We start from the raw sequence: 132,440 nt of genomic DNA on the forward strand, positions 1-132,440 counted from the left end.
GCAGATTAGAAGTGGTTTAAACATGCCAGGGAAGGTTGTCCTCTCTGAATCTAGAAATCCACCACTGCAGCGGGGGGTGAGGGGGTCATGCTTGCCTTACCACGTGCTCCAACACCCTCGTTAGCGGCACGCAGGGGCTGGGGCTTGTCCTTCTGCCTTACCTTTGATTCTTTTATGTAAGGAGGTTTTCTCTATTTAAGAGAAAACACAGGCACGTCTGGTGCCATTTCTGCTCAGTGGATAATCTCTTGGGACATGGTTATTTACCTGTCTTGAAACCTCCACCCCCACAGGGCCAAGTTGTTCCCTTCACACATCAACGGGACTCACTTGAGCCTACATAAAGCTGGCTCGGTGCTATTCCTGTCAGCGAGGCTCCGTACTGGGGCTGCACACCTAATGGCATTAGCCTTTCTTAGGTGTCTTCTCCTTGTACCTCAGCAGCAGCCTCTAACACAGCACTTCCCTACTTGGGGAAGCAGCATCAGGTGTCATTGCCCCAGCTTTACCATCCACAAAAGATGTGCCAGGCAGAGATGGTTGGAGCTGGTGTCCTCTGGGTTTGGCAGTGCCCAAGGGAGGTGTTGCAGAGAGCCTGGTGTCTACCCCCATGCTGGTGGCCCCTGGAGGTGGCTGGGTGGTGGCTATGAGTTACACCACCTCCTAAATGTGCTGCCACTGAGACTGACACTATTCGGACTGTGGAAGGGGGGTGAAGGAAACACTGACATCAGAACAGAGCATACCAGATCTCATTACAAGGAGTCTCTAATTGTTTGTGTTCTGTATTGTAACAATGCAGAAGGAAAAGGAGAGTCCTTGGCAGCCTCTTTACCAGACTTTTTCCAGGGCTGATTTGAAAGTGAGAAAAGAAGACTATTTTTTTTCTTTTTGGTGTTTGGGCTGCTCTGAGCCTGTGTTATACCAGCATGGGTACAGGATGGAAGTAGACATACCACTGGGTAGGTTGTGGACATATGTACATAAGGACAAGCTATTCTTATACTTCTCCCTCTTATTTCTTACATCTGCCTTTGTCCCAGCTTTCTGCTCCCTGCATCCCACCTACCCTCCCATGCTGAGGTGCTTGCAAACAAGGCCAGTTTTATACATCCCTGATCTCTGCCCTGGCTAAAAACTGTCCCTCTCCACCATCTGGTCAGCGTTGCAGCTGTCTCGTGCCAACACTTCCCCATCTCCTGCGGGACAGCCGCCTCCCTCCCCTCTCTGCTCCTCTGCTACATGGTTGGCCTCCTCGTTGGCCACCACCACAGCATTGTCAGTGCTCTGGGCCGGCTGGTGGTTGTCGCTGCTGTGCTCCTCGGCTTCCTGCACGTCAGACTCTGCTTCCTCGGTGTCACTCCCACCTCCCGCAGAAGGGTTGTTCTCTGGGAGAGGCTCCTTCTTCCCTCGGTTCAGGCAGCAGTAGCTGGCAACACCCAGGAAGAGAGCGGAGAGCACAACCTCTGAGCCCGCCAGGTAGAAGATCACCTCATAGTTCTTGAGAGCATCGACCAGGCGGCCTGATGGTTGGAGAAGAAATGAGATGGTTAAAGAAGAAATAAGATGGCTGGAGAAGACATGAGATGGTTACATTCAACCTACTCCCTCCTGCATGGACAGCCCAGTGCAGGTGGGCAACACCTGCATTTGGCTGAGGACCCATTTCTCAAGGGAAGAGCAAGAAGCCTGAATATCTAAAAATCACCCTGGGAAAGAGCCGCACAGTACTTCCAGAGAAAGTACAGTAACAATGCATGGTTGGTGTTTTTCCTTGTTTGGACAAGCTTAAGTAATTGTGCAACCCTCATGTTCAGGTCCCGCTCCATGGTGGGCCATCTTCTACTTGCCAAGGTGGGAAAAGCCTCTCACGATTTGGATTGGCCAGTCTCAGAAAAGAAAGTTTAAGAGGCATTGCTATTTCTTAAGCTATTATGCCAGGAAAACATTCTGAAGGGAAAAACAAATTTCTCTTTGGCAGAGAAATCCCTTTGGTTGGCCCACACCTGATAATTTCTGTGCCAGAGATATTCTCAATATATTTTCTGAATCCACTGGCGTTGGCTATGGAGGAAGAGTTCCCAGTCCTTGGTGCTGGGGAGCACGAACAGCTGCATTGCTGCTGTCAGGAGCAGCCATGGAACTGCATTCTTCATCCCGGTCTTGCATGCTCCCAAATGCACACGTGACCCCCAGTCCCTGCTGCGCTACAATGCATGCCCTGAAACCAGCCCCAGGATACCCTGAGGTGCCTCCTGGAGGAGTCACGGGGGGCACGTGGCGAATTCCTCCACAGGTGAATGTGCCCCTGTTCAGCCAAGCCGGATGGCAAGCGAGGAGCCTGCGTGCCCCAGTGCGTGCGTGCGCGTGTGTGTGTGCAGCTTATCCTGTGCCAAACCCCCTCAGCCCCACGGAGCAGGAAGCAGCTCAGGAGGATTACACCAAACAAAGCCACTTTGTTCAATGCCCTTCTCCCAACCAAGCACTGTTCTCCCCAGTCCGAGCCATCAGGATTGTCAGAGCACTTAAGCCTCCTGCACCAGGGTGGTCCTACAGCCCCCGACATGACTTGGTTGCCCCCAACATAGTTCTTCGGTGACCCTGCACTGTCTGTGTGCTGCTGTATCTGCACTGAGGCAGGAGGTCTGGGGATGTTCCTTGTTAGCGTCCCACTGGTGTGCCTTGCACCTTGGGGCAAGGTGCTGTTAAATCCCCCTCTCCTCCGCTCTCTGCATCTCCCTCCAAGACAGTATTTCTTGACCCTCCCTGGACTGGGACTCCCGACTGCCCCACAGATTATAAAGTGAGACAAGAATTATTGTTAGAATTTAAGAGGGTATTCTCTTGGCTGCCAAGTTTTACTTGAGAACTGGTTGGAGTTGCTGAGGGTGGATTTTACTCATAACGGGTGGTTTGTGCTGAGGAAAAGACTATTCACACCAAGGTCTTCAATGATGGGCTTTAGCCCATGTGTTTCAGCTGAAGAAAGGGAGTGCAAGAAACAACAGAGTGGTTCCTGCCTGGGGATTTTCCCCAGTCTTGTCAGGGGACTCTTCCTTGCAAATCAGGAAACTGCACTTTGGAAATAAGCCCTGGGAATGATTTGGCTTTCTCACATGTGATCAGACAGTTAACATTAATCTACACCAACCTCCATTCAAAACCCTGTTTTTTTGGGCTGTTTGTGGGGCATAGACCTTACCAGGGACTGTGACCTAGACTAGACTGGCTGAAAAGCTGTGAGTGTCTTAATCCTCTTAGAAAAACTACCAGCAAGTGCCTCAGGGGACTGTACAAACTGTTTTGACTTGACTGACAGCAAAACACCTGTGCATTGGAATTGGGATCAGAACAAATTGCCATCACTATTCACAGTGCCAGTCAAAAGGCCATGGACAGCAAGGAGAAATTGAGAGACACTTGCTTTGTCCTAATGAAGACTCTCAAAGGTTTGCCTGCAACATGTGTCTGAGCCTATCCTTAATATGATTCTATGCAACATTTCAAGGCAGAGATCAGCTCTCAGCTTCTAGGGCAAATTTAAGTTGAGAAATAGGGTCTTTCTTCAAGTGCTGTGTCCATGCCTGATACCTGCAATACTGCACAACAGCAACAGCCAAATGAATCCCCTGTAGCAAGACACCTACCTGCAGAGGGTGGGCCAATGAGCACGGCAAAAGCCTCGATAAGTAGGACCAGCCCGATGGCGCTGGAGAACTTCTGGGAGCCAACGATGGCCATCAGCACCTCGAACTGCAGTGCCCCCACCATGCCATAGGAGATGCCAAAGAAGACGCAGAAGATGACCAGCCCCGTGTAGTTGCTTGCCCTGGCACTGCAGATGTCAGTCAAGCCATTGAAGAGCATGGAGAAGCTGAACAGATATGCCACGTGAGGGCGGACCCACTTCAGCCCTGCCACCATGCCACAGGCTGGCCGGGCAAAGATGTCTATGAAACCAATGATGGAGAGCAAGAATGCGGCCTCTGTGTCTGGTACACCAGTGTCCTTGGCATAGTTGACCAGCAATATGGGGGGCACAAAGAGACCCAAGACTAGGATGAACTTTGAAATGGTGTAAATGATAAACCCTCGGTTGGAGAAGATACTAAAATCCAGAAGCTTCTTTCCTTTCTTGGGCTTCTTCTTGCCTTTCTTGCCTTTCTTGGTTCCATCAGTGGTGCTGATTCCCTCCTCTGACTTCCCTCCTATGGGCAACATCTCCTTGGCTTCATATTTGTCCTGAGCTTTCCCCATCTTCCTCTTCATGCCCATATCCAGGGGTCTCATGACTGCCCCACAAGTGCAGCAGTTAAGCAGAAGCCCCCCCATGATAAGGAACCCTCCTCGCCAACCAAACTTCTCCAGTAGCACTTGCCCCAGTGGAGAGAGGGAGGAAAGGAAGACAGGACTCCCAGCAGCAGCCAGTCCATTGGCGAGAGGCCGACGCTTGTCAAAGTAGGTGCCCAGCATGATCAGTGAGGGCTGGAAGTTCAATGCCATACCCAGACCTACATGGAAGTGAGAGCCAGGAGGGAGACACAAGTGCAAGAACATGAGGTGTGTTTTGCAACAAGCTGAAAACTCCCCTCAGACTATCCTAGTCCTGAAGCCCCATGATGGGGTGAATGTATTCCTCTATGCCTTCATGTTGGTGGATTACTCCTGCAGAAGATGGGCTAAACCAGCCTGTCCACCTGAAGTGGGTTTGAATCAGTTAATTGTGCTCACTCTTAGGCAGGACCTGAGCCTTACACAGGAATTCTGCCTCTTTCCCCTGCCACTGGGTACTGATGCCATCTACCACAGTCACCATGATCACTGAGCACCACTTGGGTTTCTTTTGTCTCCCAAGCACAGGCTCTGGCTGTTGAGATCCAGCAGATTCATCTCTCACATGTGCAACATTCAGGACTAGATGCTTCCCATAGCATGTGCAAATAGGTGAGGGAGACCTGATACTAGACAGGGCAGTGCTAAAGGGAAATACAACATGGTCTTGGCTCTAACCCAGGTAAGCCTGTGTTGCCCCCCAAATCCTGGCGCTCTCACCTGTCAGCACACCAGCTGTCAGATAAAGTTCAATGATATTAGTGGTAAAAGATGCCAGGATCATCCCAGCAGAAGCTAGCAGCCCGCCAATGAGCATCACAGGCCGGCAGCCAAACTGGTTCACCATGATGCTGCATACTGGTCCTAGGAGGAAGTAGAGGAGACAGAGTAGGTGACCAGAAGGAGACAGGACAACTGGGAAGGGGCAGGCAGCCTAAGCAGGGCACTCAGGGAAGTTGAAGCTGTAATGATGGAGCTCACTACTTGGCTGCTTAGATACACATCTCTTGGGTCTGGCCAATGGAGAGAGGCTGGTGGTGTGGCGACCTGCCTTTGGATCCCTATTCCCTGGCACTTGGTGTAATAGGAACAGCACTTCAGCCATGGGAGCAAACCCTGTATCAGTTATCTGGGATGTAGGTGAGGTGACCCTTGAGGTCTCCTGAGGCAGAGGAAACAGGAATACGAGATGCAGCACACTTCCCGAAGAGAAGTGGTAGGACAATTGTATTCTGCATCATGGTTCATGACCCGGCCAGGGAGCATGAGAAGAGTCCCTGGGGACATGGTCTGGACCCATGGCAGGGTGGGAAAGGTGTGAGATGAGGAGGGGGAAGCGTGTCCAAGCATCACCTGTCCCATAGAGCATGGCCAGCATGATGGAAGAGATCCAGGCTGTGTCACTGTAGCCCACGTGGAAATCTTTCATGAGCTCCTTGAAATAGACACTGACGGCTTTTGGGAAGGCATAGGAGAAGCCAGTGATCACAAAGCAGCCAAGGAGCACGATCCAGCCCCAGCCACCATCCGGGGGCTTCACAGGAGCTGGGAGTTGCCCTTCTTCTGGGTCAGGTCTCCCCATCTTCTAACCTAGGAATAGAAAGGCAGGCTGGGAGGAAGTAGGGTAACAGGGAGAGAGAAGGCGTCCTGTTGCTGCAAGAAGAGACAAGAAAAGCAGTGCAACAAACATTTACTACAAGGTTTTTCTCCATGCTCACCATCTTCAATCTCTAAGAGGCTCATTGGGGGACCACATCTGCTGTTTGTATCCTGTTCCTGCCAGGCAAGGTGAGATTCCTTTGGGGTGTAAGGTCATGCCTTGGCTGTCCAGAGGTGGGAAGCTCCCCCTGAGACTGGGGCAGCCCAGAGCTCCACAACCCCTGGGCAAACACAGCTAAGCAATGTTGCAGCTCCCAGACGAGCCTGGGGTGCTGTATCAGATGCACCAGGATCTTCAGCACCTCCCTTGCTTCATATCCAGCCTTGCCTACAGATGGTGTGAGGCAAAGACCAGCAATGTGAACCATTTTTACTTCCTAAAATCTGCCTTTGAGCCTCTTCCATGCTGTCTGCTCCAGTGGGGAGCCCTCTAGGACCTGCCCTGCCATGCCACAGAAATCTCCAGCAGTGAGGCAAGGAGATCCATTAAGCCCTCCGTGCTTTCCTCTGGGAGGCCCGAGTGCATCGTATTCTCCTTCTCCCTCCCCTCCCCGCCATCAGGGGCCAGATTTCCAAAATAGGTGAAGGGGGAGAGCACAAAAAAACGGTGGTTATTTGCATGCCAGAGAGATTAGGGCTCTGTACATACACGGAGGGGCCAGAACAAAGCTGAAGTGGGGAGAAGGAGGGAATTAGAGGGGATGTCTTGTGAGTCGCTCTCAGGGCTCTTAAGCTGCCCAGGAATTTTGCTCCAGCTGGCTGCTATGGGTATGTTTTTCATTTCTCCCTTAGGTGCCAGGTCTCAGTCCCTTCCAGCACCATTGGCCACAGTTTCTTGGCCAGCCAGGGTTATCTTCACACCTGTAAGCAAAGCCATCACTGGAGCTAGACTACAGATGCTCCCAAGAACATTAGACAGGCACTCTCCATGCCTGAGCTGAGCTTTTTTGGGTCCAGTTTGTCTCCTATCACTGTCTTGCTGGCAGCCCACTCCTAACAAGGGTCTGCTCTCCTGCTCAGCTCTCTTAGTTGAAGGACTGCAGGATGGCAGCAGTGTCCTTATCTCTTGGCACCAGCAGTTGTGGGAGATGCCAGGAGTCACATACGGACTGGAGAGTGCCAAGGGGACAGGGACTGTATTATGGATGTGAGACACATAGCTAGAACCTGGGAATTTTGGATCTGGGTGCATTTCTCAAGGAAGTCCCTGTTCTTCTTGTCCTCCAAGCAAAGGGGGTGAGTTGATTCCCATAGTTGCTGTTGCTGTTGTTTTGAATGTCAAAGAAGTGTAAATCCTTTAGATAAAAGTGTGGAGGGCACAAGCTGGGGCAGACCGCAGAGGACCCTTACTTGGCAAGAGTGGTCCTACCCAACAGTCACCCTCTGGATCACTGGCACCCTGACAGCCAGACTGAATAGCCTCTCTCAGTTTCGGCCATTTTGCCCACTGTTCCTGTGCCAGCTCCAGCTGATTGACAAGCTAGATCCAGTTGTACAAAAGGTGACCTGCTGCCAAGGCACAGTGATTTCTCAATCAGTGCTGGTGCTCCATCACTGTACCATCTGCTGCACATAGCTACTTCAAGTAAGAGCTACCACCAAACATAGCCTGAGACTTTTTATCCAAGCCCCTCTCCCAGCCTTGCTTTTCTTGAGCTCATCCTGCACCACAAATTAAATGAATCAATAAAACCTGTTGCAATCCATCTTTCCCTCAATCCTGCTGCTCCCTGCCAGCATCCTAGCAAGAAAACATTTGTCTAAATGTGACATGTTCTTCAGAAATTTTATAGCGACGCCTGTCAGTGATGAGCCCATGGCATCTGATTTTGAAGAGCACGTTGGACAAATATCTGTGAGTACTTGTTTGAGATTGGCTCTGGAGGGTACCTCTTCAGGAGCCAGTTGCTCAGTGCTACAGAACCGTATAGCAAAGCCTGGAAGCACTTTTACCTGCCTGCAGCCAGATGTTGGCTGAAAACAGTGGGGTGCAGCAGCGGAGCTCACCTGTGGAGATGTCTCCAAGGCCAATATGCCATAGTACACCTCTGCTGAAATTTATCCCAGCTGTGAGCCAGGCAGTTCAGGGCTGCCTTGTTCCTGACACCATGACACACATGCTTGTCTGCCCACAACTGCAGGCAGCGGTCACACCACATACCCTGGACCTGTCTTTGCACACTCTGCAACTCACTATAATTTTGTCCTCAGTTAAGGAGCTTTATTCACAGGTAAAAACACCATGTGTGAGTTCACATGCACCTAAAAGCTCACCAGCATGGGCATCTGCCCTTCCCTGTGCATCACAGGAAGGTGGGCCAGAGCAGGCACTGCCACAGAACTTGCTGCAGGTGGCTGCAAGCAGACTTGCGCTGACACCAGGAGGCACAAGCCCAGGCTGGAAGGGTGAAGACCACAGCAGGTTCAGCTGTGGCTGCCAGTCCCTGGATGCACACAGAGCACAGTGCAGCCAGTGCTGGATAATGCCCAGAAAATCCCCACTGAGCCAGACAAGCTGCACCCACAAGGGTCCACATAAATGCTCTTAGTGCCTCCACGCAGTACAGATGGGGTGGGGAGCCTCTTTATTGAGTGCAAGGGCCACGACTCATGCCACTAGCCTCTCCAACCCACAGACAACCCCCTGGGAAAGCACTTGTTAGAGAATTAAATGAGTGCAGGCCTGGGATGAATTGTCATATCTGCTGCTGGAGCAAGGATGCAAGCATGCCTTCACACCACTGACCTGTACAATGAAGCGATGACCTCCCAAGAACAAGCTGAGGGCTGCGCAGATCCGTCAACAGTGCTTCCTTCTCCCACTGGCTGGCACTTCCTGACTGTGGATGAGGGTGCTGGTTAGATGGTCCTGCTGGATCTTTTCTCCATGGTAGGCACAGGACAATGCCTGCAGAAATCTAGCACCTGTCAAGCAGTGACTTGTGCTCTGCTTCTTCCTTTGGTGCAGCTATGTCCTCACAAGACAGCTAATCCCCCTCTCAGCTTGCTTCCGTCCAGTTTCAGTGATGCACAGCAAAGCTGTCTGTGGCAGATCTGGGGGGACACGCTGTGTGGGGTACCCTCTTGCCTCCTGTGGGTGCAAGTAGTGTCCCACAGCAGTCCCAGTGTGGATGTGGGTCAGGAGCTGCTTATGGTTTCAGGTCGGCAGAGACCCAGCGGGTGCTGAGCGGGCAGAAAGCACTTCTCCACTTTTAAGAGGCTTTTCCAGCCAATGGGGATGAGGTGGCCGCCTGCCACAGCCCGAATCCCCCGGTAATCCCGCTGCCCAGGGACTCCTTGCGTTTTCCCCAGCAGAGCAGGGCAGGCTAGCAGGGATAGATTCAGTTGGAGGGATCAAGACAGGAAGAAGCGGGGTAAGGGTGAGGGTGTTGGGCGCTGGGGATAGCAAGATGCGGGGGAGGGAGGCAGTGGAGGAGGACACCACGTGCCCCTGATTCAGTAAGGGGCAAAATAGGTGAAGCAGCTGCTTTTGAATCTTCCTCAGCTGCCAGCCACAATGGAGAAAAAGTGGCATGGTTTTGCAGGGCACATGCCCAGCAGAGAAGTGAGACAAGGTGGAGCAGCCAAGGAGTCACTGCCAGCTGTGGCTCAAACTACCAGATCCTGCTTACTCCAGGCACTCAATAACCCCCTCTCAAAAACAACCTCCCCAGTGGATGATTCACAGAAGGAGGTCTGGCAGGTGCTGGGGACAAGCCAGTCTCTCTAGCTGCACGTGGGGGAACACTTTTACTTCCAGAGAGGGAGCTGGGGCTCAGTCCACATGGTGTTTTGGGGAGGAAAAGGCCTGGGCTGTAAACCCCTGAAGCCTCTCAGCAGCACGGGGGCTGTGGGGGCTTGGCCACACTCACAGCCAGGGTTTAATGTCTATTAATAAGGCTAATCAGCTAAGCCCTAGCCATCACTCACACTGCCTCTCCCGTGAGGGCTCCCCCAGCACACATAAGGTATTTCCAGATTGGCAAGGCTCTCACAGGCCCTAGGGGAATGTTTTTCCCCTGTACTGAGCAGTCCTGGGGTGCCCAGGGGCACATGTTCCAGAGGTGGGTGAGGAGAAAACAGCCACAGGTCCTCACTGCCCTCCAGCAACAGGACAGACAGGGGTACTCAGGGGCAGCCAACAATGGGGAGGGCAGCCTCCTGGTGCCCTCCACATCCATCCCAGACCCCTGGGCTGGTGGCTGCCCCATCTGGACTCACGGCATCCAACACCACAACTGTGGGAAGCCCTCATGGCCCCAGTGCTGGTGGGGAGCACCTGTCCTCCTCCCCTTGCTTCCTGTAACTGACTTGATGTCCCAGCTACTGAAGTGGACACAGAAGATGCATTCTCCATTTTATTTTTAAAACCCCATATATTTTCCACAGGACAGTACATGAAGGAACAAGGCAGTGGTGCTGGACATTGTCACTGGCCCCTGCCTTGCCCCAGCACTGCCCAGCAAGATACGAGGCTGCACCTGGGGTAAGAAGGGGCAGGTGCTGCTACAAATGGATGCAGTTGTTGAAGGGGTCAAGACCAGACCCTGTCAGCTGTACGACATCACTGGAAGCCTTCTTGTAGCCTTCCCTTTTGGGGTTTGTTCTGGTGGCAAATTAACTGTTTGGTGACAGTTCTTCTCTGCTCACAGCAAGGATAGCAAAGCTTCACCTTCAGCACCCCAACAGCACTGCCCTGGCTGCAGATGATCTTAGCCAGCCCCACCTCCACCTCCTGCACCATCCCCTCTCCCAGGCCACCAGCACCAATAACACCAGACTGCTCCCTCCCACTCAAGTACAGTAACACCACAAGGGGAGGGGAGCAGGGATCAGTCCAGTAAGGGCAGCTTCTGGCTAAAGCACACCTGACACCCAGGTGAGATGGGTCCCATTGTCCCAGAGGTATGAGAGGAGAAAAGAGAGTTCAATCCATGAGTGGTAGCACTAGGTTGCTGCCCAGCTGGTCACTGCATTATCACTCCTCCTCCTTATTATCTGCTGAAATTCTTCACTGCTCACAGCCCTGTTTCACCGGATGATGGGTGCTGAGCGGTCGTTGGTGACTGTGGGGCGCAGCTTGACTGTGGCAAAGGGGTTGGTGCCTCTGGAATGGGAAAGGAAACAGGCAGCTATCAGAAAGTCTGAAAATGCCATGCAGGGATCTCTGTGACTAAGCAAATGCTACTTATTCCTGTTGGAATCCCCTCCATGCCAAGGAGAAGAGCATGGTAAAGCTCATTCCTGATTGTGTTCTCTCCATCCTTAACACACTCTGCTGCACATTCCCATGTGGTTCCCCTTGGGCTCTCCTAAGGGCTTCTCACCCTCCCTCTTCCAAAGGATGAAGAAGGGACACTAGCACATGGCTGTCCCTCATGATAGCAATCTACACTTGTAGAGTGTACACTGACCCTCCAAGCAAGGAGCTGGGGAGCAGAAAAAGGCCACAGCACCACACCAGAAAAACAGAGACTCCAACCCAGCTGCAGGGGGATGAAAACCAGGGGTTTATGGCAAATCTCATCTCCACAGACCTGACTCATCAGGACTCAAAGCCACATCCTTTTATGCCTCAGCCCTTTCCAAGCAGGCAGAGATGCCCAATCATGTAGCTCCACACTCAGGCTGTGTGCTGCTATTGTGACCCTTCCAGGATGGATGGGAAGGAACATGCAGGTCTGGACATGTGTTCAGGTCCTACCTCATTTTATCTGAGTCAGGATAGGACCTTGCCAGTCAGCAGAGGCCAGAATGGACCACCTCTGCCTCCTGTCTTGGAAGGTAGGCTGTGCATTTCTTTTCCCCAGACACTTCCTTTTTCCTCCCACATTTGATAAATGATTAAATAAATTTGATAAAAGATTAAATAATAATAGCATTGTAATAATACTCCCCTCTGTCAGATGATTCAAGAGCAGAGTTCCACATCTTACTCACCGTGGGAAGAGTTCAGGGGGCTGGTCAGATACTCCTGATTTCTGCAGTGAGAAGAAAAGCAGCAGTGAGAAATTTGGAGTGGGGAATGGAGAGAAAAAAGTAGGGCAGGAAACACCGCACACATGGAAGAAGATTTCACAAAACACTTAGATGAGTTAGGAGCACAAGTCCTCTTAACAGGGCTCTGACTCCTTATTCATTCCAGCTTTGCAAAACTCCACAAATTCCCCACTTTAGATAATATCCTGAATTTTGTTGTGAGGGGTTGTTCCTACACTGCAGGTTCCTTACTCCCCTAGGACATCTTCCTTTGTTTTGGGGAAGAAAGGAGATTACTCAGATCCCCAAAATGTCATATCGGTAGAGCACAGCAAACAGTGACAGTCTGAGCTACATTTCACCCTCCAGCACAGCCAGAGATGCCCCCTCATATTGCCCACACATCCTGACAAAAAATCTGTCGTCCATACCCTCACGTGCTTCCTGCATCCATGGGGAACTCCAGGTGTCACTTAGAAGTGGACAAACCTGATGGACAAAGTTGAATCTAGACCCTGTGGCCTTTATTCTTGGCCAGTAGATAGTGAAGGATCAGTGACAACTGATCTGCTAAAGCACTCTGGTGGCAGACAAGAAAGCCACACGTGGCTACCTGGGATCCAATTGGGAAGTCACACCCATTTGTTTGTGGCTCAGCTGGGAGATGTCTTGGGCATACATCTAAAGCAAGTCTTTTCAAATTAGTCCTTCCCTCCTTTCTAGTGAGGTTCCACACTCTTCCATGCTACTCCAAATGCTGCACACAATTCATGACTCAATCCCAAGTCTATCTCTACACCCTAGCCCTGGCACAGGATGAAAATCCAGTGACCCAGAGGGACAGAAAGGCTGCAGAGGCTGTTCCCCTGTGTTGTGCAGCCTGAGGTTACCTGAAACCACAGAGCAGGACATAAAGGGGGAAAGAAAGAGTAATTAAATATTATGGTTTTCAGTTCTTTGAGACATCCAATTGCTTGCAACCTTGCACTGGCCTGGAACCAGTGACCATGGAAAAAGTTTTCCAGCCCTCTGTGAGACTGAGCAAGTAATGCCCCATGAGCAGCACTGTTCTTTCCTGCCCCAGATCCTCACCTTTAACTTGGTTCTCCCCTGTCAATTCCCTACTGCTGGAAGCAGTAAATGGAGGACTTCTTTCTCAGTATGTCATCCATAAGCCACACAACTTGTTCTAAGGTTCTCAAAAATAGCTGTGTCCTCTGCCTTTGCTCCCAGCTTTTCCCCACCCAAGCTGTGACTTTAGGCCAACCCTCATCTGAATTTAAAAGAGGAATCCTATGAAACTCCTCTCCATTCTCTGAAGGGAGAAGAAGGATGGCATCTCTGTTAGCTGGTCACCCACTCCCAGACCAGCCTGGTCACTCCATGGTCCTACTATTAGCAGAAAGAAGTGCTGCCCTGAAGCCACCAGAAATCAGGCTGGGAGGTCATGGAGAAAAGGACTGAACTGAAGGGTCCCTGGTGAGCAAAAAGAGAGAGAAATGAGAAGGGCAGGGGCAAGCAGTCCCCTGGGGAACAAAGCCAGGCACAGAGGATCTGCACACAACTGGAAGACTGGCAGGGGTCATCTGACAAGGTGGCATGGGAACAGACTAGGTGAGAAAGACTGGTGCTAACAAGGCTCAGGAAATCAGCAGGTCCCTTCACCAACATCAGAAAGGTAATTTTATGTCTCTTCTGGCCAAAGCAGAAAAAGTGTGCCTTGGAGGATGAAAATCAGATGTGGCCCACTTCACGCACACCCGCCAGCCACTGCTCCTGCACTCACCTTGGAGACAGAATTGACTGGGGCGACCACCCCACTCTGGTGACTGCTGGCACCCACTGAGAGGGAAGGTGGGTTCGGCACGCTGGGCTGGGCAGCAGCAGGCCAGTAATTGCTGGAGGATGGAGTGCTGGGACGGTCCAGGATGTCATCCATACTGTGGCTGCTTCGCAGTGGGAAGGACCTGAGCAAAAAGAGAAGACAGTGAAGTGGGAGTCAAAGAGCAAGGATCAGGGAGCAGCACAGGTGCTAGCACAACATGAGATGTCTCTGGAGGAAATACATGTGTCTTGGACTGGCTCAGTTGCAAGAACCTTTGAGATGACATTGCACATATTATGGAGCTGCCTAGGGAAGCCTGCAAGACCCCAGGGCACAATGAGGCTCTTGGCTGCTTCTCCAGCATGGGAGCCCTGCAGCTCTCCATGGGCCACAGTCTAAACAATTACCCCACTGGCATTTGTGGTGCACCAGAAGCTCCTGCCTGGTCAATTGCTATCCTTTTACCTGGTGTCTGGCTCCTCCATCTCCCTCGTATTCTCCAAAGGCTTGACATAAGCTTCAGGGAACCAGCCACACCTAGGACACAGGAAGAGAGACAAATGAGCTCCAGGCAACCATGGTGTGTGATTCTTCAGATCCAGTTGCCAAACACTTCCAATCTGCACCCATCCCATGCACCCATCCCACACATCAATCAAGCCACATTTGCCACTACCATATGTGACAGAGTTCCTGCACTTCTTTCACCCATGGGTGGGGAACAGGGGTTATCATGGGACAGACCTTGAGCTTGGAGCAGGACCTGCTTATCTCAGGAGCTGTGCAAAACCTGTGCTCCTGGGAGTAATGTTGGTGCAATCCAGCAAGAGACACTTCAACTAACTGCAGTCACAAGGAAGCTGTGGAAAACTAGTCCAGGGATTTTACAGCAGCTCCACTCCAGAAACAGCCGCCCAAAGAAAGGTGCTGCTTTTGTTCATCTCACATCTGTGAGCATTCCTGCAGACCACATCCTATGTGGAACAAGGCAGGCTTTACACAGAGATGTTAGCTGGCAGTGCCACAGGGAGTAATTCAGTAAGTGCTGGGTGCAGCAATTTCCATGCCCTGCCTGTGCTGGAGGCTGTGGCAGCAGCTGCAGCCTGAGCTAAGAAACAGGCAGGCCTCTCAGGTAACTCCAGCAGTTCATGGCCCTGAGCTGGATCCCATGACAGGAATCACTCAGTCATGCAAGCCAGGAGCCACTGCATCCCTGGCTCTTCTACCCAAAGCCCCTGGAGATTTCTCAGGCAGCCCATCCATGTCAGCCCTTCAACACTGTATCTTCTTGCCACGGAGAGCCCCCATCACTGAAGACATAGTGTTGTCCCTCTGAGACGGTGGGACACAGTGCCCAGGTAACATCAGGTGGCAAGGGGAGGTGATAATTTTGGGCTTAACCCTTCCAGCTCCAGACCCCACAAGCCTGCATCTGGCCAATTTACAGCAGCAGTCACATACGTGGATGAGCCCTCCAGTTTGCCATAGAGCCAGCCATTCTGCGCCTCCAGCATCAGCACCGTGATGACATCCCCGGGTTCAAACTGCAGCAGGGTCCGGTTGGCACCCGTCGTGTGGGGCACAATGGCCTGAACTCTTGTTGTGCCACTCCTCTTTCTGCCCTCGCTGCCACTGCTGGCTTCGCCAAAGGAACCTGAGCGGGACACCCGGCCTGTAGGGAGCAAACCTGTGGGGAAGCATCCCAAGGGCCTGGCTGGAATCTGGCATCCTCCTGCAAGATCCACCCTGCCCCACACTGAAAAGGACCAGTGCTTTCCCAGTCAAGTAATTACTCTAGTGGAGGAGCAGATGGCCTTTCAGGGAGAGAGCAAAGCATAGCATGTGAAAATCAGAACAAGCATCCTGCAGGAGACAATTACATTTGTTAGATTACAAGACAAACACATTGGTTTTGCACTGTGTCCTCTTTGGCCAAATGCCTAGAGCATAGGCACTGCATGCCCTGGCTGATGCCTTCCCTGCCTGACAGTCCTCTTCCTGACCTGTTGGAGCTTCTGATAATTTGGGTAATTTCTCTCTTTCCCTGTCCTTTTTTACTTCTTTTAAAAACTTAAAGCTGAAATTTCTCAGGAAGGAAAAGCAGGTGCATCATGGGTTAAGTGGCTGGGTTTCATATGGGAAGCTAATATTTAATCTGATAGTATGAGAGAAGGTGCTTTATTAAAATGAGAATTCTAGCAAGAATCAGTTCTTGTAGTTCAAGGAGCCTTGAAAGTTGCATATTTGTAGGTTCCCCACCTCAGACAGCCTGGCCTTGCCCTGGATGGACTCTGGCCTGAAGGCTGAGCTCACCTTCTACTTCAGCCTCGCTCTCTACAGCTCCCATAGGCACTGTCCTCTCACCATGCCCAGGAATATATCTGAGGTCTGGTGGTCTGATAGAGTGTTGATCCCTTCCCAAACCCAGCCCTCTTCTCAGGGAGCTCAAACCCGTGTCTCCCCACAGCACTGCTCCCAGATATGGGTCATACTGGCTGCTGATGGTGTCCTCCGCAGTGGCCGCCTGGGAGACTCTGGCTGAGGAGACATTCTCATTTCTGGAGGGTCCGGAGAGAAGATGCTGGATCTACTTCCAGTCACAGAAGAAGCAAAGTCCCCAAGGGGTCTCTGGGGCTGTTGGAAAGAAAGGGGGCTGAACACACATCCATAAAGGCTGTGCTAGGCAGGAGATGCTCCGAGACATACGCAGCCTTTTTAGAAAGCCAAACTCAGCACATTCCTCCATTGCAGCCCACACACAGGCTACTCTTCCTTTTGGCCAGAAAAGGCCACTGGAGCTGGGCAAGGCAGCAAGCACCATGGCTGGCCAAGGACTAACCTTGCCCTGCAGCCTCACCACCAAAGAACCATTGAATATTTTGGGTTGGAAGGAACCTTTAAAGGTCATCTAGTCCAACTGCCTGCAATGAGCAGGGATGTCTTTAACCAGATCAAGTTTCTCACAGCTCAGTTCAACCTGACCTTGGATGCTTCCAGGGATGGGTCATCCACCACCTCTCTGGGGTACCTGTTCCAGTATTTCACCAAACAAGGTGAAGCTCTCTATGGGCTCCTCACCATCTCGAGATGTGTGGGTATGAGCCGTCCTGATGGATACCCCTGGCCATGGGAGGCTGAGAGCAGCCCCTGTGCGTGGCTGTTTGAGGGGTTACGGCTGGCCTCCAGCTGCTCCTTCCACCGTGGTACCTTGGTCTGGATCATGCCCCGAGCCTGGGGAGAGAGAGAGAAAAGGGAGTGATGGACAGGGCAGACCAGCTACAGAAGAAGCTTAGGGCTTACACATACATTAGAGACCAAATTCTCCCACATTTAGGCTTGTGGGAATGGCCAAACAGCTCCCTGTAGGCAGGAACTTTCTGGATGGCACCCTCCAGCAGAGATTCCCTGGTACCAAAAACCCTGCTATAAACACCTACAGCACCTTTCCCTCATCCATCACTCACATACCCAACTAACCCCATGCCAGCACCACCCTTAGTCCCTGGCATGTTCTCCTCTCCTAGTACAGCCAGCTTGAACCTCACAGAAAGAAACAAAATAGTTTCCTGCCCAGATCATGTATCCTTCACCTAGGGGATGGACCAGACCTGGCTCCCTCCTGCCTGCATGCTTCCCCTCCAGCCCTGGTGTCTGCTCCCCCAGCTCTGCTCCCCAGGCTGTACCCTGCTGTAAAACTGGAGGAGAGTGTTGTAGAGCATCTGGTGCTTTTCAGCCAGGAAGCGGTAGCGGCGTTTCTCCTCCAGCTCAGCCTCCCTCTGGCTCTCAGAGACAAACACCTGCATCTCCGAACGCAGTCGAATCACATTCTCCTGTGTCACAGGGAAGAAAGGGAGGAAGTGATCAGTGAAAATCCAGCAGAGTGAACTCAGGGGAAGGGTTGGTCATCATGTCTATCAGCTTCCCAGTCCACTTGCAGTGCTGGAGCAGCTAGAGCAGAGTGCCGAGGATTAAGTCCTTGCTTCCTAAGAGTTCTTCAATGAGGAAAGGGCTTAGCAGGAATGAGTACCACAGGTCAGTGGCACCCTGTAGAATAGGAGTTTCCTACTTTCCAGATACGCCTGCTGCCTTTTGAACATTGGGGCAACCCCTTGTCTAAGGCTGCTGAGAAATCAGCCCTGGCTCCCAAGAAATCATCCAGTTCTTATTACCAACTCCCCTTTCTGCAATCACTGCTTACCTTCATCTCCCGGGCATTTTTGTCACGAGCCCTCTCCATTCTCCACAACTCTGCCATGCACTTATCCAGGTTGGTGGCTCTTCGCTGGTACTCCAGCTCATACTGCTTCTGGCTTTCCTGCCAGGGAGAAAACGGGCTCAGAAAGGAACCAGAGACCCACCCATACTCTGAGGCAGAAAGGTTCCTGCTCTGATGGGTGGTTGGACATCTGAGTCCACCTGCAATCAGGCTTCACCTGCACCTCGTATAAAATGTCTTTCCTTGCCTTTCTTTTCATTTTAAATGGCCCAAGAGTGCTGATGAACCTCTAGTTTTCAGGAGCAAGGACTGGCACCCAGCTTCCCCAGCACTAGGTCCCTCTGTCTTCCTCTGGGACACCTACCCACCAGCATGGCCAGCTGGGCCATGGCAGCACAGGACCCACAGAGTGTGGTTTAGGGAAGCTGGAAACTCTGCTTTTGGAATGCTGAATCTCTCAGTCCCACTGAAGCATTTGGCAAGTTCCACTGCACAGAGACCAGCCACCTGCCCTCTAGCTCTCCATCATCAGATGAACAAGGGGAGTTCCATGATGGGAGAAGGTAAGACCCCCTATCTCCTGCTGAGAAGAATCACAGAAACACCGCAAGTGTTGAAGCAAAAACCCTTGGGTGAAGGAGAGAGGGAAACAAGAGAGCTGAGGAGGAGAAGGGAGTTCATCACTTACACTGATAAACTGCACATCCATTTTGCTGTTCTTCTCCATGTGCTGCAACAGGTCCACATGGAAAGTCTGAGCCTGAAAGAGGCGAAGGAGCCATCACCTTTATCCCTTCAGCATATGGGATGTTGCATGCAGTGTGATAAGGGGTGGCTCATAAAACATGCTGAGCAAGTAACTCACAGCTGGGCTCTGGGCATGCCAGCCCTGTAACCCTCCTCTGCCACGTGCAGCAGGGAGGCAGGCAGCTGTCTGCAGGCATGTGTGAGGGCAGCTGATAGGGTGAATATGGTAAATGCTGATAAGCTGTATTTAAGGAAATCACTTCATTCTCGACCTCTGCCAGCCCTTGGGAAGACCACTCACCACAACTTCCAAATCAGAGCTCAGTAGTCTCTGTGTGTCAGACATCTGCATCAGAATTTCACCTTTGGGGAAAAAAGACAGGAGAAGGTGAAAAAGTCCTGTGGCTATTTTCTCGTGCACCCAAGGAGGCAGACCAGCAGCATGCAGCTCTGGCTGATGATACACAGCTGTGAAAGTCCAAGAGCTATCACAAAGCACTGCTCTCTGCACCCCGGCAGCCTTCCTTCCCTGGCACTGCTAATGTAGGGCTACCACAGCCCACATGGCTGCTGGACCAGTGCTCTGCTACAGCCCCAGGTGTCAGCAGGCAGCCTCGCCTCTGCCATGGGCTCTGACTGCTAGGTTTCTGCTCTGCCACAGCCCCTACAGGCCCCATTTCTGACCCAACTGGCTTCCCTGCTGTGGTGCAGATTTCTGGCTGTCCTATGGGAAGGAAGCTCCAATGCTGTGCATGGTCCCACTTCACCAGTGTTGGCATTATGAAACCAGGAAAGGAAGAGACTGATGACAGGGAGCAGAGGAGCTAGCTGGGAGGTGCAGATGACAAAAAGAGTCTGCAGAAGGGGCACATCTGCTAGAAGCTTTATTGTAAAATGTTTAGCAGTGGAGAAGCCGTTCTCTGACCACATTTTCAGCAGTCACAAGCAGGCTGCAGTTATTTACACTGCTGAGTATGAGTCCCTCAGCCCTAAGCTGCCATTCCAGCGGCTTGCAGGCTCAGGAGGAAAAACCTCATCAGTTGTTGTCAATGCATGCTCCCTGGCTTTTCTCTCACACCTCCAAGAAGGAGAAAAATGCTTCCTCCGTGATGAAAATGTCTTCTCTTGGGGCAGGATGCCCCAACAGGGACTGGTTTCTGTGAGAGGTCCATCACTGGAGGTCCATCACAGGAGCTGAGCTCACTCACTGATCTCAGAGAGATACAGGAAAGAGTGCTGGGACTGTGAGAAATACTCAAGGACACACAGTAAATTTGACTGTCACCACCTGGACAGGGCCTGGTACAGAGAGACATTTAGAGGAGCTGTCTTTCTTGCCCCAGTACCTGAAAATGGACCAACTAAGGGAGAAGGTAAAAAAATCATAACTGTGGCTCACCACAGGAGAGATGATGTGCAGGAGAGCCTTACCGAGCATGTGTGAGGTGGAACTCTGCAGTGCTTGCTCCCCAATCTTCTCAATAGCCTTAAAATACACTTCAGCTGCTTTGGATAATGCTGTGGGGAGAGGAGAGGGGGGGTAAGGGTCTGGCCTGCCTTCCCAGCATCACCAGCTCCAGCAAGCAGCACACAGAACAGCCACCTCCTGGTACTTTGCCTATATAGGCACCCCGTCTCTCCCCATCAGCAGTGGGTTCTGGAGCTGAAGAGTGCAGCTCAGGACACATCAGAGGTGGCAGACCAGCACCCTTGTCCTGGGTGAGGGGGTAGGGGATGCCCAGGCTGGATGCAACACTGTGATCCAGAGCCCTGGCTGTGGGAGCCCACTCACCATGGAAGGCACGCAGGTAGTTGTTCCCCAGGTACACCAGGTTCTCCAGCGCAGGGTTGAACTGCTCCAGGATACTCTGTGGCCAGGCAGGAGCACGTTAAAACCATTCTTCCTCATGCCCAGAGACCTCAGCAGATCAAGGACCCTGTGCTGTTGTTTGGCTGAGAGCCCCCTCTGGAGCACTGGAATGGAGGCAATGTACAGCCAAGCACAGCCAGCTCCCTGCATTGGGACTGGCTGGCAACTCCAGCTGCCCTTAGTCTTCCCAAGCCAGCCAGGAGAGGAGCCATGCCAGAGGCCAAGGTAGCCCACTGCAGAGCCAAGTGGTTGCCTAAATGAAGATGGCTTTCTCCCAAGGGTCCACACCCACTGCAGGCAGGGGAGTAACTGCAAGGGGATCTGAGCAGCCTTTTCCCTCACCCCACAGCCAGCCAGAGGGCCATTGCTTATCATCCAGGCATGAACACAACCCTTCCCTGGCCAGGACATGGTGCACTGCCAGACTCAGCAGCTTAGTAAGAGAAGAGATGGACAACTAGCTTCTCTGCTTTTATTTGCAATTATCAAAGGTGTCCATTGACTACAGAGAAGACCAGAGACTGGAATAAGCAACTCCCCACTTCTGTCAGCCCTTCCCCCCCTTGGTTCAGGACTGATGTATAGGGAAGCATTTATGAGATGAGAGACTCTTTCAAGGGAGTGGCAAAACGGCCAACTGAACATCTTCCTGCCAGCAGCCAAGGTGTATCACCCTTCATGCTCCATGTCCAAACCACCCTGGCTGCCCAGTTCCTTCCCAAATCTGCCCTTAGGACCCACACTGCCCTCTCCTGCTCCCAAGCACAGCCCTGAACCCACAGGAGCTGCTGCAGTACAGCCTGGGAACAGATTCAGCCCTCAGCTGTCCACGCAAAGGAGCCTTTGGCAGCAAACACTCATCTCCCACCCACCTGTCTCCCATACAGTCAGGAGCAGCCTTAGATGCCCATACTCACCTTATAGATGGAGATTGTGGATCTGTAGGACAGATCCATCTCTGGAGTCTTTCAGTCTCCCACAGAGAAGCAAGGAGCAAAGGAGAATACAAAGTGCTATTCTGGCCTGGAAGAACTCTGCTTCTGCACAGCCAGTGGGATGGAAAGAGTCTGTCACCAAGGAAGGACAGCAGGAAGACACAGATGTGGTACAAAGGGAGCAGTGATGGAGTTTAATAATTCACCAGCCGAGAGGCTGGAACTTGATCTCTGGAAGTAACCAGACTCTGAGGGAGAGAGGAATACTGCAACAGCCAGCAAGGACATGTGACTGCCTCTCTGCATTATTGATTGCCAGCTTGGTACTCAGCTCTGCCTGTCCTGACACCTGCAGCACTGGCCACATGCCTGAGTCACTGCCTTATGGCTCGCTGCCTCTGGAACTGCTGCCGCTCCAATGTGGCTTGCTCAGCCTCACTATCAGGCATCTTCAGGTCTCTCTCACGCAGGCACCTCGCAAGTCAGGAGATCCCTATCAGCTTGTGATCACAGGCAGCAAAGAGCAGCAGGCAGGGGGGAACTCAAGGAAAGCTCTACACAAATTTCAGCTCTCCCCTGCCCACTCCCCCACCCCAGGCTTCAGCCCTCTGGCTCTTAGCCTCGCTCCCACTCCCATTGTCAGTAAACTCTCTTAACAGCAGGAATAGGCTGAGCCTCTTGAACAGAGAGCATCTAAACCCCTTCCCAGGTTTCACCTCTGGTGAGCTGGGACCAGCATTGCCATTGTGATTTCTTCTGGGCATGTGCCTCAGAAGAGATGGATCAAGCAAAATCCAGTGTTCTACTTTTTAGGCCTGGACAGTTCTAAGAGGATCCTTATATTGCAGCTGGTCCAAAGCCTCTCTACTGTGGTGGCAACTGCTGTGGGGTAACCAGCCACTCACACCACCCATGTGCTTCCAGGGATGGCTGCAGGGACAGCTCATTCACCTCTTCAGCCCATACAAAGGGTATAAATACCATGTCTCAAGAAGCTCTTTCTTCTGAATTCAGCGTCTGCAGCCTAGAACCTCTCTGGGAACTCATAAGATGGAGAGAAAGACAAGACCACCATGGACTGCATGACATTGGAAACAAATGCAAATTCCTCTTTATTTTAGGACATTAGTTTCTCACAGAAACGGGCGGCAGCAGTCCATTCACTCAAAAGAAAATCACTAAAAATTCAGTTTTTCAGGTTACTCCTCAAAACGCCTCCAAATAGATAAATTATTTATAAATATGCAAAAATTACTGCAGAAACAACGAGTAGTGTTGCAATTGTAATACAATTTCTAGTCATAATAAAAAAGTGAATCCAAATTGTCACAGCGTTGGCTTCTCTGGTGGGAACCAATTTCAGAGAATTTCCATTTCATGTTAAGAATAAAGAGAAATGATCTCCCTACAAAGCCAAGGCTCTTGTTCCTTCCACTGAGCTTGCTGTGAATAAAAACAGGCTTTCACACCTCAGCCCCTGAGCAAAGTTCAACACAGCAAGTCAGTGGCACAATAAAGTCCTGGGTGGGGGAGGCTGCTCCCTCCCCAGGCACAGTGTTGCCAGCCCATTTCAGAGGGGAAAGGAGAAGCTGTTGCAGAAGATGACTGTCTCAGGAAAGGCTTGCCCTTCTCCCAAGGCCAGCTGCAACTTTCTGCGTCGTATCTACTGCAAAAAGTTGCAGCATTCCTGCTCCCCTCCAAACTGCGTGTGTTGAGGGAAAAATAATCCCTTTTCCCCATACTATCCACTCTAAAATACCTTGGGCTCAGTGGGCCAAGCAATCCCTGAAGCTTTATCAGGCCTAGGCCCATTCTGTGATATAGGAAGGTGCACGGTACTTTGTCAGTGGAGTTACTGCACAGACAGGAGACATTCCAGCTGCTACAGCTCAAGACAAGTAGGTGAGGGCTCTGGATTCTGGGTCAGAGAGCAGGGCAGCAAAATCAAGCACAGCAGCAGAGATGGGGTTACAGCACAAAGATAACTGTCAGCATTTCACAGCTATCATACATGTCATACATTCTGTGTCTGGGAATACATGTGTATGTGCACAGTTGTCTATTCAATATTAATTCCTCTAGATTATTACAAGTCTCTCCCCCACCTCAACACCTTGGCTCAAGGGCAAATCTGAGCCATTTCAATGTCTGCTGCTCCTTGCCTTCAGAATGCAGAATGGGAACCTCCAGGTCAGTCATCGGCAGAGATGTCGCACCAGCTGCTCAAACTGCTCCCGTTGCTGGTAGATGTAGAGCTGGGTGTCCCAGAGAGCGTTCACCAGCACAGCGTCGTTCACCTCATCCAGCATCACCTCTGTGTCCAGCTGAGGGCTGAGCCTGCAGACAGTGAGACAGCATCACCAGCTGGGCACAGACACAGAGGTGACCAGGCATGAGTTTGCAAAGCAGGACACTTCCCAAGCAGCTCCCACTGCTGGGGTGCTCGCTAGCCCTTGATCTGTCAGGCTTGAGGGCAGAGATATTCCCTGTCCTTGAAGGCCCTGCCACAGTGAAGCAACTGGAGCATATGAGGGATAAGTCTAGAACAGGCTGAGCAGGGTGGAATAGGGCAGGATGCACATCCCAAAGGACCATGCAGGACAACACCTCCCAACACCCCCTTAACTAGCCCAGACCAAGTGTGCTGAGTGCCTCAGCTCATGTGTGGGCCAGGGCACACTCCATCATGTCTACAGGGCTGGTCTGGGCAGGCATGCCTCTGGAGGGGATGCCATTTGGGATGATGCATGCCACGGCCAGGTCTGAAGTGAGAGGGGTAAAAATAGGTCTGTGCAAGAGAGCAGAAAGGAAGCTCCTACCGGAAATATGGGACATCTGTCATCTCACACCAGGCCCTGGCACGATTCACAGCTGGGCCATCTGCGTCAGTGCACTGCAGGAGAAAGAGGCCTGCAGTTACAGCCTGGCTGCTCCTCCCCTGCCTACAACAGGCTTCCCTGGCACCAAGTCCAACTGCACAAGCCCCAGAGAGAAAATAAAAACCAGGAGCAAGGGCATCCTGGATGGCACTGCTTGCCACCCAAGAGTTGGGTGGCTTTTCTTTATTTTTAACGTAAGGACAGTGCTCCTGATCCTTGGGACACAAGAACTGCACCCTACAGATCCTTCATACATCACAGCACAGAGTGGATTGCCTCAAGGAAACTCCTAGGATGATGTGAATGACAGCCTCCTTGGGATTTGATCTGTATCCATTCTGTCCAAGCCCTGTAGAACAGAGCCTGTGATTACTTCAGGCTTACTAACCTATCCTGGGACAGCTATCCTGGGAGCCCTGCAATAAAAGACAGGAGAAGCAAAAGGACTCTGGGAATTTTCTCACTTCTGAAATCTAAAAAGGAGATAAAGTAACAGCATTAAAATCATAGTCAGAACTTCAGTTCTGATCCTTCTGGCTTTCATCCACTTAGAGTGTTTTCATGAACATGTAACGATCTTCTTCCTGAAGCACACAGGTGCATATGTCAACTACACACTCCTAACCACAGCTCTCAACTATTTGTAATTAGTGACCCTCTCACTTCTCTAGTATTTAATAATTTCTCCAGTGGGAGAAACAAAGCTTTTCTAAAGAAAAATGAATTGCTATTTTCTGAGGCATGATTATTTTTTTCCCCCAGGTTGCTCAGATTATAAACAATGCTTCCTGGAAAGAGACTGAGTTTCACAAACTCACACCTGCAAATGTTCTTAAGAGTCACTGACCACCGTCCTGTCCTTAGCTCCTTTCAGCTGCAAGAATATCCCTTGGAGTGTCCCTTTGGGGCATTCAAAACCCCAAAGAATCAGACAGGTCTTCAGGCCTGTAGTGCTCCTGCAATTCTTAAATTACCCACTACACATCCAAAGTCAGACCAGTTTCAAGGAAATAGAATTTACTTCCAAAAGGAAGAAGTTGGAAACTGGAAACCTTTTCTCCCTCCCTGCAAGCAAGACCAGAGGTCTTTTGCCATCCCCTCCTGCCAGTACTCACACAATCCACCACCATCTTGCCAAGCTCCCTGGCTCCAAAGACAGTCTTCGCCAATTCCCAAGGGTTTGAGGGGCGGAAAACATCCACAGAGCTCACTGGGACCTGTGGAGGCTTCCCTGTTCCCAGGGAGACCACCAACCCCAATTTTCTCACTTCCTGCTTCCGACCCTGAGGACAAACAAAAGATCTGTTTGCAATGACCAACAATGAAAGTGAAGCATATCTTACACAGCAGCTTCCCAGGGAAGCTCTGAAAGGCTTAGCAGCCTTTTCAACCCCCATCCTCACCCTAAGTATGGCCTGGCAAGACAGCTGTAACAGGACTTCAACAGTTGCACTGCTCTGTCCCTTCTCCTCTGAACACATCAAAACCCATGGGACCACCCTGGAGACGAGTCCTAGGATCAGATGACCATGCAACAGTCCAACTCTTCAGTCATTCTGGCAACACACCTCCCCCTTCAGCTACAGGGAGCAATAGCTACTACTGGTTACTCAACTTTTTGAAGAATTTGCCACACCACAGAGGGCACTCACTCTTCAAGGCCTTGCAGAGTACCTTACCCTTGTCTTCTCCATTTATTTTTGGGCAGAAAAAGGCCCTGCAGAGCCATATAACCATCAGCTGAATCATCCTTGTCCAAAGAAGCATGAAGACTGATGAGACTGACTCCCACTCTCACACTGCTATTAGAAGAGGTATCTCACCTCCCAGCCACTATTCCCAACACATATCCTCCTCCATACACTCCCTTTTAGGGTGCTGCACTGCTAACTTGTTTATACACTAAGATGCATCCACTCTCACACCCGCTTCTTCTTCAAGAGAGGCTCGGTGGGGCCAAAAAACTCCAGCTACCAGTCAAGGCTAGGATTTCCCTCACCTTTTTGATCAGTGTCTTGTTGTACTCGTGGATCTCTGCCATGGCATCAAGGGTGGGGTTGTTGGCCAGCAGCCCTCCATCCAGGAAACGGCCAATGGGCCGGAAATAAGTTGGAGCTGCGCCGCTGCAGCGGGCAGCGCGCCACACGAGCTGTTCTGCAAGAGACAGACAGCAAAAGGCCTCTTGCAGCAAACTCTGCTGTGCACAAAAAGCACCCCAGCTCCACCAACACAAATCAGGATGTCTTGGAATCCCAGGAAACCCTGCCTTACATGGCTGTGCCTCTTTTTCCCAGCAGCAGGGCTTCTGCTTGGATGCACATGGTGACACTACAGGGCTTTAAAAGATGTTCTCACCACTTCCTACATATCCTGGGTCAAATTCACTCTCTGTCCATTTCCTTGCTGCTATTTTGATAATGAACCAGTTATGTGTGCCAGACAAGGCAGCAAGCTGGAGAGGGCTGCACACTTCGGTTACATGGCCTTTCCATGTTTTTCTGTGGAAGTCCAGGGAAAGATGCTGACTGTATGCAGGACTCCTCTAGCAGATCCCTTTCCTCATGAACCTTGCTAGCCAGCCCCTGTTCCTGGTACAAGAGAAGCCAAGGTAGGAGGAGAGAGGAGAAATGGGAACCACCACTAGGACCTAGTTCCGAGTGAAGGCCAGGGATGAGCCACTGCTGATTTTCAGAGCAATGGGAAGAAGAACATGAAATCTGTCTCTGAGGGATGAAACCTCCCCAACCAACCAGCTGGACCTTCCGTGTACCATCATTTACCTTCTGGCTGAGTGAGTGGTTGGAAAGATGCACTTGTCTTGTATTCAGTGGAACGTTTTGTCTCTGGTACAGGGTAATTTCGGAAAAGATGGAGCTCAGCTGGCTGTCGGTCACACAGTGTCCCTGTCACCATAACCCTGGAGAAGGAGACATGAGAGAATAAGAGTAAAATGAAAAAAAAAATACTCATGGTTTCAACAGTCTGCACACCACAGTCCTCCAGATCTGCTGTAAGGAGAGGCTGAGCATGTCTGCTGAAACAGGTCTAGAGCATGTGTAGGACAGCACCAACCAGCACAGCCCAAGGCCAGACTTACTTGGGTTTTCGGACATCTGTCATTTTGGTGTTTTCCCCAAATTCCTTCTTCAAGAACTCATCCAGGGGCTCCGACTCATAGGGCCGAGAGCCCCGGAACACCATATCCTTCATGCGGAAGTACAGGCAGCGCATGTAGTCCATGGACTTCCCTGAGATGGGCAATAGTGTTGGCAGCAGCAGGCAGTGGGAGGAAAGGCAGGCAGAACAAACAGCACATCAGAGCAAGGATTTCCCAGGACAAGTGGGAAATGGGAGGCATCACTCCCAATCCAATTCTCTTCCCAAACTGCCTGTCATCTGCTTGGTTCTCAGCAGCATGACAGGGAAGGATTACAGAGGAAGAGCAAGCTCAGAGCAGTTTCCCGTTACCAGAACCAATCAATCACCTTGCTCTAAGGCCTCTGTGGAGAGCACACGATGTACAGAACATTGAACTCTGCCACCATGCACTCCCCAAAAGCCAGAAAGCTGCTCAAAGCCAGCTGACATAAAAAGCATGCGTGAAGCCAGGTCAAGGCTTTCCTTCATTAAGGAACATCCCTTCCCTCTTCTGGCAGACAGAAAAGATCTGTTGGGATTCAGAGAGGCAGCTCCCACCACACATCTACTCCCCCAAGAGGAACACTCAGGCCCACTGCAGTGAGAAGGGACCCGTTATGTCCTTACCATGTACAATAGCCAAGGCCAAGATCCCTCCAGTGCTGGTCCCTGCAATCCAGTCAAAAATCTCACGAATGGGACAGCCTGCGGCCTTTTCAATAGCCAGGAGCAGCTGGATGAGCACAAGGCCACGGATGCCCCCTCCATCCAAGCACAGGAGCCGGTCCTGACTGGAGAGAGACAGACACAGATGACTGGGAGCTATGGGACAGATTACAAATCACACAACACTCCGTGGGAACATGGCTCTGGGGATGGGAAGCTATGCCAGTAAGTAGATTGCTGCAGACAGTGTAATTGGCAAATACATAAATCCAGCAGTGCCTTTCTTTTTAGCTGCAAATAAGGTCCAATAAGCCTTGTCAGACCTGGTGTGACATCCTTTGCTCTTGCACAGCCATCTCTAACCTCTACACCAGAGAGTCACCAGCCAAAAATACACCCAAGTCCCTTACTACACAGTAATGGGTATTGTGTCATAAATAAAAAAATCAGACAGACCTAAATCCTGCCAGCAGCACCTCAGTGCCAACTCCTCCTGCACATCACACAAGGCGAGGTGCAGGCACTGCCACGACAGTGCAGAGGAGCTGAGTGAACATGAGGGCAGTGTGTAGAGATGGGGAAACCACAAAGCTAAAACAGTGTTGGGTACCCAGTAGCACAGGGGAGGGACAGAGCAGGGTTTCACCTCCTGAGCTCTGGCTCCACTGCAGCTCCAGGTAGGACAGGGATGGGTCATTTATGGCAACAGAAATTTCACAAAAGATGCTGGAAAAACTGCAATGTTGATGGACACAAAATAATGCCAGCTTTGTCATGCCACCCCCATGGAGTGTGGGAGGGGAGAATTCACACACAGATTTCACCTTTAAGTTACACAGGAGCCTGGACAGAAGCTGTTCCTCACTTACTTTCTTCTAGCCTCACAGGGCATGTCCACAACATCTGGTGTCTTCAACAGCTGTCCGAGTGTTGTGGAAATATACAGAAGGTCCTTGTACCCTAGAGAACCATGAACATGCAAAAGGAAAAAAATAAATTAGAGATCACCAGTGTGGTAACTGATTTCCACCATAAACAAAGAGAGACTATCCAACTCCCTTCCCCATCGAATAAAGGTCCCTGCAGGAGACACAAGCCATCTTACCAACAGCCAACAGGTACCCCCCCAAATTTAACTCCACAGCAAAGGACAACACCACCCTTTAGAGGAGGCAGCTGTAGATGCACTGGAAAAGAAAGGATTTGGAGAAGCAGATGATGTGCACAGTGGATGAGGGAAGGTAGAGCCCAGCAGTGTGCCCACTATGCAGTTTACTGCAAGTTATTATGACAAATCCTAAATCTACTCCTCAAAGTAACCTAGGCAGGAGAGCTGTGGGGACAGGGTGACTTGTCATTACCCCTCAGCTGACGTTCACCCAGGCCACCCTAAGTGCAGGACACCAATCCAGGCTAGGTGAGAAGCCAGCCTGCAAAACCAAAAGAAGAACGGGGCGAGAGAAGTTGCCAACTCCTGCCAGCACCCAGGCCAGAAGGTGGCTGTGGACAATGAATTGCAGTGAGGAGTTTCTTCAAGGGCCAAAGTTCACGACAAAAAAGGGTTTTGCTCTGTCACTGCATCAGAGTTGAAACTGGGCATGAGTTGCCTTCATTGGGCTGTGGTGAGAAGAAAGTCCTGGTGTCAGCAGCCACTGAGATTTGTGGTGACACAGACACATTCCACAATTGTCCTCTAGCCCCACAGGAGAGCCTTTGCAAAGAAAATCTCCAACCTGAGATGGGAAGTGGTCCACAAGCAGATTTCAGCTGCTTGCATGCTCTTCTCATGACCCTCCAAGTCAACTTCCCCACTTCCTGGTCCACAACCCCCCATTGCCTCTTCCTGAGCTCTGGACCTCCCTAAAGGCAGAAAGCCCATCACTTAGAATAGACCCACTTGCTTATTTACACAGTCTGGTCAGCATACACCACAACATTCAACACAATCATATGACCCAAGGTAGGCTTCTCCTATGCATAATAAACCCCATGATCATGGTTGCTTATCCTCAGGCTTCACCCTTTCCCTCTCCCAGTCACTGGCCTCCAGGATCTGAATAAGTGACATTTCCAAATCTCCTTGTGTCCAGCACAACACTGGGAGGTCCTCAAGGCAGACCAGCAAGCACCTTCCCTTCTACACATGACCCAGTGGATAAAGTACCTGCAGGCTAAGTGTGCCCCCTTCCAGAGATGTGAGGGAATCAGTCTTTCTCTTTACAGAGCTACATTGTGTCAGGTCTATAAAACAAATGTTTTGAGTACAAGAGTTTAGAATACACATAGAGGAAAACCAGAGAAAAGAGATGGGATCCTGCAACAGGTGAATGAGGACAGAGTCACCAGATAGTGAGAGCTTTGACAGTTCCCAGAGCATAACCCATCTGAAGAAGAGGTCTGAGACAGCACTGTGAAGCAAGAAGGGAGAAGAGCGAGGGAGGGCCAGGGAAGGCTTTACCTAAGCTGTTGAGGTTGCTCCACGAGGAAGGTTGGCCTTCCAGGAAGGAGGCAGCGGATGGTGCCAGGCTTGGGGAGTCAGGGTTGGGTGGTGGGTGGCAGCGTTCGGTCCCTACAGTTTGCAGCAGGTCTAAGAGCACTTTCCGGTTTGCACCTTAGGCGACGAAGGGGGAGTTACAGATCAGAAAGAGATCAGTGCATGCGCACGCCATGGGGAAATGTGTTCTGCTGAATTCACAGCAGGCCTGACCCTCACAAAGCCTCTGGGATGACCTAGGGAAGGGCAAAACGTGTCCCAGGTATCTCTCCTCAAACACCAGGCAGCAGGAGTTATGCACAGCAGGAGTATCCACTGCTGTGCAGCTTCAAGGGCGTGCGCCACATGCTTCTTGCCCCTGAAGAACTGCCAATGTCTGCCTGTGCCTGGGCGGTTCAGTAGTGCTACGTCATCTTGTTGTGAGCCTGCAGTGCCTAACATGGTGACCCGAAAGAGGGGCGGTGCATGCCAGCTTTTCCTCTTGCATCTGTCACAGAAGAGAAACTCATTAAGGGCTATTAATACAAAGCCTGTGCTGCTAGCAAAGTAGGTGCTTACTACGTCAGCAATTAGAAGCTGGGAAAGCATGTTGGAGAAGCATCACACATGCAAGGCATGTTTTCACCTCTCCCCAAGATACTGTTTTGGCCACCAAGGAGAGTATGCTGGGCTCAGCCAGTAAGGCTGCTGACATGCTCCCTCACCTTTGCTGCTCCTGGCTGCCAACAATCCTGGTGTCTCCCCAAAATCATTGGGGATCTCGACATCTCCTCCAAAGACAATGATTGCTTTGATCATATCCAGATGGTCATGCTAGGGGATAAGAGAAAGCTCAGTCAAGAGCCGCTACATGATTTGTCATTCCTTCCCTCCCTTCTTCATTAGCCAAAGCACCCACAAGGGAACACGACACGAAACAGCCAGAATTTCAAAGGACTCTGTCGCTGTCTCAACCCTTCAAGAAAATCGTCTCTCCTTCCCAGCAGTCTCTGCAGAAAGCTCACCTTCATGGCCAGGTGCAGCGGTGTGTTGCCATCGCATCCACGAGCATTGGTTTGGGCGCCGTGTGTCAGCAGGACCATGGCACAGTCCAGGCGGCCCCTCTGGACTGCAATGTGCAGAGCCATGTCAGCCGTGCGGCTGCTTGCGTTCACTTTGGAGCCATACTCCAGCAGCAGCCGTGTCATCTGTGTCCCAGTGTGCAAGGGCCACGTCAAGAAGAGATAAAGCAGTCATGAGGACAACCAGCCAGGCACTCAAACCATCCAGGTCATGGCAAGCAAAGCAGGGGAAGAGGAGGGAGCCTTAGCGTGGATACTGTTGGCTGGCAGATGCCAGCTGAATTGTTCCAAGCACTGGGGTTTCTGTGTCTTTTACCACAGAACTAGTTGGTGGCTACACATTCTGTACTCCAGCTACTGGCTGGAGCTTCTGGATCCTTTGGGACTGATACACAACTATAAAGAATGGCTGGGATCAATGGAGAAAAAACCAGTACCTACTCAGGCCAGGATCCTTGCAGACTGAAAAGGAAAAATTTTGCCTTCTGAGCTTCTTTATAAGCCAAGCAAATTCAAGTCTGCTCTGAAACTCCACAGGACATTTCTGAGAGGAATGGAATACTGCAGAGGTAAGAGGGCCCTGCTACAGCAATGCCCTCTGCCTGCAACAAGCGTCATTCAGGTGCTCCAGCATGGCTTATCACCATCCTGCCCAGCTCTAGCAGGAGATGGACTTTCACCCACGTGCCACCACTCTGCCTACCTCACACCTCCCCTGCAGTTTTCTATGGCATTGATCTGTTTGCTCCCAGGAAACTGGCAGGTAATGAGAAGAGAGCTCCCTCCAGGGACAATTTCTTCATTGTGCTTCAGGGACAATTTCTTCAACAAAAGGGATGAAATACTAGGGATGAGCCCACCAGTTTACTTCACTGCAAGGCTCTGCCTCTATATTCCCTGTGGTGAACAGCACCGACTGGCACAATGCAAAGAGAATCAAACACTGCCCTGCTGGGTGGACTCTGACACTCGCAGGGCTCTGCACGTGCACTTGGAAAGGGGCAAGTTAGCCACAGAAGGAAGTAACTGGGTGTTTAGTAGCAGCACAGGCCCTTCCCATGGATTGGCTCTATTTACCTCTGCTTTCTTTGCCCAGTGCAAAGGAGTGGCATCATAGCGTGGGTCCTTAGAGCAAACCTGGCTGGCATCCGCCTCGAGAATGGCCTGGGCACACCTGGGAAAGACAGTCAGATGACAGGATGGCTGGCTGCTGTCTTGACTCAAGACCTCCACTTACATCACCACCTGCCTTCTGCCCAGAGGAAAACCAGGAAACCCTTCAGCAGCAGCAGCAGGGAACTCTGCGAGTTCCTCAGCTGCACTTTTGTTTTGCTCTGCACAGAAAGTGTGGGCACAACAGGAAGCATACAAGCCAAATGGTGCTGGAAGCGGGAGTATCTCTCCACTTACAAGTTGTGGAGCATCATCTGGGTGCTTCTCTAATACAGGAATAAAGCATTTCTGGAACTCTCCAAACCTGAGAAGCTAAATTCTTCTCTTCTCCTCTCTTTCCATGGAAACATGAAGATAGAACTGTAATAGTTAAATACTTGCTGAAATTAAGAATCTGTGTACTTCCCTATGAGTGAAAAAACACATCTGTTGTGAATAGACCAATAGCTGGTGCCTAGAAAACAGGGTAGGTAGACTTATGAAATTTGGTTATCTTCTGCACTACCACCAAAAAAACCCTGCACGAGAGATGGAGCCCCAGTGCAACCTCAGTGACCTAAGTCCATTCTGGGTTTGTGAATATGTGTCTAATGTTGGGATGCACTTTTCAAAATGCTTAAAAATCTGCTACCAGTAGCCAGTGTTGCCTTGAAAGCCCTGTTTGTAGACTTGGACACCCTCTGAACAGGAACTACTATAAAGCATATAACAAAGGGAATTGAATTTCTCCAAAGAAAACAGGGAGTAAATACTGTGCCTCTTTTGATTCAGTTCCAGAGTATGTTATTAAGAGTCATGAGTATCTCTGGCCTACAGGAGATATGATAAACTAAGCTTGAAATGATAGCTTATTAGGATCAGAGCACTCAAAGACAAAGATACAGCCATTAATACTATCTAAGCATCAGTCAATCATCCTCCTATAGCTCATTCTGAGAAAAAGTATTTCACAAACATATCTTTTTAAATCTGTGTCTTTCTCCTGATGTCTGATACTGAATAAGGTATTAATTCAAGGACAAAAAGGTTTTATTCTGAAAGCACTTCTTTCTTTCCCACACCAGCACATCCCTGTTCTTTTGCCAATGACTACACAGAAGATCTGTCCTACTGACCACAGCCCTGGCCAATGCTGAGCAAGTACACAAGTCCCCAGAGTAGAGGGAACACTACATACCCCTTCTGAGAGAACTTCAGTGCTGTGTGGATGGGATAGCCCAGCGTGCCCACGACACTGCAGCTGGCACGGCACTTCAGCAGGGACCGAACCATGTCCTCCTTGCCCAGCTGGCATGCGAGGTGCAGAGCTGTCAGCCCCTCATGGCTCAGATGGTCCAGGCCACTAGTTGGGCTTCTGCCCAGGAGCTGGAAGGAGGAGACAGTAAATAAATAAATAGACAAACATGGAAGAGCACCATCTCTTCTTGAGCTCTGAGGACAGTTTCTGGAGCACTGGATCCCTCACAATGGTACACCCTGTCCTCTCCATCCCTGCTCCCTGTAAACTGGTAGATCTGTTACATGCTGACTGGTTTGTTGCAGAAAAATATCCCACTGCCACACTGGGGAAACCCTCCAAGCCCTGGTGCTCACATGAGATGTGGGAATTTAGTTTCTTCTCTTTGGTTTAGCAAGGAATAAATACAGAAAACAAACATGATACAGATCAGAGAACAATCCAAGTTGATGCCATCAGAGAAATAAAGAAGAGGATATCTTTTTAATGCAATTTTCTTAACTGCCCACTCCACAGCATGGCAAGCCCTGATCTTCCTCCTACCTCATCATGCATTAGGAAACTCCAACACAGACTACTAGGCAGAAGGAGAAATGTCACAACAGATATTGGGCAAACATGGGAATTGCAGCTGTGGGGAAGAGTCAGTCTCAGACTCGCACCAGTCTTGGGGAGCCAACAGACCCCAGGAACCGTGTGCAGGGCCACCCACACTTTACAAACCCCATCACTCTGTCCAGCACTTCTCAGCAATTAAAGACCTACAACTTCAGACTATCTCTGCCTCGAGGCTCTGATCACTGTCCCCCATCCAAGGCCATTCCGTTCAAACAGCAGGTCCAGCAGCTCAGGAGAGCCCAGGGCAAGTCTGAACTGTCCTTCAGCCTGTGAGCAACACATGATCCCCCATGGCAGCCTCAACACACACTTCCCTACAGGAACACTCTGCCCAAAACCAAACACCCTGCTCACAAGAGAGAGGGAACGGACAGCCATGGGCCTGAGAAAAAGCAGGATGATGAAGGCCTGAGAAAAATGGCAGCAAAGGATTGCTTTCTGGGGAAGCTTGCTTAACGTCCTTGTTTACGTGCTGGGTAAAATCTGCACTCTGAATATGGGAAACGGCACCAGTAAAGAGGGGATATAAGAGGCTGAAACCACGCTCACGCCATAACTCAACAGAGGGAACTGACTTTCTCTTCCCCTATCTGCAAGCTGTTTTCCCATATCTATCACAGCACAAAGACCCGTTCTAGTCCCACTTTCTCCCCAACTAGAAATTGCTCCCACCTCAATGATCTGGGGGTTGTTCCCTCGCACAGCATAGTGGAAAACAGTCTCCCCATTCCTGTCGGTGATGTCCACCCGTGCGTGGCACTCCAGCAGCTCCAGCAGGCACTCCATGTCCCCCTTGCGGCATGCCAGGTGCAGCGGCGTGCAGCCATCCTCGCTGTCCGTGCTGTTTACGCAGCTGCAGGAGAGGACACAGCATGAGGCCCAGGAATGGCACAGGCAGGAGGAGGGCACGCAGCTTCTCCAAGAGCTGACACAGAGGTACCCTCCGCATCTTGTCCCATCTGGTGTGAACTGTGAGGTTCAGGAAAGCCCAGCCTCTTGCCAGGGAAGAAGCAGAGGGGAGGGCCATCAAGAAGCCCTGCCTTGGACTCTCTGCCTGACATGCTGCTCCTTTTCCTGCCCTCCATATGGGATCAACTCTCTCTGCCCAAAGGAAGGCAGGAGACAGGTTACAGTCAGCAACCTGACAATGGTGCTGCTATTTGCCCTCCAGTCCCCTGGCTTGGGCAGAGTCAACTTTCTTCACAGTGGCTGGTGTGGGACTGTGTTTTGGATTTGTCCTGAACACAGAGTTGACAATAAAGAGATGTTTTTGTTATTGCTAAGCAGAGTTTACACAGAGCCAAGGCCTTTTCTGCTTTTCATACTGACCCACTGGTGAGGAAACTGAAGGTGCAGGAGAGGCTGGGAGGAGACAGAACTGGGACAGGTGACCCCAAGTGACCAAAGGGATCTTCCAGCCCATGACATCATGCTTAGTATATAAAGTGTGGGGAGGAGGAGGAAGTAGGGGGATATTTGTAGTGATGGTGTGTGGATGCTGGATGTGAGACATCAGGCAGCAGCACAGTCTGCATGAAACTAAGTCACATAACTCTCTCACATAGGCCTGAGAAATTGTGAGGAGGAATTCAAACAGTCCTTGGAGAGAGAAAACAACCTTTACAGGTGGTGTTTGTTGAACTTGTTTACTTGCAAGAAACAGTTGAGGGGTGTTGTTTCTAACTGTCCAGTGATGGTCACATGCTGGTTTGCTAACCAATGAAACGTTATTCTTTCGGAACTGTCTGTAAGACAGAATTGGAAGAATAAAGACTGCTCTCACTTGCTAATAAGCTCGGGAGTCACGTCGTTATTCCCATGCCATCTTTAATACAATAACGACAATGGTGTTTGTCTTCCCACATCACCATGATGCATGATGGGGCCGTGGGGTGGCTGAATATCTGCTTGCCCATGAGAAGCAGTGCTTCAATTCATTGTTTTACTTTGCTTGTGTACATGGCTTTTGCTTTCCCTTTCTTTATCTCAACCCAGGTTTTCTACCTTTTGCCCTTTCGATTCCCTCCCCACTCCCTATGGTGAGGAGTGGCTGCATGGGGCTTGCCTGCTGGCTGGGGTTGAATCACAGCAGAACTCCCCCATGAAAAAAAAGCAAGGCCTTGTGGCCAAAACTGCTTCCAGACAGTTCTACTATACCTCCACTCTCATGGCTTAAGAATGAGCAAACCCCCCCTCCAAAAATCTGTTCCACAAGGGCTGCAATAACCTAACCTAAGTGTCTCTAACAGGACACTTCAATCCTTTAAACACCACAGCTCCAGGCTCTGCAGCAGCAGGTTGAAACACACCAACCAGCTTCCATAGCAAAGAAGAGATACTCTAATACAGCCCAGCCCGCCCACCCAAGCTCTTTCTGAGCACCGATCCTCTGGAGACACCCTGCTCCTTGCCTCACGATGTGGTTGTGCCGGAAGCTCTCCCGGCGGCCAAACTCCACGGCAATGTGTGCAGGGGACCAGCTGGGGTAGCTGCGGACACAGTCGCTGAGCTGCTGGAGCTCCTCCAGGGACAAGGGCTGGCATGAGCTCTCGTAGAAAGGTCGCAGCTGCCGGGCATATTGCTCAAAGTACACCACGGCCTCTGCTTCATTATCCAGCTGGAAGAGCCTGGAGAAAAGGCAAGCACAGGGTTCATCCTGCTCAAAGGAACAACCTAAACCCCATGTATGTGAGGGGAAACAGCTTTTTTCCAAATAGCAGTGCTGGGAACTTTCCTCTTCTTCTTCAACTAGTGTCATCCTTGTTCCAAGGGAAGCAGGGAGACTACTTCACTGTAAGAGAGCATTCCTATTCCTGAACAATGTTAGGTTTTGCTCATAAGTATTCTCTAGATGCTGAACCACCAACAGGAACGAGCAGAAAGGCACGGGAACCTATGGATGCCCTGAACTATACCACAGCTGCCTGTTGCAATGTTTGGACCTTGTCCTGTTTCCACGACCTGTTTTGTGGCAACTCCTCCACCAGTACACGCACGGGCTCTCCACCCCTCCCAGCCCACCTACCGCTTCAACACAACTCGCGACTCCCACGGCCTCGAAGCAGCCCCGACATCAGCAATTTGGGGTCTTTGGCTTCCCACGTCAGCAGGGTAGCTAAAGGTCTGTCACTCACCGGAACGCGACCTGCGGGCTCTGGGGATTCACCAGCAAGCAGTCCCAGGAACGAGAGAGGCTGTTCTTGTAGAGAGCCACCCTGCCCTCCTCCCGCAGGCAGGCGTGACCGGCGTACTCGGCGGCCGGCACCTCCTTCACGCGGTAGGGGTTGGAGAACATCTGCGTGACGCTGTTGAAGGTGTCCAGCAGCCGCCCAAAAAACTGCATCTTCCCGGAGCCTTGGGCGGCTTTTCCTGAGGGAAGGGCTGCCACTGGCTCCGCCCGGCGCCTGTCCTTCCACGCACTGTGCGACCCGGAGCGCCGCCAGGTGACCCCGGGGCCTGGAATAGGATGAGGGTGGGTCCGGGGAAGGCGCCGGGCAAAGCATGACGGGCTCCCAGCGCCCCCCGCGCACCGCCCGCCAATTGCCGGCCCCCCGCGACGGGCCAATCAGCGGTGCCGCTTCCTGGGGGAGGGATTAACGCTGCACCCGCGGCCTCCCAGGGGAGAAGGGCGGAAGAGCTGGAGGAGCCATCTTTGCGAGGGGCGGGGCTACAGGGTGGGGGGGGGAGGGGGCCTCCCTTCTTAAAGCGGTAGCTGCCCTTTTTGGTGAGGCATTCTGCTCCCGGCAGGGTCGTTCATCGGTTGTGCGTCTAAATTCTAGTTAAAACCCCTAAATTCGAGTTAAAACCAGCGCGATTTGAGCGCGGCCGCATTCACAACGCGGTGTGCGGTGTGCCCTGGCAGGGTGCGAAGAGTGCTGGGAGCTTTAAGGGCAGCGGGCGCTTTAAGGGCGGCAACTGCCTCGCGCGGCAGCGGCGGCGAGGGGGCGTGGTAATTCTGACGTCACCGCATGACTGTGTTTTTTATGAATGAAAGGAATCCGCGGGTGAGTAATCCCGGGGAGTGAGGCTGGAGGCGCCGCCCGACGCCCTCACCCTGCAGCGGCCCCGCGGGACGCGCGCAGCCGCCAGGTGAGCGCCGGCCGGAGAGGCCCCTCCGCTCCCGACTCGGCTTCCCCACATCCGCGGGGCGGCCGGGAGAAGAGGGCGGCGGGTCCGGCATCGGCTGGAGGCCTCTTTGGCGCCGCCGAAGGCGGGTATCGGGAACGGGAGTAGGGCTGAGAGGAACGGGACGGGGTGGGGGCCGGCCGGCTGGCCGCGCTCGGAGTCGTCCGCTCTTCCTTTCCAATTCCTGGCCCCCGCCCTGGAGGGATCCGCCACCGCTCCTCCGGCTCCGGCGGCGAATCCCCGGCCCGGATTGCATCAGCTTCCAGCCGCTCAGGCTCCACCTTTCCCGCCGCCCCCCTACCAGCCCCTCATTGCTCTCAGGGCGCTCTCGGCCCCGTCCCGGCCCCCCTCGTCCCTCCGAGGGCTCTCCTAACGCGACCAGGGTTCCCCGGGGTGGGGAGAGGCTGCTGGGCTGCAGTCCAGGGTCCCAGACCCCCCCCCCCCCCACACACACACACTCTTCGAAGCCAGGGACGGGGAGGGACCGGCCATCGGCTTCCGTGACTTTCACTCCTGCGCTGCTGAATCACGGGGCGGCCGCTTCTCACCCGCCTGCGCTGCTGGTCGGGACCCTTCGCCCCCGGAGCCTGGGGACACCCGACCCTTGCACCCCGAGGTGCTCTCGCCGGGTGGTGGGGCGGCACCTCCACACGGGTCCCGGCTGGGTGACTTTGACACGGTATCACTCTATGGGGCTGCTGCTTTTACTTTCTCTTCAGCCTTGGGCGGATTCCGCCTGTGTTTCCTCCACGCGAGGAAGGATTGACTTCTCAGCAGGTGGCTGGCACATTTTGGGTGCCCTGGGCAGAGCAGCATCCCAGCCGTCTCGTGATGGGATGAAGGAGGGCGGGAGGTTCATCCTTACCCCATTATTATTATTGCTTACAGTCATCATTGCTATTAATGTTATTAATATGTACTTTTTTTAAAGGAGTGGGATGAGTCATGTGGCCTGGGGTGGGGGGGATGTGGGCAGCAGGTAAGGGACCAGCAGGGCCAGTGTCCTCTGTTCTGAGGTGAGGAACACAGGGCTGACAGTAACCAGCTGTTCTCCTGGCTGCTCAGCAGGGCCGGTGTGAGGAAAGGATGGCTGCAGACGGGCTCTCCAGCAAGGCTTTGAAGGTGAGCACCAGTGGGAACAGGGTCCTGGGAGTCAGGGGCCTCAGGATTTTGGGGGTCTCAAGCAACCAGCCCTCTCTCTGGCAGGTGAAACGGGAGCTGGGGGAGAACACTCCACTGCTGTCAGATGAGGAGCTGATGGGGCTTTCAGTGAGGGAACTCAACCATCACCTGCGGGGCCTCTCCAAGGAGGAGGTGGCGAGGCTGAAGCAGCGCCGTCGGACGCTGAAGAACCGGGGTTATGCTGCCAGCTGCCGGGTGAAGCGTGTCTGCCAGAAGGAAGAGCTGCAGAAACAGAAGATGGAGCTGGAGTGGGAGGTGGACAAGCTGGCCCGGGAGAACGCTGCCATGCGCCTGGAGCTCGACACCCTCCGTGGCAAGTACGAGGCCCTGCAGGGCTTTGCCCGCACCGTGGCCACTCACGGGCCCCCTGCCAAGGTGGCTACTGCCAGCGTCATCACCATCGTCAAGTCTGGCACCAACCAGGCTGCCTACTCCTAGTGCTGGCCTCCATCCCCCAGCTGGAGACAGTCCTCCCTGGGGTGCCTTCCCCATGAATTGCCTTCCAGCCCTTCCCCAACCTCTCCCCTGTCAGCACCTGTGCCCAAAATCTCCTTTCTCCCATCCCTTGATCTCCAGTTCCCCCAGGCAGGGGAATGCTGCTATGTGGGTGCTGGGATGGAGGACAGGACCTCACTGCTGGTCCCCATAGCCCCCTCACCTCTTGGGTGTGCAGACAGGAGAGCGCAAACCCAACACAAGCAGCAGTGGGAAGCATCCCACAGCTCCAAGCTGGTAGGAAAATGCCAGGTGCCTCTTTTTTGGGAGAGGGTATGGGAGAGCTAAATGTGGGCCAGGCAGTCCCAGGAGCATGTGCCAGAAGGGGAAGAGAGGTTTTGCAGTTTAGGGGAAGAAGGCATGATAGAGGGATATCAGCATTGGGCAGACAACCTGGACCACAGCTAGAGCAGGTGGGGAGGTGGAAGCATGTCTGAAATCTCTGGGGATGCAGATGGCAAGGGAAGGTTAGCAGGTCAGAGGGGGAGATAAAGTGGCTGATGTTAATGCCTGGTAAGGATGAATGGAATGGGAAAGCACTGTGGCAGCTTGTGGTGCTGGGGGACCCCAGAGGTGACAGTGATTGGGCACGGGGGAGCTGGGAGACATCAGTGGGTCAGCCCAGGCTTTTGTCCGCTAAGGCGAGAAGCAGTGGTGCTGTTTTATCTTTCTCTATCAGGCACATCCTTCACGCCTCTTCCTGCTGACAGGACACTCGGCCTGGCCGGGTGTCTGAAATGCAGCAGCACCAGCAGGAAGGAAGCAGAGGCAGCTGGAGCAGAGATAAACACTGTTTATGCTCAGCACAGGCCAGCTTGTATGGCCCTACCAAGCCTTCCCCGGTGCCCCACCACCTACAAAGCCTTTGGAAAGGTGCTCCCGGCCCTCAGAGTCAGAGATGTGGAGGCAGAGAGAGGGGTGGAGGTGCAGGTGGGAAATAGGGGTGGAGAGCATCCCTCCTCCTGGGAGCTGCCTGGCAGGCAAGGTAGGCTCCTCCCTTTCGTTTTCCTCCAGTTCGGCCACTAGTGTGGGATGACTGGCTCTTTAGCAGGCTAAAAGGCTGAAGAGCTGGGTTTGCTAAATACAGGCAGCACAGGGGAGGGAGCAGGAGGCAGGTCCATCTCGGGATCTGCTGCTGTAGATGACTCCCCCGCCCCTCCGTTCTGCACCTGCCTGGGTATTGCCACGCCAGCCGCCCTCGGCTGCAGCATCCATTTTTCCCTGTAGAGAGGTGCCTGCCATTCCTAAATGGGGCACTGTGGTTGGCATCCCCCACCCCAACTCCTCTTGGGTTTATTTATTGCACGAACATAAGTTATTTTCACGTCCTCTTTGCCATTCCGCCTCTTGGCACAGCCAGGATGTTGGTACAGAGCTGTACTTTATATTTTATATATGCAAATCACATTTTATCTTATAGAGCAAAAAAAACTTATTTATTTTCTGACTTACACAGTATGTGTCCTACCTGACTCCTCTGTATTTTGTAGACTTTACAAATAAAGTAAGTTCTTTTGTTGTTTTTTTTTTTCCATAGTGAGAGTGTGTTTAGTCATTCTTGAACATGGGATAGAGCTGTGTCTGAGACCAGGTTTTCTGTCTCCCTCTGGTTTTGCTGCAGGACATGCTCAAGAATGTGCCCAAATAATACGGATGGGGGATAGCTCATGGCTTTTTAGGACAAAACAAGGTTTATAGTTTCTGAGAGAAAAGGGCCAAAAAAGCATGCTTAATGCTGAATACTACCTGCCCCCCACCAAAGCACTTGCTTTCAGGAGCAGTGCAGCTGTGCTGACTTTCCTGAGAAAGACAATTTTTACTACAAAAATTCCCTCCAGGCTGTCCTTGGACCAGGTGCAGGAGAGGGAGGTGCAGGGCATCTGTGCCCAAAAACTTGCCTGTTGGGCAACCATATCACCTTACCTGGGAACACCAAGCACAAAAGCAGTAAGCTTCTGCCCATGGATGGCAGGAGAAGGGGAAGAAGTGTGGAAGGCACCTTATCAGGAGATGAAGCCAGACCTCCTCCCTATGTGGAAAAGCCACGCTTTCTCAGAGCTGTGCGGAAAGTGGTGAGCATGTTCCAAATACCCAGGTAGGCTGGGCCCCCAGCAGGCTGCAGAACTCAGGATGGTTTGCGGAGGGTTGACATTCCCATTCCCTCTGCCACTGCAAATAGCCCCAGCCCCAAACACTGCTCATGGAAGAAAATCTGGAAACCATTGTTTGCTGGGGCCCCCTCTCTCATACTGGTGTTTCACAATGAGCACCTAAGGAAGGATTCATCTCTACTCCAGGTTTTTGACACGTGGGTTTCACTCCTGCCTTGGGCCAGCAGTGGTGTCTCAGCCCAGAGTGCTGCAGTGATGCTTCTCCATCAGCTCCTACACAGACACATGGAGCTTTCCTTCCAAGAACAGGATGAGAGATCCTGACCCACCAAGCCTCAGTCCCTGCAAGGAGGAAAAACTCAAGAGAAGTCACCCAGACAGCACCACACAGAAGCAGTTTAAGTACAATCTATATTATCTCTATATTTTTTGTCATCATATTTGCTCATTTCTGCAGAGTATAACATCACAAAGACCAAAATAGAGAGCGGCTTGTTGCTCAGCTCACATCAGTTAAACACAATAGGTACAAAACTAGGTGACTCTGTCTTATTTATCATACTTTTTTTTCAGTCATTTATATACAAAGAACTACTCTATATGGAAAAATAATAAATCCCATGGGTATGTTACATGGTAAACAAAAAAGGAAGGAAGGAAGGAGAGTGGAAGCAGGTGAGGGAGAGCAGCTCCAAGGGTCTACTGGAACTGGCGCATTTCTTGGATCCTGGGCTACCATGAGCAGACCTACAAGACCATGGATGCCTTGGCCTCCTTGGTCTCGAGATCTTGTATTTGTTCCTTCAACACAAAGTGGCTTCAGAGCCAGTGTTTGCTCTGGCACTTGCTGGTCATGAGGGAGAGCAGGAAGCTTAGTGATGGATGATTTTGTGTACTGTTAAAAAACACACATATATATATAAAATCATAAAGTAGGGCAGCTGGCTTTTTGGGTACTAGTTCACCAAGCTCCTCTGAAGGCAGCTGGTGCAAAAGAGTTATACTTGAAACCATTACACACAGGATGCTTTGAGAATATCCACATCCTCTGCCCAGTGTGTGTGTGTGTATATATATATATGTGTGTGTGTGTGCAGGAGACATTTCAAAATAAGTTCTAAGAAATGCTTCTCTAAGCCTTCATGCTCAATGGGGCAATCACACAGATTTCAGCCACCCAAATGCAATAAAGATTGAGGGCAGTCACCAGGTGATACCGGGACATCACCAAGGGCTGCAAATGCAAAGAAAGGAGAGAATGGGATCATGTCTCATGCCCCAGTTTCCTAAGAGAGACAGTAACATCAGTATCTCATATTAAAGGACTATTAATCAAACCCATAGAAAACAGAAGCAAAGTCTGTTCAACCTTCAGCCCTGCTTTCCAGGTGGCTTATGAGGAAATTTTACCAAGCTCACACAAAGCCTGGCAGTGTGTTTGCATGTCTAATTAAGCAGTCACAAAATTAGGAAAATTAATAACCAACAGCATGGCATTGCAGGATGTGTGTGAATGGGGAAATCCAGCAGCAGAGAAGCTGCTGAATCCAGTGACCCTGTCTCTAGCTCCCTCAATAGTTCTGTTGCTCTCATCTGCTTCACCCAGAAACCCCAGAAACAGGACGAGGCACTGTCCTTAAGCTTTCCCCTATCTCATCCTCACAAGCAGGGAGCAAACCTGCCTCTCTTCAAGCCCTTTTGCCCAGCTTGGGCAGAGGTGCTGAATAAATGTGGCACTCTTCACTCACTGTTGCTTCTGAGACACTCAATGAACAAGCAGATGGATTGAGAAACAAATGTAAAGGTCAACTCCAGGCAGCAAACCAGACTCCAGTTCTCCTAACAGAACAGCAAAGAGCAATCCACAATCACACAGGTCTGCTCTTGGCAGGGGAGGCAACAAGCAGGAGAGGAACAGAGAAACTACAGCTGAACACAGCAACTTGCTCCAATCACTCAGTTTTGCTTCCTGCTTGCAGGTAGGAGCATCTGAGCTGTAGCACTTGAGTGTGCTGCCCACTTTTCCTCTAGATAATTTTAAGAAAGCAAGAGGCATTTTCTGGTCCCTGGATAGATCTACAGACAGATCACTTTTGGTTTGGTTCCACTAAGTACCCATGCGTTCATCCAAAACCCAACAGAAGCAACGGGAAGCCTCTCCCACTTCCATGGATGCTGGTTCCACCCTTGATAGCACTGCAGGTGCAGCAGAGCCTGTGAAATGTGCAGCAGCAGAAGCAGCAATTGCTGCCTCAGAAAATAAAAGGGACAAATTTGACCAGCCAGGTCATGTCAGGTTTCAAGCCTGCTCCAGCCTGCCCCAGAACAGCTACAGAAATAAAAAACAAAGGAGTTTGCAACATCCCTTCCTGAATATTCCAGCCTAAGGGTGAAACTGGTGTAGCTCAAGGAAAGTCAGTGATGATGAGCATGGGAAAAGCTACCTGTGAGAGACCAGGACCTGCTGTGGCAGCTACCTCTAACAGGGGCAGATATGATGCTGGGGGAGAGGAAACAAGAAGAAAAACTGGTTTTGTGTTTACATATCTTCCCTTCCCAAAGAGGGGTGAAGGGGCAAGAGGTCTACAAACTTCCACCATCTATCATAGCCAGTCCTCAGTCTTGTAAGCAGGAGACACATGCTCCAGGGAGGCTTCCTGCCACAGGAACCCCAGGGAGATGGAAGCTTGGACACCTGGTGATTAGAAAACTCCACTCTTGTGAAAAAGTAATTCCATCCCAACTGAGTTTCAATAAGCTTTTATAGCAATTGGGGATGCAGGGAGCCAAGGAACACGGAGAAAGCCATGTCCTTTTCCTCTTTGCTCCCTCAAGTGACTCAAGGACTCATAACCAGGTGCTCAGGAGGGTGGGGACAGATGTTCCTTACTTAGCACTATAGAAAGACCAGTCTCTGGTCTGGTCCTCAAGAATGCCTATGGCTGCATCCCCATCCTATTTCCCATGGATTACAGAGATGTTAGTACTAGGGAGTTGGGGAGAAAACTGTGCCTACATCAACCATTCAGGAAAAGAAATAGAAAGCAGTCAGGTTGTCCTGTTACGAAAAAACCAAAAACATTTTTGGCTACAACTCTATGCTCTGGCCAGTCACACTTCACACCACACTGGGTAACTGTGGGAGGCCAGAGCCTCAAACCCTGGAGCTTTGCTTGAATCAATTCAATTCAATTGCTGCTGTAAGGAATAGGCTCGAGCATGGAGTCCTGGCCATTCTGCCACCTCCACACTGCTCATCGTGTCTGTACCCACGAAAGCTAATGAGAAGTGCCCACTTCTGCAATCTTTACTCTCTAGGAAGTGATATGACTTGTGTGTTTCAGCATTAATAAATTATTTAAAAAAAAATAGAAGGAAAACAACAGCCTGTGCTGGCAGTTTCCCTGCCTAGAATTCATCATCGGAGCTCAGCAAGAGGGTCTTCTCGTTGTCACGGGCACCAGAGCAGCTGTGGGAGCGTGAGATCACATGGCTGCCATTGCGCCAGGGGGGAGCGTGCTCCAGTGTTGACTGTTGGGTGTACTGCTGGTAGGCTGGAGAGAAGTTGTGGATTGCATCTTGGACAATGTCATGGGGATTCATGGTCTCCTTGAGGCTGCTGGAGATGCTCTTCATGGGAGCACAGCGACCTGTTTGGGTAAGACAGGAAGGAACAAGTAAAGAACATTGCTGCCTTCCCCACAACCCTTAATATGAAGGTAAGGATAACAGGGAACATGCAGTCCTAGATCCCACAGAAGGTGCATTACAGACTTCCTTAAGCAGCTGCTGAGGAAATGCCACACAAATAGTGCTGAGTTTTACCAGGAGTGCTCCTAAACCCAGACACTGTGAGCCAAGTGAATCCACCACAGCACCAAATGGGGGACACACCATGAGAACAGGGCACATCCACAGTGACAACCTCCACTACACTCTGTTGGTGCCGGCCTGGGTGTGCAACAAATAGTCAAGTAGCGAGGTACTCTAAACACTTTCAGAAGACAAAAACTAAGTAATTTCTAAAAATACAGGAGAAATGGCATTTGCTATTCCACTCACTGAAAATTAAGACTGCTAGCTGATATCAAAGTGCCTATGGGAAAGACATCATACGAGTAAAAAGCAGTAAAAAGTAAGGGAAGGAGGGAAACAGGCAGTACTAGAGGCAGAACTGCTCCATGTGTAATGATGATACCATGAAGAAAGCATCAGCTGGAAAATGTACCACCCAAGTGCTAATCACAGAGGGAAGCTGTGCTTCCTTCTAGGAGCTGCCACGTCTCATGGCCTTTAGGTTCCATTTCTAGTGTGGGTTTCTGGCTCTGCTCCATTCTGGGATGAGCTCCCCAGAGAATCAAAGTATGCTGATCATCTGTGGCAATTATAAGAGTGAAGGGAGGCTGAGATGACAGCAGCTCCTTTGGGAGCCTGTGCAACTCTTTGGAGAGAGATTCCCACAACTCTTAACAACAAATGCTCTAAAGCTATGCGTTAATGCCCACACAGCCATCTTAACTACTTATAATCCAGACAACCCTAAAGCAGCTGTGTGAGGCAGTGAAGTTACAGACTTGTAAGGAAAAGGGAACAAGGGACCGGGCAGGTTGTAGGCAGGCTGGGAATCAGGAGAGAACAACATCCCACCTAAAAACCAACTGAGACAAACACACAAAACATGCTGTACCTACCGTATGGCCCATATGATGGAACAGCTGCATCAGGGACCAGTGGCCAAAGCAAGAGAGAGATAAAAGGAAGAGGAGAGAAAGACAGAGACAGAGAAAGAGGAAATAACAAGAACTGAACAAGGCCCACTGCCGAAATATTCCCCACTGTACTGACCTTTAGTATACCCTTTCATCACCTACAGATCTCATCTCCCCCCACTGCAACTATTGTTCTTCCAGAACCTCTGGGGCTGGCTGGGATGGAGGGGTCACCTACATCGACACTGCCTGAAGGCTGCTGTCTTCCAGCACCTCGGCACAGATCTCCCCCGGCAGGAAGGAATTCCTTTATTTGGAAAACACCGCATAGACTAGGCACAAAATCCCCTTTTCCCAGAGATAACATCCATCTTACTCTCCCCCAAAATAAGAATCTTCTTTATAGCAGCCCAGCTCTCACAAAGTCATTACAGGAAGATCCTCCTCCTCTATGACAAACATATTGCCAAAGCACAGCCTCATCTTCCCATGCCATATTCAAAACAGAGCCTGGTTTAGGCCCTGTCTCTCTTGCCTTCAGTCTGTTGCACAATCCAGAGCAGCGGAGTTCCTATTTGGGGATACAGGAAGAAGGACAAACCCACTCTACCGAAACAATGCAACACCTTAAGCCCTCAGGTCTGCAACAAGCTGTCGTGGGTGGCATGCTGGGGAACTGAAAAGGGAACAGCACAATTCAGGTAAGGTTTCTGCCCCAGAAAGCTGTTGCACAATAAATCTGTTCAGACACCATGCAGGAGGGGATGTGGCGTTTTCCAAGCTATCAGGTTGGGAGTCATATCAATGTGCTGGCTGCCTGAGGGACCAGTCTCCACCCAGTCTCACTACCAAAGAGACAAGCCACATGCACTGGCATACTTCCTACCTTGGGCATCAATTCTCTTGTCCACATACACTTTGTATGTGAAGGCGTGGCGCAGGGCAATGGCTGCAAAGAACATCTCCACACAAATGATGAAGTCTTGATAGCCAGCAGCTACTGTGCCTTCACCCACAGACACATTAGCAGAGTGGATTTTGGGGATGGCACCACACTTTTCCAAGATGGCCAACAGCATCCCTAAACAAAGTAATAAGTTCATGTAAATGTGCAGGAAACATGGTCTCACAGAAACTGCAAAGAATGGAAATAGCTGTTTGTGCTGTATGTCCTAGACACAACCCCACTCACCAGAGGAGCTACAGAGTGAGCTACAAAGACCACACCTATGGTCACTTGTACAACAGAGAAAGGAAGAATAAAATACAACAAATACATTTAGGCAAAGAATGTTCAAACACTGATCTTCTTCTATTCTCAACTGACACATAAACTGTGGAACTCACGGCTGCAGGACTTAATCAAGTCCAAAAGAGTTAAGAGGAGTCAGATATTTCTGTAAGCAATCCTGTGATCTCAGAGTTGTCCCAAAATAGGTTCTTTCACACAGTGCTCAAGAGGCCAATCCACAAAAAGAGTCAAGGTATTTGACTTATTTACAGTTCTGCATAGAAAGGAGTGCTGGCTGGCAAATACACAAAGCCAGCATGATGACTACCAAAGCTTTTTGCTATTTATACATTTTAGCAAACAAAGCCACTAATGTCCCTTGGCTAAAAATTACCTAATTCTCTTTTTAATTAGTGTTTTGTCTTCTATTGGTCTTCTATGATCCTCGCGCTGCTCATGCTAATTAGTCTATATGATCAGTCTTTCTCTCCTTTTGAGTCAGTGGTTTCTTGGATCAGTGGCCATGATCTCCCCCTGCCAGAATTATCTTTTATTCCATTGGAGCTGACTCAGCACAGTTGCTGACCTGTCTTTACGAGTTTCTTCCTTATCTTGGGGGTTTTGCCAAATGTCTTTGTGGCTTGTAAATTGTGCATTCTTTGTGTCCACTATCTGTGCTACATCCTTTTCCCCAAGCTTTGTGAACCCTAAACCTTAACAAGGCAATTCTACTGTCAAGTAATTTGTCTTTCTAATACCTGGATGTCACTTGGAACTTGTTTGTTAGCTGCTGTTTCACAGATTAAACCTCTTTTCTTGTTGATTAGACTTGAAAGCATACAAAGATCAAACACCAAAGAACATCCTTTCTTAAGGAAATTTTGACATATTCCACATTTTGCAAAATCATCACTTGCATTAGCTAGAACAAAAACTGAAGTAACAGAACTTTTTATTAAGCATATTAGTGTTTTTGACACACCACTGTAAGAAAGAGGTTTCTCCCTGTCTACTTAGTGGCTGCAGAATTTCAGAGAAGACGAAGCGTGTGACCAGGCCTCCAGATGACAAACTAGACAGCTTATTAGTTTGTCTGTAAATAGGGAGGATGGGCTATACTCAAACAGCCTAAATTCCACCTAAGTTCCTACTCAATTAGTCTTTGAAGTGCAACTCAGTAAACCTAAGTAGGGCACTGAACAGGGAAATGCTTAGAGCGAATTAGTCAGAAGCACTAAGCTTAGGTGGAATTTCTACTTTCTGACTGTGCCTCTGCTTCATGTATGAATGAATATATGTATGAATTCTGAACGTCCTTCTCCCAGCAGTGGTTCTGTGGCAGAACACACTGCATCCAGTCACCTTGTTGCTTCACATACATCACAGACATACCATTAAAATTTTATTTATAGAGCACTAAAAAAAAGCACTAAAAATTTTTAGATGTGCCAATTTAATCAATAAAATGGTAGCATGCAAATAAAATGTTGGCAGCTTGTGCTTTATGATTGTTTCAGGAATGCGGAGGACTCTTTACCCTATCAGCTGATTTTGCCAGGTACATATTCTTGTGCACACACACATAAAGATAATAAGGATTCAGGAGCATATAAACAAAAATTAAACTGAGCAAAACAGGTTTCCCAGAGAAAAGCAATTAATTACTAATAAACCAAATGGAATACAGAAAGACATTCCGTCTATTAATCAGCATGTGCTCTATCAACTCCTGTGTCTGAGCCCCTGCAGAGTGCTCTTTGTGCCTACCAAGGGAAGGGAAAAGCAGCTCACCTTGCCAGAAGGACAGGAAAATGACAGACTTCACCATGAAGAACTTGAGGACTGGGCTATAGGGACTGAGCAGCTCACGTGTGGCAAAGTAGAAAAGGAAGAGGGCATACAGTGCCAGGCTGACAGAGATGTTGTAGATGATCGTCACATAGAGGTAGCCACTGGTTACACTGAAAAGAGAGGATATGAATACATGAAACTTCAGCATGATGTTTTCCCCTTGCCACTGTCAACAGAGAGTTCCAAGAGTCTCTTTCCTTCCTGCCTCCCTGTCCCATTCCCACCCCCAAACCAAGGTAGAAGAAACATGAAACTAAAAGAGGGTTACCTCTACCCTCTTTTCTCATGCACATCAGCCCATGTAGTCCCATCTTTTCTCATGGCTCAGCACACACAAGGACAATAAGCAAAGCCAGGCAGAGAAGGGGCAGCCAAATCTTGTATGCTAAATAAATAAACTTACTCAAAGTCACCATCCTGGTACTTGCCAAAGGCCTGAAGGATGACTGTGCTGATCGCCATGAGGGGCTTCACCACACAGAACTGCAGGGTAGCCTACAGGAATGAGAGAGGAGGAATGAGAAGGCACGTGGTGCAAGAGGACAAGCTGCAAAACCAGCATCACAATGGAGTGTCCACTGGAACTGCTCAGCAGGGCAACACAGTCCAGTCCCAGCAGGACGTCTGACCCTGCCACTTGCTAATTGATTGTGCTTGAGGGCTGCAGCACCCAAAAGGAGATGAAGGAGTTTCAGAAGATGTACATGTGATATCTACTTGTCCAGAATGGGAAGAAAAACTTCTCTGTAGGGTTTTTCCTAGAAGCTGCTCACCCCCACTCTTTCAGAGGTGCTTTTCATAGGGTGCTCTGCAGCACATTTATGCACTGTAACAGTATGAAAAACAAAATATCCCACACTGTGCTATGGCACAGACACAGCAAGTTTAACAGTGACAGTGGGGAAGGAAAGCAAACTCCAGTCCATAGCTGTCACAAAGTTAGGCAAGAAGGTCCCCTGGATCAGACGGGTACTCTGCTGTCTGAGGAGGAACTTTTGACAACTGCCACAATATTAAGGCATTTTGTAAACATAGCAATGTGTGTTGCTACACACAAGTTAAGAGCTATTCTGTTGTCATACACATGACCTTTACTGAATCTCCCTAGAGATTCCATGGCTCTTGGGATAAGGCCTATCCATCTGCCTGTATAAACTACTGCTCCTACTGGGATTGAGTGTTCTCTCAAAGCCACCACATTCTTCAACTTTCTGCAGATGTTGAACTTCAAAGTCCTAAAAAAGGGAAGACTTATGGCCCTAAAAGTGTCTCCCTGAAGAGATGTGGCCTGTGTCTCCCTGAAGGAGGCTGGAAGAACCTGGGTAGGTGCTGACCTGTGTGCATGTGAGGAGGACTATGAAAGGAAAGAAGGAAAAACCAAACAGTAATAATTGCTTTGGATATGATACAATTTGTTAGTGGTCATAAGACTTCAAGGAGATTAAAAACCCCAGCACATGCCAGTTAGTGAGTCACTTTAAATATGTGAACTGGAAAAGGTCAAGCTAATTGGTAAACAACTCCATCCTCTGAGCTTCTGGAACCTCCTTCTGATCTGGGGACATTTTGACCATTTCCCTGCAATCCAAACCACCATGTACTATTTTTAGCTGCTTCTTAAAAGATGCTATAGCATATGGGAAGCACATGGATGGTATGTGACCCATGTGTGAGGGTCACCAGACAGAAGCCCAGCAAAGAATCTTGATCAAGGCATGTTTAAGGAAGCAAGTTGTTCAGATTTCACACCACAGACACCAGCACACCCCTACACTGCTGGAGATCCACAGGCAACACAGGCAGACTGACTGACCCACAACAGGCACTGGCCTGAGAAAAGCTGGGCAGGGGACAGCATGAAGGTGGTAAGAAAAGATGTTTATAACACACAGATTCCTTCAGGATAAGAGGGACTGGAAAGAGCAGAAAATGGGCAGGTGGGAGGCAACAGAAGTGCCAGAGATGCTGAGAACAGGACTAAAAAGAACAAGATGCTCCTTTCAGCACATTCCTCTTCCTGATCATCACGATGGTGGATATTGCACAGATCAGTGCTGACATTGGTTCTGTTACCCTTTCGCGCCAGCCTTCCCAGGAGTTTGCCTTGAAAGGTCTTCCCCAAAAATCCTGGAATTCTAGAAGTACCAGAAACTGAACCTTGACATCAACGATTTCTCACCAAGACAATATTAAAGTTCAAGCCAAGATGGATGGAATTATTTAAGCATCTCTTTGCAATACACCTCCCTCACGGTCTCCACAGCAGACTTAGCAGCTAGCAAAGAGCAGGCATGAGTAGAAAAATTGCTGCCAGATACCAGCAAAAGAAAAGCAAAATATCTACCAAAGACAGAGTATCAAATGACCTGGGATCTGTGGATGCCAGCAGAAAAAACATACCTTCCCCATTCCCCAAAGTGTGTTTCTAGTCTTCACTGTTGTGAACAAAATTTCCAAACAGACATGTGCAACCCAAGTGGTGATAAATGCAAGAGGCTGTGGACATGAGAAGCAAGAAGTCTAAGGGAAATTATTTCTCCAGCATTCATTCACTTTCACAGGTGTTATATCTGTTTACAATATATTGAAAAGGTAAAAGTTAATATTAGGAACCATAAGAATAGGTAATGCAGTGAATCAACCAAGGAGTGTCCAGATGAAACCCATGAGAAACAGCTGAAGCAACAAACTGGGTTCAGACTAGAAAAGAAAAATATCAGGCAAGAAAACAGAAAAGCTGTAAGGGCAAAATATGGGGCAGGGACAAATAGAACAGATACGCAAAACAAGTGATCCTTCGAAAATGGCCACTTGTGAAGCACAGCTTAACTGGATATTACCATGAGGATGCACTGTACTTTTGATGTTCCTGCATACTGCTAAACAAAGAGGATGGGCCATGATGTTCAGAAGCCATGGCAGACAGACATCTAGACCTGCTGACTGAAATGACAATGACCTGAGCCCTTTCAAAGAACCAGATCTGCTTCACACTGGCTCCACAGAAACCTCTGTGTTCACTTCAGCAAGTGAGCAAAGCCTTGAAATTGACCTGCTGTTTCATGATAGCCAGAGGTGACTGACCTGCAATGAGCAGACAAGGGCAGTATAGAGGTTTAGGTCTCCCCCATTCACCCACCCTCGACATACCCAGTTCAGCACAGACAGACACGCACAATGAGCAATACTCGGTTCCTCCTACAAACGAATGTGTCATGCTTAACCTCCGCCCCCTCCTCAGCTCCAAACCACAAGAGCAGCACTGGGAATTTAGGAGGCTGTTACACAACTGTGGGGTGTCTGCAACACAACACAGACATGAATTTCTTAGAGCTGAGACCTCTGTAATCCAGCAAGGAAAAGAGTTTCTTCTTAGGATTAACATCAGTTCCAGCAGATAACTTGTGTCTTAAACAAAGGCCTTTCTGATGTGGGGTTGAATAGAAAATGTTAGAATCATTCTTAACAAACAAACCAACCCTGAAATACCTCCTCTTCTCAGCAGTCTGCAGGCCTCTCAAAATGCTATTAGAGCCCCCCCTCAAAGATCTAAGAAGTTCAGCATCAAAAGGCACCATTACCACCCACACACACAATTTCTGCAGAATGTCCCAGAACTTCCAGCCCATACCTGTTTGCAGAATCTCAAGAATCCAATTGAGTATGTCTTTCCCCACAAGCAGCAAGTCCCGTACACACAGCTGGACCTAAAAGAGCCAACACAAGATGACAGAGTTCACAAGCAAGATTTGGGCAACAATGCAAGATTCCTACCCTCTTTAACTACCTCTCTGTAGGAAAGTTGCAGGACTGGTGCTTTCTGTAACAATGACTGCAGTTACAGCCATATCCTCTTTCAGAGACAGGTCTAAAACAACATCCTGACTATACAGTGTATTTTTTTTTTCCTGTCACTGAGTAGCATGGGAAGGAACATAGATCCTAGAGGACACACAATCAACTGAAGACAGAAAAGATTTAAAGGAGGAGAAGGGAGTAAGAAAATAAACAAAGGAATAGGCAGGTGTCCAGAAAAACTGTGAATCAGTCCAGCTTGCCTAAGAGGATGTGATCAGTCTGATCTGTCTCTGACCAAGGTACTGGTAAATCATCATCATCCATGCTGACCAGTTCCAGCAGACAGTTGCCACCTGACACAGTTTTTCAGGACAGGGATAGAGAAATAGTAGATGGGCACAGAAGGAGGACAGCGTCATGCTGTAAGCACAATACTCACTCGATTGGTTTCCCTCTGATCTCAGACATGATGGAGCTCTCCCCTCCCAAGTACTCATAGCACAGGCTGAGAAAGTTGTATATTACAAAGGCTGCAAAGACATCAATCACAGTAAAATGACAATCAACTTCAAAACAGGTGCAAGGACCAAGAGTAAAGGCAACCGACCAAACATTAGCAGGAACTGCTTATGCAGCACCTTTCCCTCCAAAGCACTCCAGATTTTCACTGCATTTATCATCCTGCCTCAGCACTCTGACTATCTGAATGGGAGTCTGGCCAAGGTCCCAGGCCAGTTCCATGACTCATGCCCAAAGGGTCACAGAACCATTTAAAACTGTGGTCAGTCTCTATTTTATTCGGCATCTGTAAGATACCACTCTTTATAGGGTTTCTGTGCATTATTCCAGGACATTACACTGGTACTAAATAACCTGGAAAAGGTATCTCTGATACATCAGCCATATGTTATCTCCTGTATTTAACCTTTTAGCTGATAAACATAGTTTGTCATCAAACAGTGTCTTATGTCAGACATAAGAATTGAAGAAACTGAGAGTGAAACAACAATCAGTGAAACTCGGTTTTCTTGTCTTGTGGGGACTTTTGCAAAACCGGCTTTGTGCTTCATTTTCTCAAAAAGATGAAATTTCTTGTGTGCTGAATAAACTTCTCTTTAGGCCACTCTTTTATGCCCTCCCCAGCAATCTGGTGCAGATGACAGCCTGACCACCAACACTCTGCCCTATTTCAGTTCCCCATAACTACAGATGTATTTCCTTTCCATGAGATCCAAGCTTGCTTAAATATGCATGAAGTGAGCCTGTCTACACCCTGTCTGCCACTCTATAACTTGACTTGTTGTAATTGCTGTTGGACCCTCAAAGTTGTGAGATTTTTTAGGGCAAGGACTGCATTTGTAACAGACAACCTTGGAGCAAAATGGACAGACCAGATGATCATCTGGTCAGATCCTTGCAACATTATATTCTATGGTCACCTGTGTCTGGACTTTCCCTGGAATGACAATACCCAAATCTTGTTTTTTGCCCCAGGTAACTGGGATAGAAACAGCAGTCTCAAGGAACTTTAAAATAAAAACAGAAACCTAATAATGTACAACACTGAGAAGCTGATCTCCCCAAGCAGCCAGTTATTAGACCTGAGGTCAATTTCTCCACATGAATGAACTTTTTAAGTCAGACAAAATCTTCTATAAGCATCCAAACTATGCCCTAGCAAAGAGATACTCCACACTCCTCAAAACACTCACAGTCTCAAAACATTGTACTTATGGCTTGTAGATGTGTCTAGCTGGCAAGACTGCTATGGCACATAAAAACCAGTGGTATACATGCTTCTATGTATGTAACTGAGATATTGTTATTCCATCTGTAATCCTTATTATTGAATGAAATTCACACAGTAACGATTTTGCCAAAGTTTTAATTAGGACAGAAAACACCAACCACGAAAAACTTATTTAAATAACTGTGGTAACCTCTTTTGCCTTCAATTTTCCTACAACTTGGCTGACAGCTCCCAGAGCCCAGAAGAAGAAAAGCTAAGCTTTTCCTATTGTCCTCCAGTGACCCCTGCCCTCTGATGTGGTCATTACAATACCAGCTGCCCACTCCCCAAGCACTGGGGAAGAGACGACATCAGAGGAAGAAAATAAAACAGAGAAATATCTGCCCATTCATCCCCAAAAGAAGTACTAACTAGCAAAGCTCATCACACCAGCAAAGAACTCTTCTCCCATTCTTGATCCACATCCATCAGATAGTATTCATGATATCAACATAACAAGAAAAAACCCAAACAAACTCTATTTGTGTCAGAGTTTCTGACACCCTGGGTTGTACAGAAGCAGTCACATGAAAGAGTAACACCAGAACAGGCTCCTCCTAACACACACTACAAAATATAGTCCACAAATGGCTTAAGAGAGCTTTCAAAACTTATTAGTAGGGTCTTCCACCATTCCCTAACAACCTACTTTGCAATGTAAAACCTTTCCAAAAAATAAAGAAGGTGGATGGCAAGAAAGGGGAAGAGGACAAAAAGGCTGTTTTGAAGCAATCCCCACAAAAAGTGAGGGAGAGAACCTACTTTCCTAGGGTGTTTTCACCTCCACTTGTAGTTTTTTCACACAGGCCAACATGCTGAGGTGAACTCTGGAACACGGGCAGCCTCCTGAGCAGATGCTCAAATGTTTGCAAACTCCCAGAGCAAGAGAGGCAGAGGGATAGTGGCTGTTGCTAGGAGAGCAGCAGGCTTCCTGCTAGACCTATACACACCCACAGAGCAGGCAAAGAAAAAAACCCAGGCCCAACAAACATGCTTTCTTGCATCACGTGTGTGCATTTGCCATCTGCTGCTGCATCCAGAGTATTGTTGTGGATGTGAAGGAAGGCCTGCTAGTCCCTTCAGCCGATTAACTTGTTCTCATGGCCAAGGGCAACTCTCCGCAATGCAGATCTCACAAAAACAACTGCACCAATGATTTAGAATTTAATGAGGGTATGGTGATAAATTGTCCACAAAAAGACACTGCTAGAGTGCAATATCTCCTGCTGAGTGGGTAGAGGCTTCTTTCAGGATGAGACCAGGAGGGAAGCTACAATAGCATTTATGGTAAAGTAACCACTTCCCTCACATACAGTGCTAGTGATACTACATCACTGCAGCAGATAACCAAAACTAAGCAGGTGCTCATCCTGAACAGGGCACCCTCTCTTCTCTAGGACTTCAATGCACTTTACACTTCACCAGCCCCAGCCTGTGGCCACTGTGCTACCCTGTGCAAGCACACAAGTGGCCACAGGATGGAACCAGAAGAATACATTGCTAACAACCTGCACCAGGAACACAGGACAAAGCAGGTGTCTGGCTGCTAAGTGCTGTTAAAAGAGACAGGAGCTAAGCAATACCTCAATTTTTAACACCCAGATACCATCAGATTTTTTGGCTTTACCAAAAGCTTTTACCTTCCTGAAGCAAAGGATCCCAGAAAACCATAAATTTAGTCTCTACAGAAGCCTGGAGGGAAGGCTCATGCTCAGAGGCCATTGAGAAAGGGTCGAGTTGGACAGGGCTTTGAGCAACCTGATCTAGTCAAAGATGTCCCAACCCATGGCAGGGGTGCTGCATTAGATGATCTTTAAAGGTCCATCCTATGACAAACTATCCTAGCATTCTATAATTTTCAGTCACTAAGCAAGCTATGGTCATCCAGTCAGGCACACCATTCAGTAGGTGACAGCAATGCTCCCTCCATGTTCCCAGCCAGAAATAAAGTTCTTTCAGGGCTGAGACTTCCCCCTGACCATTTCTGTCTGACCCTTCCTTACCTTCATAGCAGTCCCGCACAGTGCCGAAGTAAACATAGTACTGGTCATTGGTGAAGAACAGGAGACTGAGCCATGAGTCAAAGGCATAAATGGGCACAATGAAGAGGATCCGAACGATGTAGCGCTGTTCATTTGGGCAGCTATAGCAGCGCAGATGCATGTAGATCTGAGAGATGGAGAGGGGAGACCAGGATAAGTGGTATATGGAGCAGAGAGGAGAAAATAGAACTGGAGAGTCAATTGGGCCAGGAAAAACAAACTCAGTAAATAACCTCTCGACTGCCTTCAACAGCCTCAAGATGATGAACATAAAAGAAAAATCATTGTTACCATATAGCATTGACATAGCAACCCTTAGTTTGCAGAGAGGGGGAAGGAGAGGGAACAGAAAATGGAGGCATTTCTAATCTAGTTTCTTAAAGGGAATTGATTTATTTTTCCATCACCTTGCTCACATTCTTTTTGTTCATATCTTTTTTGCCAGCCATCAGTCCCACATTCCTACTATCCTCTTTTAAGTACCTAAGATTCATAACACTGCAGGCTGCTTTTCTCTGAAAAGGGAAAGTCCACACACTTAAGTGCACGCTTATTGTAAGCACTCACTCTACCGGCTGTTTTGGAAGCTTTAGAGACTTTCACCTGAAACAATCTAGGAAGCCCTTTACAGCACATCCCAAAGCTGGTAAGCCACAGCCCATCTACTGAAAAGGTGTCATTCTGCACATGGGTGACAGCACAGCCACAAAGGGTCAGCCATCAAGGGAGCACTGAGCTCATGCAGCGTGCTCAAAGGAACCTCACAATTTGTTCTGTCTGACTGCACACATGCCAACTCCTCTAAGTCATTGGCTGAGGGAAGCACAGCAACCCCACCCTACCCACTCCCACAACTCACACAGTTCCTTAGCCATCATTAAGTCCCACACGTAAGATGCTTTTTTACAGAATACCCACCCCCTTGAAAAGGTACTGACCACAAGCACACTCTGAAGATGACCAAAACCCTATATGCAATGCCCTAATAACACGGGCAGAGTTTCAGCACAATTTGTGGGTACGCTCTCTTGACCACGGAGTCAGGAGAGGCAAGGCTGCTGTACCACAATTCTCACTGAGCTGCTGTCCTAGCTGCTGGAATTAGTAACAGCCAGCTGATTACATATGTGCCTCACCACTGACCGATTCTGCTGCCTGAAGAGGTACAAGCATTCACCTGAAGCTTCACCCTGCATTTTAGGGTGCTGTGAGGATTCTCCAGAGACTAAACAAACATACATTGACAATCTCATCTTTCCACTGTAAGGGACAGGGGCTTGTGTCTCCCCAGCTGTCTGTTGCTTGTCCCTTGCTGGTCAAAATTGACCGAAGGGCTCAAAAATATTTCCGATTCCTCTTCTTAACCCATGAGAAGCTCACAAAAAGCTCATTTCCTGAGGAGAACAGACTGAAAATAAGCTAATGAACCTTAGAGATATTTTTGCCTTGTGACAATCCTAGTGACACATCTCATCCAGAAGAGACAGCTGACATCAGAGTTCAGATGACTCCAAGCTTTGCCCTTGTCAAAAGGGATGTCAAAAGAGCCCTGTGATCCTGTGTGCCTAGGAGAGCACAGGAACTGTTGTAGTGTAAGAGGACAACAGCACGTTTCAATCAGCAGTGTCTCTCTGGCACTGACCTCCATTGGTTTCTTCAGAGGAGGGCATTAATGCCTAACTGTGCAATGTTATACTGCAAAAGAAAATTTCTTCCTACCCTCAATTGGGTAGGAAGATCAATTTGACAGGAGGATCCATGGCACTTGTACTTGTTACCCAAGCTGGTGAAACTGCAGGTGTTACTCTTATTCATCTGTGACTAATCCATTTTTTACCTTCAACCTTCACTAGCCCCTAGCCCTCAATAGGCTGTACTTTTCTAGATTCTAGTCATCATTCTGGAATCTACAATCCAACAGGTACAAAACATAGGTTGATAAATAACAGGGCTTGTGTTTCCCCACTGTATTTTTCAGTTCACATTACAACTGCATGAAAGAGAGGTACAGAACAGGACGCAGGGTTTGACTTATTCAGGCTCCCAGGACACCTGCCCCAGATAGAGGGAAGGGGAAAAAATTTAAATGAAAACATTTCCTGCTACTCCTTTCCACAGCAGAGTTCAGCCTGTGGAATCCACTGGCACAGGAGATCAAAGGAGGAATGTCAAACAAGAGGTGACTAGGATCTTTTAGCTAACAGCTGACAGAATAAAAAAAATAAAGGCAAGATTCAGCTAAAGACCTGTGAAAGGACAGCCTGAGACAACATACCTTTCTGCAAGCCTTCATGAGATGGCAAATGTTTTGCACCTGTTAGTTTTAAAGAGTGTGCTTCCTTTCCATTCACACTATGGAAATGGTTTGTTCCTTCATTGCAGGGAAAAGGAAAGGATGAGAAGTCAAGTGACAGGATTTTACCTGATGGCAGGTGATGAGCAAAGCTGTCCATACAAAGAAACCTGAGATAGCCTGAGCAGCAGTGGTCATGAGGAATATTGGCTGCTCCACAGCTGTGGGGCTGCCATCCTCCGGCATCCAGGAGAAGTTAGGAGCCACAGCTGGAGTGGTGGCAGTTGACCCCAGTCTGGGGGTTGCAGTGACATCAGTCATCATAATCATGGTGCCCTTTGGTGTGAGGTTCCAGTTGGGATTGCTAAAGAGCTGCCCACGAGCAAAGACCTGTGAGGGAAGAGAACCACAAGCCAATTGAACCCAGCTGAAAAGAGTCAGGAATGTATCAAAACTTTGTATCTCTCACATGCCTTTCACCAGGCTGCTCACATGTTTTGTGAACAGGACCTGGGTAAGTCTGCCACTGCCACCCCTGGTGATATAACAGATCATGTGGTACTCAGGAACCTCTGACAGCCTCCCAGAGATCATGAAATCTGGCCACTGCCATCATCACTACCCTTCTGCAATAAAAATATATAAGATGAATACAGCATTCACCAGAGATCACATAATCACAGGATGTTTGGGATTGGAAAGGACCTTAAAGACCATCTAGTTCCAAGCCCTGTGCTGTGGGCTGGGTCACCTTCCACTAGACCAGGTTGCTCAGAGCTCCAACAAACCTGTCGCTGAATACTTCCAAGGATGGATCATCCCTAACTTCTCTGGGCAACCTGTGCCACTGTCTCACCTCTCTCACAGCAAAGAATTTCTTCCTAATACCTAATTTAACCTACTCTCAGTTTAAAGCCATTTCCCTTAGTCCTATCACTACACACTGTTGTAAAAAGATCACAAGGAAGTATCTAAATCATCTGTACTGGAAGATGACAGGCACACCTAAATTAACAGCTCTATTTTCCATAAGAGTACAGACTATTCTGCTGTGTCCTAGTATCATGGTTAGCCTGCCAAGCAGCAACAAGCAACAAGAACATGTGCCCCTAGTGTCCCTGTGCAGGAAGGGAGCAGGGGAGGAGAATATCCTAATTCCTCCAGCAAGCAATGCCCACCTCTCCTACAGCCACAATCAGTCCAAAGCACCCTCACTGAAGGATATGCACTGAAAGCTCTTCTCACTTTGACAGTGTGAACAGCATGAAAGTCATGCTTTTACCTGGTACAAAATTAGTAACATGCTGGCATGGTACATTTAGCCAGCATGTTACTAATTTTACTAACTTTGCATTGCTTTCTACATGATGTGAATTTAACCTGATTGGCTTTTAAAAGCCAGCTGACATATAAAAACACATGCCGAATACAATATGCAGATTTCAAAGCACCATGACCCTTGGCCATTTCCTGGATAAAAAGCTATCTTCTTTCAATGGAACAAATTCTTGAAGGTCTAAGATCTAAAGCAGCTATTATTTTCAATTTGGTCATAAGCAGGCTCCAGTGTGACCTCTGGATTGTAGGAAGGTAATCCATTTAAACCAAGATCACAAGCAGGCAGCCATTGGTTCTATCCATTAGAAGAGCTGACTCTGATGCAGCTATCAAAGGGAACAGCATAATATTGCCTCCTTCCAATAACCTCCTAATATTTTTCAGAATAGCACTTCTATAAAAGCTCAAGACATTGCTCTTGCACAGGCCTTTATGATCAGTGGATGGAAAGGCCTTTAGAAAGGCCAATGATCCATTGCCACAGTTCACAGCTGCATCAGGGAAGGACACATCCATCATCTGCTGACAGGCTGTTACAGAGCACAGAAGAGAACATATATTCACAGAGGAACCACCCCAGCCCTGCTTCATCTGAAGCCACAGCACAAATTAGGGAATAGGTACCCAGTAAAAGCTGAGTGCCAGTAGCAAGTCCTTTCCACGCACATACTAAGGCATGAAAATGGCCCCTTTAGCACAGGCTTTTCCAAAACACACACTCGTATCACTGGTGTGTAGCAGTCTAATGTTACCCTATGTCACACTGCACCTCCTTCCTGCTTTGTTCTATGCGGGAAAAAGTCCTGGGAAATACCCAGATTTATTCAAGCATCTATTATCTTACTATAGGTGGAACTGCAGGAGTGCTGTGCTTTATTTTACAAACTAATGATCAAAGTTGGGTTTTCTTTGTTCTTTCCAGTTGTTTTTCCAATATATGCCTGCTCTGAGTTACAGCTGTCCATAACTGCATATACAGTAGAGTCATTCCTTTCCAGTCCCAATCAGTACAGGAAATGTAACTTAAGTTTTGAACTCCTAAGCATACACACACACATTTCATTATCTGTACTATATCTAAAAATTTGGAGATGGAGGCTGGGTGGAGATGTCACAAGTTAGCAAGATTTTTATTGCTTTGAAGAAAGGTACTGAAGTAACTTCTGAAGCAACTGAATATGCACAGTGCTGACAGCACTTCCACAAAGCTCAAAAAGGGCACATCTAAAATGAAACCAGAGCAGATGCACCTGTGGTTAACCTAGCTCTAAATAAAGTCCAGTCAGCTGCAGTCCTGCACATCCCAGTGCACTTTGGGAGCTATGCAAGACAGGAAGCAGCTAAGCCCTTCCACAAGTTCACAGGGGAGAGGATCTGTACAGCAGACCATAGGTGCCAGGACGAACAGGACCTGGACCTCCACACTCCAGCTAATCAAACCACATCAGTGGCACAGACCCAAATGCAGCAGCAGTAACATCAACAGAACCGAGAATCTGAAAGGGAATTCTTCGGTGTCTCTGCACTCATTTTAAAATAACTGGAAACAGCACAAAGTGATCAAAAAGCATTTTGTCATGACAGGAGTTATGTATTTGTAAGCAAGGTCAGTCATAAATTGAAGTTGTGTATGTAATCTTAACACTGCCCCCTTGTGATTATACATCAGCAGCCATTAATTACAGGATTGTGCATCATTCTTCACCTAACCCCCTTTAATTCATACAGTCATTGAAATTAATTTTCCACCACTGTGTTCTGAAAGAAAATATACAAACTCTCTTACAAAACCAGGTTTACATCTCCTATCCAAACCCCAAACCACCTCACCCATGAGCACTCAGGGTTGATTCTGAGGACAGCTTTTTATTTCCTTGACACCTTTTATTGGTTCTATGCCTAAGTTTGCTGCTCATACTCCTTGCTAGTGAAACATGAAGGAATGCTGTACTCCAAAATCTGCAAAATTAACACAAACCTTCCAAATTATCCCTTCTAATCTCCTCAAGTCCCACACATCACAGCTACAGTGACAGGTATAAGCAGCGCACAAAGCTGTTACAAAATACTACTGTATGCAAGAAGCTGAAGCTGTAAGAGCAATTCTGGTCTGTACTTAAGAAAGGCAACAGTACAGATGACTGCAGCCTTAACCAGGGAAGTGGATTTCAGCTCATTCACTACCACCAGCTCAGTCTGGTAGCTCCTCTTCTGCTTTGTTAAAAAGAGCATTGTGACGGTGGGCTGTGGCAACCCTCTCAACAGGCCTTGCTTCTGAGATGTCTCTTCCCACTGTGCAACAGGACACAAGCCCAGTAAACATGGTACCTGGGAACAAAAATACTGCCTTAATAACCTACAGATCCAGTACCTTGTTATCAACAGCTTCCCTCTTACCTGACACTGTGAATGTGTTTTGACACTTATTTCTTGGACAGCCACCTCCATCACAGCCTAAGTTAGCGCCACAACACACTTTCCTGCTTTGTCTTATGCCTGGGTACCAAGATACTTTCCAATAGCCATAAAGCTATTCCCTATTCACCTCCATCTTCTCCACTCTCCCACTTCACTACTTCAGTTGTGCAATGACCTGACATCAGTCATGCTCCTGGCTGTGATTTCTTTCCTGGTGCTCCTCCCAGCTGGCTGTGTTTCTCTGTTGTTTCTTGCGCATTTTAAACTCCCTGGGACAACCACCTTTTTGTTCTCTGTCCATACAGTTCCCAGCACTGCAAGGTACCAAACCACGAGGAAAGCGCTTGACATTACCATATGTCAAACTAGAGGCATTTGGAAACCCGAATACAATACAAACCAATCTAACGCATAATAAATTTTCAAGCATTTCTTACTCTTCTGCCATATCCTGTTTTCTCTGCCCACCTGTTTTATCTCCACCTCACTGCTTTCAGTTCAAGGGAGATTAAAATTCCTTGCACACTTATGCTCCCTCTCTGGAGAACTCTCCTAAATATATCAAAGGAAAATATTTCAGCACTTCAAAATTTTACTTTTGAAGTTTTCCCTGTCTCCGAGTGACTACCTTGCTCCCCCCGGAGGTAACCTGCTACATAACAGGGTGAGAACAGAGAGCAAGGAAAAGCACCAAACTCTGGAAACTGGAAACAAGCACATATAAAAGTACATCTACACAAACACAAAGGGCTTTTGGACGCAGGTTAGGTGTATTCCAGGACGGACACAGGACATTTGGAGCAGAGCTAGTATGACTCTTCTACATGGGCTACAGGAGCTTCTGGCAGTGCTGAGGTCTATACACAACCACCTCCCAACATCCCCATCCCCTACAAGCTGTCACCTGTTCCTGACCAGATGTCATTACAAGTTATGTACATTAGAGCAAGACAAGGCCTTGTGCTGCCAGGGCATTAGCTTAAACACCAAACTAGTACCTCTTACACTTACCTAACACATCTTCTGAAAACACTTTAGGAGTATTAGGATGCAATGCAAGGAGGGGAAAAGAAAACAAAGCCATGCTATTTCTATCAAGATAACTACCCTGGTAAAAACTCAGAGATGGAGAACACTGTTACTAACATTCTTGATAGAGAAGAAGCTCCAAATGGCATGGGGACCAGTTCTCTTAATGACACCAAACAGATGTAAAGTAGAAGGGATGTGTCCACATGGCCTGCACATCCACAGAAAAAACAGCACACTAATTCTCCAACAGGAGCAGATTGCCAGTCCTGTATCTTTTGGAAACAGAGACCTCCTGTCTCCAACATTAATATGGCAGCTTCTTCTGCTGAAAATAAACTCAAAACAGAAAACAGACAGGATGTGGCAAAAGTGAAAACAAAAAACTTCATTTTTGGCTTGCATAAAGGCATGGAAAATGTTACCACTGAGGAGGAGCTATTTTTACATAAAGATAAACAAACAAAAATATGAAAACCTCACTTCTGATGCAACAAAAGTGGTGTAAGAGGAGAGAAGAAAGGTTCAGGCATGGTCCTTCAGTTCCATGGGGTACATTTGAATATTCAACAACAATAAAAGAGGAGGTATTTGCCTGCTCCGTGCAAGAACTGCCCCAGTACCAATAAGAAAAGAACCCCAAATGACAGGACTCAGAAGCTGTTCTCATCCATCTGAAAACACAATCTGTGTTTTTAAAATAGATCATTTCATCTGAGGCTGAAAGTATTTCATTTCTAAACTGCTGAGTCGGCAAAGAATGATACAGAAAACTATCCCATGAAAGAGTCTTAACAGCTAAGCCTCCTTCTGCTGTATAAGACACAAACCAAAAAGAACACACATGACCTGGCTGCAAGGTCCTGCTGGAGAACTATGAGACACGACAGTGTTCTTCCTATTAACCTACTCCACACTTACATTGCTCTAAATATCCACCATACTGGACGTTGTTAAAATACCACAAAAACATTTTCCATTCCCCTCAAATTCTTATTCCTTCAAGAGTTTCTCCATTAAATTATCTTTATTCTGGATCCAAAAAGGCCAATACAGAAGTATCATGCAGTGGATAAACCAGAGCCTGAACTTTCTGCATTTATTAGGACAAAAGCAAGAGCTTTATATAAAGTGAAAGCAGTAGCTTAATTTTTTGACAATGTGCCCTAGACTTACCAGGAATACAAAAACACAGGACGAAATTGTTCAAGGTTTATTTTAGACTATTTTAATTATAACAATGCCTGGGATTGCCTACTGGGACCAGTTCTTTCCATTGTGCTAGGTATATACGATAAATAATTAATCTAAAGTCTTTTCAACACCCAGAGGGATGGCATCACCAGCTGAAATGGCAAAAAGAGAGGAAAAGGAGCCAGTAGATAGGACAAAATAGCACTACACAGTAAGAGAGTCACTGGCTCAGCTGAAATCAGTAATAGCAATCCAAGAAAAATCAAATGCTTTTACATTTATTACTTCTTAAATTGCTTCTGCTCTCTGGGGTGGCATCTAGTTTACCTGGCTGTGAGACATGAAAAGATCCCAATAGTGCATTTTTAAGCTCTCCAGCAGCATTCCCAATGACATCAGAGTTAAGTATGTGACCTGGCATGCAATTTTAACTAGTACAACTGATTTACATTTTACTGCTCATGCTGGGCAAAGCTTTCTTAACTTCAAGTTGGTGAAAGTCACCCCACAACATACGCACGGCACACAGGCACACACGAGTAACTCTCAACACACATGAGCAATGCTGCGCTCAAGACGAGCACCACCACAAGACGAGCATTCACCAGACTTACATGCACTACTTGCATCTACAGTTGCTGCACTACATGTGAGCTTAACATGCTTGTCTGTCTGCCCAACAAATGCAGATCCAGATGCAGCTCTCCTCAGTGTTATTTCTTTAGAAGACTGAGCAGTCTGAAGCAATGCTCCAGTCACAGTTTCACAGCTCTCAGTACAGTGAAACAAGGGGAAAGTGTCACTGGGACAGAAGACCAGTAGGGTCAGCAAGAGTGGAGCAGGGAGCCATTAGCTCAGAAACAGAAGGCAGAGGAGTCAGGCACCTAAGGAAGACCAAACCACAGGGCAAGGTACACACCCACTAAGCCACACTCAAGAGATGATCTAATGCCTACATACACATAAGACTGCACTGTACACACAAACGATTTAACCTTCAGCAAGGTCACACCCCTATGTTTCTCATTTTAGGGAAATTAAAATCTGAGAATACCACAAAAATCTCCACTTGCAGCTCACACAGCTCCCACCCATTTTGCTAGCCCATAATCATCCTAAGAGAAGCTTCCCCCCTCCATGCACCCATTAAAAAACTCAGAATCAACAACAAAACCCTTTTAACCTGAGTCATGCACTCTCCTTTCCAGAGTTTTTTTCTGCTCTATTAATTTCTGTTGTCTGACTGTATTTGCACAGCCCTCCTCCCCTCCCTTTTTTGGAAGGGGACAGAAAAAAGAGAAAACGGGGGAGGGAGAGGAGGAGAAGGGATGTTCCAAAACCTTCCAATCTCTCCGTTGAGAACAGGATCAAACATGCCTGGGCCATGCACTGCATCTCTTTCCCATACTCCCAAAAGCCCCCACCCTGCACAAACCAGGCAAGCCCTCTGCTTCCAGGGGAGAAACACAGCAAGAGTATAAATATATTCTGCAACTGGCAGAGGGGAAAGAGGCAAGAAGAAAAAAGGATGTGTTGTAAACAGTTGTGTCCCACATGACAGGATGTTGCATTTCATTTTCCAGACTCTCGAGAACAAAGTCAAATCAGAACTTATTCCACCACAACTTGCATTCACTGTTTCATACCTCTGAGTACCAAGCCAGGGTAGACAACAGTTTCAAAGTTACCACAGGGTATACAGTTTCTTTAAGAAGAATCAGAACTCAAACTCTACAGCAGCATGGAAAAGTATTGATCCTGTGGCAGTCACACACAAGAGAACGTTTTCTAATACACTAGAGTATACTTTTCCACGTGGAAGATGACATATAGAATCTATCAGATCAGTTCCATGCTTCAATTTAGCAAGTAAATGACCTGAAAGAACCCAGATATCACAGGTCTAGGCAACTGTGCAGTGGTGCATATGAGGGCAATGGCACATCTGACTTCCCCAGCAATCATTCTCCGATGCAGACATGTAGCAGTGACGAACAGTGCAGAAGTAAAATCAGTGATTCTCAACAAAGCACCCAAGGTCACACTCACTAAAAAGTCATTTCGTTATTGCTGCAACAACAACTGATTGGCTTATTTTGTTTGTAGTTTGCTGCTCATATTTTCTTTTTTAATGTTTTTAAATTTAAACCTCTGGATATAAGACACAAACATCCTTCCTAATTCCCCAAAATTATGAACTTCTAATGTCATTGCTCCTATCTAACATTAGCCCCTCCACACTTCCCTCCTACTTCATCAAGAAAAATAAAAATCCTATGGAGGCAAAGTTCTGAAACCAGAATTAGGACCTTTGTATTCCTGGACTCTATCCCAAAAGCCATCAGCAGCAATGTATTTTCTCTATACAGAAAAAAAAACCACACCAAGCATCAACTTGAGAGGGTGCATGATTTAAAAAAACCACAAAACTTCAACTCAATGTTTCCAGACCTCTGACATTAAATTACCCAGTTGCATGAAGTTATCTGGAAGGGAATTTGTATGAATGACTTTTGGCTTAAGACTCTTGTAAAATCAGTGCCATCACAAAGTCATTGGAAGGAGGGAGAGGAAGACTGTAAGTCAGGAGAGTTGGGAGGAGGAGAGAAGTGGCTCCCAGATGACACGACAAATAGCTGCAAATAGCTTCACCCACCACTAACCAGACTTTCATAGCAAAACCGGCAAGGAAGAGACAAGATATGGAGAGCCATGAAGAGAAATTCACTCACTTCTAACTTGCCCCTTGAGGTGACTGACTTGTCTACTGTCTTGTTCATTTCAAGTAACCTGGATAGAGGCACAGCTACACTACTGCTGCTGAGGCTGTATCTGTGTTGGAAACGACCAGGCAGCTGCGGGCTCCAAAGCAATCAGCTCAGCAGCCTCCAATAGCATCCATGTCATGTTCTGCAGCCTGAGGAGGGAACACTGGGTCGCCAAGGTCAGCTTTTAAGGCATTATTTCATCTCATCTCCTTCTTGAAGCCTCACTGCTGCACTACATAACATGTTGCAGTCATTTTCTTTGCTGATTCAGAGGGACTTTTTTTTACCAGCAAATTGAACAGGGGCTGCATCTACAAAACATCTGGGCAGAGATGGTTGCTTTGGGACTGGACACAAAAAATGTGAAGCCGTGACAGCAACTCTCTATGCTCTTGGTCACTCTTCATTACACAGCATCCTCAAATAGATGATCCTTTCAGTATCGTCAGACTCCCAGGCACTGTGACTATAAGATAATAATAGCAACATTCCCATCCTTTCAATAGAGACAGACTTGAGGGTGGGGAGACAAATATGCAGGTAATGTATGGGTTAATACTGCAGGTAGAATGTCACTTAGTTCCATTTTCAGGTGAATTATGCTCCTCGGGGGCTATAAAGACTTGGTCAGACCCAGACACAGCACAGTTCCTGAGCAGCTTGCCCATTCACTGCATTTTCCCTGGACACAGCTTGCTCTGTTGCCTTCTCAGACATGTTACTTAACACCATCAGAAACAAAAATCCCATGGAGGTTGACCTGATTTTTAAAGAGAGAGAACCTGATTGTGAGCAAGTACTCCAGCCCCTACCTCTTCTTAAGAGAGAGAAACTCTGAAGTGAGACTCCTGGAGGGTGGCTGCAACTCACTGCTCTAGCTGGCAGAATTTCACTGCAAACCTTCCTAGGGAATTCCTGCTCTGAAAACAAGTCCAGTTGCTCTCCTCAAAAGTAGTCCATAAAGGCAAAAAAAAGAAAAAAAATGGGGGAGGGGAAAAAAAAAAGAAAAAAATACCCTCCAACCCCTTACTATAAGGGTGTTTTCAGTCCAAGCACTATAATATTTTACAGTTGTTTTAGCTAAGTGCTTCAATCCATCTTATCACAGTGTCAAACTGCTTTCAGAGGCCCAAGCATTCTGGTAAGGTGTAATGTCTTGACAAGAAACGACTCTTCCAGCACAAGAAAGCAAACCCCAGTGAGTCTGGGAAGTGAGAACAGCACACAACAGGCACAGCGCTCCAAGCGAATAGCTGGGCAATAAAACTCCAACCCAGTGTTATCCTCTACAACACCTAAAATTTCCAGGCCCTCAGCAAGCACAATCAATCACAAACTCTAAAGGAGAGAAGAGCTTCTGTCCCAAGCCAGGGCCGTTCAATAACACCCAGCTGCTTTGGTACACGGGCAGCCAGCAGAAGGCATGTACTAGAAAACTCAACTGTACAAAGGTTAAATACAATTTCTTTCTGAGGCTGTGCTATCCTCTTCATATTGTAGACAGACCAATCTGTACATCCACTGCTGCTTACCTTGGTTTCCTCAGTTTTAGGCTGGAAACGCTGAGAAAAAGAGTCATAGCAGTGGCACTTCAGATTTGAAACTTGATGTTTTACTTCAAACTTCATCCAATACAACACTGGGCTCTTGAAGCAGCTAGGACCAAACAACAAATATCTCCTGAGGAATTCACTGGTTCCACCAGATATTGCTGCAAGAGCTCAAAGATATCCTTAGAGCTGCTGGAAACTGAAACATGCACTTCTGCTAGAAGGAGCAGGTAACAGTTTCTCCCCCTCAATGCAAACATAAGCCAATTAAAAACAAAACCAAAACAGGAAGGGGGAAGGAATGAAGGGTAAGTTCCTCGCATGGAAATTAAAAAATTGTCATCTTACACCACAACATGATTATTAGATGTTTTAGTTAATTCAGCAGTAGAACTGGGTAGAAAACAGGACTACCTTTTTTGAGGGGGAAAGAGGTGTTTTAGAAGTTATTTTGTGCTAGGAAAAAAAACCACACACCCTTCCTTTATCCATGAGAAGAAAAGAACCCTAATCCCACAACTGCAAAAGCTCACCTCCCAGCCTGCTACCAGCAAACAGGCAAAGAAGCTGACAGAGAACAAGGCAGATTTCTAGCTGGATTCTGTCAAGCAGCTGGAGAATAGACAGCTCAGAATGCTTTTTTTATGCCAAAGCAGCCAGTCACACAACTTTATTTTCTGACTAGTTTATCTGAGAACCTTCCCCTTTTGACTGCCACGTGTCCTAAGGAGACAGACAAACTAAAGTTCAAAAAGTGCCCAGTGGTTGGGAGGTGCTCATCCCTTTGCCCCACATCTCCAAAACACAACCCACCCATTCAGTGCTCTGAACTGATTGTAGAGATCTCAGCGGAACACAAAGAAAAACATCTGCTCACACCACTGAGCTGGTCAGAAATGCTGGCTTCAGTAGTAAAGCTTCCCAATCATTTTGCAGCAAGACCACGCCACTCCTGCTCCAGATGCAGCGGCACCCACCTGCTGTTTTCATGCCACCTAGGGTTTACAGCACAACCACAATAATGACAGCATTAAGAACCTAAAAACCTGCTCCCCAAACCACAGCAGCTTTGAAGCCCATTTTCTTGGGGACAGTAGTGAAGAGAAAGCCTGAAGTAGGCCTTTCTGCGATACCTTCATCGTAAGAAAAGCTCTCCCCAAACCCCTATTGTTTAGTATTTGGCCAACATCCTAAAAGCATGAGTTTATTTTTTGCCAACAGTATCACAGAAATACAAACCTTTAGTATTAGAAATCCAAATAACATGAACATTTCTAGAGTAATCTGTGTTCCTTTTTAGGGAGGCTGCTAAGCTCTTAGACCAAAGGGTAACATCCAGCAACAAAAGTTCAAAGGCACAGTTAACTACTGTATTAAAAGAGCCAAGTCTTTGTTAGTGGGATGTATGCTCTATTATGTTTTCATCGATTGGGGGTTTTTTCGCAGGATAGGAAAGCCATTTCTATTCACCCTAATACTTTTTGCTCTATTATTGATCAGTGCCTTCTATTTTTATCTTTAACAGAGGTAAACAGTCTTCTCCCTGGGGAAATCTGTCTTTATGTCTTTAATAATTACTCCTGTTCAAGCTCCTTACATGGCAAGAACAATTTCAAACTTACTGTAAGCAGGACCCATCTTCACTACTTCCTCTAGATTTCCCACTCCTCCTCCACCCACTCTTGACAGCTTCAGAGTGTTCCAGGCAACTTTCATAGAGCTGTCCCTGGAATCACTCTAGTACCTCCCCACAATTCATCAGAACTCAGTCACACACATGTTCTTCCCAAGCCCTCTCTCCACTAAATGCTGCAGCTGCCAAGGCTGAATTTAGCCCTTACAGAGCAACTGAGATTTCGAGACACCACGACCATCCAAACAAGACCCACCACAACTCACCTACCGTGCAAGAGAACACAGGCACAGTAACAGTCTCCTCACACACCTATCATACCAGCACATGCACAAGGTGTCTGTTAGTCCATCCAGTCTGAGGCAAAGTAAAACCAGCAAACACAAGCCTGGTGCCCACCACGTTACTGCATTCTACTGAGCTCTCAGCCCATCCAGGACCCGTGCAGTGACACCCACCCAATGCCATCAAAGAGCGTGACAGGACGAGGGAACAAGGGGGCTGTGCTGGTGCGTGTGCATGCATAAGGAGAGTGGAACAGCTGCAGCAAGGACAAGTTGCAGGGAGAGAGGGAGAGGAAGGAATTGGGTAGGTTGCAGCGAAGGTGGGGGCGAGGCTGTGGGGGCTGCACTGGGAGGCTGTGGGTAGACGCGGGGGTGGGCGGTGTGTGTGTTGGTATGGAGACCATGCGGGAGGAATGTGCGCGGAGGGAGAATGGCGGGGGCAGCCCTGAAGAGAAGGGGGCGCACACCGTGAGGAATGGGGCGGAGGGCTGGATGAGGATGGGGGGAATAGCGCGGGCCACGCCAGGGAACGGGAAGAGGGGGAATCGCGAGCACACCGGGCCGACGCGGGGCGCAAAGTGAGTTCGTGGGCGCCTCAACGAGCCACCCCCGCGCCAGCGCGGCCCCTTCGGCCCAGGCCGGCCCGCGCGCCCGCAGCCGCCCCCGCCACGTCTTACCCTGCAGCGGGCGGGCGGGCGGGCGCGGCCCAGCCCAGTGGGGCGAGGAGGGGTCGGGTCGGGCCCTGCCCGCTGCCCCGCGGGCGGCGCCGGCACCGGCGCGGGGTCGCGAAGGCCTCAGGAGCCCATGGCGACGCCGGGCCTGGCCCGGCCCTCCCTCCGCGCCTGCGCACGGCACCGCGCGCACCGCCCACTGCCCGCGAGGGAGGGGGAACAGGGTGACGTCACCGTTCCCCTCTTAAAGGGGAAGTGCCGTCGGGGTCGGTGACGCGAGGCTTTTCCGCAGCGCTGGGGGTAGGGATGCGCTTCCTGGAGCGGGGCACGCGGGAGATCCAGCAGGCTGGCTAAAGGCAGTACGGGCTTCACGAAGAGCCTCCCGCCGGCAGATTTCCACCCGACCGAAGCGCCGACTTCCCCCAAATCCCGAGTGAAACAAACATACGCAGAGGTGTTGGAAACCAAGCCGTGCCTCTACTCGAGTTCGAACAAGGCACTTCGAGTATTAAAAAAAAAAAAAAAAAAAAAAAAAAAAAAAAAAAAAGCAAACGCACCACGCTCTAGAACGTTTAATACGACTGTGTTAGCAAAAGGAGGGGACATTCTACCCGAGCTAGAGTTGATGATTTTCTTCTTTTCTCCTGCTGCATTGGAAGTCCACTTACCCATGCTGAAACAGAGCTGCTACCACATGTGCCCCAAAATGGCAGCGCAGTCCTGTTCTGTCCCAGGCCAGAACTCCTATCCTGAACACCTCCACTGCTCCGGGACCTGCCAGCTCACAGGTCTGCTGCCTCCACCGCACCGCAGGGATGGTGGGGTGGTGTCTTATACACCAGAAACGTTCCTCTTTCTCACAGAAAAGAGGATTTACTAGGGGAAAAGTCCAGTTTCATTCTGATCCAGCAAAAGCACACTCAAAATGGAGGCATGGCAAATGCTGGATAGATGTAATGGCAGAATACCCCATACCCCTGTAACTAGCTTCCTCTTCCCATCCCTGGAGCTGGAAGACCCATGCAGCAGGAAACCAAAGGAACAGCTCTTCCTGGCTGGCTAGCAGAGAACAGGCTTGGAAAGAATTTGCAAAGTCACCAAGATCCATCATTTATTCCCAGCAGGTGTTTCTGAAAATAAGTTTCAAGGGTTTGACAGAGGCTGGAACAAACAGGCCTCTCATCAGCATAATAGAGGGGTGCGCAATTATAGGAGCAGCAATTTAGAAATAAATCAGAATTAAAATTTAGTATTTTACTGCCAGACAGGTCAGACAACCAAAGGAGGAGAAACCCAAACCAACCACACCACCACAGACAGCAAAGGAGCAGGTGCCACTTTCACAGGGAATTCAGTCTGTTTGCATCAGGCACTGTGCTGTTGTCAAGTGCTCTTGCGCCTCTCTCCTTCAGGACTTAGGTTTGAAGAAAGCAAAAACCACAAAATCCAGGGTTCCCCTCTGTCGAAATCAGTGCCCACCCAAAGCTAACGGCGTGGAAAGGCTGATCCCTCTCTCCTCCTCAAGGCCAGATGCATGGGACGCCAGAGGCTCAGAGCCAGGAACCAAGAGATCCCGAATCAGATTTCACACAACTCTCGCCTGTTCCAAGGCTGCAACTGCAGAGATCAGCTCAGATTTATTTTTAGGCACTCCAGTCCTGTGCCTCTTTTTCCAGTAATTCTAATCAGCTTGTTCCTGGAATTCAGAAACAGGTTCAGCTGCAAGACAATGTGTCCTGTGTGTAAGATGTGACTCCCAGCAAAAATGCCAGGGTCATTAAAGGAAGAAATCACAGATGCTGGCATCACTTTATCATTTTCTACTTTATTACTTCAAATTAACAACCACGATAAAGCTCAAAAAAGTCCAATATTTACACAGGAAAAAAGTACAAAATCCCCCCCAAAGTTCTTCAGGTTTTTTTTTGTTTTGTTTTGTTTTAAATTACAAAGTAATAAAAAGTTTTGCTCTTTAATTAAAAAAAAAAAAAAGAGAGAGACAGTAAGAGGGGTAAATAAATTAGGAAAAAAACAGGGAGGAAAAATAAAGTGTTAAATAGAAAGGGTAAAAACAAACAAAACAAAGACTAACCCCACCCTCCCCGCCCTGCCAACAACCCATCGGCTCCACACTACAGTGACAGTGTGTCTGCTACAGGCCATAGGTCGCAGTGGTGATCATTGTGTTTCAAAGCCCCAAGTGCCACAAAGCAGCTTGAGTATTCCTAAATTATATTTAAAAACAACTAAAGTGGGGGGGAAAAGAGGGGGGAGATGGGTGGGAGAGGGCAGGAGGGGATTGTGCATGTATTGGTGGATCTTACTTAGGGTTGCATGAGGAAGGGAGAGAGCAAGAACCATCGCTCTGAAAGAACTCCAAACTCCAGTTTCTGTGTGCCCCTCTCTTCTCCTCAAGTCCCAAACTCTCTCCGCAGGAATTAAAACAAGTTTTAATTAAAAAATAAAAATAGAAAAACACGCACAGCCAGACAAAAAAAAAAAGACCCCGCTGCAGGGATGAGAAGTCTATTTCTCCCTGTATGTCAGCTCCAACAATCCCGTTCTCCATGGGACCAGGTGCCACTCCAAAGAGATCCCTCCCTCACCGTGTGAGGACCGCTTGGATCAGGGAAGGCTGGCACTTCTCCCAACAGCCAAAAAAGAAACCGCAGAGAAGCCACCCAAGGAAAGGAAGCCCGAGTCAATGATTAGGCTGTTGCCACAATTCCCCTCACAGCTTAAAATGTGTTTAATGCTTGAGAAAATAAATTCTGTTACAATTATAAAAATCAGACTTCTACCATCAAGTGTGGCTGGAATCTGATTCCCTCCTGGCCCACAAGGCTCCTGAAAAGAACAAAACCAAAAAAAGACCAAAAAAAAACCTCACCCACCCACCACCAACCCCTGCTCTCAGAAAAAATGGAGAGCAAAGTTTGAATTTATACGGCTAGAAACCATATGATTTGAAAACAATATTTTAAAAAAATAAAGCAGGAGAAGATATCCAAGAAGAAGAAAAAAAAGAGAGCAATCAAAACCAGGAGCAGAGTCAGGAGAGGGAACGGAGGGTAGCCAGTGGGGGCAGCAGTAGGGGCTGGGGGGTAGCGCAGGTGTTCCCACACGGCTCCCACGTGTGACAGCTCCTCTGAGACGCTCACGCCGGGGACAGGTGGCCCTCTGGAAACAGCTCACACCAGCACGGGGGCACAGCTCGACTCCTCATCATTGGCAAAAAAAAATTCTGTTGGGGTTTTTTGTGTCTTTATTTTTTTTACATTTTTGTTTGTTTTTTGGGTTTTTTGTTTTTTAAAAGAAAAATACAGTGAAGACACTAAAAAGAGAATTCAAAAGAGAGAAAAAGGCAAAAGATGTTAGGAGTAAAGGCTCTTCCCAGCACTTCCATTGCCAGTTGGAGTGTAACAAATCAAATCAGCCCTTTCTTCTACACTCCTGCCTCCCCTCAGAGCTACCTTGCCCAGCTACTGTCATTTCCTCTACAAGAGGCACTCAGTAGCTGTACCGTCTTGCACACTTGATTACCTGCTCAGTACCCTCCACCCCAACACTGTCACACTGCCAGAAAAGTATTCATGAGGAACTAATGAAATGGCTCCCCAGCCCAGCACCTTCTCCACCCTTCCTATCCTCCTAGAGAAATGGAAGCTACTTTTACATCTAAGACAATCTGACTCCTCAAGGTTTTGGCAGCCAACCTTACTCTTCCCTCTGAAGCCAAAAAACATCTCAAAGTAAGGTGAAAGGAAAAGAAATACAACAACCTCCCACAACAATATAAAGTCTTAAGGCTTTTTTCTCCCAGCAATTTCCTCCTTGGGGATTCCCAGGCATGAGTACAGGCTCACCTAAGCAAACACTGGTCCAGTGGCAATTGCTCCTCACTTCCCAAGGTGATCAAATGGCACACTTGTCTACAAAAGAAAAGGAAGAATTGCTATGGGCTGGAGAGCAAGAAAAAAGCAAAAAAGGCACCAAAATAGAGAGGCTGCACATTTCTCACAGGACACCCTCCCCTCTCAAGAGTTTACTGCTTTGCTTCTCCAAACCACTGTGGTCTGGAAGACAACAAAATGAAGGCTTACTCCAAGGAAAGCAGAGAGCTAAAATGGCAGTACTGAGCATGTCCTCCAGAAAATACATAACAGAAGAGCAAGGGTGTAACTTGGTACCACTCCCTTCACCATACCAGAAGTTTCCAGCTCATGTCAGCTCCAGCAAATCAGGCAAAAATTGCTCTGGGGCCTGTAGACCTTCTCAGACATCCAGGCCAATGCCAGAAACACTGCAGTAGAATTCACCTGTGATGCTGAAATCCGTGACACTTCTTGCCGCCCCGTGAGGTCAGATGAGGAGACGTTGGCAGGAGCTCCTCGGTGTAACCTCATGCTGACCTTCCGCTCCCTGTCCACTCTTGAGATTGCTCTGGGGGATGTGTTGCCTGTTGGGGCAGAGAAATGTTGAGACAAGAATATCCGTCAATGGTTTTGGTTTCCAGCCAGCAACAGGGGTGGCACCCTCCCCCAGCTCTCCCACCCCCCTCACCAGACTGCTGGATTCGGGAGGTGGGGGTGGACGCCATGGGCTCAGTGACATTGCGAAGACGGTTGGCAGTGGCTCCTGCAGGTGGGCCAGGGGGCAGCGCTCGCGTGGCTGACCCTCGGAGCTGCCCCATCCTCTCCTCTCGCTCGTGCTCTCGCCGCTCCCGATCCATATCCTCAGGGTTCCGGGCTGCTCCCTGAGTAGAGAAAACCCCATGCCACACACAGCTGTCCGGCAGGAGACAGCAGCAGCCCCGGACAGAAAAAACATAATGCTCCATCATGCCAAGGAAGTGGAGCTCCATCCCCAAAATTCCCCCTACCATCTTCCACTGCACCAAGAAAGGACTTCATTCTATTCCAAAATCAAACAGGTAAGAAAGCATATGTATTACAGCTGTTATTGCAATCCACATCTGTGTCCCAGATCCAAATATAGTTCTCTCCTGAAAAATTACCTCTACCTACCTTTAGCTACAGATCTACTGACACACATTCTCCATCAGACACACTAATACAACAGTAACTATACCCCCAGTTAGTTACACACAAAATAACTCTGCCTCTTTTTCACTCTATATGGTCCCTTTGCTCAAGCTGTTCACCCGGGCAAAGCACAGACAGCAGGCAGTTTTCAACCTTCCTCCCCCATCTCCATGACATAAACCCACCCTGGTCCAGCCCTTTTGCCAAACACTCACAAATTTAAGCATGTTCCAGTCAAAGACGTAGTCATAGGAGAAGCCTTGGCGGTGGAAGAGGTTGCGGAAGAGTTGCCGCAGGTACGAGTAGTCAGGTTTATCGTCAAACCTCAGTGAACGGCAGAAGTTGAGGTATGTTGAGAACTCAGCTGGAGAGAGCAGAGAACAGCTGATTGGTGTTGTTGGCCATCCAACCTCCCTGGTCCCACCATGGAGTCGCTACAGCCTTTTGACAGTGGCTTGCTGAACCAGGACAGCACACAGAGCTGTGTAACAAAAACTGAGCCTGCTGGTGGCAGTGGTTTGGCCACAAAAAGGACCCCATCTCTCTTTTTTACCACAGAAAATGTTATGCACCTCTTTCTGTCAGCTTCTCCAAGCAAGACCCAGCAACTCACAGTGCCTGCTGAAGGACAGTAGGAATGCAGGCCCAAAGAAGAGCTGAAAATGAGTTTTGGGATGTTGAACTCAGAACAGAAGTCCTCCTAGCTCAGTAGCCTGTCATAAGCAGTGGCCAGAAGTAGATGAGAGAATAAAGAGTGGGCAGGCACGTCTGACACTTCTACCGCCATTAGCCCAGCACCTACTTTCAGCTCCAGGAACCTCCTGATCTGGATGTAGTTCCTAACTATTTAGTAATCCTCACAGTATCTCTCTTCCTCATACTTGTCCCGTTGTACTATCTCTTCTTGAACTCCTGTAAGATTTAAGTATCCACAACATCTTCTGGGAAGGAGCTCCACAGGTCTACTACTGGCTGTGTGAACAACCACATGCTTTTGTTTTGAAGCTGGCAGAAACCAGCACTGTTTGTCTTCCAATACAAAAACTGGGGCCACCAAATAATCAGCTCCCATACAAACTTCTGTAGGCATATCCAAAGAGTAGACTTTTATCATCTCTCTATCCACCTCTTTTTTGTCACTTGGATGGAAATCAACTCACCTCTGGTCACCCTTTTGGCCCTTTCCTGGGCCTTTTCTCAGTTATACCACATCCTTTGTGAAACAGTGGGATGGACCAGACCTACACAGTGCATGCAAGGTACAAGCGGGCCATGAGTTTATGCATATTGTTTGGGCTTATTTCCTAGTAATTCCTACTAGTAATTCCCTTTCCTCAGCAGCCACCGAACATAAAGTTGATGTTTTCACAGAACCATCAACTGTAATTGCAACAGCCCATTGGTGAGTGGAACTGGTCAGCCAGAGCTTACTATTGTGCACATGACATGAGGACCATGACTTCTTTCTGCTCTCACATACATTACTCCACATTTACCTACAAAGAACTGCATTTGCCACTTTATCCATTTGCCTGGTTATTCCTGGGACTCCTCATTAACCAGTAAAAATTCAGCATCATCAGCATACCTTCTCAGATCAATGCCCACCCCTCTTTAAAATGCTCACAAGGTCTTAAAGATGTCCCCTCTCAGCAATCTCATGATCTTACTAGCACCTAAGGTTTGACTGTCCACAAAAACACATTTCCCATTCTGAACCCAGACTGCACCATGACCACTCTATTATCCCTCTCATCACCAGTGTCAGCAGCACATCCTTGTCTGGGGTACTGGGCACTGCCCTTTAACATTCAGGATTCCAGGCGGTTTCACCAGGTGAACAAGTCAAGCAGCAGACAAGACAGCCATCAAGATGAGAGCACTTACAAGGGTACCCTTTGCAGAGCACCTCGATGGGTGTTGACATCTTTTTCTCGCTGATCCTCTCGTACTTTTGGCGCTTGGTGGCAGCCTTGAGGCCCTGCCAGGGCAGTGAGCCCAGGTTGAAATACATGAGCACATAACCCAGGCTCTCCAGGTCATCACGGCGACTTTGTTCTGTGAGAAGTTACAAAGGGGCAAGGAGTGAGCAGCAAGTCAAAGCAAAACTGCTTTGGCAATCACATAGCTTTGGAGGTGAACACTGAACAGAACAACCACCCCTCTCTCTTTTCTGGCAGATTTCTATAGATAGTCAAACTTGTAGAAGATATTCCAGAGCAAATTCCTGTGATGATGGTCATACTACAAGAGTTAAGGTGCTCCTCACCCCATACAGCCCAACCCACTTCATAACTAATAACTCTGACTACCCCCTCACTAGAACAAGCCTTAATTCAAATAGAATTTCACATCTCAAGAACTGCTGCAGCAAGCCTGCCTACTTTGCTCTTCCAAGTCTTAGAGGAAGGGCACCTATACTTCCCCACCCAGAATGATTCTTCAGTCCAGGGATTAGTTATGACAGAGGGAGTCACAGATAGACAAAGCTAAGAGAGGTAAGTCCAACATAGCCCTTTCAAACACATCTGATTAAACTGCTGATAGTCTTTAAGCAGGGCAGAAACAAGGAACTAGGGACCTCTTCTAGTAGTAAACAGCTTTGTTGACAGTTTGTTGATATTAGAAGCCTAACGTGTAATGTGCAAAGATATCTTTCCAGCTTGGTGACATTTTTCAAACTGTGGAGGAAAGGGGCATACTTTGAAAAAAAAATTCCCCTCCAAATGGGGAATGACTGTGTAACTGGCATCATACCAACTCCACTCAGACCAAGGGTTGCCCTTAAGATACCATTGGAAGGACCCATCTTTAGATGCTTACTTATGAAACAAAAGAAACTGGCTCACAAAAACAACCCCAACATTTCACACTGACCTTGTTCTCCAGAATAGACAAGCCATTTTAAGTTTCAAGTTGGCTCAAGAAGGATTTGATGCAGAATCTCAACTGCAAATATTGCCTCCCAACTCCTCCAACATTGCTTGAAAATTCATCAAAAAATCTTGCCAAGATTGTCTTGTTCTTGTTTCCCTCCCAAATAAAATAAACACTTTGGAGAAAGTACTTTACATCTCCAGAAGAACAACAACTGACATAGATAACAGGCAGGCAAAATATGGCTTAAGGGAGAGCACAGGGATAGAGCAAAGACTTCATCTATTAGATTAATTTACTACAGCACATTTTGCTGGATTCAGTGCCACATGCTGGAAGATGCTGCAGATTATGTACTACTAGTCTGTGGACTGTCAGTATCAGATACATGCTACTACCTGCCCCATTCAAAGGCCAGCAGATCACTATAGCTATCCCTTTTTCTGTTGGCTGAGCTGAATCATGACAAAAGAGTAGCTGTAGCAGGTCACAGATACACATTTCCACATGTAACTGCACAAGCTGTGGGTCACAAGGCTCTTTCTTTTCTTTTATGAATCTCTCTCATAATCTCCTAGTTGTTTTGAGAAATGAGGACTTGGCCAGTTAAAACTGTTGAGGGGGAAAAAAAGTACTGTGGTTGCAGAAGAAAAAGGGGGTCTCATCATTCCATAACTGATAGGAGAGATCAAATTTGGGTCACATATAACACCATAAAAATGCCACATTCCAAGATGGTAGAGACCAGCCCTGCAGATTCCCAAAGTGTCTTACTTTGGGCATGCAGAATTTTCAGCTTTTTTTGACCTCACTAACTTACTGTCTTAAGTTGCCCACTTTAAAGGGGCTAATATTTCCTAATCTTATCAGGCTACTGCCAAAGATAATTACATGACTGTATGGGAGATACTTAGATGCTATGACAGGAGCGGAGAGAAGAAACCCAGTTTTGCATTTAGCTTAAGTTTGGGATACGTGTACTCTCAGTGGGCATGCATATCAAATAAACAAAATTAAACAATATTGGCTAATGACCTACATCCTTAGAAAGCATGTAGAAATGGAACACACACCCAGGGCTTGAAAGCACAGGAGACAAGGATAACTTCAGTCCTGCGGACTTGCCAGCCCCTTGACTTATCCATGCTGTAGCTTTAACACCTCTAGCTGTGGCTTCTTGACTAGAGTGTGGTGGTTCCCTCAGAGGAGTAGGGAAAGGCAGGGCAGGAACCAGAGAAACCTACTGAACAAGCAAATCAGCCCTTCAGGAACAAATCAGGATGTCACCTCCAAAATCCTGCTTGAACTCCGAACTGCTTAAGGCAGGCTGAATAACACATCTCCACTTGTGTGAAGCACAGAACTTTTGAGCACAGCCACCAATCCCATCTAGAATGGGATATATTCCACAAACATATGCCTGGGCACTGTCCTAGCACTTCAGGGAAGGCCAGAATTAGAGATTTGAGATTAGGGAGCCTGAAGTCAGTGGGGGATGCTGTAAGCCCTCACTGAAGGCAATGAGAGGGGTTAAAAACTAAATTGGGAAGCTAACTAGTATCCATTATGTGCATGCAAACACACCTTAACTGTGTCTTAATGCAGCAATATGATCAAGGAAAAACAACTGCAAACACAACGCCTAATTATTAAAATGCTGAATGGTAAGTGTTTGACTACGCTGCACTCCTGATGTTTAGCATCTCACATACATGTGGTCATTGTAGTCCACTTAAACAACTTCAGTGAGACTCACACCTGTGATGAGCCTGAAGTACCAACACAATGGGTCATAGTTGTGCAGCTACCTCAAAACATTGTAGCAGTCTGTTACCTGTAACCCTATAGACAAGATCCTAAATTAATCCTTGGGGGAGGGGAAAGGACAACAGTTCCTACATCCTGTTTCTTTGTTTCATCTTTGGTTACTATTACACATCTCCCAATATTTAAGGGCTTCTTTTGCAGGGCCTCATATACAAAGATCCTCAGGATACTAGATAACATTAAACAGTGAAGAGTTAGACATAAAATTTTACTTCTACACACCAAGGAGACATTATTTAGTGTTACTACTTTCTACTTTTAGAAACCCGACAATCAGTGACTACCTTTCACAGCAACCCTGGGCAGCAGAAAAAAAAAATTCTCACTTTAGAGTTCAAAAAGAGAAAGAAAAATACAAGTGATGTGAATGCAACCGCAGAGCAAGTCGGTCCAGAAGCCGGATTATACTCATGACCTGTGATACCACATCATACTTCCTCTCTCCATTTTATCTCAGCTCTCCTACAATGGGTTTTTTTTTTTTAAAGCTAATTTTATCAAAAATGTCTTTTTCATAAGACACTCATCCTTCCCTCCCTTCTTCCCAAAAGCCCTTCTAATAAAAAACACAAGGTCGCCTTCCCACACAACCCAGCATGACCTCTCTGCAGACCCAACCACTCTGCAAGCAATCTCTCGCCAGTTCCCTCCCACCCACTCCACACCTTCATCCCCTTGCCATAGCAGGGTCCTCAGAAGCCAAGCCAGGGGTGAGTGGCAGGACAGGAAAATACATGCTTGGGCAAAGACCGAAGACTGAGGACTGGTTGCCTCGGACACAAAGTTCATGACAAAACATGTTTCTTTGCAGCCTAAACTGTCTCCTGGTCCCTCCATCTAAAGAGTGTTTTCCTTCACTCTGATCCTACCAAAGTGATGCTGCTCTCATGCAGAACTCCCTAGAAATCAGCTGTTTTCCCTGAAGCCGGCCGAGCTGCAGGCAGCCTTAAGTGAACAGTGTTTTCCTGATTACATACTCAGATCTGATTTGCACACGCTGGACTAGAGTTCCCCTTTCTCTCCCCACTGCATGGCAACAGTCTTTAAAAACACACAGAAGTCTGGAATGGGTGACAGAGGGCAGGATGAGCAGGGGGACTTACGATCTGCACCGCCTACACCGATACCATCTAGGACAGTCATTTGGCAAGGCACTGCCCTCCTACTCCCTCTGTCACCCAGAGACCGTCAGTCTTCTTCCAAGACTGTCTCCTGGGCACCCCGGGCATCTATTTCAGATGTTACAGGCTACAGTGGGTGCAAGGGACTCTCATCACTAGAGCATGTGAAAATTGACAGGAATGTGTAAACCAAGGCCAGCACAGTCCACTGAATCCCCCAACGGCAAGTCTCCAGCTGTGGAAACCTCCTCAGTTTCACCTCCTACTTTTTTTCCCCAGTCACAGGGAAAAGAATGTGTTTCCTCCAGACATCGGAATGCCCAACCCTTAGCTTGCAAATTCAAATAAAGGCATTTATTCATTTGCTATTCCTGTCACACAAATACCCTGGCACCTGGTTCCTTCCCTCTCCCTGGATCACATTAACGTAATATTAAGACAGAGAATTTTTTCTCTGAAAAGTAAAAAAATACAGAGTGATGGTTCCCATGGCAATGCTGCTAACTCACAAATATCTCTGTCATATACCCTGTGGCAAGGTCTTGAGAAACAGGAACTCCAGCTGAAACCCAAACACTCCCACCCCCCTTCCTCCAGGCAAGTCATGTAACCTTTATACCATTCAGGGCAACTATCTGCAACAAAGAGATAATACACCCAAGACTTGTTGTGCAGAGTAACTCACACCCATTCTTTCCCAAAGCAAAGGGCATGGAGAGAGCGGCGGCTGCACTCAGACTGATGGCATATGCAATTTGCCCTTGGATTACTGTTTAGACACTGTTGGTTCATCCTGACACACACGCCAAGCACCAGTAGTAAAGGGCTAAGTTGGGGTGGAATAAACAATGAAGTCATTCAAAAGCCACAAGCAGACATTTCGCCTCTTGTGATCAATTCAGGCAGAGCAGGCACACACAAAAGAATCAACAGACATAGTAGTGAGAATTATTTTGTGCATGTCTCCTTGTGGCAGTTACCATGGCTGTGGAAATCTTGACTGAGAATTCAATGGAGAGTCAGTTATATATATGCAGGTCAAGCCAAAATACAGAAGGCCAACTTAGAAAGCTCTACAAGAACTATTTTTATAACATGGAAGAGGTCAGGAGATTACAGCCCACTCTCAACACACAACACTCCCCATTTTGATATAAATAAAGCATTCTCCATCTAAAGTTATACAGTATTAAGCAAGGAAGACAGTGGGAAAAACTGCTTTATTTTCTGCAGGCCAAGTATTGACTTCAGATATCTGAGAAGGTATCTCCCTGCAAGGGGGGAGAATGCAGGAAGAACGAGGACATGAAATCCTGTGAAAGCTGTTAGTTTAAAAGATTTGAGTGCCTTGCTCTGATTTTCAAATTCCAAGGTTAGGTTATACACTTCAGAAGAAGGGCCTCCCAGAGATATAAACAATCTGCAAGCACAGCAGATTGTTCCCTGGGTCCAACAGGCAAGACAGCTTCGATGTTTCTGCTCCTTACAGTTACCAGTCAATAGCAGAACCAAGTCAGCCTGCTCCAAATGGACCCTAGGGTATCTAAGGAAGACTCATACTGTGAACAAAGTTTTGCTACAATTTAGCAGAGAAAGGTCAAATGCTGGAAAGAAGTTTTTGGGCAAAGAACAGAAGAGAAAACTCCAAGAGGTTTTCAACTGTGTTCCTCACAGACACCAGGGGCTGACTCCCAGGACAAGAGCTTGGGTGACTTCAGGAAGTTTAAGGGCAGTGGGTACTAATGTGCACAAGGTTTTTACAAAACCTGGGATGATGGTCATCACCAGTGTAAGACCTGGCTGCAATACTCAGCACTCTTTTCCAGCCTAGTTTCATCCCTTCGGTACTAACCATGCACATTAAGGGCAGAATGTTACTTCCCTGAAGTTGCCTCACTGGGTTTGTGCAGTTCACAGACACATTTGTATTTTGAAGGTCTGTGACAGTCAATCCTCAGTCACAAAACAGATGTCCAGGCAGCTGGAAGCCTCCCCTCATTCCAGCTTCTTGTACATTTCCAGCACACCCCCATCCTCGGTGGTGGGTAACACCATATTGCCGTGGGACTCTATCCTCCACCTCTGACCAGCTACAGAACAATCACTAACGAAGGCACTCAAGAGTCAAAAAGACAGGTTTCAGCTGCACACATTCATAAAGGTTCACTGCCTTGTGTCTCCTTTACACACCTAATCAGCCTGCAAATATTGTGCAAAGGCAGATTTAGTAGGAGCAGAGTCGGGGAGGTCACAGCCTTGATGCTCAACAGGGCCCCCTGCACCAAGCAGTGCACACAGGTCAGGAGACTATTTCTGTCTTCAGGAGCTCAGAGTGCCACCACAGCAGCAGAAGTAACATAGCTGCCCATCTCAAGGCAGGTCAGCAGCAGAGTCAGGCAAAGAACCCAAACCCCTCCTTCCGGGGACATACAACCACCCCTGGAAAGCCTCATCAGAAGGCAACAACAAGCAGGCTCACCAATTCCCAGGTGGGTGTTGATAGAGGCATAACGGGCTGTGCCAGTCAGATTCTTGTTTTCCCGGTAAGGGATGTGCTGGTGGGTCCGGGCATCTCGGTACTTCTTGGCCAAACCAAAATCAATGATGTATACTAGGTTGCCCTTTTTGCCAAGGCCCATAAGGAAGTTGTCTGGCTTCACATCCCGATGGATGAAGTTTTTGGAATGAATGTACTCAATACGGCTGATCTGGAGGAGGGACAGATAAACAAATAAGTAAATAGTGAGACAAGCAGGAAACAAACTTATTTTAACTGCATCTCTTAAAAATAGTATCCTGTCCAAGACACTGGCCTATCAGAGCAAGAAAAGAACACTTTGCATTGAATATCAGTGATGACAGCCAAGGAAAAGACACCCTCTGGACACTGCAGGATCTGGAGATGGAATTTAACCCTGCACACCAGCCCATTCCTCACTCTGGGAAGGAATTAACATTAACATCCCAAGGAAGGATGGGAAGAAAGTCTATAGGGACTAAAACTTCGAGCTTCAGCATTGACAGCTGTCAACTTTTGAACTTAGCTGGGCTGGGAAAGACACAGGTCTGTCCAGAAGAGCTAAGGGTCTTAAACCCAGGACATGAGCAGTGGAATTAAGACAGATGCCAGTAATTCATCATGCATGCAAAAGTATCTATGTGTGCAACACTAACATGAGGCGAGCAGCAGGCAAAGGAAGGAGGGATGGAGATAAGGAAATGCCACCAGTGTCTAGATTCCAAGCCCCTAACTTCATCAAGAAATAGAAAGCTGGCAGCCACTTGTGCTAAATGAAGAAAGCCTGGGATACAGCAGTTCTCAAACAGAGGGGATGGGAGTGTGTGGGGGGGGAAAGGCATGGAAAAGGAGAGTAGATACAAATGCTTCAGAGGAAACTTACCATCTGGTCTGCCAGCAGCAGAACTGTCTTGAGACTAAATTTGCGGGAACAGAAGTTGAAGAGATCTTCCAGGCTGGGCCCCAAGAGTTCCATCACCATCACATTGTAGTCCCCCTCTGCTCCACACCACTTTATGGAGGGGATACCCACTGGGGAAAGAAAAAGATTAAGCCCAGGGAACAGAGAGACTAGATGCTGAATCCCCTACTGAGAAGATCATGTGTAACACTAAACCATTTTTTTTCTAAAGCCCTCCAGAGTAATTTTCTTCTCCAACCACTCTCGCAAGCCCCATCCTTTCCTCCCCATCTCACCTCCTCCCTGCATCATCTTGTAGAACTTGCTTTCAATGTGGAGCTGGGGATGCTTGGTTTTCACACATTCCAGTTTGATGGCCACCTCTTCACCAGTTGCAATATTGGCTCCTGCATAGGAATAAGAGTGAAATAAAGATTGCACAAGCTTCTACTGAAGTTAAACAATTTTAACAAGGCCTGTAAAGATGCCAAAACCTTGACATTTGCCCTGAAATTTATTCTCTATGAAAGAAATGAGATCCAGCCACTTCATACAGTTTCCTGCACTGCCATTTGTAAATGCAAGCCCAGAGAGAGGTACATGAATAGGAAATCAGGTCTGATCCTGAATTCAGTCTAGAACAACAATCTTACATGTGAACTGCCTTATCTCAAAAAGTGCCAGACTTTGGAAGGTCAATCTGCACATACCAACAGTACCTAAGCCCGGTGGAAGCTGTAGCTTCCACTGATCATAAACCTAGCCACTGAACCCAAGCAGCCCCTCAGGCAGTGATACAGAGTATCTCTTTCGCACCAAAATTACGGGTTACCTCAGTTACATCATTTCAACACAACCAATTAGTTCAGGAGGAGACATTAGTAACATGCCAGCTCTCTCTGTTTTCTCCACAGCGCTGACCTGCTCAATGCAGACAATTTCTAAATCCCCAGCTTCTCCCTCTCTTGAGGGTTTTAATAATACCTTTATCTTTTGCCAACACAGAAATGTTTCCTATATCACAAATTAGAAGCATGAAGAAATAAGCAGAATCTGGTCCTGAATTAAGCTGCCTGGACATCTCTGCTGAAGGTATTACCAGATACTTTGCAGTGACACTAGACCACCACCCCACACCCTTCTCTCTGAAAACAACTGAGCTGCCAGCTGCAAAAGCCAGAATTTTGGTCCCAAAGTGCACTGTCAAAGAAGGAATAGGCTACTCTTTTTCTTGTACTAGCTGAAAGGATTCCAGATGTTTCACATCATCCTCAAATGGAAAGATCGAGTATCTGTACACGGATCACAGGAATGACACTCAAGGCTTGCTTCTCCCCTGCCATGCCTGCTTCACACGCTCTGATATGATACCTTCCTCGTATCTGGAGCTATTAGAAATTGCACTTAAACACAAATCAGAGAGCAGCCCTGATCACAAACAGCTTATGAACACCATCATAAAATAAACTACTCCAGAACATGCATGGCAAACATGAGCTGGAGTCAAAGGTGACATTCTGCAGATATCCTATAGCTAGTTTTGGTAGGTTTGGCTAATTTGTGCCTCCTGAAGTCTGTGATAAGACTGTAAGAGTTCACAAGGACAAGCTGTAGATAAATCTTCATTTATCCTCTTTCACTGCCTCCAGAACCAGGGACCAAAGAAAAGAAGGCAATGTTCACACAACTGGATTGCTTCTCCCCACGGATCCTAAAGAGATCCATCTCCAGTTGAAGAGTTCTGGCTTGTACACAAAGTTAGCCAAGAGCAACTTTGCCTGCTAGCAAAAATCACATGATCTAGATGCTGCAGTGCTGGGTTGAGACAGACAAGTTGCTAAGAATTTGTAAGAGAGCAACAAAAATGATCGGGGCATAGAGGGATTGATTTACTAAGGAAGATTAAAAGAGCTAAATATGTAACATAGACAAGAGATACAACTAAAAAGGGTGGGGAGGAAGAATGGGACATGACAACAGTCTACAAATATTTGAAGCCTGTAAACACTAAGGAGGGAGAGGAATTATTTAGGGTCCTCTGAAGGAGGGGAAGGACGAACAATAGGATTAATTTAATACAGATTTTAATGCAGGATCCAGGAGAAGGGAAAGGGAAAAAGCCATCCTGAGAGGTAGACATTTGTCCAATGCTTACTTTTGAAAAGATGCTAGCATTTTCCACTAAAAAACTGGTGGCCCGAAAAACAAGTCTATATATTCCCTTCACTCCACAACAGGACTCTCCCTAAAAGAACCAGGCAGAGCAAGGAGGAAAAGAGCAAGAAAAGGGACTAGTATCTGTCCACCTTTTAAATCAGTGTTCAACAAGTGGCCCTCTTTCAGCATGGAAACACCCAGGACATCCAAAAAATGTAACAGCACTTCCTTCCCTTGTTTTTTTTCCCTGCCTTTGTGAAGATTTTCCTCCAAACCCTCTGAAGCATCTCCCTTGTCTGTTCCCCAGGGAGAATTTTTCCCCTCTCCCAATACATTTTCTGACACACAAGGAATGATGAGTCTGTCTGACTTTTTGCAGCACTAGCATTTTGAATGAACCCAATTCCCAGAACATGAATGGTGGAAACACGAATGAGTTCTCATCTCCACATTACCCTGGGTGTTCAGAAACATGAAAATGCATCCACCTACTAGGCTGTCTGCAAGTAGGGAGTGTTATCTGTGGGCACATAAAGCTGGAAAAGGGCAAGCAGGGGTAGGCATCAAGAAGACTCAGATTCCTCAAAATGCGATTATGCAATTCAAATGCTCAGATGGCCTTCAGTTGCACACTCTCCATAGCCCAAAAGCAGGTGTTACTTAAGAGAAAGAAGAAAAAACCCTGTGGCCTAGAAGAGTACAAGTACACTCAGAGGATGGTTTGGGTTGGAAGGGACCTTAAAGAACACCTAGTTCCAACATCCCTGTCATGGGCAGGGACACCTTTCACTAGACCAGGTTGCTCAGAGCCCCATCCAACCTGGCCTTGAGCACTTCTAGGGATGTGGCATCCCCAACTTCTCTGGGGTACCTTTTCCAGTCTCTCACCATCCTCATAGCAAAAAATTTCTTCTTAATATCTAATCTAAACCTTTTTCAGTTTAAATTCATTCCCCTTGTCCTATCACTATGCACCCTTGCAACAAGTCTTTCCCAGTCTTTATTGTAGGCTTCCTTCAGGGAAGGAAGGCTGGAACTAGGTCACCCCAAAGCCTTCTCTTCTCCAAGACTGAACAATCTCAATTCTCTCAGCCTTTCCTCATAATAGAGGTGCTTCATCCCTCTAATCATTATTGTGGTCCTTCTCTGGACCAATCTGACCTATTCTTTGCTGAGGGGGTCACTGTCTGAATTCTTTAGGCTTGCTCCCTCTCCAAACTTCACCATGTCTACAAGTTGCTCTCTGTATTATTTCCTGGCTAGAGATTCACCCTGATCGAGACCACCACCAGCAAGGAGGGAATTTAAGGGCAGGAGTTTTTCTGATTCTTTGTTCCATGCTTTGACCACCATCTTTTTTAAAGCTACAAGTACAAAACCAACAGTTCTGTGCTCCCTTTACAGATGGAAAGCACCGTGTTTCAGACAAATACATCAGATTCTGTTAGCTTCAGCCACTCAAGAGACTGATTGTAGGATGGGGGATAATTCCTAACATCCTCCCCCAGTCTCACTCCGCTGTAGGGGCTGCACAAATTCAACTCATTCATCACAAGCTCTTTGAAACAGGGCCCCGGGGACAGAGGATGTCACTGGCTGAACAGGATCTTTTCATAGTGGAATCCTGACTGCACATCTGATACAATAAACACTGCCCTCCCTGAGCACAGGGGGCAACAGGCAGAGGCCCCACACTCCCCAGCGCTTGTGCCAGTCTGCACAGCCTGCCTAGGGAAGAATGAGGGCTGGGAACAGATGGATGACTGCAGATAGGGCGAGAGAGAGTTAACAAGCCAGGAAACAAAGGGAAGGCACTCCCCTCCCAGCAAGGGAGGAGCCTGCCACCAGGAACTGTCCCCAGCCAGCTCAGGTCCCAGCATGCTTTGTCTGCTCAGCTCCTCTCCACCACCAGTGTGCATCCCGGCAAAACGATTCCTACAAGTCCAGCAACCCTGCCCGGCCTCTTGGCCAGCACCTCTGCCAAAGCACCTCCAGCGACCCAAAGGTCTCGGCAATTCCTCTGCAAACTGGGTTTTGTTCTTCTGAACAAGCATTTTCAGAGGTAAATGGGCTAGCCAAGGCCCACAGGCAGCCTGATCTCATTTCCCACCCTCTCAAACAAATGGAGGGAGAATATTCCACCTAGCACATCTATCCCTAAAAGTAGGGGACGGAAGGAATGTGCTTCAAGACCCAGCTAAGGATTAACACAGTCCATCCTTTGTGTCTACCCATGTGGAATTTCAAGTTTCCTTCTGACAGACAAAAAAAACTAAAACAAACCCCAGAGAGGACAGGACACAGCACTCACTGGTTACAGAGCAAGTGAAGGTAGTAACACCCTGAAAGAGGGAAGCTGAGGATAAACCATACAGCCCCTGCTAATCCTCAGAGACAGACATGCCCTGCTCTGTGTCCACATCATTATTAAAGGAGAGAACTGTGAGGTGAACCTGGTGCAGGAGAGAAGTGCTCATGAATGTGCACTTCCTGTCTGCAGAGCAGGCCGTGAGAGCACAGTATGAGCACAAGCGTCCTCCAGACGCACCACCGCAGACTACATGCCCAATCCCTCCAGGCTGGGGAGTCACCTAGGCTCCACGAAGTCTCACTATCACTGCTTCAAAACATGCTGGCTTGCACCTCAAGGAACATCACAAGGGCTTTGATACTGCATTCAAGTAACTTGGTTGTATCCTGTTATGCTCACCACACTGGGGAATTGGGCTTCCTCAGTTTGGTGACAGGCAAGGCAGGCACCAAACCCCCTCACCAGGGGCTGTTTTCCATACCTGCTTTGCACAGGTGGATGACCTGTTACATGGTACAGAGTAATACAGGATCAGGCCTTTCCATTCAGTACCTCCTTTCTCTCCCCTCATGTACCCAAGATGTTTTGCAAGATCCTAACAATTTATACTGTCCCAGAGAGGGTCTGGAATGCTTCCAAGCCACAGCATAGGTGGAAAATGCTGTGTCCAAGCTACCACCCCTGAATCCTAGCACCTAGGAATTAAAAGCACTGTCACCAAAGACACTAACTGGTTGGAGGGTCACAGAGGAGTGGCATACAGGAACAGGCTGCAGTAACTGCAGCACACAGTGGAACTGGGATCCCAGATCCATTATTTATCATCTTTGTCCATGTTCTAGATAAATGTGGCAACAAAGCCTGTTATTAATGATTCCCACAGGACATTTAATCAAGAGGGGCTGCCAACACCAATCAAGAGAGATTAATAAAGCAAGAGGGAACTGGAGATAAAAACCAGAAGTTGAAAACAGACCGTGATTTACAATTCTGGGAAAAAGTAATCTGAACAAGAGGTATTCAACAAAAGGGATTTGGGGAGGGATGAGAAGATACTGGAGATCCTAAAAGAGCTCTCCTACAATACAGCTGACAGTGTGTTAAGGCCAATTCTGCAGCCTGATAGTGTTGGTGATGGGGAAAGCCAAGGAGACCCAAAGCAGCCTATGCAGGGGCATCACATTACAGATCACTCGAGGGTAGTCCTCCACTGCCAGGCACTGGAAATGCCACACCTCAAATGCAGTGATAGCTTCAAGCTGCTCAGTAGATGAAGAAACTAGGAAATATTGAAGGACCAGCAAACACAAGCAGTGGTGGATGTACTGGGAAGCAAAAAACAACTCAATTGAACAAATTAACAGTCAAGGAGCACATGATGACCACCTGCAAGTATCCAAAGGGTGCAGACACCAAAGCAGAAGGCCTTCTACCAGCCTGCAGGACCACAGCAGAACAGGTAGTGGTGAGAACAAGACACAGGTAACACTAGCCCTCATGGAGGGATCAAGCAGGCTGCTGGGTAGTCTCACCACTCTGGCCCTACATGATTTGAGCCAATAAAAACATGAGCAACATGAGCATGAGTATTAGGAGCATTAGGGAACATATCTATACATCAGCACACTGCCTTGGAAGAACTTCTACCCAGGTGACCTGCTGTGATAACAGGAAACTCACACCTCATGGGCTCCATTCACTTAGCTTCCAGCTCAGGTCATTCCAGACATTAACTATAAATCCCATTACAGATCTAGCAGATATGAGCCCCAGGACTTTGACCAGGCCAGGCTCTCTGACCTGTTTTACACCTCCTAGTCTCAGACCTTTCTCTTACAGGTCCTGGACCACCTCTTCCACTATCAGTCTTCCCAAAACTGTATTCCTTCTATCCTTGAAAGAATATCTATGTCCTCCCTTTCCATCATGCACTCTGTGAAGAGAGTTTATACCCACACACACCCAAGCTCAAAAAAAGGAAGTGAGAACACTGGAATAGGGTGTATAACAAACATGACCCAAACAGTCCAAATCGAAATCAGTCTGATCAAACATCACTGTGTCTCCAGTACGTGGTAAGGCAAAGCTGAGCTCATCCCCTTTTCTTTGCCATGAGAAGGCCAACAGCCAGTAGCAGTATTCCACTCGTTTTTTATCTTCTCCACTCCTTCCAACCTTACGTGGTGCCCACAAATACCAACAAGAAAGAAAAATAACCCCAAAACAATGATGCAATTGAGAAAACCAAGCTTGAGACAGACTCTCACACTCACCTAGGTAAATGTCTCCAAATGAACCGCTGCCAATCTTTCTGCCCAGCCGGTATTTGTTTCCCACTCGAAGCTCCATGGCTCAGTCGTGCTGAGAAAAGAAGCACAGAAGGAGCAGTGTCAGAGCAGAAACAGGAAGTGAATCATGTAAGACTACAGAAGAGACCTCCCCACTTTACCCAGAGGCTGAGTAGTTTTAAGTCTTGAAATATGTCACTTTCTACACAGCTTCTATCACCTCTCCTGATCTCCTGAACTTCCAGGGGCAGAATGAGCAAGAAACACTGCAGGAACAGAACACTCTCAAGCATGTTTTTCCCATGTTCCCATTAGTAGAATGAAGCATGATTGAACCTCTTCACCATTTTGCTGAGAGACTGGGGAGGGGTTCATGAAACCCCTTCTAGGAAGGTTTCAGTGTGTGATCACGCCACACTACTGTAAAGAGGTACTGCTTCTCGTACCTTACAGTACCTGGCACTGGGACAGAAGTAGCCTTGTGAGACACCAGAAGGGTCAGGCATAACAAACCCTGTGAGGAGTTTCTCTCTGACCCAGCCCTATTCCAACACCTCAGTGGTGGTGGTGAAGCACAGGACCCAAGGGCTGCGAGAGACAGACAGACCGCCAGGAACAAACAACTCCATTGCTCCTAGGCAGGAGCTGGCACAAGGGACAGGGAGGAGACATCTCGCTGAACTGAACCCTGCCAGGCACACACTGACTGGGAACACCACTTGGTCATCTCCACACGTTTCTGCTGATGGGATCACCACCTCCTTTGGTCTACCTGAGCTTCCCCATCTTTCTTGCCTACCTAGGTGAGCCAGCTGTTTGTTTTTAGCAGCTCAGGCCTTTCCTCATCCCTTTATCTGAGATGATAAGCTAACCCTTTGACCTGATATACCCCATCAACATGCCTAGGCTCAGCCTACTCACCTTTCATAGAAAACCAACTAGGTGGAAGGACCACAGCCACAGAGTTTGTTCTCTCTGCCAACCTCACTTTCTGCTGCAAACATCTTGGCCAAACACAGCTCCAGTAGTTGCCCTCTTAACAGTCAGCCCCCTTTCCCTTGCCTCTTCTATGACCATCAACTTACATCTCTTCCTGAGACAGTCAATGTGTCTCCTTATAGAGGGATTTGCCACAGTTCTAATTTATGCAATGCCACATTATTAGAGTACAAAATGCAGACACAGATCCTGTTGGGGACAGGAAAGGTGAGGAATGATTCATGTTTTCGCAAGTGGGTGCAAGGAACTTTCCCTTGCTGGAGCCTGGTGGAAAGGAAGCATCACTGAAGGAAAGAAGGGAGAAATGGCCTTGTGAGACAGATGTACAAAAAAAAAATAATCCCAGCTACAGGATTCTGGGCATACTATAAACCCAGAGCTGCTTCTCCTGCCCCAGGAGATGGGATTACAGAAAGAAGAATGGACAGGCTGTAGAGATGTACGGGGAAATAATCCTATCAAGGCATTCAGGGGACATTGTGAACCCTGAAAGCAGAGCTCCAGTCACCAGAACCCACACAAAACACTCAGAGGTGGAGTACCCTCACCTAGTATTTGCTTATGCGTGTGGATTTCTGTGCATCTAAAGTCTACAAATCCCTGTGGCTATTTCTGATTTTCTTACTACAAGGAATGTAGGCAGAGCCTTGGGAACCGAATCAGGCGTACCTGGGTGAGGGTGCAGCAAACAGACATGATTTTTATCTGCTGCCTGCTGTTCTGTATAACCACATTAACATACATCTGACTTGCTTACACTCCTACTCCAATAAATGATCAAAGGTGTGTGTTCCCAGAAATCTGTCACACCACTGTCAAGAAGACAGCTCTCGATTCTCCATCTTTCATAGAATGTTTACCCAGACCTGTGAACCCCAAACACTTCCACTTGAGTCCAGTTCTCAGCTGGAGCATGCACAGCCGAGCACACAGCAGAGACTGGGCAAGAAGTCCCAGTGGGATCTGCTCCACACCAGGACACAGCAGGTACTGCTCTGCAACACCACAGTCCCAAACCTAAATTCAGACCCACCCTTCTGGGACAGGCAGAAGCCAGGTTAAGAAGGGCTTCTCACACAACCAGGCAGCAGCCCTTGTAGCTGATTAAGCAACAGGCTCCAAAGCGGAATCTAAAAAATGCTCCGGGGTGCAGGAAGAAGGAAAATGGAGTAAAAAAAAAAATCATGGTCTCGCACAGCTGTCATTTTGCCTTATCTCCCCCCCAACACACACATATTCACAAGTGTGAGTACAAAACCTGGGCGGAGGATAGCCAGAGAGGGAGAGCCTGGAATCCTGGTAAGAGGGCAGGAGACACACATCGCACCCCCTCAACAACTGCTCCAGAAGTTCAAACATCTATCCCACTTGCTTCTACTTCACACACATACCCCCACCACCATCTACAGCTTCCACCTTTCTGATCTTCAGGTCTACTGTTACAAGAAAATTGTACCCAGAAAATATATATTCTTATATGTGAAATTTATATCATGCCCCTATGTATTATTTATACATGTAAAATTTAAAAAGCCATCTCTCCTTCCCACCGCCCCCCCTCCCAGCCCTGCCACCCCTCCTGCACTCTACAGCCAAGGCAGCATTCCCAGGGGCAGTCATTTAGTTTTCCATAAGGGATTAACACACATACAACCTCAATGCAAGAGTGTGCTCTGCATGAGCATTTGCCTACGTGAATATCCAATACTACACAGCCTCGAAAAAATAATACTCTCCAGCCGCCAGTGCTGCTTCCCCACACACACCATTTTGCACCAGCCCCTTTTATATAATATAAAATACCCACGTACAGGCACAAAGGCCATTATATAAACACACGATAAGAGTTGATATCACATTGCTGTGCCAGCAACGATGGTGATCAAAGACGAGAGGGACCATCTTGGGTGGGGGGGCGGCCAAGAGGGGCTGGGGGACACCTCTGTCCCAACCAAGGGGGTTGAGAATGAGAAGATGCCCTGTCTAGCAAAAGCTATACAAAACCAAACCCACGGCTCCATAATGGAGGCTGCCGATCCCAGCACCGCGCCGGCTTTCAGTGGCAGTGTGGGGATGGGGGCTGCTCTACCCATAGACCATTAGGGCTTTACATGGCTGCTTTTTTGGGGGGGGAGGGTAGGGGAGTGTTTGAAGGGAAAAAAGGATGAGGCTGGGAAAACAGTAATTTGAACTGGCTTAAAAATGTGAAGAAGAAAAAAATTTATTTTGATATGCAAAACACCAATCCCCTCCAGACCCTTAGACATTTACAAAAAGGAGACCAGCAAATAAGATGGGGGGAGAAAAGAAACACCAAGCACAGAGCATTTGAACTACATTTGTGGAAGAAATATCCACAACAGGAAAACGGGGGGGGGCGGGGGACGGGACGGGGGGAGACGGACGACACACAAAAAAATATAATAATAAATATGTCCCTTACACCCCCACCCCCTACAGGCAAACGCTACGCGAAGACAGCCGTACCCGAGCTGTTATTTTTATTTTTCCGGGTAGGTAACAAAAAGCTGCCACCCCCAGGAACGGCGCTGAAGTTCTCGTCCCCACACTCGCACCCGGCCGTGGCCACTGACCCCCGCCCGTACCGCCCCCCACAAGAGGAAACACCGACCCCACAGTCCGCGCAAACGCAGACACCCCTTCTTCCCCTAAATAATGGATGAGGGGAGCCGGGGAGGGAGACAAGAAGCATCAGTGAACGGAAGGGGTGGGGGGCTAAATCCCCCGGGGCGGCCCCCCGCCGGGACCCCCGCAGACCCCTGCCGAGAACATACGGTACCCCTCTGCCCGCCCGGCCCCGCCGGCAGCCAGGCAGGGCCCCGGCATGTGGAGAAAGGGGAGAAGGGGGAGCCCTCCCCCCAAAATATGCCGGTGGCGAAGGGGGCGACCACCTCCCAGCGCCCCCCACAAAAGGGCTTTTGTCCCCCGCACCCCCCCGCCCGGCGCATCGCGCCCTGCCCTCCCCTCCCCCGCCCCCTCCCCCTCCCTCCGCGCACACAAAGAGCCGGAGGGGCCGCCTTTCCCCCGGGGTTTGCGCCCCAAGATGCGGGCGGGCGCCCCCCATACCCACCCTGACGGGAAGGGGGCCGTGTGGGGATGCTGCTCCGCCGGCTGTCAGGGGGCCAGGCGGCCGCGGCGAGAAGGATGACGGAGGATTGGGGAGGGCTGGTGGCGGCCGTGCCCGGCGCGTCCCTCCTTAGCTCGGCTCGGCGCGGCGCGGCGCTGCCTGCCGCCTCCCGCCCGCTTGCCGTCCCCTCCAGCCGGCGTGTGCTCGGCACAGCCCCGGCGCTCACCCAGTTTCCATTGAGCCCCGGAGCCAAACCCACTGATGTCACCCAGCGCAGCCCCGGCCCTCCTCCTCCTCCGCCTCCTCCTCCGCCCGCCGTTAAAGGCGCAACCGCCGCCGCTCCCGACGCCTTCCCACCCGCCGGCCCTGCGCTCCGGCGAGCGGGGCGAACGCACACGGGCTGGCTTTTGGGGGCCGCGACCCCGCTGAAGGTTTCTTCTCAGAGTGGAGCAACTGCCCGCCCATGGCAGACCCCCACAGCAGGGTGGCCCCGCATGGAGATGGATCAAACGAGGATGCTGGGTCCCATCGCGCTGGCAGCAGACGTCGAGTGGGGGTCCATCAGGAAGGCCCAGAAAGCCCCACAATGTTCAGGGCTCCTCAGCCCACGCCCCTCAGAAGTGGGGATGCTCCTTGGGTGAAGCACCTGAGAATTCACACGAATAACGAAGCACACACATAATCCTTAATGTAGACATGCAGAGGTCCATGAGGCACTCACCAGCAGATGGGTTGTTGGGGGTTAGATTTGGTTTTTTTCTTCTCACAGAATTTTTTCCCATAAGTTTCCAAGAAGCCTTGATAACTACTTAGTCAGAACAAAAGGAGTACTTGAGGGATATGGCAGCACGAGGCTACACCTATTGTTTATGAGTCCCTGGGAGTGTCCCTCAGAGGGGAGAGATGATGAGCTTTGGGAAAGGCAAAAAGACAGATCTGGGGGAGGGGGAGGCACTCTTGCTCTCAGCGCCGAGGAGGACGGTCAGGCTGCCCTCTGCCTCTGTCTCGTCCTGGGAAATCTACAGTCATCTGCTCCTGTACCCGGGAATCCTGAGCTCGCTTTCTCCAGCCTCCCCCCACCGCCGCTGCTTCTTTGGAGCTTTGGGGTTCCCCTGCTACTCTGTAGCCCTGCACTGCCCAGCCCTGCCGGGACACCCCTGCTGCTCCAGCTGCCAGCGCAGAGCTCCTCATCTCTTCCACCGGTCCAGGACTTTCCTTCCTTCCAGTTCGGCCTCTCGGAGCCCTGCAGGGGCGCCGAGATCAAACTGCTCTGGGCTTTTGTAAAAGAAAGCCCTCAAGGTTCTTGGCTCTGTTTATTATTGATGCTATAGTTGTTGTTTGTTTGTCGTTTTGTCATATATACTAGTAAAGAACTGTTATTCCTACCCCCATACCTCTGTCTGAAAGCTCCTTTAATTTTTTTTAATTGGAATAATTTGGAGGGAGGGGATTTGAATTCTCCATCTCTAGGGAGGTCCTGCCCCTTCCTAGCAGATATCTGTCTTTCAAACCAACACATGGGTGCAAAGCTGGAGCTACCCCCCCCAGACCCTGGGGTGTTTGGGGGCCAGGTGGGCACAACAAGCCCCAGAGCACCTCTGAAAACCAGCTGAGACGGGGGAGCAGCCAGGATGTATCAGACCTATATAGAGGCATAGGAGCAAAGCCCAGGCTGGGGAACTATTTGGGGACTTCTGGGAGATTGGGGCTGGATGTGCAAAGGAGGATGGAGGTCCTGTTGAGAGGTCTGGGAGCAGGACTGCAGGAAAGGCTGGAGGCCAGTGTAGTGTAAGTTAAGAAGGGACAGAGTCATGTGGAGCAAGAGCCAGATGCTGCCCACCTTTGGAAGCACTAGGATGCTTTGCCAGGGTCCAGGAGCTGCTCTGACACAGCCATCCCGAAGGCAAGAAGCCCAGTTCCTGCAGTTGAAGATAAGTGTGAGGGGAAGAGCTCAGGAGCCCCCATACCAGAAGAGCCCACAGGTGCTTCTAAGCCAGGCCCCTGATGTCAGCTTCCAAATACACACTGTAAGCACAGGCTATCGGCACCAAAAGGCCCAAGCTGCAGCCCTGCTGGCACTCTGTGCTGCAGAGAGCAGTCGTTGCTCCGAGTTGTACCAAGATGGGGGGCTGCAACCTTCTGAATGCCACTGCCAGCCAGTGCCTGTGCTTACTTGACAGTCCATCGAGACCTGGGAATTGTTCCTCATTTATGCAAGCCTTTGGGAACCAGTACTGCTTCCCTCTCTCACTGCTGGGCCTGCTTTATTACCGAACTTTGCCTGCACTTGGAGAATTTAAAATTTAATTGAGTTTTTCATAGTAATGACATTACCTTACACATGCTCCATTGAGCCTCTGTTTTTTCACAGCTTATGTAACACTGAGCAGATGGGAAGGCAGGTAACAGTATGCAGCGACTGCTGGATCCAGCCAAGGGTTGCTCTCCTTCCCTGGGTGGGTGCACATCAGCAGAGAAGGGATTTGCCTTCTGCAAATCCCAGCACTGCTCGTGACTTTGCTGCGAGTGGCAGGCTCATACAGGCACTGAGAGAAGTGGGCTCTGATACAGAGCTGGGAAAGATGGATCTGAATTAGCATCCAGGAGAAGCAGCTCTCAGCATGCCTCGTGGGAACAGAGTTTAGGGTGACATTGCTTGGCAGGCAGGTGCAAGGTTGGGGAGGACAGTGGCCACACCAACTATCCCCCTACTGCTGGCTGAGGCAGCATTTGAAGAAATCCCCAAAGTAGATACAGCCCTTGGGGATGAAATTGGAGTGTGTACAGACACTTTAGCTACCTTTATTTTAATCATTGACAGCTTAAAATAAGAACTCTTTAATTAGAAACATTCCCTTAATTGAATTGTAATCAAGCTTTTAGTGCTGGCTAGCCATGTGATCTATTAACACCCACCTCTCTCCAAGCATTGCCTAGTTACACCTCTTCTTATTTGAGCAATTTTTATTAGGGAGCCTGGGCCAGGGGCTGCTGATGTAGCAGCCAGAACTGCAGGGACCCTGTCTCCATCAGAGAGGTCAGTGCTCCAGTGCTGCAACAGGTAACTTCTGCCTCAGTGTCTGAAAAAGGAAGTTGTTCTATATAACACAAGCAGCAGGATCCCAGCTAGAGAGAGGCCAGCTGGCATTGGGTTGGAGAAGAAATAAATCTGAGGGACAAGCAGAATCCATGCTCACAAAGTCTGCTGAGCCATCTCCATTCCTCCCAGTGATCAAAGTGGTGGGTAGCTGTAGCACCGTTTTTCCTCTGAGCACCTCTCCAAAGAGGAATATCCTCTCAGGTTAGCACTGTATTAGGCACCGATCAAGGTACATAAACCAAGATTCTGTTCAGACAACAGCACCTGGAGGGCTGTCCAACCCCCCAGACCCAGCAGTGAGACACAGCTCACACATTCAAAACAACATTGCCTCACCTTGTCCTGTTTTCCTGGTTTGCCTGAAAGGGATCTTTGTGTGCCAGAGCATGGAAGGGAGTCCAAGCCCCTCAGCTCAGCAACCAGGGGCTCCGCACCTGGGATACCTGATGTCCACCTTTCACAGACGGATTCAGACGTGGTCAAAGTACCCCTAGATGATACAGGGAGTGCTGCTGCTGAAGGCAGGCAAGTAGAATATGGACTACGTTTGGCCGCTGTCCCATTCACATGCCAAAGTCCTTGGGCTGTCCCCAGTGCTCTCATTGCGGCACTGTAGAGGGAACCCACGGCAACATGTCTTGAGCTGAATCTCGTGGGCTGGTGTATCCAAGGGGGAGCTATACCTCACTGGACACCCAGCCAGCCTCTCCACTGCCCATCATGTCATTCCTCAGGCAGGAAGAGAAAAGAAGGTCTAGAGCTCTGCTGTTTATTCAGAGTGTCATGGCTGGCTGGGTGGCCTTCCAGAGTCACAGTATATGATATTCATAGCACCTAGTAAAACCCGTGGGAAAGCTGAGCTCCAGTGACCTAGCAGACCTCAGAGAACTACCAGGTCACATTTGGCAGCTCTGCCTGATCAAAGAGCAGAATCCCGTTTCACCCACTCTCTGGAGAAGGACAAACTGCTTTGAAGACCAAAATAAGTTTGCCACAGAGACACTTTCGTGTGCTAGGGAAGTGTGAGCAATCAGGGAAAGAGCAGACAAAACCTCGACACTGTGCTGAAGTTCTGCTTCTCCAAGGCCAGTGAAAGTAAGATGAGATGAGAAGCGAGAACAAATACATTGCCACCTGCAATTCAAGAGCAAAGGTACCTGAGGAGGAATGTACCTGTGGCTTGACACATCCAACAGGGCAGGCAGAGTTCTTCAAAGCAGTGACTCACAGCTCATTCAGAAGATGCAGACCCCACTCCAAAAACAGTGATCAATGTTCATAGGGTCTCTTTTACACAATACACACCTAGCTTCTCAATACTTTAAAAATAATAATAGATTTGCCTTTTCAATACTCATACTGAGCAAAACAGCAGCATTTTAGAGAAGATCCAGCATTCCTGGAGGGAAGTTCAAATGCAGCCTGCAAGGTGGGGATACGAAGTACTGATACGAGCACTTTACCAGAGCACTCTGCAGTTTAAAGCATTTTATAGAGTCTGGTGCAAGCCCCACTTCACATGCAGCAGGGAGCAATAAACACTCCTGCAAATGAGACATCAGGATCCCAGGATAGCACAAGGCCAAAAACAAAGCAAAATGCCAAAATAAATAAAACATAGGTAATAGCTACCTCTGAAAAGATTGCTGTGAGTGACTTGTTCAGCATCAGGTAGGAAATCCGCAGCAGGGGCAAGGATCCAGGCCAGCCCACAACTGCCTCAGCAATGAGTCACTCCTTTGTCTTCACACTTTTGGGAAAAAACAACAACAGCAAAACACAGCAACAGAAAGAGGAGATGATATGGAGTCTCTGCAAAGAGCCTTCTTTGTGACACAGCCCAGACTCATCCAGACCACCGTCTAACCTGTGTGCTGCAGGTGTCCTGTGGAAAATAAATCTCTGGCCGCATAATTAAAGACTCGACCATAATTCATATGCACAAGGACATTGAAGGGCAGTTGTACAGCTAGCCTTGTAGCTGACATTTCTCAGTGATGAGAAATGTGTATTCTGATATAACAGCAAGCAGCAATTGCCTGTTGTTCTCAGCAAGCAGCAGGACTAGCAAGACATGATGTGCTGTTGGGTGGCATTTGATGTAACACCACAGGAGCAGTAAGAGTTGGGAGGAAGACTTGGGAGAAGACCCTTGTTCAGACACTGGAGAAGTCTCCAGTCCCAGAAACACAAGCTGATATTTCATCCCTTTGCCCCCTCCTTGCTTTCCCACATTTGATTTCCCTTCTTGTCAGGAAGCCCTGGGCTCTGGGCTCAGCCATTGCCTCCTTTCAGGTCCACCTCACTTGCCCTTCCCTGTTTCTCCTTCCATTGTATTCCCAGGTCCAGTATCCTGCCCAGACAGTACCAGCATGGCTCAGCTGCAAGTCCTTGGCCAGTCAGCCCCAGCCTTCCCACCACATACTGTCCTGCTCCACACAAGCTGCCCTCTATTGCCAGTGTAAGCCTTCCTTTGCAGTTGGATGAATGATGGGAGCTCCCCTCCATCATCTGTCACTAGAAACTCCCACCACCCTGGCAGATGGACTGAGTTCCTCCCATCCCCTCTCCCCATCCCACTAACAAGCACCCCTCCTCTGCTTTTCCCGTTCCCCATCTCTAATCACCTTGCCTTTGCTCTTCCCATTCCCTATCTCACTGTCCCAGCCAGCCCTGATTTCTGCTCCCCATCTTCCTGCTCAGCTGTCACAAGTCACTACAGCAGCTGTGAGGCAATAGCCCCTTTCCCAAACAGACCCAGCATTTCCCTGCAGCTCACGGTCTCATCTGCCTCCCAGCCTCATTTGCTGTTCCCCAGATTTTTGGTTCTCTCCCTTGAGTTTTATTCCTTCCGTATTCAAATCAGGGACTTTTCACCACCAGGCTTCCCAGAAGGCAAAAGAGAGGCGGCCAGGAACACAGAGCAGAGGAAAGCATTGAGAGATGCAAACAGGGCATGACGCATAACAGCAGGTTGCAGCTCTAGAAGGGAGAGCCCTCCCGGTTTCCTCCTGCAGTGCTCCACCCTGGGAAAGCCCATATGCTGTCATGACAGCCTCAGAAACCAAAAGGGTTGGGCAGGTTAGCAAAGGTTGAAAAGTTTGTAGCTGTGAAGCTGTGACAAACCTCATTTCCATGTTTAACAAATACATGTAATTTGCCCATGGTGGGGTAGAATAGTAGTGTTTCATAGAGTTGCCAAAACACAGCCTCCATGACACAAAAACTGATGTCTTGCCCAAGGCCAAGCCCTTGCTTGAAAGCCCATAAGTCCCAGACTTTTTGGCCCCTGGGCTGTATATATACATAGTCTAGCCCAGGAAAACCAGTGATGGGTCCACATTTTCAAAAACAACTAAATAAATGTGCCAAATTCCAGCTGAGACTTTTTGTGGAAAAGTTCTGCTCCAATGGTGAAACTCTGACAAAGTTATAAGCAAGTGAAAACAGGGTCTTGAAAGGGGAAGTGTTGTCAACCTTAATAATAAGAGCTGTTCCTGGCCACACCTATAATTAAGCACATTTATTGCCTTTTTCCATATAGCCTTGCCTTTTTTATCGTCATAGTATTCCAGCCTCTGTCAGTTTGCATCTGGTTCTCTTTATTATAACCCTGCTAGCTTGCTTTGGTGGGAAAATTAAAAAAAAGGTGGATCTAATGAGGAAAACAAACAAACAAACAGGAATATTTAAGTGCACTGTCAGAGCTGTGTCAGGCCAGGGCAGATGTAGAGAACCACAAGAGAGGGCCAAGGTTCCTTGGGAGGAGCTGGACTCAGGGCTGAATCAGCAGGATCTTACTTGAGGATATGTAACCTCATCCTGCTCTCCTGCATGTTGAGTGCTCTCTGGGCACCAAGGCAGCTGAGTGCCTATGGGATGGTGGAAGAACCTGGTCCAGCAGTCCAGGCAAGAAGAAGGGCCACAGGGGAGGCACCATGTCTGCCTGAAGAACCCGATCACCTTCTTTGATAAAAAGACTGGGTTTGTGGGTGAGGGGAGAGTAGTGGAAATAATCTATTTCCAATTCAGCCAGGCTTTCAACACCGTTTCTCAGTGTTCTAATGTCCAAGTAAAGGTGGTGTTGCCTCAATATGTGGACAAGCGCATATTAGAAATTAGAAATATTAGAAATATTTTTCTGGTCAGGCACAAGGAGTAGTTAATTGTTAATGGGTTGTATTCTACCTAGAGGCTGGTACCAAGTGGGATGCCTCAAGGGGCTGTCATGGGACCTCTCCTGTTTAATATGGTTATTGATTATTGGAGAGGGTGATGGGGTGCACTTGCACCAAACTTTCAGGCAACATTTAGTTGGAAGGGAAACAAGTCATCATGCCTGAGGAGATGTCAGAGGGACATAAGCAGGCTGGAGGGATGGGCCTGCAGGAACACTGGGAGTTCAGCAAAGGCAAATGCACAGGCTTGAACCTGGCAAGGAAGAGGCTCTGGCAACAATGTGGGCTGGGGACCTGATAGATGCGGAACAGCTGTGTGGGAAAGGACCTGTGAGTCTTGGTAAAATAGAGAGCCCAGCTCTTCACAGTGGTGCTTGGCAGGAGGATGAGAGACAAGGAACATAAGTTTAAAGAAGAGAGGTCCAGTTTGAGTACAAAGAAGACCTTTCTGTCCTCAAAGGCAGTCAAGGGTGGGGAAAAGTTGCCCAGAGAGGCTGTACAGTCTCCATCCTAGTAGTTCATAAGATCAAATAAAGCTTGAAGCAACCTCATTTGACCTCTTTGCTGAACCTGCTTTGAGCAGAAAGTCAGACTAGAGCTGTCCTGGGGTCTCTTTCAAACTGAATTCCCTTTCAATGCTATGATGCCCAGGTCCCCATTTGTGTGTGGTGTGTGTCTGGCAAGTGCCAGGTGTGTATGTGCTACACACGTGTGTGTCTGTGGCAGGATGAGCTGCAAGCCTGAATCCCGTGTGAAGGGTGCAGCTCAAGGGAAACAAGGTATCCCACAGATATGATGGACAATGGGTGAGGAGCACAGCACGGCAGGGAAGCAGTAGCTCTGAATGCCTGGGACAACTGTGCCAGTTTTGTGCACCCCAGGGAGCTCCATGGCATCACAGGAGCAAAGGGAGCTGGTAAGGAGCCTGTGGTGTCCCTGAGGTGGGACTCTGTGTGTGTGTGTGTGAGGGGAGGGAACACATAGACGTAGTAGGGATATGTGTGTGCAGCACTTGCAGCAGGAGCTGCGGGCAGCGGGGAGCGGTGTCTGTGTGTTCACAGCAGCACAAAACAGCCGGAGTTAAAAAGCCTCCCATGTATGAGCATCTCCCAGGCGGGCTCCGGGGCTGAGGGGACAGGACAGAATGCAGACGGTTATGAAAGCAGCTGGCCCAGTCAGAATAATTCATGTATGGCTGTGGGAGGGACAGGAGAGATAAACAATGCACTGGAAGGCGGGAGGGTAGGGAGAATGGCTTAAAATGCATCTTTCCGACATGCCCTGGTGGATTAGTTCAGCATCTCAGCCCAGCTCCTCTTTAATTCTTATGCAAGGGATTTCTCTGGAAGGGACAGTCTGTCCTTGCCAGCTGAACACCAGGCACAGGGCACCGATTAACAAAAGGCCATCTCACCACCCATCCCACACAGTGAAGGATGAGAGGCAGCTGGGACTCATTCCCGATGGGGCTGAGTTTGTGTATTTTTATTTCTGCCTCACATCATGCCGTTGCTCATCAGGGACCGCAGGACTGGCTGATCTGAACTTCCCACGGCCTCCTATTTCCTTCTAGAAGGTGATGATTAGTACTTGTAAGGCCCCATGTAGGCTATTTTTGGGGATGCCCTGAGGCCCAACAGCTACCAGTTCCTACATCTGGATGTCTAGAGGCCAGGGGTGTCTGAGCTGGGAGTATGCACAGCACCTGGTCTGTTGGAACTACTGCTTGGAATTGTAGGCAATGGTACAAAGATGAAGGGTGTTGTGTGTGTACGTAGGGAAGTACAATGTCCTGGCAATAGCTTTGCTGCAGCTGTGGACAAGACTAGGCAGAGACAGTCTAGAAAATGCTCCTGCTTCATTTATTACTTAAAATGTCCTTCTTTAGCTGTACAGGGAGGTGACAGGTTAAACTCACAGTGAAAGGGTAAATCTGTCCTTTAGCCACTGACTAAAGTGATCATGGTCTTGCTCAAGCCACTTTGTCTTGCTCTCAGCTGCTTCTGGCCCCCTGTGCTTGCTTTCTCTCTAGGAACAGAAACTATCCCTTCTCTTGTGACTGAAACAAGTAAAATGGAGCCATGGAGGACATGAGGACTCTGGAGGCTTCTCCATGGAACAAATCATCAAATACTTACAAGGAGTCAGAAAATCCCATGGTTTTCAAAACTGGCTCTTGCATTTTAACAGTTGGCAATGCATTTTGAGTTCATGAGACCATCTGACCACTGCAGGAGAGCTGTCTCAAACAGAGCAGAAGGTAACATGCAGTTTTATCTGGCCAGTACAACCTTACCAACACACCTCTGCAGCAACCCCAGCCAGCTGCTCCCACCCTGACTTGCCTCCTCCACTGACCTCATGATGCTCTGTCCCATCAGCACTCACTGGCTTGCTGATCACTGCTGCCTCCTTGGACACTCCAGGTCACCCTGTTATTTATCCCTGCCATCCTGCAGCCAGTCACCCCAAGTCTTCAGCTCTCTGCTCCAGAGCTGGTTTACATTGCAGCTCTTCCCTGTTTTTGCTACAGCCTCACACAACACTGGAGGGGTCACATAAGTTTCTCTATTCAAGGTAGCCTCATTGCTAGTGAGCATGACATTGTATCCCAGAAAACAAAAGGCACATGGTGTAACCCAGAAGCCTGGAGCTAAAGGATGGCTCCACTCCACTTAGATTTAATCAGATCATTCTGTGTGGTACCAAGTGTCCTGCTGTAGGTCTGCATTGCCTGTCATGTGCTTGCACCCAGTCTCCTACTGATTCATTGTCTTATCCCTGAGAGAAACACGTAGAGACTGCAGGTCATGTTATAAACACATATAAAGTCTTCACTGGAGCTCCTGCATCAGCTCATCCTCCTCTCTCCAATACCCCAGAAGTGGTGTGCAGACCTGTGCCAGGCCCCTGGTAGACACACAGAGGCTGTTGCTGGGTGAGCACCTAATCAATTACCTGTCAGGAGCAATTTCAAGCTCCTTATTCTCTTGCTCTTGTACAGCTTCTTTGTGCTCTACAGGCCCTCAGCTGACTCTTGCAGTCACTGCACTGCTGGGACATTCAAACACCTCTATCAGTGAGGGAACCAAATATTGCAAGGTCCCAGGTTTCAAGACTTGCTATTTCAAATCTGGGGCCAGCACCAAAAGAATCCTGCTAATTTCAGAGAACAAAAACAACCCAAACTTTTAAAGCCCAAATATCTTGTGTCACACAGAGTATTTCAGGATAGTGTTTGTGTCCATCCTGAATTTCTTGACAGTCATCAGGGCAGTGGAATCCCATTGTTGCACTTTACCTCTTTTCAGGCTGACCTGACATGGACAGTGAGTCACTTGGGGTCCACATGCCCAGGCTGCCCAGAAAGCAGAGGTGTTACCCACATTATATTCTCCCTTCTGGAGGGGATTTGGTCAAAGATAAATATTATACTGGCAGCCCACTGACTGCTCTGCTGATGTGGCTTTCCTTGGGACCTGGAAAAAGCCCAAGACCAGAGTCCTCTTACAGTTTGCAAGCCAGGCTGTCGTTACCTATTGTCCCATGGGGATACAAAGTGGTTGGTTGCCTGAAGATCTCTCGGGGCATTGGAAGCCTTCTACCTGACAGCCCTCGTGCTGACAAGGACATTATTTCCATGCAGTTTCACTGCCCCTCAGAGCGTGCTGGCCTCCTGCCTGTGGCATGGGAGAGGCAACAGCATCATGCTACAGCCATAGGTTGGATGTGTCCCATCAAGGACAAGGAATAATAGGGAAAAAAAGGAGCAAGTCTTATACATTGAGCACATGCAACCAGGCAGAGCTGAGAAACAACTGAAGGACAAGCAGATAGCAAGGCAGCGACTAGAAGGACCTGACTCTGAACAAAGGTCATCTCTGCCTAACTTCCCAGAGCTGGCATGGCTTTTCAGATTTATCCCCAACAAGAAATCAAAGTGATAGTACATATCTGAACTGTTTTCAGAGTCAGTGTCCACTCTGTGAAAGCCATGGCCTGGCTGTCATGAGGGCTGACCTTTATTGCAGCATTGGTGGTCTCAGAGCCTACTTTCACTCCAGATCAAACATTTCCTCCCCCAAATCTCACCTGTGCCCCATGGCACTGCCAGGAGAGCTGCAGCCTCAGCCACCAGCACTGGGGCCAGAAGCAGCACTGGGTGAGCCAGGGGAGTCAGGAGCTGCAGAGATGCTGGGGTCTGTGGGGATGAGCACAAGTCTTATGGGGCGCATCTGAGGGAGTAAGGTTTGTTTAGCCTGAAGAAAAAGAGGCTCTGGATTGACCTTATCACTCTCTACAGCTACCTGAAAGGAGGTTGTAGCAAGAGGTGTTGGCCTTTTCTCTCAAATAACAAGCAATAGGACAAGAGGAAATGGACTCAAGTTTCACCAGGGAAAGTTTAGTTTGGATATTAGGAAATTTTTCTTCACCAAAAATGCTGTCAAGCACTGGAACAGGCTTTTCAGGGAAATGGAGGTCACCATCCCCATAAGTGTTTAAAATATGTGTAGATATGGTGCTTAGGGACATGGCAGTGCTGGGTTAAGGGCTGCACTCGGTGACCTCAGAGGTCTTTTCCAGCTTAAGACATTCTATGATTCTCTGACGCCGGGACCCGCGGGGATGCCAGCCTTGCTTTCATCTCTAGATGGTGCTCTGAGGCCGGCAGTAGCCGGGCTTCCCCAGTCTCGCCGCACCGCTCAGCCTCCCTGCACCGCGTCCTGCCGGCAGGAACACACCGGGGCTGCGAAGGGCAGGACCCCCACCCTGCGGACCATGGCAGGAGGAGAAGCCCGTGCAGCCCTTCCGAGAGCTGGCTGCCATCTCAGCTCCTGCTGATGCGACATCCCCCGGCCGCGGAATGCCGTGCCGCAGCCAGCTGCGAGCAGAGACTGCCTCTCCAGCCTCCCCATCCCTCCGCTGTCCCCCTCTGCCTGCTCCAGCGAGGCTGCCCCAGCTGCCCTGCACCACCCTGCGTTTTCAGCATCCCAGCAGGCTGCATTCGCTCCTCTCTCCCTCCTGAGCATGCAGCAACAGCCCATCCCAGCTTTGCAGATCTAGCACAGGGCCGGGCCCTGCGGGGTTTTCCAATAGTGATGCTCCATTAGGGCCCAGCTCTGCTCTTACTCTGCTCTGCTCTCTTGGCAATGCCAAAGCCCCATTGACTTCACGGGGGCAAGCCCTTAATGGGAAGGGCTGGAAAGGTAAGACTTTTTTGTCTTGGTTTGTGTTTTTGTTTGGTTGGTTTGTTTTTTGTTTTTGTTTCTTAGTTTGGTCTGGGGTTTTTTGTTGTTTGGGTTTGCTTGTTTTGTTTTGGTATTTTGTTTTTGGTTTTTTTGTTTTGTTTTGGGGTTTTTTGTGACGTTTAAAACCATGGCCACTTAGTATTGCCTGTCCAAAAGCTGTGAGAGACCTCAGGCCCTCCTGCAAAGGCAAAGAAGAGCTGCTAAAGCTTAAAGAACACAGAGGAGACATCCTTGCAGAGGTCATGAGCCTGTGCACTGCTGCTGTGGCAGCACCATGTGCCCTACCATTCCTGGGCAAACTTGGACAAAAACAAGCTGTTTGAAACCTAATGTGTTTGTTCAGAAGCACAGACATTTTCAGCACCATTTCCTAATCATGGAAATCCAAACCTATTTTCTCCTCAACTGAGATTATTGTTGTGTTTGTTAAAAATATTTTTAGTTGCAGTGTGTAACAAAATGTTTTGCTGAGCAATCTTTGCATGAGTTAAAAGGTGCCAATGATGATTTCTTTTCAAAACGGTTGTCCAAAAGTGTCACCAAAAATAAAACATGAAACAAGTTTCTCAAGTGTCATTTCAAACAATAACATTCATTTGAGAACTGTAAAGAACCAACAGCATGGTTAGTTGTCATGGGGTAGAGGATCTGAACCAGTGCCTGGATCTTACTCATAGGGAAAAAGTCCTTCCTCTTCCCATTATCCTTCTTGTATTTGAATAGCTTTCAATAATGAGCCAAGGAAGATGTTTAGAAGTAAGACAGGAAAGAAATATAGATTGTGGTTGAATAAAAAAAGAAGTAGTGTCTTCCTCCTGAAAAGCAAGCTGCCAGTCCCTCGTGATTAGAGGCAGGTCTTAGGGAAGCAGTCCCTCCATCAGATCCTGGAGGAGGGGAGGACCCCAGGGCCATCATGCCCTCTCATGCATTAAAGGTATTTTTTCTGGAGAGCACAGGGCAAGGAGGTATCACCTACCTGATGCTCCACACACTGTGTGCAAAAGGTAAAATACCTGGTGTGTTTACAGTTATGAATGGCCTTGACAGCTGATTTGCAGAATCCTTAAAAATGTCGAGCCTTCTTTGTAGCAAACAGTTTTCCAGGATGAATTCTCCCCTTGGCTTTTCACAGGCTGCGTAAAGGAGTCCCTGGCATACAGCCAGAGAGGCACTTGTTGAGACGCTGCTGTGTGGTGTTTTTGTGAATGTGGTTTGGCGTTTATGAGATGAAGTTGTGGTGTAGGATGGATTATGCCCCCATGTGTGGCATCTGCACGTAGGCACCTGCCGTGTGTACTTGAGCACAAGTGCTCTGGGATTCCAGTCTGCAGGTGCAGAAGGTTGTCCTGCTGCTGTGTGTCAGCAAAGCCTGTGGGCATACATGCAGCTTGCAGGAGCAAACACTGGAGTGGCTGCACCATGTTGTTAGAAGGGCTGTGTGTGGCACCAGCAGCACAGCTGCACAAGGAGTGTCTGATAGGGAGAAACTTACTCATCACCTCTGTTTTCCTGCACTGGCCGTTCCTCTCCTTCCCTCTTCCCCCTCCCCTCAACCCCACTTCTCTCTCCCCTCTCTAATGATCTGACAGCACTGAAAGCTTTCTTGCAGTTTTATTATGAACAGCAGGAGTTTAGCTGGTTTCATTGCCTCACTGTTTTCTCCACTGTGATACCAAACATGACATGAAAACATCCAGCAGGTTCAGACATACAGCAGGGGCTGGAACCAGTATGGCTGAATGATGCTTGTTCCCTCAGATTTACTGCAACCTTGTCCCATTTTTCCCACAAGAGCCCTGCTGTGGTGAAGGGAGGGGTGGCAGTGCTGAGCTGTGTGTTGCCCCAGCCACTCCAGCCGTGCATGCCCGTGGCCCTGGCGCACCATCCACACACTCACTCCTTGGTGATTGATGAGCCCCTCAAGAGCTAAGGGGACACCTCATCCCCATCAAGCACTGCCACCCGCCTCCAATGGATTCTGTACATCAATGAGGGGGTGCCCAGCCATGAGGGCTCCCCGTCTCGTGGAGGCCACCAGCCCAGCCTGTGTCCTTAATGCCCCTGTCCTCACACGCAAAGTCCTTCTCTCTCGGTCCATTAGTTTGTTTCCATGGCCAGTGGCAGGCACACAACTCTGAAAGCTGTATTAAAAGCCAGGTCAATACCTGGGAATAAGCCCCTGCTTATTCCCTCAGGGAAAAATAAGTAAATAATGAAAGGAGGGGGTGACTTCTTTTCCTAAACCAGCAAACTCTCAAATTTAGTGCTGAGAGAGGCACCCTAATTCCCAAGTGGGGAGCATTGGAGCTCTGAGGAGAGGCAGCTCAGCCTCAGCACCAGAAGAACCAGGAGGGATGGGGGCCATTCAAAATCCAGTGAATCCATCATTTCAGTGAAGGCCTTGAGGCAAACTGCTCTGGAAGATGGGCTCTGGAGCTGAGGATCACTACAGGAGCAAGGTAGAGGCTGAGGTACTTAATGCCTTCTTTGCCTTAGTCTTTAATAGTGAGACCACTTGTCCTCAGCTGGTACTCAGTCCCCTGAGCTGGAAAACAGAGACAAGGGAACACAATGAAGCCCCATAATGCAGGAGGGGATGCTCAGTCACCTCCTACACCATTTAGACACTCCCAAGTCTATGAGGCTGGATGGGATCCACCTAAGAACACTGCGAAAGCTAGTGGAAGAGCTCACCAAGCTGCTTTCCATCAGTTATCAGCAGTCCTGGCTAGCCAGAGAGGTCCCAGGTAATTGGAGGTTAGCCAGTGTGACACCTATCTACAAAGGGGGCTGGAAGGAGGATCTGTGGAACTACAGCCCTGTCAGCCTGACCTCAGTGCCACAGACGGTCATGGAGCTATTCACCTCGCCATCATACAGAACATGTTGCACAACCAAGGGATCAGGCCCAGCCAGCATGGGTTTAGGAAAGGCTGGTCCTGCTTGAACAACCTGATCTCCTTCTATGACAATGTGACCACTTACTGGATGAGGGCAAGGCTGTGGATGATGTCTACCTGCGCTTCTGTAAAGCCTTTGACACTGTCTCCCAAAGGGAGAGAGAAGTCTTGGAGAAGTTGGCTGTCTGGAGAAACTGAATGGGTGCACTGTTCATTGGGTAGAAAACTGGCTCCACGGCTGGGCCCAGAGAGTTTTGGGAAACAGAATTATCCCAGTGAATGGAATTATTCCAGTGAATGGAGCAAACCCAGGCAGGACAGTTGTTCCCCCACAAAACCTACATCCTAGGATGAGAAATGATCATGTCTGGGCCTAGTCATATCTTGTAAATCTATTTATGCTCTTTCTCAAATGCACTTCCATGTAACCTCACTTTCTCTTCCTCTTTTCTCCTTCCTTCTCCACCATCTGCCTGCTGTGTCTGCTTCTTCCTTTCAGTCCAACTATTTTGTTCCTTGCCCTTCTGCTTTTTTCCCTCTTCCTTTTGCTTCTTGAACCAATTCCAATTTGATATTGAGATGCTTTTTTTCTGTTTTGTGGATCAGGGATTAGGTGGGACATAAGTTCTTCAGCCATTCCCTATCACAGCATAGCTGTTGTTTTTCTGTCCTCATGTCATATGCATTTTTAAGGAGTGATTCTACTGATCCTGAAGGAAGATACTCATCAGGTTTTCACTGCTTTTATGAAATGACAACAAAGTGATGTTACAGGTCTAGCTTTGGTTGATGTTCTCCCTCATTCCCCCTCCACTTGCCTCCAGCAGAAAGAGAGCCTTTGAGTTTTTTCATGGGGTTTTTGAATGTAGAACAATGTCTTGCACACCTCTGCCTCTTCACCAAGTATATCTATAACCCTTACCTGGCAAAACTCTCGCTATCTTCAAAGCAAACAATATTGCTTGGCCCATCCTATTGGTAATTTTAATGCAGATTATTCCCTCCATACACCCATTTGTATGACCTTTCCCCAGGCAAATTCTCTGAGCCTCTCATTATACATCTTTACCAGAGAGGCCCAGAACAAGAAGTGTGGTGGAGCTTCCAGGGTCCAATGCCATACGAATAGCAAACACCAGCCCTAATAATCCTCATCAGTCTCTATACCAGGCTGCAGCCTTGGAGTCTGTCCTTTGCTTCCAAACCTCCCCTTGGGGTATTAGACTTTATTAAAAATAAATAGTTACAAATTCTGTTTTACAGCTGATGGCATCAGGGAGAGGAATGGAGGAGGCAAAAGGAGCAAGTGGAGGATCTGCTGTCCAGTCAGATCACCTGTCTGTCATCCTGGCAGTGCTGTGCCAGGGAGCAGTCTGAGTGTGGTAAGCACAGGGCCCTGCCTCTTCTGCCAGGTATCTCAGGAGAGGAGCAGGACAAGTTTTTCAAGAGTACTGGGTGAACTGGATCTGAGTCCATGGAGCCAAGATGCTTCTGGAGGTGACAGACACCAAAAGCCAAGGAGAATGCAGAGCAGCCTATGTGGAGTGTCCTCGTCTCCTAGCTTGGTGTTTGCAGTGGAAGAATATTGATTTCAGTTCTCCTTCTCTTTTAGATACAAAATCATGGGCAACAAGCAACAAACATGCAAGTAAACTCCTCTCTTGAGATCCTTCCCCACTCCCTCCAGGAGTCCCAAACTCTCCCTTCTATCCTTATCTGTCAGTGCTTAGGTGTTGCTCCTCCAGTGACAGCGATGACCCTTGACAGCCATGAGACCTACCCATAATGAGAGGGACAGAAAGCCTGCCGTTGCCTCAGAAGCAGCAGAAACACTTGCTGGGGTCTCAGTCTGTCCACTGAAGGCAGGGACTCCTGTCACCTCTCCAGAGACAAGAAACCAGGCCTGCTGCTCTCCTATCTCTGGGCAGGAAAGGGGTTCTAGCCCAAGCTGCATGCCCGGAAAGAGTAGTGTATCCTCACTCCTCTCCCAGACACTATGACCCCGTGAGAAAGGGAGTATATCAGAGCAGCTCCAGGCCTTGGTGTATTTGGGGGCTGAGAGCAATCATGGGAGGCATCATTTGGTGGTGAAGGGACTTATCCAGTGTATGGGTATGGAACAGAGAACACTGTGGGCAATGGGTGCGGAACAGGGAGGCTGGAGGAGTTAGATGGCTGACTCCCTGCGGTATGAGATTGTATCTAGAGGCAGAGTTGCCTGGAGTCGCTCCAGGTCCAGGTGGCTTCCAAAATCCATCATCTGGATTATACCTCCCTCCTCCTTGGTGTTGCCCCCTAACACCACACCCACTTCATCATCATCTTCATCTTCATCTTGACTGACAAGTGCCAGCTCATTCTCATAGCAGAAGGCACTGGGAGGTGGTGGAGAAGGTAGGATGGTCATCTTGCTTTCTTGCAGCTCCCGGGCTGAGCAGCGAGGTGTGCCAGCTACCTCGTACGTCTTGTGAAAGCGTGAGTAATCCACTTTGTAGTGGTTCTTCTCCTCAAACACAACTGGTTCAAAGCGATGACCCCAGAGGATTTCACTAGCAAGGTAAGAGCTTCGTGCCTGTGTGGTCATGGCTGTGGCTTCTACCATCCCCTCCAGAATTACCACAATCTCAAAATTCTCCGTCTCCAGCTCTTCCTTGCCAATCCCATAGAGGGGGCTCTCCTCATCAATCTCATGAACAATAATAATGGGTGAGACCAAAAAGATACGATCGAGACCCACATCGTAGCCCACATTTAGGTCCCGCTGGTCCAGGGGGAGGTATTCCCCTTCCTCTGTCATGTAGGGCTTGATGAGCTGGGCGCGGACATGGGCCTCCACGATGTGACTCCTCCTCAGGTTGCCCACCCTCCACATGAGACACAGTTTGCCATCCCGCACAGAAATGACCGCATGATGGCTGAAAAGGAGGGTCTGGGCCCGCTTCTTGGGCCTTGCCATCTTGGCCATGATAGTGCCAATCATGAAGGAGTCAATCACACAGCCCACAATGGACTGCACCACAACTGCCATGATAGCCAGTGGACACTCCTCAGTCACGCAGCGGAAGCCATACCCAATGGTTGTCTGTGTCTCCACTGAGAAAAGAAAAGCCCCCAGGAAGCTGTTCACATGCATGATGCAGGGCTTGAGGAGAGAGGGACTACCTACCACTGCCGGTGCATTGAGATCGCCGTGGAAGAAAGCGATGCACCAGAAGAGGAAGCCAAAGAAGAGCCAGGAGACCAGGAAGGCAGCAGAGAAGATCATCAGCATGTAACGCCAGCGCGTGTCCACACAGGTGGTGAAGATGTCGGCCATGTAGCGCTGAGATTTGTTGCTCAGGTTGGCAAAGTAAACGTTGCACTGGCCATTCTTCTTCACAAAACGGTTGCGGTGCTTCCTCTGGGGAGCATGACCCTTTCCGTTCCGGCTGTGCCCGTTCACGCTGCCCAGTGCAGAGACCTTGTGTCCATCCTCTTCAGTTGAGACGATGCTGTACCTGGAAAGAGAAGAAACAGGCATTTCCATCAGGAATACATGAAGGGAAATAGCAACTACTGAGACAGCAGAACAGGAGATGTGAGTGGCTCACAGGGCTACAGTACCACCCTGTTGGATCTCACAACAGCACATTTCAGCGATTATGTACCATGGTGCCTGATCAAACTGGTGGAGATCAGCTGCAATGTTCACCAAGTGTTGCTGACAGGGGTTGCATCTAGCAGCAAAGCAGCAGCAGGTTGTAGCTCTGTCTTCCAGCCTTTATGGTAAGGAGGGATACGAGACTTTAAAACCTGACAGCAGCTGGGACAGCCAGGAAGCCTGGAAGCAAGCACCCACAGCCTGACCACATTTTGGCCCTTAAATAGTAGAAGGCTGGGAGTTTCTATTTTTTCCTCTGCTCTGCTCACTGATTTCATGGTTTCATGGTGTGTGGTGACAATGTTTATGCACTTCCTGCACTCAGGACAATTCTGTTGCCACAGCAACATGTGTGTCTTCCAGCATCCCTTATCCGAACCCAAAGATATAATTTGGAAATCAACAGCCAAAGCACTGGCAGTTTCCTTGGCAGATGCTACACATGCACTTTCTGGGAGACCTTTGCCCCTCCGACTCCCCTCCCTTGCAGCTGGCTCTGACACTTCCCCTCATGTGATCCTGTGACAGTTGCAGATACTCCTTAAAGATGTGGTGGCAGAAGGTGCTCTGACCACTGAGGAAATCAAGGGAGTGCACTGAAGCACAAAGGCTGCTTTACCCTCATGCCTGACAAACTGGAGCCTCACAGGACCCTGGGAGTGTCTCTCTCCCACCCCACAGTGTTGACATGTCAGCTGAAGTCTTCCAGCGTGGCCCTCCATCCACATCTCATGCAAGGACAGTGCTGGTGGCTGGAGTTGTGATTCCTGGGAACATGTGGCTTCTGCAGTGCTACTGGAATCTGTAATTTCTGGTGCAGCATCATGCAGTGCTTTGCTTCTCCTTCATAGTATTCCTCCAAGTACTACACCTACATATGGCATGGTTTGGATTGGAGAAGGAGAGAGGAGTCATTCCTTGGAACAGGGAAGATGCTGACAGGTAATTTGAGAAGAATATATCAAAAGGCAGCCTAAAGTTAGGGTCTGAGGGGCCAAATGAGGAGGACCAGGTCACTCAGGGCAGCAGCAGGTCTCTAGATGAGGGTTACTCACCGATTGACTCGGACGCTGCCCATGGCTCACTCTGTCATCAGATGTCAGGGGGCCGTGGGAGCTGGCAGGGCGTGGGAACTCATGCAGCAGCACTCACATGGGACTGGTCAGCTCCAGGTTTCACCTCTGGTAAGCTGGGACCAGTGCTGGCATTGCAATTGCTCCTGGGCACACGCCTGGCAGAGAAGGACAAAGCAAAACCCAGTCAGATCCCCCCTGACAGCACTCATCCCAGTCCAGAGCGGTGGGCATAGGGCTCCCAGCCTTTTGCTCAGGGTGTGTTGGGAGGTCTCCTTGGGGCACTTGCTGCAACCTGGCTCAGGCAGGTGAGAAGCTGATGGATGCAGACTGGGTGCATGGCCCGCAGACCCCATGCTCCCCAGCACCTCCTGCCAGAGAGGAGCAGGGCTGGCCAGTCACTGCTCTCCAGACCAAGGGCACAGCAGCTGAGCAGCTCACAGGGCCCTTGCCCAGAGCCATTATATTAATATCAGAGCTTACACCAGGAGAAGAGCTCAGCCAGGCTAAATACCTCTCACACAAGGACTAACAAAGCACAGGAATGCTCAGCAGCCCTCAGGGATCCCCGTCAGCCCAGCCTAACCCTGGGGGAGTTTTTTCCAGGGTATGCAGAACATCCCCCCATCTTTTATTTTATTTCAAATAAAAGAAGAAAAGCAATGGGTAGAGCCCAAAAGAACTGATGGAAAGGAAGGGTTCAGGGGTAGTCAAGGAGAAGCCAGTTAGAGGAAGCAAACCTTGCAAGATGCCCTGTGTATAGCGTCCAAGGAGCAGCTCAGCAGTGGAGTCCTGGGAGGATGTCCGGCAGAGGTCCCAACCCAGTCTTCCCAGAATGGAAGAATGGGGAAGCCAACCTGCATAGAGCTACTGAGAAGTGAAATGCACTGAGGGGGTAATGACTCACAGATTAGGAAGGGCTTTGTACACCCATGCTAATCCTGGACTGTAGCCTTTGGATTACAGCAGCCAGTGCAGAGTGTGCATGCAGATGGAGCCAGCTAGTTTGCTTCCTCCCAGCCTCACCAATGAACAACAACTGGTTGCCAGATATGGGAAAAAATACAAGGATTTTGGGATGAAATGTGAGGCTTAGAGCTGCTTGCAGTGGTTATGCACAGACAGGAGAGAGGAACATCAAATGATGTTGCCTAGGATGGAAAAGCCGGTGAGAACCATCCTTGTCTCATCCTCAGTACCACAGAATGGGGCTGCATGTGGCCAGGGGTGCCCACCAGCTTTCCCCAGTTAGGACCACAGACTGGAAAGCAGCAAGAAAGGAGCTCCAGGCATCACCTCTGATGGGATGAAGATTACTCAGTTACTGAGACAGTTAAAGCTCTGCAACAACACAAACATGGTTGCTCAGACCAAGGGTACTATGAGACCAGGAGTAGAAAACAACCTTGTAGTCCACAACTGACCATACAGAGACAAAAGTGAACAGCTACCCAAAAATCCCCATCAGGAAAAAGCACTTTGACACTGAATTCTGCCAGCTCCCACCAGTTCACTCGCCTACAATATCCAAGTCATCATGAAGTCGGTTTGGCCAGGAATTTTTGCTGTGCAGCTGGGTAAACATATAGCAGTTTGGGGTTGGTAACCTAAATTAATCAGAAATGCTGATGTGATGAAGAGAGGTCATTTCATATCCACAGATGGCCCTGCTGGGATAAAGGTAACTGGAGTGATTATATGGTGAGTTCAGACTGCAGGATCCCACATGACTTTTGGAGGTGGCAAAGGTGGGCAGTTTAGGTACTTCCCTCTATGCCAGCCCCAACCAGGAGAGGAAGGGTATCCTCTTCCACTGGCATCATTCTCAGCCAGCCTGGATATGCCAAGCTAATCCTTAGCCAGCATTGACCCCGATAACACAAGGAATGCACTGTCACAGCTCACACATATGAGTAATTCACAATCTCCTGAAAGTTTCTACAACCAACAACTCTCCTTAATCCAGCTGCAGAACCAGGTGCACCATTTCCAAAGATTTTGGATTTTTGGTCCAGGCAGCAGCCAGCTCCAAAAGAAAGGAAGGAGAACCTAAGGAGCTTTGTGAAACCGTGTGCAGCAACACCTGGATCTCTGCTCCTCACATTTCCCTCCTTCCTGAAAAGGGGCAAAGAAAGAAGATGAAATACAGGGGCTTTATTAATCTGTAGTTCAGGCTGGTACAGCTGTGGGATGGGATGAGCACACTGTGTAAGAGGGCTGCATCCTGTGGTGCTGTGCTTCCTCCTGGCTCCCATGTGGGAACTCATGTCAGCAGGAGCTGTGGCAGAGCCTCTTGCACAGAGTCCACCATGGCTGGACCATGCAGCTCAGAGCCTGGGCAGACTTAGCTGCTGGCTCCACAGTGTCCGAACAGCGTATCAGCACCTAAAGTCACATCACTACCTGCAATTGGTACTTAATCACAAGGAAAGTATTGCCACAGAGGATAAAGGCTACCAGTCTGAGCACACATTTGAAAACGGGAAAATAAACACTTTTATTTGCAGTAAGTGGTTGCAAGTGGGAGACCAATGGCCTCAGACAGTGCACAGATCCATGAAACTCCCACAGAATTGCATTCACAGATCTTTCTCTGCTTAAAATTTGAGAATTTTTTTGGTAGATTCGAGGATTTCAGCAACAATGGGCAGCATTCCTGAGGCAGGAGCTGCCTGAGGGAGACATCTCTGCCCATTATGTGCTTGTGGGGGTTTTGCCTGGTGAGGTGTACGTTTTGCTTCATTGCCTCCAGGCCAGTCTGTTCTCAGGTTTTCATTCACCAGCTTGCATCTCTCCAGTTGTCCTTGGAGGATGAAGATCTTCTGCTTCAGCCTCTCCACATTTGCTTCGGCATCCAGAGCCCGCTGGGTCATTAGCTGAAGCTGACACTCAGTCTGCTGGACTAAGGACTTGACCTCTCGGGCTTCCGTCTCTCGTTCAGCCTGGCTAGTCTTCAGCTGATCCTGCAGGCTTGCCACCATGCCCGCCTGTCTCTTCAAATTGTTCTGGAAGGTGTTAAACATCCTCCTGACCATGGCATTGTTCTTCCTGAGTGCAGCATTCTCACCCTCGAGTCTGTCATACTGTTCCCTGAGCACCTTGTATTCCTCCCTGAGCATGACATCCTCCTCCATGAACACAGCACTGTTCTTCTGGAGTTCTCTGAACACCTGCCTGAGTGCGAAGTTCTCTGAGGTGAGCACGAGGTTTGCATTCCTGAGCATTTGGTTCTCCAACCTGAGGATGCTGTTCTCCCACCAGAGTGAGTCGTAGGGTGGCTGCAGGGACGGGGACTCCCTGTTCGCGCCGTCCTCCTCATGCAGCGCATAGGGCTCCGCTCCTGTGGTGCTCTCTGGGTGTCCCACAGAATGCTCACTGGCATGGGCCTGCGTGGCAGTGGCCTCTGTCCCCAAGTACTGACCTGAGCTGTGCTGGAAAGTGTAATGGAAGCCACTTGGTGCTGTAGGGGCATTTTGTAGAGCAGGCAACCTCTGATGCCCAGGAAATTGATAGGTCAGGCTGGCCTCCTTATCTCCAGCCAAGCTGTCAGATGTTCCCATGTCTTTGTAAAATGGTTCCTGAAACTCCTGATCTTCCCCCTCAAGCTCCAGTGCATGCTTGGCCAGCCCCACCTGTTTATCTTTCACTGTGTAAGAGTGCTCAGCAGTTAGGGAAAATGGGGTGGGTTCTCCCAGATCCTCTGTCTGATTTTCATCTGTGCTGTCACTGCTTTTGCACAAGGGCGAAGGAAGCTCAGAGTGGCAGGAGTTCCCTGATTCTTCACTGTCATCATCATCACCATAATAATCATCATCTCCTTGCAAGCCTTGAGATTCTGGGTAGGCCATCATCATTAGCCCAAAGATGTGAAATGGCTGTGACATTTTTCAGGATGTTCAAGAGGGAGAGGAGAACCACATAGCTCTGGATCTTGTCTCTGAGGACAACTGGAACTACCAACATTCCCAGGTCTGTGATGTCATGGAGTTCCATGTGTGCTGAGTTGTCAGAAGCTGGGTGGGGGAGGAAGCAATCAGCTGCTGTCCTGATTCTGCCTAGGACTGCATTAATTTTCTTCATAGTAGCCAGCTCAGTGTTGGATTTAGAAAGAGATTAGTGCTGATAACACAGACATGTTGGAGTTGTTAAGTAGTGGCTTACTCCAAGCCAAGGACTTTTCTGTTGCCCATGTTCTGCTACTGAGGAGCTGCACATGAATCCAGGAGGGAGCATGGCTGGAATGGCTGGTCCAAACTAGCCAAAGGGATAGTCTATGCCATAGGACATCATGCCCAGAATGTAACTAGGGGAGATAACTGGAACAGGGTGATGACTGAGGACGAGCTGGGCATCAGTCATTGGGTGGTGAGTAACTGGGTTGTGCCTCACTTGTTTCTCTTGGGTCCTGTTATTCTCTCTCTCTGTGCTTATTATTACTATTACTATTACTATTATTATTGTTGCTGATAATTTTAATATGATTAACATATTTATTATTGTTATATTTTGTTTAAATTATTAAATTGCTCTGATCTCAACCCACAAAGTTTGCCTTTTCTTTTTGATTCCCCTCCCCAATGGGTCTGAGGGCAGTGAGAGGGAGAGAGAGGCTGAGTGATACTTAAGTTGCCTGCTGGGGTTAAACCACAACAACTGCAAAAGGTCGTTTTGGCAGCATGAGGATAAACTGTCCTCCTGGCTGGAGAGCAGACCCCAGCTTGGGGATGCTGCCAGTGAGCAGAGAGCAGTAGCTCATGAAGCCACCTGAGACCTCCAGTGAAGGAGGGACAGGGACAATCCAGCCAGGGTAGGCAGCATGGGTCAGAGGGGACAGCCCTGTCCCATAGGGTGCTGGGACATGTCCATCAGCAAGGTTAAGACACTAGCACTTGGTTAGGGCTCACCCTGGACAGAAGCAGGAGACATCACCAGCACCTTAGCCTCAGGCATCGCCCTAAGCTGAATGGCCAGTGAAGGGTCCATGCTGTGGTGCTGCCAATCTGATTCATCCCCTCCTGCCAGCTGGCACAGGGAAGTGTTAGTAATACCGAGTGCCACAAACTCAGAGCAGCACGAGCCAGGAGACGAACCAGAACCCTCACATTTCCCACTTCCACCACAACACACCCCCACAGGGCGTGGTGCCACCATGGGAAGGACAGGCAGGCAGACAAGAAATGCCTGGGCTGGGGACTGCTACCACACCAGGTCACCAGGTCCCTCCTCAGCAGCTGGTGGATCAGGGCCACCACTGACATCCCTGATGGCAAAATCACTGCCACCGGCTTGGCAAGGCCAAGGGGCTTACCAGGAGCCCAAACCCTATGCAAACATAGTTCAAACGGCTGTGAAAAGGTCCCATTGCAACTTGGAAACCTGAAACATAAACAGAATGAAAGGGAAAAGCTCAGAGGTATCTCCAGCAGAAGGGGATTATATTCATATCCTGAACAGGCAGCTGCCTGTCACATGGACAAGGGGGAGGAAAGCTTGACTGAGGACAGAGACACGAATCCAGAGCATGCCTGAGGACATCTCTTGGAGCTTGCCCTGCCTCCTGAGACCCACATGTGAAGAAGAAAGCTGCAGAGTCAGTGGCAACTCCTATGGCGTGGTATGAAACCAAGCAGGTAGGTGCAGCAAAGAGAGATGCTAGAGAGGAGGCTGCAGCCTGGACAGATGCCTCCCCATCCCTCTGCTGCCTGTCCTGGGTGTTTCATGGCCTGCAGAAGCCCCCAGCACTTCGGAAAGCTGCTGCAGCATGGATGTGACAGCCACTGCCTTGCAGCATTGAAACAGTCAGCCAGATGGGTCTCCAGGGGCCAGCAGCTGCCTCCAGCCACAAAGCATGTGCTTCCCTCTTTCCCGACCACTTTCCCCCTCCTGTGTCTTAGACTGAGCAACGACAGGGACACCACCACGGTGCTGCAGTCATCTCCTTCTCGTGTGACACCATGCTCCAGCAGCGCAAGCCATCACACCAGCCCACGCTGCCACTCCAGTTCTGCTCTGGCCCTGAGCAGACACATGGGGCTGTGCTGCTGTTGTCCCTTTCCAAGGGATCTGCAGGATAGTAAGGTCAAGGTGCCTGGTGCCGGGGCAATATCTCCATTGCTTCATCCCCTGTACACAGTGCAGTGCCTCACAAGTCCCAGTTTTCTCCAGCCCCTGACAGAGTAGATCATATTGTCAACCCTTCCTTAAATTTGCAATGGAAGAATCTCATGAAACAGAACAGAAAAGTCCACACTAAAGCACTCCCCCACTTCTCTTTTTATAACAACCATATCTGGTGCTCTGGGACATACACTGTGAACGACAACGATGGAAAAATCCCAGGGTATTTTTACACTCTTAGTCTTTGCTTTATCTGGAGTTGTCTGGCAAATGCTTCCCTCCTGTCTGTGGTCAATACCCCAGCTGCTGGTTGCGCTCTGCTTTGTGCCTTTGTACCTATTACTGGCTGCACAGCACTAGCTGGCTTGGGATCAGCATCCACAGACCCATCCTGCCAGCTTGGGCACGGTGACAACAGGGCAGACAAACTTCTTGCCTCTTGCGGAGTCAGGGCGGAAACACTCGCAGCTGAGAAGGGACCTCCTTGCCTTTTTGCAGAGCCTTGCAGACCCGCAGCATTCAGTATGTCCTCTCCATCCTCTTTGTAACTCCATTTCTTCTCCTATTCCTCACAAATTTTCCCAGGGTTCATGTTGAGGCTCACAGGGCAGCTCAGTGCCATGGGGGGCTGCTCTGCCACAAGAGTCAGCAGCTGAGCTCTGCTGCTCCGTGCCAGCAGGGCAGGCTGCCAGGCGGTGTATGGGCACACGAAGGCACCTTCACCATGCAAGAGAGTTTTACCATATTAAAAAGGCAAGTGACATATGGAAGGTGAGGGGAGGAAGCAGTAATCAACTCTACACCATTTTTATATACACACTTCTGCCTTTTCGTTCAATAATTATAAATAGATTAAGTGCCAACAGTCCCCATCTGCCCCTCGAGGCGTGATCTGCTGACCAGTTTCCCTCTCCAAAAGAGAATTTTATTCATGTGCCTGTGCCCGGTTTATATTTTGGAGCGGAGTGAGAAGGGGGGATATTTTTTCCCCCATGAAGCTCTGGAGCCTGAGGATGGGTAATATGAAAACAAAACAAAATGATTTGAAGTTAAACCATCTCAGTGTGTGACTCAGAGCTATTCATAGCTCCTGAAGCCAGCTGCAGCAACGGAGCCAGAAGGATTCTGCCCGTATTATTATTCCAATTACCATCTGAATTAAAAGTTTGAGCAGTGATCAGCCCACATGCTGATGGGAGGGGGAGAGAAGAAAGCGAAGAGAGAAGGAGAGAAAGAGTGAGAGGGAGAAAAAACAGATAAAAATGGGAACCACACAAAGGTCCCCAGGATGACAAAGTCAGGAAGAGGCACAGAAAGGTGACAGCATCACCTCCTGCCTGCTCCCACACCGCCCCAGCGATCCCTGCTGTGGCTGCACCGTCCAGACAATGGTGCTGCAAGAACAGCTGCCTGCTCTCAGGATCTCAGACTAGATGTGGGATATCCCATGGTGGGGTTGATGGGACTGGCACCGGCATTCACCCTCTCCTCTCTGGCCAAAATGGGGTTTAGGGGCACACCACACAGGGACTGGGGGGTCAACTTAGCAGGGTTGTAAAGAGACGATGCTGCTGGAGTGGCAGCTGGGGAGAAGTCCCTGCTCTCTCTTGCTGAGCAAGGAAGGTAACCGTTATTCTTTTTAGCTGGCATAACAGGAAAAATTAAATGCTTAGAAGGTCCCTGGCCTTCCCTGGGTGGTGTTCTTGGCCAAAAATGAACCGAGCTTTTGTAGCAGCCAGAATGCAGACCACATCCCACCTGCTGTCGAGGAAACACAGAGGCTAACATACCCCCAGCACCCTGCCTGCCAAAACGATGGACTAGACCCCAATGGGTTGGTGCAAAACCTGCAAGAGCTGAAAAACTGAAGGCTCTGGAGTGTCCCTGAGGTCCTCACATCCCAGGCAGAAGCAGTGCACTCAAGTCACCTCCTCCAACTTCTCAGCACAGCTGCACAGTGCAAAGGGTGTCTTCACTAATCTCTGCATCCCTGGAACTCTCTTCACGGGGCATCCTGCTCTGTGGGAGCCCTGATGTAAGGCCATTCCCAGCAGCATCCCTGTGCTTCAGCATCTCTTCAGCACAAAGTGCCTGGCCATGTGGAATGTCTTGAAGGCTTTCGGCTAGTTAAGGGACAAGGATAATTATTGGTGTGCAGGAAAAGGGGGGCAAAGGTGACTCGCATTATCTGTCTGCCTGCTGCAGTTCTGCTCTTGACAGGGCAGGGATGGGCTGCCAGTGACTCTGCCAAGCACCCAGCAAGGCAGGTGGCTGCAAATAGTTTATGAATGAGGATAACAACAGTGACAGCAGCAAGGGCAAGCAATAATCAGGGCAAAGCCTGCTCTGCGCCAAGCCCCTGGTTGAGAGAGGCTGCAGCCGCTTCTCTGCACCCAGCTGCTGCACATCAGCTGAGCTCCCAGCCTGACCTGGCTGCTAAGCACTAACCCATCAGTGACAGGGAAAAAAAAGTCTCCCTTCACTCCCCTTGTCGCTATGCTATCAGGGAGCTGAGCAGAGCCACGAGCCTCCTGAAAGGACTCCAGCTTCTCCCCTTTCAACCATGCTTGCTAGGCACCAGAAACAGAGCAAAGGGAGCAACCCAGGTATGCCACATTCCTGCAGAGAGCAGATAAAGTATTTCACTATAGGTTTGCTGACTTGTATTGCTGCAGCTTGATCTGTCAGGTTTAACAAACACATCTGGTGGGTGTCAAACCTAAGTGCTGCCCAACTCACGCGGTATGGAGGACCATTGCCCTCTACTTCCCCTATCCCCCAGCTCTCCGACAGGGAGGGGCTGCCATTGCGGGCAGGGTCAGGCTGGGGGAGAGTGCCAAGTGGGACACGGCGGCTGCATCTGCACACTGCCAGCACTGTGATATCCCCCCGCCATCACTACAGGTTGCTGTCATAACCCTGCTCCTCCGGCCTGCGACAGTCGTTCCCCCTGGCACCCTGCCTGCTCACCTGTCTGTCGCCTGCTAGCACTCGGTGCTGCCTGCAACTTCTGCCTGCTCACCTCCACCCAGACACGAGGCTGTTTCTTGGTGCTGGGAACAACGACAACAGGAGAGGAGAGGACTTCTGGGGCCGCTGTGTCTGGTCCCGTGGCAGGCACCGCCTCTTCGTAATGCCATTGAGCTTTTCAGAGGGATGAAGCGCCTGTCTGCCCAGCCTCTGGGATCTCCAGTGCCCTTCAGCCCCTGCACTCACCGTGCTGCTGGCGGGGCCAATCTATACAGCTCTCCCGGGGCTCTACCCTCCTCTACAGCAGAGTCACTTTTGACATCCACTTGCTCTAAGACTCCTCTCAGCTAGTCAGTCTGCGCGGGTGCTTTAGCAGGCTGCCAGCAGAAAGGGAGCTGGCAAGAGGAGAGGGAAGAGCAAAGCAGAAGGCAGGGGGAAGGAGAACAGGCAGCAGAGAGGCAGCCGGGACAAGGCCAGCAGCTCTTTGTACCAGTGCTGGTACTGCTTGCCAGGGAGGGAAAGAGGTGGGGAGAGGTGTTATGGTCGTTTCTCTGAGCCTTTTGTAGGGGACAGAATGAGGGATGCTGCTTCACTCCTTGTCAAACAGCACCAGGCTCACTCTGAAGTATTTCAGGAGAAATGTTGCCATAGAAATAAAACAGCCACCCAGATTGTGAGGGGCAGACCCACTGCCATGATGGCAGGAGCGTGGGTAGAGTGGCGGCAGAAGGCCCTGGCTGGCGGCTTGGGGATGTGCTGGGCTGGAGAGTATCTTGTTCTCCACCCTCCACTCCCTAATTTCCAGTGAGAGCAGCAGTGATACTGCTGTGCCAGCATGGCTGGTGCCAGGAGATGGTGGGCATCTCCTCCCCAGATAAACCAGTGCGTGAATGCCAAAACTGTCCTTGAAGCAAGCTGCTTGCTGCCAGGATCCCAGGAGGACGGGCATGGAGGTGCATGGGTCTCTGGGGCCACAGGGACAGCCAACTCTCATCCCTCAACAGCCTGTGCCATGGCACCAGCTTCATTGCTGGAGAACGAACCTCAGAGGTCTGAGGGCAAGAACCAGCTCAAAAGCAGCCCTTGCCCATCCCAAGCTCCCCACTGCCAGAGAATCAGCATCTGTCCCAAGAAGGGGCTCCAATCCCAACCATCACCATTAAAACCACCTTGTCTGGTGAGGAAAACCGGCACCAGTGCCTCAGGGGGTTCCCTGTGAGGCCTCTACGCCCTGGCGAGGGGCATGGGAGCAGTGACATCACGGAGCAGGAATTTAGCTTGACTCAGTTTCGCAGGGTTGCGAGGCAAGGGCAGACAGCTTCACTCAGCCCGTGCCATTCACAGAAAAGCGAGTGCCAGAGGGAGGCTGGGAGCTGCATGGATGAGTAAGGGGTCGATTGCTAAGACGCCAGCATCCATCTATCGATCCCTGGCCGCACTGCCGGGCTAAGCCAACCCAGTGCAATAACAACGGGGATAGCGGCACTTGCTGAGGGCAGAGAGCCATTAACTGCTCCGCTCTGCGTCCACACTGATGTCAGTGCACGTGGGCGCAGGTATCCATCACCGTGCCTCCTCCCCCTTGCTGGCATCCTCCTGTCACTGACACCACCCCAGGGATGCAGCTGCTTCCCGGGCCTGGCCGATGGCAGAGCTTGGGTCATCCTGGAGGGGGTAGTGGGAACTGCTCCTGCCAAGTAACTCCATCCCTCCCCAGCTACTTCCTCACTTTCCAGTTCTCCTTGCAAACTATGGCAGGGGGCTGCAAGGGGCAAGGACCACTGCCTGCCCCATGCCAGCACCACACATTGGGGTACTTGATCTTAGCACCCAAACAGGGGGAGAGATGGAAGAAAAAAAAGGTGGGGAGAGGGAACACACTTCCCTCCAGATCAGCCCTCTCCAGCTTAGCCTGTCTTGACCATCCTCACCATTCATCCTCTTCCCCATGACTCCCTGTCCCCTCCAAATTCATGCTTCCGCCTAAAGCACATAATTGCTGTGTACTGATTACTATTTTCAGTGGCTGCAAACAGGAGTGGTCACACACTGCCGGGGTGTCTCAGGCTTCTGTGGGTGCCACTTCTGGTGGTGAATGAAGAAGGGACACATTCCCATGTCTCTGTCAAGATGTCTTCCTCATACATCTGCCTGATCCCTCTCAGGCTCCAGGTAACCCTAAGCCCTGGGCTCATCTCCACACCTCCCACCTCCTGTGGATGACTCCCCTCAAGAAGCCAAGGAGGGCCCAGAGAAGGGGTTGAGGGTAGCCTTGGATTTACATCACCTCTGCCATGTGTTCCCATCTGCATTATCACTGTCTGCCCTTCACAGCACACCCCCCTAAGGGGAGGAAGGGGAGAAGAGAGAGGCCCCAGAGCTGCTGTTTGGTTTGCCATTGATAGAGTCAGGGCTGGGCAGCAAGGCTAGGAAACTCCAGGCTCTTGCCAGAAGGATTTGGATGACTCCAGGCGATTTGCCCAGGAGGGAGGGCCTTGGGGGCTGAAGGGCCAGGGATGTCTGAGGTGATCTGCCAGCACCATGCAAACTTGCCTGCTCACTCCTTCCCAGGTGGGGAAGCTCACCTTGTCAACAGGGAGCAAAGGCAGAGTTTCTCTGGTAGTTTGTTCATGGCTTCCTCCTGATCTCCTTCACCCAAACCCACTATCCAGAAGACCCTTTGCACTGTGCCTATCTGGGGGGAGTTGGACCACCAATGGCAGGATCAGCCACACTGAGAGTAGGAGAGGTGGAAGGCAAGGGAGAGGGGGCAGGTCTAGAGCCCAAAAAGCTCCACAGGCAGCAGAAGAACAAACACATCCACTTCAGCTCCATTTGCACCTGGCAGCTTGGAGAGCAGGTCTCCAGCTGCCTTTTTCTCTATGATCTGGCCAGGACCAGCACAGAGAAGAATCTACAGAGCAGGAGAAGCAAAAAGTGAGCAAGACCCAGTCCAGAGCAAGAAGACTCTAAGAAAACATCGGGAACTGAAAAAATGAAGAAGTTAACTGCAAAGTGACCGAAGTCAGGGTGGCAAGGGGGCGGGAAGTTGGGGAGGTTTAGAGGCAGGAGCCCACCCCTGCCCCTGGGCCCGCGGCCACCCCGGTAGCTGTAGGTGCATACGCCATGCACACAAGGCAACTTTATTATTCACTGGCACGCTCACAAGAAGCCACACATCTCTCCCTAAGTTATATTTATAGCTGTTCCTCAGAGCGAGCGCAAATGAAACAATACATTATTTTCCTAAGGGAGAAAAACCCTTCCCGCTCTCATGCCGGTGAGGAGAGCAGCGCAACCCGGCACCGCCTCTTACCCGGGTCCTGCCGAGGGCTGCCGCCTGCTCCAGCCGTGCCGAACCAACATCAGAGGAAGGGGAAAGAGGCTGATCTCTTCATCTCACCACGAAATAAATGTCTTAGTCGGACGGAGGAATCAGGGAAGTCTCTCTGCAGTCCTCGCTCGCCTCCAGCCTAGGTTTATTTTTTCCCCCTCCGAATAGCTACTTCTCCGCTGCGACCTGCTCCTCTCCTAACTCTGCCCTGCCCACGCCAGCGCTCTCCTTCTGCCTCTGCCTCTCAGAATTTTTTGCTCCCAGGAGCGTCCATCCCACGGAGTGCTGATGTGCCTTCGTGGCTCAGCCACGGGTTTAGGTCTCCCCCTCCTGCCTGGCTCCCTCCTTCTCTGGCATTATTTGCCCGTGGCCCCTGCTGCCCCCCTGCTCTAGTCCCCAGATCCCCCCTCTCCCTGACTCTTCCCTTCACGCTCCGCTCCCTTTCCCTGGCTGCCTCTCCCCCTCGCTGATTGCTATGCAGTCTGTAGCTGAGAAGTCAGTAACTCTGTGGTAGGATCCAACAGCTTTCCGCTACTTTAGCCCATCCTCGCATGTGAGCTCAGAGCTGCGGAGCCGCCATGGGGGAGACAGAGCAACCGTCGGCAGCGGGAAAAGGGATGGTGGGGCCACCAGATGCCCCCGAGGAGGTGAGTCCTCCTCCTGGGCTGCTTCACAGAGATTAAATAACTACCATCAGAGGGTTTTTTCCCACCTAGATTTGGGGTGCTGGGTTGACACCTTGCCCTGAGGAAGGACCAGGCTCTCCCAGCTGATGCAGAGTGTTTGCTGTGGGGCATTGCCTCCCCACTCTATAGAGCTGGTGATTTGCAGCTGGGATGAGTAATGTTGGGACAGGAGTGTGGACACGCAGGGACCAGCCTTCAGGGCTCCAGGATAATGCACAGCCATCCTTCCAGAAAATCTGTCCAAGAAACCTCTTTTGGGTCTCCACAGCCACCAGCATCTCAGAGGTCACTTCTTGGTGACAAAGGAAGAAGGCAGGGGACTCTGCTGCAGCAAAGCCAGAGGCTGAAGACCCCTGACCACACAGGCAGTGGCTGTAGGCACAGGGTGCTCAGGACAGCCCTGCTCCAGGATGGCACTTTTGAGGACACAGTTTCCATCTTGGTGTCTCATCTGCTGTCCCCACTGTTAAGGCCTGTACTGAAAAGTCAAAAAATATTGAAAAACCATATTTTTGAGTCTTCTTTAGGCCCAAATCCTGCAAGGATCATGAATGACCTCCCTCCCAAAATCCTCCCAAGATGTGGCACATGCTGTGGAGCCTGCTGTGCCCTGCCAGCACCTGTGAACACTGCCGTGCCAAGAACAGCCTGCTCCCAGCTGGCAAAGCCACTGCCATGACAGCAGAGGTTGGGTTTAGTAGCTCCATGCAGATGAGGAGCT

General features: G+C 49.1%; 7 protein-coding genes and 1 pseudogene across 19 annotated transcripts; 1 reads left to right on the forward strand and 7 right to left on the reverse strand.

Annotated features, from left to right (window-relative positions):
- Window positions 1-779: 779 nt before the first annotated feature.
- Window positions 780-5,914, reverse strand: SLC16A8 (solute carrier family 16 member 8). Its single transcript, XM_063394892.1, has 4 exons — window positions 5,686-5,914; window positions 5,053-5,196; window positions 3,648-4,511; window positions 780-1,523 (listed from the first exon to the last, which is right to left on the reverse strand). The coding sequence occupies exons 1-4, from the start codon at window positions 5,912-5,914 to the stop codon at window positions 1,132-1,134; spliced, it is 1,629 nt and encodes a 542-aa protein (XP_063250962.1). The 3' UTR covers window positions 780-1,131.
- Window positions 5,915-10,343: 4,429 nt separating this feature from the next.
- On the reverse strand, window positions 10,344-22,145 carry BAIAP2L2 (BAR/IMD domain containing adaptor protein 2 like 2). 2 transcript variants are annotated; one of them, XM_063395883.1, is made up of 13 exons: window positions 20,551-22,145; window positions 20,190-20,276; window positions 19,060-19,121; window positions 18,700-18,771; window positions 17,994-18,110; window positions 17,479-17,625; window positions 16,874-17,026; window positions 16,288-16,429; window positions 15,257-15,467; window positions 14,261-14,332; window positions 13,757-13,937; window positions 11,932-11,972; window positions 10,344-11,098 (listed from the first exon to the last, which is right to left on the reverse strand). In XM_063395883.1, exons 2-13 carry the CDS (start codon window positions 20,194-20,196, stop codon window positions 11,023-11,025), a joined length of 1,281 nt encoding a protein of 426 aa, XP_063251953.1. In that variant the 5' UTR covers window positions 20,197-20,276; window positions 20,551-22,145; the 3' UTR covers window positions 10,344-11,022. The 2 variants fall into 2 exon arrangements, with proteins under 2 accessions (XP_063251953.1, XP_063251952.1); XM_063395882.1 differs by having other exon boundaries at window positions 15,257-15,482; window positions 20,551-22,144.
- Window positions 22,146-22,684: 539 nt separating this feature from the next.
- On the reverse strand, window positions 22,685-38,424 carry PLA2G6 (phospholipase A2 group VI). Of its 4 annotated transcripts, XR_010080188.1 has the most exons (17): window positions 37,964-38,423; window positions 37,241-37,456; window positions 35,502-35,682; window positions 34,152-34,339; window positions 32,879-32,975; window positions 31,745-31,927; window positions 31,445-31,553; window positions 30,705-30,857; window positions 29,116-29,206; window positions 28,208-28,371; window positions 27,540-27,690; window positions 27,223-27,359; window positions 26,442-26,596; window positions 25,558-25,725; window positions 24,831-24,915; window positions 24,383-24,456; window positions 23,827-23,900 (listed from the first exon to the last, which is right to left on the reverse strand). XR_010080188.1 is itself a non-coding variant. In XM_063395879.1 (16 exons), exons 1-16 carry the CDS (start codon window positions 38,170-38,172, stop codon window positions 23,759-23,761), a joined length of 2,418 nt encoding a protein of 805 aa, XP_063251949.1. In that variant the 5' UTR covers window positions 38,173-38,414; the 3' UTR covers window positions 22,685-23,758. The 4 variants fall into 4 exon arrangements, 2 of the variants coding, with proteins under 2 accessions (XP_063251949.1, XP_063251950.1); XM_063395879.1 differs by lacking the exon at window positions 24,831-24,915 and having other exon boundaries at window positions 22,685-23,900; window positions 37,964-38,414; XR_010080189.1 differs by lacking the exons at window positions 23,827-23,900; window positions 24,383-24,456; window positions 24,831-24,915 and adding an exon at window positions 25,846-25,955 and having other exon boundaries at window positions 25,588-25,725.
- Window positions 38,425-38,817: 393 nt separating this feature from the next.
- On the forward strand, window positions 38,818-42,167 carry MAFF (MAF bZIP transcription factor F). 5 transcript variants are annotated; one of them, XM_063395890.1, is made up of 3 exons: window positions 38,818-38,833; window positions 40,020-40,076; window positions 40,161-42,167. In XM_063395890.1, the coding sequence occupies exons 2-3, from the start codon at window positions 40,041-40,043 to the stop codon at window positions 40,572-40,574; spliced, it is 450 nt and encodes a 149-aa protein (XP_063251960.1). In that variant the 5' UTR covers window positions 38,818-38,833; window positions 40,020-40,040; the 3' UTR covers window positions 40,575-42,167. The 5 variants fall into 5 exon arrangements, with proteins under 5 accessions (XP_063251960.1, XP_063251961.1, XP_063251962.1 ...); XM_063395891.1 differs by having other exon boundaries at window positions 38,819-38,918; XM_063395892.1 differs by having other exon boundaries at window positions 38,827-38,918; window positions 40,023-40,076.
- Window positions 42,168-43,134: 967 nt separating this feature from the next.
- On the reverse strand, window positions 43,135-73,526 carry TMEM184B (transmembrane protein 184B). 4 transcript variants are annotated; one of them, XM_063395886.1, is made up of 10 exons: window positions 73,347-73,526; window positions 70,735-70,858; window positions 60,585-60,845; window positions 58,124-58,289; window positions 54,771-54,861; window positions 54,165-54,240; window positions 50,937-51,028; window positions 50,474-50,643; window positions 48,338-48,532; window positions 43,135-46,392 (listed from the first exon to the last, which is right to left on the reverse strand). In XM_063395886.1, the coding sequence occupies exons 2-10, from the start codon at window positions 70,828-70,830 to the stop codon at window positions 46,151-46,153; spliced, it is 1,389 nt and encodes a 462-aa protein (XP_063251956.1). In that variant the 5' UTR covers window positions 70,831-70,858; window positions 73,347-73,526; the 3' UTR covers window positions 43,135-46,150. The 4 variants fall into 4 exon arrangements, with proteins under 4 accessions (XP_063251956.1, XP_063251955.1, XP_063251954.1 ...); XM_063395885.1 differs by lacking the exon at window positions 73,347-73,526 and adding an exon at window positions 71,566-71,733; XM_063395884.1 differs by lacking the exon at window positions 73,347-73,526 and adding an exon at window positions 71,630-71,723.
- Window positions 73,527-75,145: 1,619 nt separating this feature from the next.
- On the reverse strand, window positions 75,146-98,727 carry CSNK1E (casein kinase 1 epsilon). 2 transcript variants are annotated; one of them, XM_063395889.1, is made up of 11 exons: window positions 98,476-98,727; window positions 94,371-94,458; window positions 87,926-88,036; window positions 87,612-87,760; window positions 86,690-86,918; window positions 80,273-80,443; window positions 78,601-78,749; window positions 77,904-78,096; window positions 77,660-77,799; window positions 77,207-77,272; window positions 75,146-76,561 (listed from the first exon to the last, which is right to left on the reverse strand). In XM_063395889.1, the coding sequence occupies exons 2-10, from the start codon at window positions 94,444-94,446 to the stop codon at window positions 77,240-77,242; spliced, it is 1,251 nt and encodes a 416-aa protein (XP_063251959.1). In that variant the 5' UTR covers window positions 94,447-94,458; window positions 98,476-98,727; the 3' UTR covers window positions 75,146-76,561; window positions 77,207-77,239. The 2 variants fall into 2 exon arrangements, with proteins under 2 accessions (XP_063251959.1, XP_063251958.1); XM_063395888.1 differs by having other exon boundaries at window positions 75,146-76,674.
- A 16,391-nt stretch (window positions 98,728-115,118) lies between these two features.
- Window positions 115,119-131,356, reverse strand: KCNJ4 (potassium inwardly rectifying channel subfamily J member 4). The gene is made up of 3 exons (XM_063394893.1): window positions 131,016-131,356; window positions 118,595-118,770; window positions 115,119-117,396 (listed from the first exon to the last, which is right to left on the reverse strand). Exons 2-3 carry the CDS (start codon window positions 118,615-118,617, stop codon window positions 116,067-116,069), a joined length of 1,353 nt encoding a protein of 450 aa, XP_063250963.1. The 5' UTR covers window positions 118,618-118,770; window positions 131,016-131,356; the 3' UTR covers window positions 115,119-116,066.
- On the reverse strand, window positions 121,192-127,164 carry LOC134549333 (uncharacterized; annotated as a pseudogene).
- Window positions 131,357-132,440: the final 1,084 nt, after the last annotated feature.

The sequence above is a fragment of the Prinia subflava genome, chromosome 4, assembly GCF_021018805.1.
Source record: "Prinia subflava isolate CZ2003 ecotype Zambia chromosome 4, Cam_Psub_1.2, whole genome shotgun sequence".
NCBI classification, from domain to species: Eukaryota; Metazoa; Chordata; class Aves; order Passeriformes; family Cisticolidae; genus Prinia; species Prinia subflava.

Bases quoted from the DNA above. Each gene is read 5' to 3' on its own strand.
- CSNK1E (XM_063395889.1), bottom strand. From the start codon at position 94,446: ATGGAGCTTCGAGTGGGAAACAAATACCGGCTGGGCAGAAAGATTGGC. The intron at 88,037-94,370 runs GTGAGTGTGAGA...ATTCCTATGCAG, and splicing joins ATTTGGAGACATTTACCTAG to GAGCCAATATTGCAACTGGT. The intron at 80,444-86,689 runs GTGAGCCTGCTT...AACTTCTCACAG, and splicing joins CAACACCCACCTGGGAATTG to AACAAAGTCGCCGTGATGAC.
- TMEM184B (XM_063395886.1), bottom strand. From the start codon at position 70,830: ATGAAGTTTGAAGTAAAACATCAAGTTTCAAATCTGAAGTGCCACTGC. The intron at 54,241-54,770 runs GTGAGTATTGTG...TGGCTCTTTTAG, and splicing joins ATCAGAGGGAAACCAATCGA to GTCCAGCTGTGTGTACGGGA. The intron at 51,029-54,164 runs GTATGGGCTGGA...TCATTCCTGTAG, and splicing joins TCTTGAGATTCTGCAAACAG to GCTACCCTGCAGTTCTGTGT.
- KCNJ4 (XM_063394893.1), bottom strand. From the start codon at position 118,617: ATGGGCAGCGTCCGAGTCAATCG. The intron at 117,397-118,594 runs GTGAGTAACCCT...TTCTCTTTCCAG, and splicing joins GGCAGCGTCCGAGTCAATCG to GTACAGCATCGTCTCAACTG.
- MAFF (XM_063395890.1), top strand. From the start codon at position 40,041: ATGGCTGCAGACGGGCTCTCCAGCAAGGCTTTGAAG. The intron at 40,077-40,160 runs GTGAGCACCAGT...TCTCTCTGGCAG, and splicing joins TCTCCAGCAAGGCTTTGAAG to GTGAAACGGGAGCTGGGGGA.
- SLC16A8 (XM_063394892.1), bottom strand. From the start codon at position 5,914: ATGGGGAGACCTGACCCAGAAGAAGGGCAACTCCCAGCTCCTGTGAAG. The intron at 5,197-5,685 runs GTGATGCTTGGA...ACTTCCTCCTAG, and splicing joins GGCCATGCTCTATGGGACAG to GACCAGTATGCAGCATCATG. The intron at 4,512-5,052 runs GTGAGAGCGCCA...ACTTCCATGTAG, and splicing joins GACAGCTGGTGTGCTGACAG to GTCTGGGTATGGCATTGAAC.
- PLA2G6 (XM_063395879.1), bottom strand. From the start codon at position 38,172: ATGCAGTTTTTTGGGCGGCTGCTGGACACCTTCAACAGCGTCACGCAG. The intron at 34,340-35,501 runs GTGGGAGCAATT...TCCTCCTTCCAG, and splicing joins ACAACCCCCAGATCATTGAG to CTCCTGGGCAGAAGCCCAAC. The intron at 30,858-31,444 runs GTGAGGGAGCAT...TCGTCGCCTAAG, and splicing joins GGCAGCCAGGAGCAGCAAAG to GTGCAAACCGGAAAGTGCTC.
- BAIAP2L2 (XM_063395882.1), bottom strand. The intron at 17,027-17,478 runs GTACAGCCTGGG...CTCTCTCCCCAG, and splicing joins TCCTCCAGTTTTACAGCAGG to GCTCGGGGCATGATCCAGAC. The intron at 11,099-11,931 runs GTGAGTAAGATG...TTCCCATTCCAG, and splicing joins CCCCCTGAACTCTTCCCACG to AGGCACCAACCCCTTTGCCA.